The sequence below is a fragment of the Maylandia zebra genome, linkage group LG6 (assembly GCF_041146795.1).
Source record: "Maylandia zebra isolate NMK-2024a linkage group LG6, Mzebra_GT3a, whole genome shotgun sequence".
Classification (NCBI taxonomy): Eukaryota; Metazoa; Chordata; class Actinopteri; order Cichliformes; family Cichlidae; genus Maylandia; species Maylandia zebra.
This window is the reverse complement of record NC_135172.1, coordinates 8,930,556-9,072,572: the sequence shown is the minus strand read 5'-3', so window position 1 is coordinate 9,072,572 and position 142,017 is coordinate 8,930,556. Positions and strand designations below refer to the sequence as shown.

Genomic DNA, 142,017 nt, shown 5'->3' with positions numbered 1-142,017 from the left:
AAAAAAATTAATTCTGCATTAAAGCATAACAAATGTTATTAAAATGTTACATTAAAGCTTCTAAAACATTCCTGTGCCTTCTGTCTAAACTGCATTTTACACTTGGAGTGAAGCAACTACGCCAAAACTCCAACTATACCACTTCAAAAACTGGTGAATGGCAGATTTGCAGATCTTGCCTCCAACTAAAAGTGACTAACAGCAAAGTGAGAAACAACAGAGGAGTTGAAAAAAAGATTTGTTCAAATGAACCCTGTGTCTAGGCTGTTTCAGTGCAGGACTACTGGACAGGTTTGAGCCATAACTTATGCATCTGTATGGATTAGTGGTCTTCATCCCATATAATTACTAAATCACTGATTCTAATACAATTTGGGATCTTTGTTGAATGTCCTATTCACTCCCGCAGTGCTTTATCAAATAAAGGCAAAAGCCTTGGCAGTTTAATTAAACAGCTGATCTCCAAGACGTTTTTATATGTACTGTTAAATGTATTCTACGATTTTATGATTTGAATATGGAATTTAGGCAGGTGGTCTAAGTAACAACATACTCAAAACTAGGAAATCGTACTATGAGCAATTCAAGCATGCAAAGAGCCCCCCCCCAACCCCCCAATATTAGCTAACATTGTTTTTAAATAATTTATTGTTTTATTAAGAAAACAAGTGGTGGACTAATGAATAAGAAAAATAAGCCTCTCCAGGTCAGAAAGAAAATAGTACAGTGAGTCAGCCTGGATGCGTGTTTCTATTTTCTGTCTTTAAAATCTTTGCACCTGCTGAAAATGCTGTATCGTGACGTCACTGATGCTATATCAGTTTCGATTTAAAGGAGCTCCATTTTGCTAATTGTTATTCTTTGACATGAGTAGCTCTGCATGAGTCACAGTTTAAAAATAGTCGTTATTTATGTTATACTAGGCCTTCCTGCAGCCCCTCAGTTCAGCTCTGTCTGAAACAAGCGCTTTTAGCTCAGTTTCCCACTCCCCTCACAGCTGATTTATTTATTTATTTTGCTCTGGTCATTTGGCTCTTGCAACACTAAGATGTGAACAGCAGGTGGGCGGGGCTTATTTAACAGCCAGAGGTGCTAGATTAGAGATGCTCTGCTCTCTCTGACATCAAAAAGGGCCAAGAGTGCAAAGACCGTCCGAAACTTGAGGTTTCGGCTCATCGAGAATACTTGCACATGTGCCGATCACATTGCCTGAAACTATCCACCGTTATTACAGCATCCATCCATCCACTTTCTGAACCGCTTTTCCAACTAACATGCGCTACGCACTCTGGACATGCTGCTAGTGCTGATATCTTTACTCCTATAGGAAAAATATATGTAAAAAAATAAGAAAAAGCATAGCTGGTCCACTTCAAAAAGACTCAGTCCACTCATTTCCTGTCAGTTACCTAAAGTCTCAAACTTGTACTGTATGTTTCATCTTCTTTCTTTTTTTATACACAAGATATAATAGTGGGCTACATGAGAGTGTTCCATCAGTAGCAGACCGACCTGTCCTGACAATTACAGCTTTTTCCTTTGCTGTCCTGTTGGATGAGCCATAGGCCACCCATATATGGTCAATAGTAATTAGAGAGGGAGAGTAGGAGAGAGTCATTTCCTCTCCCTTCTGGTTGCATGGTGCTTAAGCCTTCAAAATGCTGACATCAGCACTCAGCTCTGACTACAACGACCGAAAACACACACACACACACACACACACACACACACACACACACACACACACACACACACACACACACACACACACACACACACACACACACACGAGTTCAGTAACAGGTTTGAGCTAAATGCTCTATTCAAGATGCACCTTAATCAGCAGCAGCATCAACATGATAAGCCTGCGGCCAGCAGGTTAGGAAACAGCAGCGAAAACGAAAAGAGAGAACGAGATGGAATCATGTGTTCCGTGAAGTACCGCAAAACACACACCGCACACACTGGAGATCAACACAGCATGTAACACTTCACAGTACTGCAAAGAGAAAACAGAAACCATCACATATTACACTCACACACACACTGTACATCGTACTGCAAATCACCACACCGGCTCTGGCATCCATCCTCCATTGGCTAGTTCAGCACCAATCCACTCCACACCACACTAGGCCACACCTAGCCAATCATTCCAACACACCACACAACATAGCAGCGGCGATACCTTGGCAGTCTGCTTGGCATTGCTATGAAAGGATATGGCCATTCGGTGATCTTTTTGGCGTACTTCCTCACCACGTTGTCTTCGCTGAAGAGGAAGAGGGAGCGGTTGACCGTTAGGCAGCTCTGCCGGACGGGTATGGGGTTGTACAGGGCCATGGTCCGGGCTCTCTGGGCCATCGACTGCTTGTACATCCGCTGCGCTCCGGGGGGCCCCCCTTGCCTGCTGCCGCCACGGCCGGGGCCCCCTTGTCCGCCGGCACCCCCGCCACCACCGCCACCACCACCTCCTCCTCCTCCTCCATACCTGTTGGGTAGCTCGTCTCCAAAACGCGCCATTCTGCAGACACCAAACGCCAGAGGTTAGGAAGGTGCTGGGGGGGAACCTCAGAGTGACACCTCCACATGCCACCACCCCATCAGCCTCGGCTCCAAACACACATGCAGAATGGAGATGGGCTTTCTCTGGCTTATCTCGAGTCTCTTTTCTCCTTCTATCTCTGTCTCCTTCCCAGATCTTCAGCGCCGAGAAGATACCTCCATTTGTGATTGGAGAGGGAGGGAGGAGGGGGAGGAGGAGGAGGAGAGGGGAGGGTGAAGAGGAGAGGGAGAGCGCACGGTGTCTGTGATCGTGTGTTTGGAATATGAATGGAAACGGAGGGATGTATTTCTGGAATTTCTGGAAAATCAGTTCTCTTGTAGAAAAAGAAAAAAAACCTGATTGGTTTTAAGTGGTGGCCAGAAATTTGTGAGAAAAAAGGGAAAATCTTGTCACACAATCGGCGTTTTCCCGTTTTTTGTTGATGTTGTTTTTTGTTTGTTTGTTTGTGTGTGTTTATTTTTATTTATTTTTTTGGTTAAAACCCTCACCAAGAGCGAATGGCTTCTTGCTTTTTTTCATCGGGCAAACAAAACACCGATCATCCTAGAATAATGCCATAAAGATGCATAGCTGTGCGTTTGAGTAAATATTGCGATCATCTCCACTAAGTAGGCTATCCTAGTTTGAGACTGCGTCTTTCCCCCCCCCCCTCTCTCACCAGCCTAGTGCATCTTGACAGGATCTGCAGTTGTCTTCCCCCCTTCCCAAGTCCTCCTCCACCTCCTTTTTTCCCGGCGGTGATAAAAATAGAAATAGATACGAATGAAATTTTTAATAATTCATTTAATTTTGTTCCATAGATCTGCAACGTTTGATATGTCGCGGCAGAAAGTCCCGCTGCAGCCTCTCACTGCCACCACACTGCTGCTCGGGTTACACGCAAACGCCAGCCGAGGGGGGCTTCCCCAAAATCCGAGCCTGGTGACATTTGTTGATATTTGGTGATGGACGGTGCGGCATCCCTCCTCCCCCTCCTCCTCCGTCTTCTTCTTCTCCCCCCCTCCTCCTCACCGCCAAGGCGTCGGTCGCCGATTTTGGGCGTGATTGCACGCACTTGGAGAGGCAAAAAATAAAAAACAAAAAACAATTATATATAAAAAACCGCTTTTAAAATACACCGGTCCTCAGCCCGCCAATTTATGTCTTTTCCCTGCGCCTCGCTTCGGAAAATAAAAAGAGTTGATGTAAATTAAAAGAAAAAAATAGTGTCCACAGCAATCATCTATAATCCAGTGTCGGGAGAACAAGAATCCCGGGCGAAAGGGATCCGGAGGAGCAGAAAAAGAGCGCTGGGGGAGGCAGCATCATCACCATCATCAATTCTTGGTCTGAAAACACGACGGTGGCGTTGCGGGTGTTCTGTAGCTGCAGTTCGCATCTTCTCCTCCGCCACCGGGCAGAAACTGTGTAAGATCCCCGCCCAGCAGCATCGCCCTCGAGCCTCCCCGAACCACAGAGAAGCGGCCAGCCCCGCAGAGCCAGAGCCCAGCGTCTGTTCTCTCTCTCTCTCTCTCTCTCTCTCTCTCTCTCTCTCTCTAGGAGTCTCTCCCTATCGTTCTTTTTTTTTTTTTTTTTTTTACTTCTTTCCTCCCTCGACCCCCAAGGGGGACGTGAGGCAACGCGCAGTGGGTCCGGAGGCTGTATTTCCGTGGAGAACAGTCGTGGAAACGAAGAAACACGACCAGCCGAGCGCTTCAGTGGCTCTCCTGAGTTTAGTCAGCCGTCGGTGTTTAGCCGCGCGCTGAGCATCTGATCAGTCAAACGGGAACCGAGCGCCGCGCACATATCGGAGGCCAAGCCTTGCAGCGCACGACGCACGGCGCCTCCCCGGAGCCTCCCCCTCTCCAGCCCACTCCCCATAGCGCACGACGGAGATGTACGGGCGACACTTTTAGGTACGGCATCTCTCGCCTTAACTTTCAGCACAGTGAGTGAAAAACTTTTAAGTGTGTGAAGATAAAATCAGGAAGGCCAAAAGACAGACTTCTGGAAGACTGATTTCCCACGAGCACATGATAATCATGAAACCACCGGTGTTAGGATCACTGGAATTTACACATGCGGAAGGCTTCCATTGTCAGTAGCCAAGTGTCAAAAGCACCAACGGCGCAGTCCAATTCGCCTCGTTCACTGTTTACTCAAACCCACCCGGCTGAGCACAAGGTTTTGCCATGGGCACAGACGAGCTTGGGGCACATACAAGGAATTTATCTCCAGACAATTTCAGTCTAGCCTTCCAGCAAATAAAAGCAGGAGTCTTTTAGTATGTACAAGGATGATTATTATTTATTTCATTATCAAAAAAATTCTTATGCAACTACTTTTTACCCCCCTCCCCACCCCACCCATCCAACTGTACAAACAATTATGTAATCCTGTACTAAGCCAAGTCTAACAATAAATTTAAACTCAAATGGACTTCCGCGGACAACAACAGCAAAAAAATCTACCGTGATTATGCTTTTTGTGGGCATAATACCTCTCATGTTGATTGCCAGGGGGAGAGCTGGGAATTTAGTGTTTGCTTTTTGTGAACGTACAGTTATTTTAAGGACAATTTGAAAGAGTTTTTATCTCCCTTCAATCCTCCCTTCCTCCAGGCCGTCTGTCAGTCTGGCTCTGGCATCTGAGTTGTCTTTGAAACGATTCAGCAATCTGTTTGCTTGGGCTAAACCAACCAAGCTGTCACCTCTCCAGAGCAGGAAAAAGAAGGAATTCCATTCAAAGTAATTTTTAAAGGTATTTTTTATTTATAGGTCTGTAAAGAAAATAAGGTGTTTGGTCACTTAAGCAATTTGATGCTATCCTTGGTCCTGAAATAGGCACTGACAAGCTTCCAAAGGCCTATTGGCGCTGTCCAAAGTGCTGAAACAACACTACAAAGCACCAGACTCCAGCCCAACTCCTTTGGAAGGAGATTACTGCTCAGGGTGGGTTAGTTACTGTACCTGCTGCCATCTGTTAAATACTGAGAACTATTTGCAAGTTCTGCTTGTTGTTTGTCTCCTCTAACAGCTTCTTTGGCTGGTAACCACCCATCATTAGGAGGTCTGAATCTCTTCTAAAAACAAACAAAACAACAAACAAAACAACAACAACAACAACAACAACAACAACAAAACAGTCCGCGCAGAACTGAAAGTGGGCCATATGGTGTATTTTGGGGAAGATTATGAAGGCAAACGGTGAAAGCCAAAAAAGTCTCACCAAACTTCAGGGAAGGGAATGCAACACAGTGGAGTTTAATTTTCTCCCGTGTGTGCAAATGCAGGACTGGTCATCATATGAAAAGTGCACGAAAAGAACTGAGTGTCAGCACTCTCGCTTGAGTTGGAGATTTTCACAGACTGGTGATATTAGGTAAGACAAACTAGCCAATTATGTTATCGAGAAAGGCAGAAATGATTGGTGCTACAGTTTAATGCAGCCATGTTCTAATCAAATGGAAACACTGCGAAACATAAAGCAAAAAGAGGAGCAGCGAGTCGGTGGACTTGTTCGGCCGTTCACATGAAAGTATGGATCAGACAAAAATAAATCTCGTGAATAAATAAAATGCTACACATAAAACTAATTTATGTGTTTTTATCATAGTCCCTAAAGATTATTAAGTTATTTATTTTACTTCTAGCTTGATTGCAGTCTTAACCTGAGGTCATATAATGTATGTACACGCCACCAGCTGTAGGCTCCGAGTTATGCTAGTATTTCCAAGATGCCTTTTCAACGTCATAATGTCTGCATGACTGGATTTGCTCGTCATCTGCTTCCCGCAGACTGGCGGCTACTAACAGCGCGCGAGAGAGTGTGTGTCGGGAAGAGGTGGGTGGCGGTGGAGAAATGCTCGGGTGGGGTTGGGGCTGGTGGACAAGCTTGACTGTGATTTTGCGAAATCACGGAAACAACGCCGTGGGTCAGAAGACACATGACACGCTGGCCTATCACTTATTCATGATGAGGACAGACGGAGCGGAAGGTTACGGCTGGACACTTTTTTTTTAATCTTTCTGCACTCTGGCATGTCTCGGTTACTGCTGCTGCTGCATGGCCATACAGCCTTTCCAGGCTGTACTCCTGCAAGTGTGTGTGTGAGTGTGTACGCGCTGCTGAGGGAGTGAGGCCCTGATGCGCAGCATTGTCATTCAGGGAGCGTTCACACAGGCAACCCCCGCAGGAAGCCCTGGCACCTCCCCCTTGAAATGACGACCCCCCCCCCCCCCCGCGCCCGTTCTTTGATCTCACTCAGCAGGCCAAGGCAACAGAGCTGTGTGAGAAGAAGTAGAGAGAAAACAACAGCGAGGGATCAGGGCCCGTTCACGTTCTGATCAGAAAAAATGAAAACAGGGTATAATTAACTGAGAGCGCGGGCAGTGAGAGTTTTACACTAAAATTAGATTTACTTTGGAGCAGACATCGTGACAACTTGTCCGAGCGAGGTACTTGAGAAAAAAACAAACAATTCTGCTTTATAAATGATTCATTCAACTGAATCTGAATATGAAGTGGTTCTCTTGAATGCAGACTGGAATTTTCATTCTAAATGATGGCAATCCAGACAGGCTGGACTGAAAAGATGTCCTCCATCATTGACTTAATGATCCTCTTCCCCTCTCCTATGGACTGTTTGTTACTTTGGATGGTCAGTTCCTGGTATATAAATTAATATCTTCACTATTTCTTCTTTTTGCACGATCACCTTTCCGTCTGTCTCCCTCTCAGTCACACACATGCTGTTTGTCATTCCTCTTCTCTTCAGAGCATACCTCCACCTCTACAGACTCTGTTCCACCTTCTGCAGATCACAATGCCTTCTGCAAAAATCATAGTCCACAGAGAATGCTGCCTGACCTCATCTGTAAGCCCATCCTATTCTCTAGATCCACAAAAACACAGTTTTTTTTTATCTTCTCCTCTGTACTACTCCATCAACACTCCCAAAGCAAAAATCATATCTACAGTTCTCTTTCACAGCATGAACGCATACTGCTGCTCACTGATCGTCACCTCTCTTCTTGGTGAACCTCTGCTTATCTTTACTTCTGAGAAACTCTGCCTCTCTGAGAGACTCTTTTTCAGTCCCAGCTTATAGTTTTATTATTATTATATTTAAATAAAATGTGTCTGTTTAAGCATCTGATAGGTTTTCTGTGTTCTATTGTGAATAAAACATGGATTTATGAGCGCTGTAATAGAGATTTCCAACTTTTTTTGGAATAGGAGTTTGATATCACTTCCAAAGAGCACCTCAAATGAAAACTATTTTGAATGCAGGAAGCACTCCTACTCACATGCTTTTTTCCCCCAGCATTGCTGCGTGTTAAAAGAGTCAAGTTGCTAAACTGGCCAGCCTGCAGTCCAAACTTGCCAGGCAATGAAAAAAAAAAAGGTTCCAAACTGAACAGGAAAATTTTTTATCACCCACCAAAATGTGAGAACGTTTACTTTTAAAAATTAAAGCAGAGCCTGTAAATGAATTCAGCTGCTTTGAGCTGCTTGGTGTCATATGCAGTAACATGCCTCATATATATCCATGGTGGTCCATTTAAATGATTGTTTTTTTTAAAGTATAGTAAATAATTAGATTATTTAGAATTTTTTTTCCATAGTATCATAACTTTGGTTTCCAAACATAGATTTAGTGACAAAAACCTCAAAGCAGCTCTTATCCTAGTACATCATTAATGATTGTGACTCGAAACTTCCAGGTGTGAGTGCACTGTTATGGGACCATCAGGCAGGCTGGTGATAAAAACAACCTGCACAATCAGCAAACCTCTGCCCTGGATACTGAAAGCTTTGAAAAATGAAGCAACATTTACAGAGAAAAGAGAAACCTGACAACGGGGTCTCTAACCAGCAAGAATGTAGGTTTAGTTTAATCATTTATTGTGTGTATTTGTGAACTCAGAGTACCATCCCAGCACACGATAAAGGGCTAAGAAACCTGCTCTGTCACACACAGACACCCATCTACATGTGAAAGCAGTTATTGGCATCATTTCCAATAATCCTTCTTTGACCTTTAACTGATAATCTGCACACGTTCACCCACTGGAGGAGATTCTGAAATGCAATAGTCCTGAAGTATACTTTGCCTTTTTACTCTGGCAGGAAACCTGAAACACAGTTAAAACTGGTGTGCTGTGAAAAGCTTCTGAAATGCTATCAAATATGGCTGGTATGTCTGGAAATAAAGATCTACTCAATTATTGGTATCATGTAGATGGGAAACAACAGGGTTGGGTTGTTGTGTTGTTTTTAAATCATCCCGTTTTAGATGATAAGCACACTTTTAAAAAGAAATAACTACAGCACAGAAAGCCTGTTTATTTTGCTTCCTACTGTATAGCAGTACTCAAATTATGAACAAAGATTGAGACCAGCAGAAGAACTTTGATATATATAATATAATAATATGTCTTATAGGATGTGGTGGAGACCAAACACAGAGATAAAACAGGATGATAGCTCAGAGCAGTTGTTTTGTTGCAAACTTGTATGTCTGCATGTCAGGAAGCAACAAAAGGGATTCTTCTGCACTGATTTTGTTCTGCAGACTTAACCATGGACACACACACACACACACACACACACACACACACACACACACACACACACAAAGCCAAACAGAACAAAAATGAAAGGGCTTCACACAACGTGTCAGGTGATAAAGAGAAGCGTTTTGTAACATTTGGTCACATGGTGCTACATAATTTAAGAGCCTGTCTAAGGACATGTCAGCTCTCAGTGCTCTGGATTACTGTGAATGTGAAAGTGTGTGTGCATGAAAGAAAGAATAGTGATTGCGCATGTGTGTGTGCATGTCTGTGTGTGCATGTGGCGTTGGTAGGGGCTTCTGCAGAGAGATAGGCAGAGAGAGATCTAGAGAGCTGATGTAGCGTCCAAGCTAATTAGATGATTGCTCTTGTTTTTTGGCTCGTTCTCATGGCGACTCAACCTGTATTAACTGATTGGCTGGTTAATGGAAGTGAGGAGGAAGATGAGTGTGCTAGTCTCAGCTAATGGACCCGACTCTGGCGTGTGGAGTAAGCATTCCAGTCTAGGAATCAGCACTATGAGACAAGTACAAAGAAATAAAGGGAGGGAGTGAAAGCAGCAGAAAAGAGATGCCTGAGATCAGAAGGACCTGACTGTGAGCAGCGTTTTTTTTACATTTTATAATTAAATGCAGTGTAAAACAGACCATCAGGACTCAACATGAGCATAATTCTACATTTTCTGCATCATTACCTGAATGCACATCAATTCCCATGTCGTTGTAAGGCATACAGTTTACACTAATGAGATTTTACATCATCGGTTCATTCAGTGCTATTATGCACAGCTCAGTATGTTTGCAAATATTCTCTGACTTAAGAGAGAATAGTTCAGAATAAAGAAAGAATTAGTGAGTGAACATGAACCAGGCTTAGTGGTAATCATGGTGATCTAGCCACCTTTGTGATGTTAGGCTCAACATACCCAGCTAAGATGTTTCTCACTTTGCATTGCTTCCAAATGCAGGACAGGAGGCAATATACCAAACAAATAATGATAATAAGACTCAGGTACAGCAAACACGTCTGAAGAGTAAAAAACCAAACAAAAAAAAAAAAAAGCCAAAATACTGGGAACACAGAAGTCTTAAAAGAAATCAGCAAGGAAAATATAAAATTATATTAATTTAACAAAACAAAGGGCATATTCTCCAAAACAACTACAGAAAGACTTTTACAAAACTCTTTATATGATCTAGTATAAACTTTGTTTTTAACCGTTATCTGGTTAAACAAAGAAAAAAACCTGCAATTTTTTCTTGTTTTACCTTGAATCAAAGGCAGGTTTTAAAAATCTAAAAGTCTTTGTTTTTGTTTGTAAAATCTAGTTATAAAAACTCTTCTTCATAACTAGATCAAAACAAAATGATGTTTTTGATGCTTAAACTTACATTTTTTTCCCTGTAAATAAATATTCTGTGTATTGCATTCTTCCTATTTACTTCATTTTCTTGCTGGCATATATTTATTCTTATTACTTTGGTTGTTGTCAGTTAAAAATAATGTCTGGCATAAAAAAATCAATACCATAATCATTAATCTCTGTCTCTCTGTCTTTTTAAATGTAACATTTAAAGCCTATTTTTGTTTAAGTCTTTGTATCTTTTGTTGGCAGGTGTTTGAATACTGCAGGTTTATGATGTAAAAGCCTTTTCAAATATAATAACATATTCCACGAGAACAATCAATCCTTACTCACGCAGTCATGTGAAAATGAAAGCAAACCCTCCTTGAGTTCAAAGGTTTTATCAGGATATAATTCAGTTCAGTTTATCTATATAGCACCGAATCACAACAACATTCGCCTCAAGGTGCTAATAAAATGAAATTAATTTTGTCCTTGTCTTAAAATTAGGTTAATTCAACCACAGATGAACAAAAACATGTAATGTACACCACTGTCATTGTTTATCCAAAAAAACAAAAGAAGCAAAAATGCATTTCCAGAAATACACCCTTACTGCTTACATAAGTACCAGGTGCTGCTAATCAAACACACCTGTATAAAAGCAGAAATGTTGGCAGTTTGCTGGTTTGGTGCATTCAGGCAACACAAAGCCAAGGAGCAAAAACATCTGCAATGATCGTAGAGAAGCAACTGTTGCTGTCCACCAATCAAGGAAGGGTTATAAGGGCATTTCTAAACAATCCAAAGTCCATCATTCTACAGCTAGACAGACTATTCACAAGATAGGAAGCATTCAACATGCTTGCTAATTCCTTTAGATATATTACATCACAGCACATATCCCCCAAAGTAAGACCGTGCAGTGCTCTGAGAAAGTGCAAAAGCTGCATCGAAGACTCAACAAGCCTCGGTTAGGATCGTAAATGTTGAAGTTCATGACTTGGATTGTTTGGAAATCCCACCAGGACAAAGCATCTTCTCTCTAAAAGAACATAGCATGCCTTAGGTTTGCAAAGTTGCATCTAAACAAACCACAAGATTTCTGGAAAAATGTCCGTTGGACAGCTGAGACCAAAGTGGAGATGCTTGTTTATAATGCACAACACAGCAGATAAACACAAAGACCCCATACCATCCACCAGCAAATCTACAACAGAATTGCTTTAAAAAGACTCAAGATGTTATAATGGACCTCAACGTGACTGCAACCCTGAGGTGAGACCAGAAGAGCCTGCAAACCTCAGTGACTCAGTGGACCAGAACTCCTCCACAGTGACCTGAGAGTCTGATAAAGTCACACAGAAAACAGTTGCTTTAAATCACTGCTGCTAAAAGTGGTTCTATAAGCTACAATCATAGGCTTACACTCACACACTACTTCTGCATTTTCACAAAGCTTTCGGGTAAAAACAAACAAACAGTCCTAATTTTAGTGCAGCACAATATGTTGAAACTGAGTGATGGCCAAAGGAAAAGCAAGTCAAGGATGTCAGGTCCATATGGCCACAATATCCAATATCCACCAAGGGGCTATAATATCAAGTTGGATAAATGTCAAATCACTCCAATAAATATGCTTCATTAGAGAAATGGCCACACATAGCTCACACAGATGAAGACAAGAAATAGTTTGGAGAAAGAGTAAATACAGAATTTACCCTGAACTCATGCCATTTGAAATGGAATTGCAGTCCATCGTCATGCGTAACATCCCGTCAGTGTTCTTTGAGTTTATTCTGTTACTTTAGATGATGTATAAGTGGAGGAAATGCGATTAATCATTTCAAAGAGGCTGTCATGTGAGATCCGCTGCTCCTCGCTGTGAGTGAGTGAGTAAATTATGACTCCCAATACACTGACTGATAAGAAGAAGAAGAACACATCCAGGACAGTGATAATATCCAGTGCTGCTCTCCCCTCATGCATCTTGCTCATGTCCAAAGGCAACTGTGCAATTTGGGTGACAGGGAGGGTTTTTGAGTTTGTTTCATTAGAAAGGAGAGTGGGGCAGTGAAGAGGAGAAGGGATGGGCGCATAGAAAGAAAAAAAATGCACAAAACGCATGTTGATAATCTGCCATGACATACAGTGGCTTGCAAAAGTATTCGGCCCCCTTGAACTTTCCCACATTTTGTCACATTACAGCCACAAACATGAATCAATTTTATTGGAATTCGACGTGAAAGACCAACAAAGTGGTGCACACGTGAGAAGCGGAACGAAAATCATACATGATTCCAAACATTTTTTACAAATAAATAACTGCAAAGTGGGGTGTGTGTAATTATTCAGCCCCCTGAGTCAATACTTTGTAGAACCACCTTTTGCTGCAATTACAGCTGCCAGTCTTTTAGGGTTTGTCTCTACCAGCTTTGCACATCTACAGACTGAAATCTTTGCCCATTCTTCTTTGCAAAACAGCTCCAGCTCAGTCAGATTAGATGGACAGCGTTTGTGAACAGCAGTTTTCGCCACAGATTCTCGATTGGATTTAGATCTGGACTTTGACTGGGCCATTCTAACACATGGATATGTTTTGTTTTAACCCACTCCATTGTTGCCCTGGCTTTATGTTTAGGGTCCTTGTCATGCTGGAAGGTGAACCTCCGCCTCAGTCTCAAGTCTTTTGCAGACTCCAAGAGGTTTTCTTCCAAGGTTGCCCTGTATTTGACTCCATCCATCTTCCCATCAACTCTGACCACCTTCCCTGTCCCTGCTGAAGAGAAGCACCCCCAGAGCATGATGCTGCCACCACCATATTTGACAGTGGGGATGGTGTGTTCAGAGTGATGTGCAGTGTTAGTTTTCTGCCACACATAGCGTTTTGCATTTTGGCCAAAAAGTTCCATTTTGGTCTCATCTGACCAGAGCACCTTCTTCCACATGTTTGCTGTGTCCCCCACACGGCTTGTGGCAAAGTACAAACGGGACTTCTTATGGTTATCTGTTAACAATGGCTTTCTTCTTGCCACTCTTCCATAAAGGCCAACTTTGTGCAGTGCACGACTAATAGTTGTCCTATGGACAGATTCCCCCACCTGAGCTGTAGCTCTCTGCAGCTCGTCCAGAGTCACCATGGGCCTCTTGGCTGCATTTCTGATCAGCGTTCTCCTTGTTCGGCCTGTGAGTTTAGGTGGACGGCCTTGTCTTGGCAGGTTTACAGTTGTGCCATACTCCTTCCATTTCTGAATGATTGCTTGAACAGTGCTCCGTGGGATGTTCAAGGCTTGGGAAATCTTTTTGTAGCCTAAGCCTGATTTAAATTTTTCAATAACTTTATCCCTTCATGGTGTTGTTGCTCCCAATATTCTCTTAGACAACCTCTGAGGCCGTCACAGAGCAGCTGTACTTGTACTGACATTAGATTACACACAGGTGCACTCTATTTAGTCATTAGCGCTCATCAGGCAATGTCTATGGGCAACTGACTGCACTCAGACCAAAGTGGGCTGAATAATTACGCACACCCCACTTTGCAGTTATTTCTTTGTAAAGAATGTTTGGAATCATGTATGATTTTCGTTCCACTTCTCACGTGTGCACCACTTTGTATTAAGATAAGATAAGATAACTCTTTATTGTCATTGCACAGTCATACATAGTACAATAGTACAATGAGATTGTAAAACTGTCCTACGTCGGCACTACATATAACACAACACGACACGATATGACACAACGCAACACAAACAACACAACACAACACAGTATATTAACTTAGTAATATAAAAAAAAAGAAGAAGAAGTGTATGTGTATTGCACACTGTTATTATTGCAAAGTATTGGTCTTTAATGTGGAATTCCAATAAAATTGATTCATGTTTGTGGCTGTAATGTGACAAAATGTGGGAAAGTTTAAGGGGGCTGAATACTTTTGCAAGCCACTGTATGTATTTTGTAACACAGAAGGTGATGAAGCAGGGGAAGACAGAGCAAGATGAAAAGGTAGATGGATGGAGTTAGATAACCAAAGTGGGTCAGCTCAGAGTTCAGTGTGAATTTAATATCTTACCACACGCTAATGGGACATGTTTATACAGTCCAGAATGAAAGACTGACGCTGAGAGACGGCAAGAATCCACTTAACTACAAAGTCTGCTGCAGACAGCTACTCCTAATTTCATGCATACATGTAATTGGCTATTTCCCGGCACCTCTGATATAAAGTCACTGAGAAACTCTGTGTAATAATCCTAACCCTCTGTGGCAGAAAACTGCAGTTTTGTATATGTTTAAATTGAAGTAACCATATTAAAATATATGTGCTCATGCATTACTATGCAAAGAAATATATTTGTCTGTTTAAAGACGGGTTTTGATTTCATTTATTTACTAAAACAACATCATTTTGGTTTGTTGCCTCAGGACAAAACTGCAGTGAAGCCACTTTTCCTGGGGGCAATAGCTAAAGCTGTGGTTCTCTGCTCTTGTTCTGGGGACTGTTTGGGGTTCTTCCTTGCTCCAAGACATTTGTTATCAGGCACTTGGAGGATTTTATACCTAGCTGATCATCCGACTCAGATGTGCGGGATCGGGATCCTCAGAAGAACCTCTTTATTAACATTTTTGACCATGCTTAGTGATATATAAGCCATATATAAGTAGTCAAACCATGCACTAAGATGAACTTGTACAAACCTACAGGAAATCGACACATTTTTATGGCAGGACACCCTCACAGTGAACTTGATGAGAGTGACAGTGAGTAAGAGTAGATCTCAGAATCAGGTCTGAGGAGCAGTCAGGAGGTCAAGGGTCAGTTTGGGCTCAGATATATTTGATATGTTTGGACAAGGAATAGTGATAATGGTGATAACGTGAGTACAGGTCTGTGTGGGTGTGTGTTGGGAGCATGGAGAAGACCTTATGAAGGGAGATTTAAGGCACCGGGATGCTTTAGTACTCCAAAAGTCAGGAAACTGTGATATTTTGGTGCCTTTATATGGAGCATGTTTGTTGCCATGAGAAGGTTGAGGACTGACATATCAACAGCAATCCCAAATCTCCCAACAAGTAGGACATATTTTATCCTCAAAAGTAAATAAATAGATAAATACAATTAATTCCACAGAGGGAGAATTTCTTTATCAAGCTACTTATTTTTTAAAAACTCATCAATTTCATCTGTGTTAAGGTTTTAAGTTATACTTGACAAAGTGTGCTGTTTTATCTTGCTCATTGTATGCATGGTCCATCCATCCGCTTATCCTTTTCAGGGTCGCGGGGGGAGCTTGAGCCTATCCCAGCTGTCATAGGGCGAGAGGCGGGGTACACCCTGGACAGGTCGCCAGTCTGTCGCAGGGCCAACACACAGAGACAGACAACCATTCACACCTAGTGGCAATTTGAATTATCCAATTAACCTATCCCCACAAGTTGCATGTCTCTGGGAGGAAGCCGGAGTACCCAGAGGGAACTCACGCAAACAAGGGGAGAACATGCAAACTCCACACAGAAAGACCCCGGCCTGATGGTGGAATTGAACTCAGGACCTTCTTGCTGTGCGGCAACAGTGCTAACCACCATGCCACCATGCTGCCTGTATGCATGGTGATGTGCTCAAATAAGTTTATTCTGCTTTAAGTTTGCTTTTTACTTAAACATTAAATTCCCCTTAATTATCATTGTGGTAAAAGTATGAATTTTTCTTGCTAACCAAGCCAGCTAACGCTACATTTGCTGACAACTTACAAGGTATCGTTGAAATATCGCCCATGCTAACTTCAAGGAAGCCAAGCTAGCAACAGGAGTGGCACTAAATTTGAGGCTTCAAAACTGTAGTCCACAAACCAGTGTTAGACGTCATGGTGGCTGCATTCATCCTTTTCACACAGTCTGCGGCTGTGATGTGATTTTTTTTTTGCAGTACAGTTTGTACTGGGCAGCTGCCAGAGACCCAGTGGTGGATGGATGAAACCCCATACCAGGGCCCAATTAGTTGTTCTTCAAACTTTATTCACAATCTGAATCATCCATGTCTCAGTGGGTAGTAGGTTCAAGAGCAGTACTGCAGCACTCTGCTGAGTTTTAGTCTATTTATGGCACCGTGTGGTGGAATAAACCTTCCACTTTCCGGATGGTTTCCAGTTGTTATAGGTGTCATCACCAAAGCCTGGCAGATAGGAAGACAAGTATAATTATAAAACACTAAAAAAAAGCATATCCATGTGAACAATTTTTCTTCACTCATCGAATGCCTCCAGAGTCAGAGCGAAAACAAAACGAGGAGAGAAACTGACAGAAAGTCAAGATTGGGGAATTAAAACCAGAGAAAACAGAAGAGAAGATGGTAAAAGAGAGAGAGGGTATGAGAAAAGACTATAGAAGAGGGGAAAAGTATATGATAGAAGAAAAAACAAAAGCAACATAAAGAAAGCAGGAAAGATGTGGAGGGCAAAACCAAAAGTAAGGCGCTAAAAATGAGATGAAAAGAAGGTGAGTGGAAGGTAAGGAGAGGCACGGAGGAAGCAGGAAATAGGACCAGATAGGACCTGAGAGAGGAGAGATAGTGAAATGACAAAATGGAGACGAGGGGAGGAGAGGAGAAAGCGAGCGATTGAGTGGGTACGATAAGGAGGTGGACGAAGGTGAAAAAGAGGAAAACAGGGACAAAGTGAGATAGTGCGAAGGTGGGAAGGAGGAGGAGAGGAGATATGAGGGCAGGGAGGGAGGGGGAAAGAACAGCCTGTTTTCACTGTACCATCACTATATGGTGTGTATTTGTGTGTGTGTGTATGATTATTATGTTGTGTGATGGTATGCTCTTTGCATCCTGCTGTTATATTCTCAATTGCAGACCATAATAACTATTGTTTACTAAAGGCAAGTTAATTGTTTTAACTGTTTACTAATTATCGTTACATCATTATATTTATTAATCCGAGAGTCAGGGTGGAACTGAGTGTTGGGCTGATTTGTTACAGAAGGGCAGCAGCAAGAGTGAAAAGGAAGGTTTACAAAATGTGGATATATTGGACCATGGATGTGGTATAGATGGAGCTACCGGGCAGGAAGAAAAGAGAAAGAGCACAGAGAAGATTCATGGAGGCGATCGTGGCTCAAGAGTTGGCAGTTTGTCTTGTAATCAGGTTGCCGGTTCGAGCCCCGGCTCAGACAATCCCGGTCGTTGTGTCCTTCGGCAAGACGCGTCACCCGTTGCCTACTGGTGGTGGTCAGAGGGCCCGGTGGCGCCAGTGTCCGGCAGCCTCACCTCTGTCAGTGCGTCCCAGGGTGGCTGTGGCTACAATGTAGCTTGCCATCATGTGTGTGTGAATGGGTGGATGACTGGATGTGTAAAGCGCTTTGGGATCCTTAGGGACTAGTAAAGCGCTATACAAATACAGGCCATTTACCATGGACAGTTTGCATCCTCCGTGTCTTTGTTAATGATAACTGGATACGCTTGTTGTTTTGAAATAAAGGTTTCATAACTGACCAGTGATTCTATTTCATTCACGTGAATTACTGCCTTTTGATAAATGAGTAGCTCTGAGTAAGGTGCACTTGATGTGATGCATATGACGTGGCAATAGTGAGACCAGAAATCAGCCTGAGAGCTTTGCACGAGAGCTTTTATTAAAAAAAATAAAATGCTGTTCCTGTGTCCTGCTTCAGGTGCTCTGTGAATCTGGAGGTGGCCTGAGTAGGAAAAAAAGGCCTGATACTTTTTCAGTATATTGCCATGAGTGTGTGTAGAGCTGGAATGCAACAGCTTGACTAAATGATGGAGAAAATGAAGCTTCGATGTGCGTCAAACAAGACAAAAACCACAGTTATACCTGCATGTCTGTTCCTGTGTTGATTTGATATTTTGCCTTCAAAACACAAACTGGTGGTGGGGAATCTCTCCGTTCTCTTCCAGCTGATTAAAAAATAAATAAAACAGGAGCAGAAGAAGAAGTATCCAGAAACGCATAACAGGACTGACCAATCACAGCGAGCGTGGCCTGTGCTGACATGATGTGTGGTGACATTTCTACATTTCCATGTCTCCAAAGCAGCATGCTGTTATCTGTGTGCGAAAGGGACATTTGACTCTGAAATCAAATTTAAGTGTTATTCATCCATCTAGATTATTTTCTAACAGTTTGCCTCCAGCGTCTTCAAGAGAAGGCAGACATCAACAGCTGATACATGTGTGTTTGCAGATGGCGCTCGGTTTGTGGCGCTCAAAGTATTGAAACGCACACTCTAATCTCTCCTTTCAGAAATTATGACAAATCTACAAACCTCATAGTGATCACTGTTATTTAGGAAACTGCCAATCAAGAGAACTGTACATCCAGACCAGCAAAGGGTGATGCCATTGATGCTTACATCCTCTCATTTGGTCATACGCACCAGCCTTAAGGGAGAATAGCGAGCGATACACTTTGTGATGCCATGCCATTTTTGCCTTATCAAAAGCACTGTGTAAAGGTTTCAGGGACTGATATTTTTCCGTTGTTATCCATCATACAGTACCATTGGTCCCACATTTTAAGACAGTTTCCCCAGAGTCATGAAACGACAAGAAGAACACAGAGTCCTGTAACAGATGGTGTGGCCCCAAAAGAGCCAACATCACTGAACCAGTCTGGTTTTCTCCAAGAACAAGCTAGCTCGCTTATTTTTAGCTCCTGAAACTCTTGCACAGTATGTGTGTCTTGTACTTCTGTCTCTCTGAGACCTTCACAGTGAAGGCTTCAAGGAACAAGAGGACATTTTATTTGGTTCTTAGTTATGCAGAGGTCTGTTAGAGGGTTAGGACTGTTAGTTTGGCTATTAGAAACTATTAGAGTTTCAGAGTTGCATCTGCTGCAAGAAAACAAATGTTGCAGTCACATTTATAACTTATCTGAATGTCTGATTGCTCAGGTTTCCAGTTACACCCTTCACAATCTTTGATTTTAAATGGGTGATTCCTAGGTTATGCTGAAGGGCAGAGTAGTTCCTATAGTTTGTGATAAAATGTGGTCCTCATAAGTAGAAAAGTACAAATGTGTGTGTTTGCAGTAAGTAGAGCAGGACACAGAGGTAAACCAGATCTTTCCGTTATCCTTTATTCCTTCTGTTGCACTGCCCTCCCTCCCCTTCTTGTATCCTCACATTTCTCCTTGTGTTTCTGTTTCCCTTCTCTCCATTCCTCCCCCCTCATCTTTCTATTTTCTTATCTTTTTAGCCTCCATTCTTTTGCTTCCTGCTTTCTAACACTTTTCTCCTTTTTTTCATTTCCTCCTTCATTCCTAACTACTGAATTAAGCTCTATGTCCCCTCTCCTCCCGTTTACTATCATACCTCGTTTCCATTCCTTCTTTTTGGAAGTCTTCCTCCTCTTCACTCTAACATACCTCCATAAACTGTCATCCATTTTTTTTCTCATTGGGCCTCATTGCTGTCTGCTTTTTGTCTTCTTTAATTGTCTTTAACTGGCTCTCCTCAGCTCTTGGTTTCTGTACATGCTGGTGTTCATTGGGATAGTGGGTAAGCACTATCATGTTCAGAAGCAGATAAAAGTCAAAAATGCACTTTTGACACAAGGGAAAAAAGACGAAAAGAAGTAGAAGTAAATAAAGTGTGCAAAAGTGCAAAGTATAATTACCAAATAAAACAGGAAATAATTCGATTGAGTTCAAACATGAAACACAGAAAGAAAAGGAGGTTTGCTTCAGAAACCAGAAGGAATCATGAACTATAGCAGTGAAAAAATGCTTATTGATCAATGAAAGCAGTGAATGCTGGAAACCTGCTGGCTTTGTTTGTTGTTTGGGAGTCAGTTTTGCCCATGACTCTTGGCTCGTCACTATAACGCGACCTGAGTAATGATGTTTATATAAGAACACAGGCAGACCTTTTTTATAATTTTAAAAAAATAATGAAAATCTTGCTTAAGTGCAGCTGCTTCAAGCTTGGCAGGCCACTGGAAGTATAAGTTATTTACCACATCAATCTATCAAGCCTAAAGTGAATGCAGCCATATGTATGTGTGTTATGAATGTCCTTAGTATAAAAGTTTCATTGAGAAAAAGCTGAGGCATGAAGGGTAGGGAGGTGGCCTCACTAAATGAGGGTAGCTGGCAGTCGTTCAACTGTAAAAAGCAGATCTGGCGGCCGAGGCGTTGGGTTTCTTTGAGGAGGCCGTACAAAGTCATTTTTCTGTTAACCTTTTCAATGCAACAACAGGTTCATATCTGAGGGCTTCATTGGTAATATGACAAAAGACGGCTGTGAAACTGACAGCGACGTTCATTCAGCATTCACCGTCAGCAACATTCAGTTTTGCAGGCGATGAAAGAGGCCATAAACTATAAACTTTAACGCAACACTCAAATTAATTAATTAAAAATAAGGCACAGGGCGGTTTGTCTCTTTTTGGTTCATCATTCTTGTGTAATAATGTTTGTTTAACCTCGGGCCTTTCATGTGCAATCAACATTCATTTTTCCAGGACAACCAGGCCGCCGAAGCATCTGTCAGTCCACAAAAGTAATATGATCAATCACAACAGCATAATGGGATGGTCAAGGTTCAGAGTACAATCAAACCAAACACCAAGATGTCTAACAGATGGATTTATACAGACCAGTACTCACAGAAACTTGTTTTGGGTCAATGATTGCAGTTTTAACTGGATTCAACTGTCACAGAATTCAGTAACATCTGATCGTTAAAATCAGTAAGGAGACACAGTAATGAAAGCTACAACTGCTACTATTTCTACTACAGACCAGTTTTCAAAATCCTTGTTACAGCATGCTTTTCAAGCGGAACAAAATCAAGTCAAAAAAGTGTGTTTCATGGTCAATTCTGAATAGTTTAAAGAAAACTGGACAAACTGGAATCACAAGGCAATCCATGCAATGTCACCAAAAAGATTAAATGTCTCTTACAAACTTGCATTCAAGGTTTTACATATTGAATATCCATTCTGTCGGAGGTTTCTTCCTGTTAAGTTTTTCCCAGCTGTGATTGGTGTGACTCTATCCATTGAGTCACATATGAACCTAATATGTATAGGGTGTATATTATATTGTATATTGTAACTGTGGGATGAAGGCAAAGAGCATAAAATCTCCACACAGCAAGGCCCCAGCTGGCTGATAGATTTGAGCCCAGAACCTTATTGAGTGAGGTGCTAACCATGCTAACCACTGCACCACTGTGCTGCCCAGTTAATTCAAATTATCTTGTGGTCAAAACACAACTTTTAAAAAATTCTGACATCTCAGATTTCACACTCAGCATCTAAGCCATTTTTTTTTTACATATGAGATGACTAAATGCAGGTCAGCAACAGAGCCATAATTAAGCCCTATATAGATTAGCACTTTGCTCTTTTAGATTGCAGATAAAAGCAAATTCATCAATTTCGCTAAGGAAACAAATGCCAAATGTCGGCATGCAGAGTAGCCCAAAACTAAACACACCCCCTCCAATTCCTTCTCTGCAGGCAGAGAAATGGCTGTGTCATTACAGGAAGATAGCTGTGACTAAGACTATTAGCTAATTGATAGGCTGACTGTGTTGGCTGTAGCTGTCCATCCAGGCTGACACAACAAAACCCACACATCCGGCATCTGCAATAATCATTTCAGACGTGGAGACTTCCAGCAACAACAACAAAAAAAAAAGTGGGCCTTTTTTTTCCTCTGCAGAAAAAAAAGAAAAAAAAATCACCTCAAAGAGGATATCATTTTATAATATTTATGTGTAGCACAATGATTCTGAGAGTACATCTAAACTTAAAGCTCAGTGGACAAAAAATATTGCTGAAAAGGCAAACCTGTTTTCACAAGCTAAAATGTGAGTGTGCTCTAATGGAAACAGTGCAGATGAAATAGCCAAATAAACCATCCTCCCACTGACCTCTGCTGGGATAGAGCCAAAATCCTCCACCTTTGAGTCCCCAGTTTGATTTACAGCACCACCACTGTAATAGTATAAAAAGTGGAAGTGGAAAGTTGTTTATACAGGTAACAACGTAGGAGGCAGGCCACTGTCTTAAAGGACCAGCCTGTAGGATTTAGCAGAAATAGAAACTACTACAGTGGGTCACTATAGGCAGATCTACATGGGCCACAGTGAGTTGTACAGTACTGGTAAGAAATGTAGCACTGTGAGCTGCCCACACAGAGAGAGGCCCACAGTGGGGTCTATTGCTGCAGTGTATTCACAGCATGCCCAACAGTGTGGTGCCCAGGTGTGCCCCAAGGTCCTTTACCGCCACAGCTTGTATGATGTTTGGGTCAGAATGTTGAACAAAAAACCAAAAACACCACCTGTGTGAGGGGGCAAATCCACACTTGTGTGATGTGGGCCCCAAATGGATGCGCTCACACAGAACCCACAGGAGTTTTGTCCTTTTGGGCCCCTATATGGGATTGCTATTGAGGAGCCAACTATGGGTTGCCCACAGAAAGGAGCTCTGAAGCCCACTGTGGGTTTTCCCTGGCCACACATCCCCACAGTTCACTTGAAGTGATCCACAGTGTGGCCACACAGACATGTTTCCTGGGGAGCAAACTCACTTAAATCACCTTCAGTTTGAATTTCATCAAGTCATCTTGACCATGACTATTTGCCTAAAGGCATTAAATTGCTGCCCCGTGATTGGCTGATCAGAGAAGTTGAACAAGCGTACCTAATAAAGTGACAGTTTCAGCTTTTTATGTTTTTTTTACAGCAGGCAGAGCTGAGACCTTCAAAAACAACGTGAGAAGTGAGCCAAAGCAACTGTGGAAAAACTATCAATTTTGGATCAAAAATGCGAGACAGATGGCGTCACATGACACGGTTTGTTGTTTCCATATTGTAGGACGGCGGGTATTAATGCGTGAAGTACATGTATTTTCCTCTGTGTGTTTTGAAAGAGGATATTTGTTTAAACTGCTGTCTTGTGCACTGTTTAATCCTCAGAGAGCGTGTACGCCCTCCCAGTGGACTTCTCCTCATTAAAATAAAGGACGAATCAATGATTTCCAAACCTTCTATTTATTCGGGGAAGGAAATTGCTGAGATTTCATGCTTTCTCTGCAGAAAAACTATAAAGCCTCTGCTGCAGATTACAAACCTTAGATCTTACACCTGAACTCTTCTTATTGTAGCAGCCAAATGTGATTGATGGAACTGATTTATCTTGGACTGATGGTGAAAATACGGAGCTTTTATTTTATTTTATGTTTTATTTTTGCAGCTGTACCATTTACAGCATGAATGATAAGCTGCTAATAATTAAGATTTTTAAAAGTGTTATCAGCTTTAGCATGTGCAGTACATGAAGTCTGAAGTTGCTGTGTTTGCATCTAATGACAGAGTGAATGACAGTGAGAGTTTGTGTTGATTCAGCACGGATGATACTGTGATGGTCCTCTGCTGACACTTTGTGGTTGCATAAGGTTTTGCAAATAGGTGCAAAAACCTAAAAACATGGTCCAGCTAGTGTAGAGAGCAATCAGCTCTGTTTCACATGTAATGAATTTCCTTTTCTCTGGTTTCTCTGCTGCTGTTGTTTGCATTTCTCCTTTTCCTTTTACTACATCACCATCTTTCTTCTTCTTTCTTTTCATCTTTTCATGTGTAACAGTGCTGCAACATGTTTTCTGTGCTGTGACAGCTTTCACACTTTTGACTGAGAATTTCATCTTCATGAAAACATTTGGATTTTTTTATGGCATAAAATATGTAAACATATAACTTTGCGCTACGGTGTGTTGTGAGAGATAAGAAGCTTTAAACTCACTAGAACATTATTTTGTGTTTAACTGGGTACTGTTTGCTTCTGTATTAAATGTGATATTAAAAAAACATTAATCACACACATTCAAGTCAGAATTATAATCTCACACGACTGTAACATGAGCCTGTGGAGGCATGGGGCACACGACACAGGAGCTCTAGAACCCCTCCTCCAAGATTGGGTGTGAGTAGAGCCCTCTAGTGGGTCGCCACAAGCCCTGACTTTGCTGCCTCCCTCAGCACATCCAGACACAGCCCACTGCAACAGCTCTGAACCCTGAGAAGGTTTTCTCTTCCCTAAATCGTGTCCATTGTGTGGGCATGGAGCCCATCTACGTCAGAGTATGTGTCAGCGCGCGCGCATGCGCGCGCACACACACACACACACACACACACACACACACACACACACACACACACACACACACACACACACACACACACACACGAGAGCTGTGATTTATTCTTCTGGATACATAAAATCAAACACACATCACTGATAACGACTTCACACTTCACCACCATGGGCACAAGAGGGCAGCAGCTTCCCACTTGAGTGCTCCATTACCTACTCCTCATGCCAGAGTACACTCCCTCTTGTGTTTCTGAGTGGCTGTCAGTCAAAGGAACATCAGCCCTTTGATCAAACTGACTTGCTAGTGCGGTTCAGGCTGCGTGTGTCTGTGAACATTGGCAGGTCGAGGTAGAGTGAAGGATAGACAGTGGGGTGAGTCACTGAGGGTTTGGATGTTGGTTATGTAAACAGAAACAGAAGGAGAGGGGCAGACTGAGACAGAGAGGTGAAGGCATGTATGAGTCCCATTCCACTATTGGACCTTTCCCTGGGGAAGGGGAAGCTTTTTGGGGAAACCTGATTCAATGCACACACACACACACACACACAAAAAAAAATACAATTACCTAAAAAATTTTTTTACCTACACTGCAGACATGCTGTTTTGCTTGTAGACTGCGAGAGCTCTAGAGATTATATGCCCAGCGTGAGCTGGAGGTCTTGTGAGGCCGAAGCTGTGAAATCTGGGAGTGCAATCATTTTTTCATTGTTTGCAACAACCAGACTGTCTTTTCAGATTTCTAAAGCAGTCTTTTATGTATGGTGTTTATGGTTAGTCCTTTATTTCTTCATGTTTTTTTTTTAAATTTTAATATTTTTTAAGATTCAAAAGAAAACCTTTTCAGTAAACAAGCGGATGGTTAAAGAAGGATACAAGCTATTTAAGTAATTGGTGAAATAGCTCGGTTTGCTGTTCCGGGACATGCTGACCCCTGAATATGCATTTGTTAGGAGGCATGAAGTGGAGAAAGAAGTAGCAAGAATCAGCACAGAATAGAACAGGCAGGGACAAAAGATATAACGCTGCTTCCAGTCACAGAGGTCCAGATACCTGTCAGTGACTGATAACCACCTGGGTGTGTTCTTTGCATCCATCTAGTCAATGTGTGAAACTAGTTAGCAACAGGTATATGGTGCTGCACCAAAATGTCCTTGGGATTGCTTTGGTCACAGATTGCAGTAGTTGCCAGTAATTTTTCCTGAAGATCCTGGCTTGTCTGCAAACACTTGCTAACTACTCAGTAAAGACATAATGACACTGTGATGCAAACTGGAAATGGAGAGAGTTTTTATTCTGAAGACAAATGTTTTTGGGTTTTGGGTTGTGTCACAGTCTGAGAGCACTTCACTCTCTGGTTTCTAGAGTATTTAAAAGTAGAATGGGAGGCAGAGCCTTCAGTTTTCAGGCTCCTCTTCTGTGGAACCAGCTGCTAATTTGGATTTGGGAGACAGACACTATCTCTACTTTCAACATTAGCCTTAAAACTTTCCTTTTTGCTAAAGCATATAGTTCTGGCTGGACCAGGTGACCCTGAATCCTCCCTTAGTTATGCTGCAATAGGTATATGTTGCTGGGGGATTCCCATGATGCATCTTCAGTCACTTTTCTCACTCAGTATTTCTTAATACACTCTCTCTGCACTGAATCACACTTGTTATTAATCTCTGGCTCTGTTCCCCAGCATGTCTTTTGTCTTGTCTTCCTTCTCTCACCCCAACCGCTTACGGCAGATGGCCGCCCCTTCCTGAGCCTGGTTCTGCTGGAGGTTTCTTCCTGTTAAAAAGGAGTTTTTCCTTTCCAACGTTGCCAAAGTGCCTGTCTCATAGGGGGTCATATAATTGTAGCAATCTGCTAACGGTCAAAGCAATCACCATTAGGTTTTTGGTGCAGCAAGCTCGTGACCGATTTTGTTCAGGGACAGCCTTTAACCTTCAGTAATCACTCACCACCCAAGCAACTCGGGTTGCCAGGGGCTTACCAGCTGATCTCTAGGCCTGTGTGACTGAAGCTTAAGTCTGTCACGGTCCTGGGTCGGTGACCCAGTGTTTTGAGTTTCTTGTGTCTCTGAGTTTTTGTATTATGCTCTTAGTTCTTTGTTGCCCCAGTTTATTCTATAGTCTAGTGTCTTAGTTTGGCCTTCTTGTATTCTGTTTAGTTCTCTGAGTATTTAGTAGCTGCCCTCTGTGTCTCTTTGTTGTTGTTCTCTGTGTTTCTTAGTTGCTCTGTCTCCCCTAGTCTAGTTTGCGCCTGTGCTACTTCCTGTTTTACTTTGAAGGTCTCATGTGAGTGTATCCTACTTTGCTTCCTTGTCTCGTCAGTCCTGATTTCTCCCAGCTGCGCCTTCCTTCTGTGTCTCATTCCCCTCGTTACTTCCCAGTGTATTTAAACCCTGTGTTTCTCTGAGTTAGTGTTGTGTTGTCCCTCATGCTGTGTGTTTCTCCCTGTTTTGTTAGATTCTTCTCAGATTAGGTTTTGTAGACGTTCTTTGTTCAGCAATTAAAGCTGCCATTTTAAGTTCAATCCTGTTTGTAGTCCGTTTGCGTTTGGGTCCGATTCCTGCCTGCACACAGCCGAAACATGACAAAGTCAGAAGCAGCTGCTTTACAGTTGCAAAAGTGAAGTTTTGCAACTGTGAGTGGACTAAGCCCTCTTTTGTTAAAATCTAACACAATTAAAATTCACACAATTTTTACATGTGTGAAAAATTGATGTTGGTCAGATAAGAGATTTTATGTAGTCTGTAGTCTTAAACGCTTCCTAAGAGACACAGAAAAACACTAAAGTAATTTACAAATAAACAGAATTTCCAACTTGGGAATTGTCCGGCCTTTTTACAGCTGAAAGGGATGCAGGCAGTCAGTGTACTGAATTGTGAAAACGCTTTAAAGTAATGATTAAAATACAGCTCACACAGCTTGTTTCATTAGAAGTAGCTGCGGAACTGTGGAAAGTACTAATAATAACCTTGGTTGAAGACAAATGTCATTAATGTATTTTATAGATTCAGTGACATCCATGAGCACCAAAAACCATCAGATCAAATCAGAACACAAATCCACAAACTGATAGTAAGGGGAGAGGAAAGAAATAGAGAAAAACTGTTAGAAAAATGAGCACTGAGAAGTGATAAATCAGATGAAATGTCAAAGGGGAGGGAAGGAAGGAAAAAGGAGCAAAAGACTGGATAGAGAAGGACGGATGGATGAATGGAAAAAGGTGACGTAGAAGAAAAAAATAGGGGTAAAAATTAAAATGAATGATGTGCACTCTCCAGTCAGAAGTGCAGCTGGCAGCAGAGTGGTGTCGTCAAGCCAGCGTAACAAACTGACTGATGTTGGCACTAATACAACTCAACAGAAAGCCAGCCGCTGAAGGAGAGACAGGGATGGGCAAGTACATTTGACTTTTTCCCTTCTTTATAAAATCCATCCACAATCTGCCCCTCAAATAACCCCGTCTCCAAAACATCCAACCGCTGCTCTTTGCTGTTTTATCAAATATGTTTTGGAGGAATCATCGTCCTGATCATACTCACTGGTGGCATTGGAAGGATTCAGGTTATAATGTGTTTGATTTTTATGGCATTAAAGAAGTCGCACGGAGGTCTTAGTTGCAACAAACAACTCAGTTTTGCTAATCCAAAAATCTGCGCTGGTGTAAATTAATATCTTATGTCCTTCTTTTATCTGCAACATGAATGCAGCGAGGATCAAGAAGAGCTTTGGCTGTGGTATGTCTGTAGCTTTCATACATGACGATCAACTATCATAGCATACTCCAACGAGCGATAAAACTCAAGATGTTGTGTAATCGATAAAAACTTGTTACATATTGCTCTTTTTCACTTAGCCCTAGTTTGAATTTTAAACAAACTGGATTTTTTTTACATGTGAATGTTGCACACATATTCTATCTTGAATTTTAAGCTTGTTTTCTCAGTGCTGAATTGCTTCTCTAAATTACATTTAAAAGTGAATGAACAAAAGGAAATTGAGCTAGAGACCAGTCAGCTACTCCTTGGCAACCACCAGTCATCATGGAATAGCATGTATTCCCTGACTGGTTGTGAGAAGATGCTGGCTGTCACTGTGAAACTGATTGCTCAAGCTTCATTCATTGTGTTCAATGTTCTGGGACTTCCTGGTGCTTCCAAGCACATATGAAGAACTCATAATGTAGAGAGAGCAACAGCAAGAGCCAACACAGAGCAGAACCGGCTGGGATGAAAGACACTTCTTAAAGCCTCAATGACACAGACGTAGAGATCTGTCAGTGACCTCCTGGCATCCTACAATCAACCAACCTCAGCTCAGCAGCCAGACCCTGAACTTCAGCAGGAGCAGTCAGGTTTGTAGTCAGGCTTTCATATTGTATGTGTTTCCTCATTAGGATAGAGATTCGTTATAGTATGTGGGACTGCAGCCTATAGGTTTATATTGTTTCAGGTAATTTGATAGAATACAGCAAGAATAATCTAATGAGTAGTGTAATGAATTTCTTTTTCTGGCAAATAATTAAGTAATGTACTGCATTACTTTTAAGAATAGCCAGTAATGTGATATTTAATACATTTCTTATGTAACAACTGCAAAACTGGCCAAGAGGTGCTCCAAAAAAGTTGTGTCATTGCCTTGGTTACTAGCAGGTTTCCACAGTCCTTCCTCATTTGTGTGCACATGGCAAATTATCTACAAACTAATCATTAAGCAGGTGGCGTATCTGTGAAAGGTGAGGATGCCAAACCGTTGATTTTCAAAGTACAAGTTACGCCTTAGCGCTGCAGCTATCACATTTCAAAAGGCTTTTACATTGAAAGTGAATGTTGTCCATTTCCAGGAGAAGCAACTTCCAAGTGATTGGACCAATGGCAAGAAGGTTTTTAGTGCAGCATCCTCTTTGTGACCAATTTTCATCCAGTTACAACCAGCAACCTCCAGCAACCATTTGCCAATGGTGAATACACGTTTTCCCTAGCGACTGCAGAGTGCCAGGAGTCTCTAGGCCTGTGTGACCGAGGCCTCAGCTACATCGAAATGCAGGCAGATTATTAGTATGCTCCTGAAAGAAGAGTGTTCCGCCTGAGCACACCATCTCACACACACACACACACATACACGAAATGATTTATGAGTATGTGTTTGTGGTGTTGGGGTGACAGATTTTGGCATGGTGTTGCAGCTTTGGCGTGAGGGCACTGCAAATAGCTGCCACTAAGGAAAAGGCAGAGAAGAGAGATAAGAAGAAATCTAGGAGGAGAGAGACGGGGCTGGAAACATCTCTGTGCTTAATTATACTTTAATTTTGGTGCTTTGAGCTTCACTGTTAAATCACTTGGATTAGCTCTCCCATTTGTTGTCATTTCCTTTTAAACACAAACTCACTAGAAAAATCACAGAATCTGGCAAAGCTAAGTATTGGCAAATGACAAATGGATACAAACACCGTAGCCATGGTTACATGGCTACAGAGAGACTTATCTGTTCTAAACTGATGCTTCACATAATCAAGATAATCTAAGTTAAAGTTGTCTATGGAGATAAAACTCATTGCATTATTAACGTACCCTATGTTGATTTATAGGTGATAGACGTTTCACTGTATCCGATTTTGGGACAAGTCTCTCGTGTTATCCTCGAACGGTCTGCTGTCTTTACACAGCAGCAGGCAGATGATTTTAATTAGCCATAATTAATGTCACCTACAGAAAATGCAGCACCACAGGTATCTGGTTACAGAATTGCTAAAAATATTATTTTCATGTTGAGATGTGCTGCTGCAATGAACTTTCCTGGGCTGAATGCCTGTTTGATTAATCGATTAAACAACTGCTTCTTAAGAGATAAACAAACATGATATTCCTACATGGAATTAAAACAAACAGAGTTGTGTGTGTAAAGGATGTTTTTCAAAGATATAATAATCTGTGTGAGTAAGTTTCTAGACTTTGTTTTCAAAGTTAACAAAACAGCAGAAATGGACTGAAAAGGTTATACAATGCTATAAGTCTAATGTTGAGGTCTTTTCTAATAATTAGTTTACATATTCATCTAAATGTTTTCTTTCCTATTTATTGATTAATGCATGTGAACCAAACAACAGTGCGGATACTTTTGCTTAGATGTCTGCTTTTTATGATGGTCAAAGCAAAAACTCACTCCTTATCAAACACTGATCATGATCATGATAGCCAGAAATCCTGTCTCCTATACTAATGAGGAACACTACAGACTACTCTTCGTCACGTCCCTCTCATCCTGTTGGAAGGACCAACAAGGAGTGCTTGAAGATGTAGAAATTCTGAATAACAACAGTTTTCTGATTAATAGACAGAGAGCTAATCAGAGCAAATTATGATTGTTCTGAGTAATGATTATTGGTGTAGTGGTTAAAACTCTGGATTCCTGTGACCTGAATTCCAATTCACTGTCGCATATCCATCAGCTATGAAAAGGAAACACTCGTGATATGTGGTCTGATCTTCACCTAGGTCACAGTTGTAGACTAAAAACTCACAAACTGCCTGCTGAGTAATCATTCATTGTGTACCGTTTCTCATGAAACAGTAATAAACTGTAATTCAAATTTCTTTCTACACATAATCTTAACTCTAAATGTCCCACATCTTTATAATCTCCATCTTGGTCGGTTCTGATTTTGGAAGTCCATGTCTCAGTGCCTTTGTGCCGAAAGCAGTCATTTTGGGGGTCATCATAGTGGATGTATCCTCCTCCATCTCACCCTATATCTAGCACCCTTTTCTGTCACACTGATCTTCTGCATGTCCTTGTCCGTGGTTCCTCTTTTTCTCCTGCTTGAAAGCTGTATATTCATCCAGGATATACACTATCAATATGGTGGCCCTGAGAGGCCAAATGGACTGCAACTTAAGAAAACACCAGCAATAAGAAAAACCCTGCAAAAGCACACAAAACACAACGGAAATAAGAAAAAATACATTTTTTTAAATTCCAAAAATAAAAGCTTATCTGATGTTTTAGTTTTTCTTGATAGGTCAGAATATACAACTGTCAACTCTTCCTTTGGGCCCTGCCCTTGTGTCTTTTTGCCTTGTGTTTTCAAACCACAGACATTCTCAACAAGCCGTGACCTTAAACAATGTCAGAGCCTAAAAAACATGTACAGTAACTGAGTGCTAGTGACAGCAAACAGTAAGAGGGGTCTGGCCAGGGCAGTGTCTCAGCTGACGTTCAAAGCTGGCTTTGGAGAAAAAACAATCCTTTATTATGCTGGAAAAATTTAATTAAACTAGCATATCATGAAATATAATGGATAATTAGCTAAACTTAGCCATATGAATAACTTTAAGGCCTCATGATTTGTCTTTACCCTCTGTTTTGTTGACCCACTAAGTTTTTCCTTAGTCACCATAATATAGGTCAGGATTTAGCTCATTTAGCTCATCAATGTCCACTAAACATTTGATAAAATTGCAAATTAAGACCAAAAAATACAAATATGTGGCATATATATAAACCTTACATGGGTAAAATAGCTTGGTTGGTAAAATTGGTTAGATGTATTACTTATCAATAATTATAATAACTATCCATAGAGATCAAAAGTGTATCAGGCTCTAAATGTGGTTTTTAACATTGTAAAGCTGGACATTTTAACATGGGAGTCTATTGGGACTGACCCCTACAGTTTTTGCCTGAATGTTGAATTCATCTTTCAGCCCCTTGGGATCAATAGGCTTTTGGGGCCAGGCCCAAGTGACTATTCCAGGAATTGCAGTTTCTGCTCTGTGTGTGTGACACAGCTGTAGACTGACACAGCTGTGTTAAAATTCAACCATGTCTGTTTCTATTCAGAGCTCACATCTATTTTTCTGTCTATTTCTCTGGTTCTCTTGCTGTTGCTGGTTTTTATTCAGTTGAGGAGTGTCATTTGAATGACTTTATCTTTTTTTGGCAACACATGGAACTCGGTATTGTGCCAATAATGAACTCACTTAACTGAACTGATGCCAAAGACAGCGAGCCAGCAGACAGGTGATGCACCAGAAGCAGTAAACATGCTCTCAGTCACAATTAGAGGGGAGTAATGGCAGAGGATAGACGAGATGATACAGCTGTTGCATTACTTGCCATTTGGGTGTGATCAGCTAGTAGACGTGCGCTACCTCTGAGACTGGCATTAAAAGAGATGGAGTGACAGACACACAGCACCAGAGGGTAACAAAATCTATCCTGCCCATCGGCAATCTTTCCATCCACAGATCTACTGCGTGACAGGGTAAGTGGGGCTTTAACCTGTCATGTCTAATAAAAATCAGCTTCGCCCCCTCAGGCTTCGCTGACACACCTGGTCTGATCTGCAACTGGGTCAGCAGCTGTCTGCCTGCCCATCGTTCTGCCTGTTTGTCTGTCAAAAAAACAAAAAAAAACAAAAAGGCAGAATAAGACCCTGTCTGTCAACGCTCTCTGCCTCTATTACAGATCTCAGTACTTGGTTGGCTCAAGGACATGTGATGGAAAAAGGAAACTTTTGCCTTATGGGTGGTAAGAAGGTCAGGTCAGGTAATGATTAGAGTAACTGCTTTGAATTATTATCTGCCATGTGGTACTGCGAGTAAAGATCTTTGTAATTTTGCTACTTGTATGATCTTTGGTTTGTGTTATATTTTTAGCTCTTCCTTTGTCCTGGCGATCATGGGTATTTGGTGTTTTCACTTCACTCCCTTGTTCCTTTTCCCATCCGTGTAATTATCTTGATTGAGCTCACTTGTGCCTTGTTACTCCTGTCGTTCCTCAGACGTTTTTAGGTGTCTTTCCCCATGTTTCCCTCGTATTGAGATTAATTTCATGTTACAGCTGGGCAGTACTTTTTGTTACCTCTAAATTCTCATTAAAGATCTTTTTTCTGATTTGAGTGTCATCCTTTCACCAATCCATAAACACGTTCTAACCATTGTGACGAAAGAGTCTGCACTCGCTTTCATTTCACTGATTGCTTCTTCTCTGAAGGTGTTACTCAGTCAAATCAGCTGCTGCAGGATTTGATTGCAAGTAAAACCTGCAGACTCTTTTTTTTTTTGCCAGTGACTGCAAGTGAGAGATACGGCACAAGTAGCAAAATTGTAGTGCCAAAGTGCCAGATTTAGCGTAACCCCGAAAATCATATAACTGGTTTCTATTTCTATTTTAAAAGGATGAATAAAATAAACATAAACCTCTTAATTTATTTCTAGAAAGAAATGCAAAAATTAATATGCACAACTTTGTAAAGAATATGAAATAAACATTTAGATGTTTTGGTACATGGTCAGGCTATACTGGGACAGACAAGATATTCTTCATATCTTGCTTAAGACTTTCCTTTCAAACTGTAGACATTTTTATATAAACAGTAAAAACAATCCCCTCAGCTTGTATGTTGGACTAAGAGCTATGTGTCCATCTGGTAACAGATGTTTACATTCTTTCTTGTTGGCCGAATGACCATTTAATGCATTCCCAGGTTTACTAGTCTTCTCTATCCTTAGTGTAAAATATCTCAATTCTAAGGTTTTACACGTCTTTTTTATTATAGTATTGTCAGTGCTAATCGCATTAATAGAATCATGTGTTTTAAAATGAAAAGTGTAAATACAACCTCATGATTATTTCAAGTTATTGCTGCTAAAGGTGGTTTCTACAATCTGCTGAGACGATAATATCCAGTCCTTATACCTGACCAGAAATCTTTGGTTGTTTCTTTGTTTGTTTAGTCATTTAACACTGACACATGAATCATTCAAGCATTAAATAGCCTCCTAGCCCAAAGGATGATTTGGTGTTGTGGCAGACATGACAGACAATTTAGGAAAGAACACATTTTAAACTGTATCGTTAGGAAGTTTGTTTTTAGCAGTCTGTTGCAAAAACAGATAGTTTGTTCACATTTCTTTAGTTGAGTCTACAACAACTACCAAAGATCAGACAGTCTGACAGGCATGAATAGTATTTTTTCACCAACAAGATGATTTCCAAAGTGCTGGCGTAGCTCACCATGGTGGCAGCATACATCATTAGAAATTTGAGGAATCTGGACAAGTGGACAACAAAAGAAGTGGGAGGTCTGAAAGAAACTACCTACATGTCCTTAAGAAATGGGAAGACAGATCCACTAAAGACCTGACACAGGACCTTTATTGATGTCTCTGACCATTCAGTTGATCACTGTTCATTGAAGCCTGATTTTTAATGGTATCAGTGGAAGGAAAACGTCAAGAAGCCTTTTTTTAAGGAAGAGAAAAAGGAAGAAAAGGCTAATGTATTCCAAATTACACAAGAGCTGGACTAAAAATCGGTGGCAACAAGTCTTATGGAGTGATGAATCCTAATGTGGAATTTCTGGTTCAAATCTTAGTCGACGTGTACAGTGGAGGTCAGGAGAGAGGTACAACAGTGAGTGTTTACAGATCAGCTTCATTTTCACTATGACAGTGATCTCAACTAAACCATATCTGGACTGAAAAACACACAGTGGAAAACTATCAGTCATGGACTGAACTCCCCATAGCCAAGACACGAATATCATTGAACTACTGTGGGATCATTTTGACAGAGAACAGCACAGAAGGTAGCCAACATCAAAAGAAGCACGAAGAACTGAAGATTACTTAAAGAAATTACAAGAAAACTTGTCTAATTGAGCTCAGACTGTGTTAAAGAATAAAGGTGGTCCTATTAAGGTCAAGGTCAAAGGTCAAATTTATTTATATAGCACATATCAAACAGCCGATGCTGCACGAAGTGCTTAACAATATAGAAATGGCATTAAAAGCAACAATGTAATACAATAATAACAATATAGAACAATAATAGGCCAATAAAAGAATTAAAACAATAACTAAAACTATTTAAAATAAGACCAAACCAGATGAATATTGACGTTCAAACTCATTAGAATTGTGCAAACTGTTGTTGCCTTGCATGTTGTTTCCATCTATGATTGCACATATTTCAATAAATCGCTGGAACTATTTCCAATTTTCCCAGCAAAATATAAAGAAATGAGGAAAGAATCAGGACTGATACACAATATCGTGTGTTGTTGTTCATCTGAGCTCATATTTACCCAATTTTATGACCTATTAATGACCTGATGATTTTTTATTATGTCCAGATATATGAAACCTTAGAACTGAAAGAGATTGAAGGATTGTATGAATGCTAATCTCATGGTGAAAAACTAATTAAAGTGCCTCACCACCCAGAAGTTATTAACCACACACATAATTATAAATAATTATAGAACTGGGACCTTCATAAGACAGATCCTCAATATGATTAATGCAGTCAGCACTGAGAATAGTAAATATGTATTCTGGATTTTCCATCTCTCTAGATAACATGTGCAGAGTTCTGTGTTAGGCAGGTAATAGATAAGCTGTGTTTTTCACGTGCAGGTGTGCAGAATATTAAAAAAATGTCTCTATGGAAAGCAGGATGAGGGTGGCAGGAAGGCATGGAAAGACATGAACAGAGGGAAACCGTACTAATGTTGACTGAAGCTGATTAACTGATTCCACACCTCAGTTACCATCAGTGTTATTAGCTACATTATGTTTTAAGCTTTACATTTGTTCCCGGAAACAGGACATAAAACACTGGGCTCTTAAATTAATGCTTTAGTCAGTCAACATAATAAATTATGGCATATTAACTTACGGTTTGACAGCGTGAACAGCAGGATACTCGGATAGAATACTCTAATTATGGCTGAAACATTAGTGCCAAATGCAAAAAACAAGGTGTATTTTCAATCAAAAGTCAAAGGTCTTAACCTTTGGACACTAAAAAAGTAAATAATATAAGTCCCAAAAAGCAATTTTAGTTACTATTCTTAAAATGTTCTTTTTAACAGAACCCGCAGCTCTGAGTTCAGTGTTGTCATATTTGAGTTTGTAATTCAGTGAAACACAGGCCAGCCAAGACTGATGGGTAAAGTGGTTTTTAAAGCTTGTCACACCAGAATGACAGAAAAAATGATTATTTTTAGACACATAAGAAAATTACTTATATATGGAAAAATATAGTGTAATTGTTTTCCCAGGAGGAACCCTGAGAAAAGTTCAAGATTAACTTAAACGAAGAAAAATGTCCTCCCAGTTCACAACCTATTTTGATCTCAGAACACAAGCTTTACTCACTCCCATTGTTTCCTCCTGGCCTGTGGTGTGTTGTGCAGCTTGTGCGCCTGGTGTGCCAAGATAACATCCCGGTGATCCACCAGTCCTCCCCTCCGCCGAATCAGTGGAACTGTGGGATCATTGTTGCTGGTAACGAGGGACATGGAGTCCCGGCTGGAGAGACGCCCGTAGCTGTCACCTCCACCACTGAAGGGCACTTCGCTGTAATGCTCCACCTGAACGTCATACACAGTATGATAGTATGTGGGGTTGGGGCCCACGCTGCTCCCGCTGATTGGTGGTGGGTGGCAGCGTAGTGGCCGGTGAAGGCCCTGAGAGGAAGAGGAACAGGATGAAGTCTGAGGCCACAACCCCGAACCGCCATGGTCCTGATAGAGGGGGGACAGCATGGAGCTGGAGGAAAAGGGTCGAAAGAAAAGGAAAAGAGAGACAGAAGAGAGACATTCAATAATCAAAAGAACCTTCACTATAAAGCTGCAACAGTCAACCCAGAAAATTGAATGCAATATATTTATTCCATCATTTTTCATTGTTCAAAGAAAAATTCAAATCTTTCCAAAAATTCCAAATTAGAGGAGAAACTCCATTGATCAGAAAATCTTGTATGGGCAAGCCTGACCCTGGTGCTGTCACAAACTACAGACAACAAATGCAGTGGAGGGGAGTGGAGGAGAAATGCACAGTGCATCTGAGGAGATCTCGTCCCACAGCAGCTGGAGTCCACAGCAGCATAACTAAGGCATGGCTCAGGGCCACTTGATCCAGCCTTACCTGTAACCTGCATCAAAAAGGGAAGCCAAATTTAAAACCAGAAATGTGTCTGTGTCCCAAACCCAACTGCTGGTTCCAATTGAGGACCCCAATACCTTGAAGGCTTTATCCTCCCATTCACTCTAGTAAATACAAGTAGACCTTCAGTCTGAACTCTACTGGGACAGGATGTTGCTATGAGATTAAAGAGATGAGGGAGAAGATATGAAAGGTCCTTAGAGTTCAAGATTTTACATATAAATAGAAGAATTTATGTGTGTTGTGGAGCCAACAAAGAGAAGCTAATGTGGGAGAAATATGGTCTTTATTACTCTGTTTTTAGGGTAACCTGATAATAAGGCAGTCCATCTTAAAAGTAACAAGCAATGAACTTTGTGGAGGTTAAAAAAATCTATTATATATATTATATATCTATAAGGTACATAAGCAATAGCAGAACAATAAACAATAAATGAAACAATATCAAAACAAATGATTTTTTGATTATTTAAGGAAACAAACATAATTACCACTAATTATCACGCACTACATTCCTGACCTGCACTGAGTTCAGTAAGAGTACGATATTAAGAGATTGCTCAAAACAAAGAGTCTCAAGAGAATTATGATGTCTGTGAATGTAGGCATCTGGCACTATGAGAATATACTGTGAACACTTAAAAAGGAGTAGTAAAAGCTGATTAACAGCATTGCTAAGTAACTGTTTCACTTTCAACAAATACGTGTGATTTGCAGCTATTACGTGATTTGAATATCACAGGAAACTGTTTGGGGTTTTTGTTTTGCTACTTTTCAAAACCAATAATTAGACAAGCAAAAGCACTTCATGCAGAGACTGGCCAGCTGTGTGGAGGCGTGAAAGTAGGCAGTATACTACTTGTCATTATCACTGTCACTTACCATGAACAAAACTGATTGCAAAATCATGAACCCTTCAAGGACAAAAAAACGTCCAAAATTGAGAGCTGTTTGTACCTGCTATGCAATTCACTGTGCAGAGAGAACAAAGACGCACACACAATCGACTACTGGGATATGATCACTTTCTTTTTTTAAATCTTGCTTTTCATGTAGCCATTCAAAATGGGTAGAAACTTGTATTTCTTGGTCAGACAACATGTCACATGCCCAGGCATTTTTCAAACAAAGGCTAAATTTGATAGAATTAATAGAAAACAGAAGAACTAGCAGTTGTGGCCTTTTTAAATATTGCTTGTGGTACAGCCTTCTTATCTTCAGAGCCATAAAAAGAATTAATTAAGAAAGCAACATCAAAATCAAACATTGAATATTTCTTGATATCTTTTTCTAAGTCAAGTTAGTTCTTCTTTAGCTGACTCTACGAGCTGTAACAAAGCTCTACAATCATTCTTTAAATCATGATAAACAATCTGCTGCTCTGCTGCAGGCTCCACCGAATACATTTGCAGCTGCTTTTTTTGTAACTGTGCTCATCAGCTTACATTAGTCCTGAACCCAGAGGTGTAAGGGAACAGTTAAGAGGGTACAGCTCTAACAGCAAAAATGAGCAAAACAATTTCAGAGGTTTGAGAAAAGAACACTTGGGTTGGAGAGTACTTTGCACAACAACTATGAAGCATGAGGGCAACAACAGAGTAGAACGCAGTCAGTAATTTAGAAACAGAACGTTTTTATTTAATGACAAATACAAAAGTTGTATTGTTTAGTCTGCGGACAGCAGTTACGACACCTACATTAAGGCCCAATAGCAATTAGCAGGTTGTAAAGATGAGCTGGGCACCTAATGATGACGTCTGTATCCCAAAGTATTCTAGAGTCAAATGTGAGGACATCTGCCTATCAGCTACGGCTTGACCCAAACTTGGTCATACGTTAAGACAATGATCCCGAACACATTAGCAAATCTACAACAGAATGGCTGAAAAAACATGCAGGTGTTGTTCAACTTGACTGAAAAACTGTGCAAGGATCTTGCACAGTTTTATAAATGAGTATAAATGAGCCAAAGCTCCTTTGCAATGAACTGAGAGTCTGACAAAGTGACACAGAAAAGGATTGTGTGAAGTTATTGCTGCTAGGTGGTTTTGCAAGATGCTGAATCATTACATGTACTTAATTTTTGACAGTACTGCAAAAAGTCCTGGGACTCCACATTTTCAGATGACTGTTTGTGATTGGACTTCATTTCTGTGTTCCAGTGTGCTTGGCAAAACTGCAACTGGCTTTGGTTTTGCAGCTCTGTTCTTCACACTCTAGTGCTTGTTTCTAATATTAAGGTTCAGCCAGGGGGAAGTAAAATAATGTTTGTTACCCTCAGCAAAGAAGAAAGGAAAAAGGAAAAAAAGTGAGGAAAAAATGAAGAATACAAATCTACAGAGTTAGAGGAGAGCATTAATAAAGCAGGTGATCAATAAAAGTGCAGAGGCCAAACCAAAAGTGAGAGGGATGAAGGGATGGGGAGCAATAAGGGTGGGTGAGCGGTTTAAGCAGAAACTCTCTTAATGCAACGCCTGCAATGGCGCTAATTTGGCATTTTCATTTTTTACTACACAGTTGCAAAAAAGAGAAAAAAATCCCCCTGTTTTTGTGTTTATGTGAGTCTATAACTGTGTGGATAATGGAAACAGCGTTTTCCCTTACCCATTACCTGCTGACAGTGCATTACGCATTATTTCTCCCTGACATGGTGTAAAGTGAAAACTAATTCACAGAGACAGCAACACACACACACAGATTTACGTTCACACGCTGCAGGTACAAAGATGAGACATACTGCAATGGTAAGGAGTTTGTTTGGTGATTGAGGACGGGTGTGTTTCTCTCTCTCTCTGTGTGTGTGTGTGTGTGTGTGTGTGTGTGTGTGTGTGTGTGTGTGTATGCTGCAGGGCTTGAATAACACAGGTCTAGTAATATTAGGGGCAGCAGCAGAGAACACACAAAACTGAGGACCATGCACATACCACAGAGCAAGGGCAACCTAGAACTAACAAGGACACTGAGGATTCACAAAGACATGAGGTACAAGAAGCCATTATAGAGGGAGACAGAGAGGGTGATGGACAGGTAAAGAAGGGGGAAGATGAGAAACAAAGTGTGTGTGTGTTGGGGGGAGGGGGCAAAAAAGGACAGAAAACAGTGTGACAGAAGCGAAAACAGGAAACCAGAAGTCACCCAAAGGCACTGTGGTGACTGTGGTGGAGAGTGCGCTTTAATGAAAGGTACAGAGGCAGCAAAACAGAGTGGGGAGTGGGAGAGATTAGTGGACATGACAGACGAGTGGAGGAATGACTAATTGCTGAGAGGGAAAGACAGAGCCATGCAGATGAAGCAAAACTCTTTCTCACTTTCACTCGCCGTGTCCCTCTCTTCCTCCCTCAGGGATTGACAAGCAAAGAGTCGGAAGGTTTTGCATTTCTGGTCTTAGCGGGGAACTACTCCAACTCTCCATACTGTACATATCTAGTACAGAGGGCCAGTCTACACTGCCTAACAGTTACAAGCCGTTTACCCACATGGGAAAAATAACATTGCTAAAGGACTTCTAGAAGGAGCTGGAAGCTACAACCGCACTCAACTGATGTGATCTTTTACAGATAGCCTTTAATGTGGTAAAGATGTGGTAAAAATCAAAGAAGTGCAGGTCTTATACTCTAAAGCTACAATCCTGGCACTTAACTCCGAATCAGACTGGGGACCAGTTATCTAAGATTAGGCATTTTTCTGCAAAACGGACCTCCTTTTTCTTTAGGCAAAAGGCATCTTTGGTTGATTGTGGTAATTTGGGCAACCTTTTCTACCATTTGAGTGAATTTCAGTGAAAGCTTAGGCTGGATTGCAAGAAATCAGCTCCCACTCTCACCTGAGTATAATAACCAGGTCTAACAATAGCCTCGAATCTCACAATCAGCACAATGACAAGCGAGGACCTCCAGATCAAATGTCATTTGAGAGTATTATAACTACCTTCTTTCACTGTGCAGATTAATTATCACTTATGCATAAAAAACAAAACAAAACATGGAGATTTGAAATATGTCTGATAAATGTGACTTCTATAAAGTAAACACCATCTTTTCTATTACATGGTTTGTTGCAGTCTGAGCAAAGCCTCCTCATGTGACAGTCCACTGTCGTGTGAACACGCACAGTGACTTTTCTGAATGCCTAATAAATTAAATAATGAAGCTGTTCAGTTTCTCAGAAATGAAACGGTTCGTTTGGATGAAGGTATTCAGCTAGCTGTTATCACACAGCTAACTGAATACGTTCATCCATCCTGCTCACTGCTGATATGCTGACGTTAGAACTTTAGTTTCCAACAAAAAGCAACAGTCAAATGAGCAGCAAGACTTATCTCACTCAATTAAACATGACTCACCCTGCAAACAACTTGTTTACGTGGTTTAATTCAAAGTCAGCTGTCATGTTTTTCAGTATTTTGTCTCCTCCTTTAGGGAGCGAAAGTATTACTGATTAGAACACAGTTTGCTTTGCCTTGCCACGTAAGCAGGCACAAAGCTCCTGCAGAAACTGAGTAAAACTTAAAGAGGCATAGATTTGGTGGATTTGAGAAGAATAGAGGAGAAAACAATGCCTCAGAGTCTTGGGAAAGCTGTTTACCTGAATCTCAGGACTGTCTCTGGCTCTGGAAAGGCAAAGTACAGCATTTGTGTGAATACTTTACATCTGGTTTAAATCTATAAACATGGTGCAGATTTTCAACCAGATTTATATCCACATTTTTAGAGACTTAGATGAAGAACAGTTTATCTAGTGTGTAAAGTGATATTTACAACATGGGGGTGTTTATTTCACAACAGGACCAATGTCTATTCATTCTATTCTTATTCACTTCAGGGTTGCAGTAGCCTATCCAGTCTTTTATAATGTAGGGGGGGAGGTGAGGTGCATCCAACCAATTCACACCTACAGCCAAACAGAAAGGCCACAGCCTGGATTTGAACCCTTCTTACTTTGAGCTAAAAGTGCAAACTATAGAACCACCATGCTTTTATATTATCATTGTACATAAAACAGATAATCTCTGCATGGGATGCATTCAGTCTACTGACATTAGTGAGTGTCAGTAACAGTGCATGTATATATTTATATTACACACCCTCCATAGAAACTTAAAAAAAAAACATGACGTCAGAGCAGCTAAATAAACGCCAAGTGATTAATTATTGCAAAATTAAATTGTCCCACCACAGGAAATTAAATAACAGCAAGAAGGTAGAGTCACATTGAATTGAAAGGCCATTCAGTTTAACAAAGGCTAGGGCAGGGCAATAATTTAATATCATCATTTATCATATGCCCATAAAAATGTATGACAAAATTCTTATTTGGTTAACAACATTTGTCAGTCATAAATAGACCAGAAAGCCCCATTGTTCAGTCCATCACTCATTCAGTGGGGATAAAAGTGATGCAACTTGCCATTTAGCAGCCTAACACAGCTTACAGAGCCTGACTGCTGCTGACCTGCTTCTGCTCCCCCATCAAAAAAACAAAAAACAAAACAAAAAACTGACCTCTGAGGTCACAGCTTCCTGACTGTTGCATCCATTAAGGCGCAGGTGAATGCTAACACGCCCGACTCTTCCTCCTCTCGCATCAGCTATATGAGGCTATTACAAATCGGAAACTGAGCATACACATTCAGTTCCTTTAACTAAGATTAATTACCCGAATGGTGACTCTGACTGTAGCCTTGCTGAGTCTGCGTTAAAACAAAACACCACAAAACAAAAAATTAGAATCATTAATACTGACATGTTGGTTATTTGGGAAAGAAACTTAAAAAACAAAAGGAACTGTGTTCTCAACTTAGCTAACTATGTGTTTCAGAGGAAGAACGGACACGTTACCCAACAACAAACACACACCGTCATCTCAGAGCATTACAAATATCATTTATCTCTCCCCAGTGTTTGCATTTCAAACCCATTAAGTTGTTTTGTTTATTCTATCAAAATTTCTCTTGCTAGAAAAGTCTGACAAAGATATCTCGAAGACAGTGAAGACGTACATCAAACCAGCATTGTAGTAACATTTGTGATGTTGGTTCAACTTTTATTTTGAAATTCTTTTTAACCATGATTCAATGTCAAGAAAAGGTACTACTACTGATATATGAATTGTGGCAATTGCATCTGTATGTGAGCCTCTGTAGAGGTAACGGTCGCCATGCATGCAATATGGTTATAATAGTGTACCAAGACAAAACAAAACAATTCACTGTGAAATAGCATTTTAGTCAACTGAAATAAAAAGAAAAAAAGTCATGAAAATGCAAACAAACAACTCTGGTGTGCAATAAAATTCTGTCTTCTCAGCTGCAGAAATCTCCCAGGTGGAAACGCAGAGAAGTAAAAGCGCCGAGCTGAATGAAGTTTGGCTATTTCTTTTTGGTCGCTGGACTGTTAAAGAGTCAGTGTACATTCACAGAGCATGCGTCTCTTATCCAGACACCTGGATAACAGAAGGGGGTGGGGGTTTGCCTAAGTGCCAAACACACCGGGCATACAAAAATGACATTAGCAATATTCTATGGTAGTTATACAAGGAAACAAATATCTTTCATCAACTGTGTTTTATTTAGAAACCAAATCCTATGATGCCCCCATTTTTTTGGATTGAATACATCACACTGACTTGCATGCCAATCAGCCCACCAGCATGGCGCTACAGAAAACAAAAGCTTAGATGGAATCATTTGGCTAGAGAAAGCTCAATTAAGTTGTAAACTGTCCCAGTGAGTCACCACACTAGTTCTGGACATGAATAAAACCCCCTGGCAACGTGCTGAGAGTCATTATTCTGGTGGTGGAGGTTTTAGTTCAGCTTATAAATTTGAATAGTTGAATTCATATAAAGACAAACAGAAAATACATTAAAGTAAATATTTTTTTTAATCAAAATACAGATATGGAATATGGTTGCTTTTCACAACTGCTCCTCTGAAACCTGCCCATATTTACTTTGGGTTTAATTTCAGCTGTCATACGAACTACTACATAAGATCCAGAGCATAGTATCTTGTTTGCTTTCCTGAAACCCAGCACACCCATGACAACAGCATTTTATTTACGTCATACTATTATTAAGAGGACCTACCTGGAAGGGAGAACATGCAGACAAATTAAATCCCAAACAATCACTGGGCATTTTGCATTGAATTGTGAGCATTATGGAGATAATTGTGAACCTGTACTTGTATGGTAATACAGCTTACAGATAAGCGTGACATTGACAAACAAATAACACATGCAATCAACCCTTTCTAGCTGTTAGTCAAATCTTATTCAGCCACTAACAGACCTCTAGGATCAGGTGTTTTCTTTGATAATTAAGTGTAGTGTCACAGTGAGATCTAAAGACCTCTTCAAGGCTTTCAAGAAAAAAAGGTTGTGGATGCATAAACATGCATTATTTGAAATTAATAATTTAAACCAGTGTCCACCAATTTCAGCAAAAGATGTCTCTAAGAATCCTTGAACACTTTAGTGCATAAGTGAGCAAAGTTGCCCTGCAACAGGGATACACTACCAGTCAAACACTTGGACACACCTTCTTATATTATGGTTTTCTTTATCATGACTATTTACATTGTAGATTCTTACAGAAGCATGAAAACTACGAATGAGCACATATGTTCCCATATGGAAAAGATATATATAAATCTTATAAAGTTTGTATCTGTCTTGTGTGAAACTTGTATGAAAAGCATACAAGAGTGAAAACAGATATAAGAAAAATTATATAATGAAACTTGTATGTTTTGGATACTTACTAAAACAATATATGAAAGTAATGAGAAAGTGGCCACTTTCATGAGTAAATCATATAAGTTTTTACTATTTCTTTTCCATATGGGTAATTATGTAGTAAACAAAAAAGTGGGAAATAAAACACGTTTTATATTTTAGATTCTTTTAAATAGCTTTGATTACTGCTTTGCACACTTTTGGCATTCTCTCAATATGTGCTGGTCGGCACCTGAAATGGTTTTCCAACGGTCCATCTCATCCCAAACCATCTCCACTGGGTTTAGGTCAGGTGACGGTGGAGGCCAGGCCATCTGGTGCAGCACTCCATCACTCTCCTTGTTATTCAAGTAGCCCTTACACAGCCTGGATGTGGCTGCAGGATGCTGTGGTAGCCATGCTGGTTCAGTGTGCCTTCAATTTTGAATAAATCCCCAACAGTGTCACCAGCAAAGCACCCCCACAGCATCACACCTCCTCTGCCATGCTTCACAGTGAGAACCATGCATGTAGAGACCATCCATTCACCTTTTCTGCATCGCACAAAGACACGGCAGGTGGACCAGAGATCTCAAATTTGGGCTCATCAGACCAAAGCACAGATTTCCACTGGTCTAATGTCCACTCTTTGTGTTTCATGGCCCAAACAAATCTCTTCTGTTTGTTGCGTTTCCTTAGTCATGGTTTCTTAGCAGCTGTTTGACCATAAAGGCCTGATTCACACAGTCTACTCTGAACAGTTGATGTAGAGATGAGTCTGCTACTGGAACTCTGTGTGGCATTTATCTGACCTTTAACCTCATTAAGAAGGCGAGAAATTCCACAAGTGAACAAGCGCACTTGTGACGTGAAAACAATTTCAGGTGACGACATCATGAAGCTCAGTGAGAGAAGGCCAAGGGTTTGCAGCGCTGTCAACAACGCAGAGGGTGGCTACTTTCAGGAATCTAAACTATAAGAGATATTTAGAGTTATTTATCAATATTTTGTTTGCTGCATAATTCCAAATATCTTTCTTCATATATTTGATGTCTTCAGAATGTATCTACAATGTAGAAAATTATAAAAATAAAGAAAAAACATGAATGAGAAGGTGTGTCCAAACTTTTGACTGGTGTGTATGTCAGAAAAAGTCTGCTGTCCACCCCAAAAAACCTGTTTGACAATTAACATACAAGCAAAGATCAAGCCTTTTGGAACAATGTTCTCCGGACAAACAAGGACAGTGGACATGTTTGAGCACAAAAAGAAAAAAAATGCATCCATCCATTTCTCATCCATTGAGAACATTTACTTGAAAGAGGGGTTGAAACCATTGTCAAACTAATATCAGGGTTGTTTCTACTCAAGTTGTTTCTCCTAAATACTTGTCCAATACTTCCCGCTAAAGCAAATATGAGGTCAATATGTGTGCACTTACACCATATAAATAAAAGTACTGGGCTACCTACATCACATCTACAGTAGCTGCTCAGACATAGAAACTGAAGCTCCAGTTCAACAACACTGTAACTTCACATGGTCTGCAACCTCATGGCAGAGTTGCAGTGGTCCTTAAACACATCCACTTTGCAATAATACCACTTTCTAAGAAATTTAATGAGCTGACTTGCCTCAACAGTGGCATCCTGCAGACTGCAAAGGTTTTACACACCTTTGGCAATGGGATGAAAACAACTGAATTCAAAGATTAAGCATTTCCCCAATTCTTGTATCCATATAATGTACTTTTACCACTGTAGACGACTACAGCCATGGAATCTTTTGTTCATCATCCATACGAACTGTTTTGAAGCGGATGAGACGTTTATTGGTTGAAATACGTATGACCTTTCTATCTGGTTTGGGAACAGCACCAAGCAGGACAGACAAGATCTGCAAAGGGTGGTGCGCTCAGCCGAACGCATCATTCAATCAGAGCTCCCTGACCTGCTGTCCATCTACACCAAGCGGTGCAAGTCCAAAGCCAGGAAGATTATGATGGATCTCTCCCATCCCAACAATGGACTCTTCTCACTGTTGAGGTCTGGGAAGCGCTTCTGCTCCCTTAAGGCCAAAACAGAGAGAATGAGGAGGAGCTTCTTCCCCCAGGCTATTCGGGGCCTGAACCAGGTGTAGGACTGGACTCTCCCAAACACGTCACTATAAGGCTGGACTCTCACACACGTCACCACACGCACCACCACACATTTCCTATAATCCTATAATCCTATAATTTATAATCCTTATCTTTATAATCTCTTCTGCTATTTGCACATTCTTTACTGTAAATTCCTAAGTTAATTTGTAAATTTTTGTAGTAAACTGTAAATTGTAAATATTGTAAAACTTTTCTTCTGTCATTTAATGGTCAGGCATTGTACAGCTACAAGCATTTCACCCCCGTGTCATACTGTGTATGGTTGTGTGTGTGTGACAAATAAAATTTGAATTTGAATTTGAATTTGAATACACCAGTTCATATTTTGTACATTCTTGTTTATCTTCGTTTACTGCATAAACTGCATATTCATTATGTGGTGTGTTACCAATGTTGCCTTTTCTGCCTGGCCAGCTTCTGTTTATTGTTACTTTAATTTGACAGCAACAGACTCTAACATCACCCCAGTTTTGTCTAATGGTAATAAAGCAATAAAGCTCCATTCAGTTAAATAAAACTGACAGACAGACAGATGGAAAACACTGAGATGGACTGATAGCTAAAGAGACAGAGGGTCAAGCAGACATGACCCAGAAGCAACAGGCAGGTGTGCAGGTGTGGCATTAGATCTGGTAAACAAGAATGCAAAAATCACACATTCACACATCTGTCAGAATCCATTTCATTACTACAAAAACAACTTCCATATCTGTGAGCGCTGAGAAGCCCTGCTCTGTGTGAATGTTCAATAACACTTAAATCTGATTATGTTACTCTGATGTAAAGTTTGAGCCAACACATGCCAAAATAGTAAGGAAAAGCAGAGAAGAGGGACTATGTTTGGCTACAGTAGTACTTTGGAGTGATCCGAAAGTAGAGATTTTACATAACTCACTCAAGCGGAAGCAGATTTGACTCAGTATGTTCAATAATAGCCTGGAAAGAAAAAGTCAATGTCTATCATGAGCTCGACTCCTTTAGATAGAGGACTGAGGAATCTGTAGGTTGTAATTTTTTTCTTCAGCATCAGTAAGTGAGCTGTTTGTTCTCCGTATATTGCTGCGAAAGGCTTCCAGCCCCTTCTGGTGCTTTGTTTGTGTGAAATCTTGAAATAATAATAATAATGGATTGCATTTATATAGCACTTTTTGGGGCCCTCAAAGCGCTGTACAATTCCACACACTGGTGGAGGCAGCTACAGTTGTAGCCACTGCTGCCCTGGGGCAGACTGACAGAAGCGAGGCTCCCATATTGCGCCATCGGCCCCTCTGGCTATCACCAGTAGGCGGTAGGTGAAGTGTCTTGCCCAAGGACACAACGACCGAGACTGTCCGAGCCGGAGTTTTTCCTTCCCACTGTCGCCAAAGTGCTTGCTCATAGGGGGTCATATGATTGTTGGGTTTTTCTCTGTATGTATTATTGTGGGGTCTACCTTACAATATAAAGCACCTTGAGGCGAATGTTGTTGTGATTTGGCGCTGTATAAATAAAACTGAATTAAATTGAATTGACTTGAATTAGTGTTTACTCTGTCATGAGCAGCTTACCCATAAAACAGGCTTTATTAAGTACGATCCATGGAACTCAGAAGCAATGAAAAATGCAAGGGTGTCAGCCACAGCGGACTGTAAATAAACTGCTTTCCCTCCTCTGTGTGTCTTTTATCAACAGTGAGTGAGCAAAAGGCAAACAGTTATTATTGCAGTGAGATGAAGATGCTCCCGGGCCGGTGCAGCTCTCCTCGCTGCCCTCCTTTGAGCCTTGTCTGCCAATCACTTGTCATATCTCATGTGGGACTCTGACAGACATCTGCAGGTTGGATTTTAGCCAAAAGTGGTGGAGTGATTGTGAGGAGAGAAAAAAAAACATGGAATCTTTCACACCTATATCTTTTTATGATTTGAAAATTATCTTAGTACATTTTGATATTATTACCCTTATGCTTAAAAATTTGCTCAGTAGTCTTTAAAAGCTGGTCCTGATTTCTTTTAACTCACACTGCAGTGTCTCACACAGAATCTAAACAAAGGGAAGCATTGTTCTGTGTGAAGGATATATTCAATCTTAGTTTTTTAATACTATATGAAGCTTTATTTGGAAAATATTACTGACATAATTTGAATCTAATTTTAGATGCTGTCATTTCACCAAATTACTTATGTGTAAGGAGATATGCTTGACATATAGAAGTCAATAAATCAAAAAATACACGCAGAAACCTTCCAAAGGCTGAACTGTCACTTAATAATTTACATGAAATTTTAACACTGTAGGCTATTAATCACTCAGCCCACATTTTCAGCAATTACTATTCATTGTTCAGTTAAATGAAACATTCTCCAATTAAAACATGGAACAGAAACAAACTCGTCCAAACAGGGCAGATTTTATACTATTCTAATTAATTTATGCTAATTAATATTCTAGATTTCGGTATAATTGAAATATGTCAACTTTCATTTAAGATGTTTTTTTGTTCTGGCAAGTGATGCGTGAAGTTAATCACACGCATCATTTACTCGATGTTTAAAGTGACCTGATTTTCCCCGAATCAAAATGTTTTGTTAATGTCCACCCTGAGTTAATGCAGCTGTTCAGCGCGAGTGTAAAGCGGCTGACCTACCTGTCAGGTGCTCTGCTCTCCAGGGAATACTAAACCTGCGGACTTCTGGGACTCCAGACCCTCCCACCGGGTGTCCGGTGGTCCCGACCTGTTCACCTCTCGGGCGGAGGCGCCTGGAAACCAGTCGGCGGTGCTGGGAGCGGTGGACCGGGGGAAAAGAAGCAGTAACGTATCCACCAACGGAGGGGAGGAAAACTCCATGTTCACATCCAGAACATCCCGACTAAAGTGACGTCCGCCGGGCAGTGAAAGTCAGTGCAACGCGCACTAAAGAGCCCAGATGCGATAATGTTGTTTGAGGACGAACAGTCACCAGGGAAACTGGAGAGCTATGGAGGATATGTTTTTCCAGTCAGTTGTGGTCTGCTCTTCTTAAAAGGACGTTTCGGTCAGTGGGCTGATGCTCCTCATCCACTACTCCCCCCCCCTTCTCTCTCTCTGTCCTCTCTCCTACTATTCAGATCGACTTCATTTATAGGTTGTAGTGTTTTGACGCACTGAGCATGGCTATAATAGCCTGTGATCTGTAAGTACAGACACTTTATTTGTCTTGCATGATCTTCAAATCTGATTGACTTTTACTTATTTTTTTATTTTAATTTGTCTATTTAAATTAAATTACTTTTTTATTGTATTTTTTTTCTAACCAGGACTGTCATTGTGTAATTTGATGTTATAAATTCTTTCATTTTCTTCATCCACACTCTTCAGACTATCCCCTTGATGCTCTGATCGAGGTGTTTATGTAATTCCCCCATCAGCTTTTTCTCATATTTGCTTTGCTGAGAGTCGAAGCAGATAGAGTATCTGTGCACAGGGCTGTACATGGTTAAAACCTATGAGGAACTGGCTTTATTTCATTTTATGATTGTTTATGATTATAGGCTATAAAGATACAAATTTCAGATATATGAAAACTATTATTTGCCATGTTAGATTATTTCACCTCTGTCTCTATTTTTATGTTTTATGGTCCATTCCCCAGTGTGTCTCCTTAAAATAGAGACAACGGAGATCACAAAGGAGATCATTTTCAGGCAGATTTATAGGTTAAAGCTACAGGACCTATGTTGACTTAGTTTCTCTTTTTTTAGAATTCGGTGTCAAACTGTGCTGCACATGGAAAACCCGTGCCATTGCACCGGTAACACTGTGCAGCCTACCATTTGAGTTTTCTGTGCATGCTTGCCCCCCGAGTCTTGGCATTATTCCATGCACAAAGAGTGAGTGCGTGACAGGCTGGTGACGCAGAATACCAACTCAGCATCTTCTCACCCACTGTGCTGGTGTTCCCATCTAACAGCCATAAATGCAGTTTAACCTCATTTGAGGACGCAGAAAGCTGCCAGAGTAACAGAGACTCGGTGGGGTTTCAATGAGCTTTACACGCGTTAACACACATGCACTTTAATGCCTGATCACAGCTCACATGGGCTGTGGTACAGAGACTGCTGCACTATAGAATCTGCAAAGGATGCGATCTAATACAGTAAATAAATATATACCGGGCAAATAGGGACACAGTCTGACAGCCAGGGGTAAAACTCCAGGTTGGAATGTTAGAATTACCCTCACAATAAAAATTTTAGTCTTTGATGGCTTCATAGTACTTAACTTTATCACCCCATGTTATCACTGTAATCATATCATTCAACATATGAAAATAATGACCAATTTTAAATGTAGCCCCTCATTACGTGTCATTAAGAGAGTGTGCACTGTTCAAACTTCATAATCTTTCTTATTTATTGGTTTATATACAGTCGTAAACTGTTGATAAATTTTAACCATTATCCTATTTGAAAATCAAGTCTTTAACCTTGTTAACATGTCAGTATTATCTTTTATGTGCTGGAAGACGTATCAGTGACGTATGGAGTCTATGTCTTGGCTCAGCATGGCACGTTGGAACTGCAGCATGCAAATGACGGGCTCAAAAACCACATTCAGTTGGGACTTGTCAACATGCAGCAGCAGCACATAATTAACTGGCTCATACTGTAGTCAAACATAAGACACTTTACCATCTCTTGCCTGCTGCATTTTGCTGTCACTCACAGCAAGTGCAGAAAAACTGCACTTGCTGTGCAGTTTCAAAAATGATCACATTTTTTGCTTAGCTGTAACAGCTGCATCCATGCGTTGTTCAGCATATTCCAGGTAGTGCTAATATTTCAACAAAATTCACAAAAATTTTCTCTTCACTCTATTTGTTTTACCAGCAACCTCTCTGTGTTCAGGACAAATTAAGCACTGGGTTTTCTTCAGCTGATTAAGGAAATACTTACTTTGGCAGAGCGGACTGGTTCCACATCTCCCTATAATCGTTAAAATTTGCCCTTCAGTAACAGAGAAAAGAAATGCAGGCAAAGTATATTCAAGTAATAACTTCTGAGCTGTTTATAATTTTGGAAGTCATCCAATCTTTTCCCTGCAATTTACTTCACATTCTTCATTCTTGAAAGCAAACAGTTATTGGAAATGACCTGCTTTATGACACAGGTTTCTAAGGTGGAATGCAGGATTAGCCCATGTCTTCCTGTGTTTGTCAGGGGAATAGCTGCTTAACTAAGCAGAAGAAAGGGTAATGTACTGACTCACTGATATAAAAGCAGTCCAGCAGGACATGCAGAAATTTTAATATCATCAACACGTCATTTTATGGACTATGTTTTATCCTTATGATAATAATAGTGAGACAATTTTTTTTGCAGTGGTAAAAAAAAAATCAGGGTAGGCCATCTTCCACTTTTTGTGCGTCATTAAAAAATATAGTGATTATTCTGTTATTTGATCTTTAAATCATTTTAGGGAAAATGCCAAATATTTAACTATTTCATGTATAAAGTTACTGTGAATTTAATAACACTCACCTAAACTTGTGTTATTATTTCATCAGAGATTTATTCATTTGTGATGCCACTGTGCCCTCTAGTGTTAGACACACACCTGTCCAGCAGTCTTTTTACAGTCCTCGGATCAGATGAGGCAGAGCAAAACAGTGAGATTAGATTTAATTACAGTTGCCTCCAGCCAGTCATCCAATGAACTTAAGATCTCCATTCAGTTAAGTGTGGCAGTTTTCAATATCCAAATTATGCAGCCCATTGATCGGGCGCTGACGATAACTGCTAACTCAGCCAAATTCAATATCCTCCCCATGGATCACAAACAACTGGAGCAGATGGAAAGGAAAAACTACAAAACTGGCTTCTTTAAGGGCTTCAAAAACAATTCAGTTAGCAGTTTGACTCAGGACAGAATCAGGGGAAAATCCAATGGATTCTGCTGTAAATGTGGCAGCAAGCCAAGCAGCTCAAGTGCCCACTTGGCATGGCTGTGGTGGAACCAGGCCTGGGGGGACATGAGTTATAAGCCACTAAATCAGTCTCACATCCAGCTGACTCTCCAGCTTCTTGTCTGTCATCAGCACACAAAGTGTAGGTGTCTGCATGAGTTGTGCTCAGTGCCCTTGCTGAATGAGACACTGGAGAAGCAAAGACTAAAGGGTGAGTGTGTGTTTGTGTGGCGGCGATTACTGCTCCTCAACAAAGAAGGAAAAGTGTACAATCAGAAACGGAAAACTTTGAAGTATACTCTGAGGTAATGTAAAAGATCTTTATAAGCTGTGGACTGTTTTAACTAGTGCATCTAAACTGTGGAGAGTAGAGTTAATGTAGGAGATTTGTGGATCACCAGAGGAAGAAAACTGAGTTGAACAAGAAGCACACAGATGGTGCAAACCTCGACCAAGGCAGCTCACTCTCAGGGCAGCATTTAAGTATAAGTATCTTTACTCTTTTAAAACCTTATTTAACAAGTTTATAGTGCAGTAAATGATGTTTACTTCAAATATACAATCATTATGTAGCAGTGGGTAATGGATAAAAGGTATTGATTTGTAAAGAAGTGGACATGAATAACTTGAGCTTATTATTTAATGGTACTTAAGTATATTTCTAACTAACTAGGAAATACTTTTTTAAAGATGTAACACATTTTGGGGTGAACTTGAAAGAAAGGCAGATGTGAAATGTAAAAGTGAGATCAGAAGTCAAATCTGACATGATATTTAGATGCAAACTGTAATGTGATATTTAGAATCTCCATATATCATTCCGTATATGCATAAATGTTGTCAGTACAAACAATGTCAGTAAGAAACATAGTGTTAAACAGCTCTATATAGCATTATTATCAGTTTGAGATTCAGATAAATCTACGGACATAGATGGAGAGGTCAAAGGTCAGTTGTGACATGATATTTTAAATCTTTATATGGTACTTTTATATGTTGACACACCACACAAGAATCTACATTCTGAATTATAAGGCTGTTTGTCCATTTTTGACCAATAAATCATCAAAATCTTAATGAATTGTTAACATGACCTGACTCCACAGCCCTACAAAGCTTGATCAGAATTCCTTCAAAAGATTTCAAGCTATGATATTTACAGATAGAATGACATGGAAGCAAATGCTGTCAAGAACATAACCAAGGTAACAAACGAACACATATATATTCTCCTGCATATATATGCAGGAGAATACCTTTGGGTTGTCTGCCTTATTAATAGTAATGTGATAGGTCTTGAGAGGCTCGGGGGAGTTTTTTTCCAGTTTATGAAGGACTGATTAGAATTTTATGGTCCAATAGTTCAAAAATCAAGATCACTTTCACCACCTTCAGAAAATGTATTTTTGGCAATAATTTAAAAAATGAATGCAGCCTTAATACCATTACCACATTTTTTGGTAATTGTTCAACACCATACCTCATAAAGAGAATTGTGAGCATACTTCTTTGGTCACACACGTCTGTACGTGTATATTACATAAGACTTGGGTGCAAATGCATTTGCTGGTGGGAGGAATATAACTGTTCCATGAATTCCAGTTTTTAATATAATTGTATGAGTGCTAAAATGTAGTAATCTACCTTACTATTTTCAGTTTCATTTTTATTTGTCCTATGTAAGTTAACATTGGGTCAACATTATAATGAAATGTGTATGACAAGACAAAACAAGTCACTCAGCATCTAAAAATGTCACCAGATAAATAGCAATGTAAGTTTAAAAACCATGAAAAAAGCATAGAAAAATAAAATTTTAAAAAGTCCTTATGTGTTGGGTGACTATGATACTTGATAATGCTGTGGGCCTCACGCTCACTCGGCTGGAGATAAATGCCCGTAATGGCTACATCACTTGCCAGTGATGTTGTCTGCCACCTGCACCACTCTGCAGTGATTTCTGACTGTTGGCAAATCAACTCCCATACCAACCTGTCACACAGGCCTTCAACAGGCTCTCGATAGTGCTCCTGTAGAAGGTTGAGGAAATATTGGGGGTTCATACCAAACTTCCTAAGCCTCCTTAGAAAGTTTAAACAACGACATGCTTTTCTGACCACAGTGTCTGTAAAGGTTCCAGGAGAGACCCCTGGTAGTGTTCATGTCAAGGAACTTGAAGTTGCTGACCCTTTCAACCTTAACACCTCTGATGTTTGGAAGCAATTTCAGAGCAATGATGGTGATGAATGCAGAGCTGTAATCAGTGAAGAGCATTCTTATATACGTATTCCCCTTGTTCAGATGGGTGAGCACAGTGTATATTGCCAACACGATGGCATGGTTGATGGGTCTGTTTTTTTGGTAAGGCAAATTGAAGAGGGTCCAACATGTCAGGGATGGAAGAGCAGACATGTTCTTCGTGTTGTCTGGTGCAGGATGGTAGTCCTTAAGACATGAATCCACCGGTTTCTTGGAGACAGGAGTGATGGTGGATTCCTTGAAGTATCTGGGGACCAACAACAGCTTAAGGATGGGTTTTAGAACTTATTGATGATGGTTAGACTTTTGGTTAAGAGGGCTGAGAGTTCAGAAAGGCATGCAAACAAACACTTGTGTACCTGACAAGTTTAAAGCAGATGCGGTTAGCAGTTGTGGAAAGGGTGAGAGACATGCAGATCCAAGAATGTTGACTCTGTTCAGACAGATTTAGTTTTGGGTGAAGCGTTTGTATCTCCCACTGGAAACTCTACATCCAAACGTACAGAATTAACTTTCTGGGATTTGCATACCTGGTTAATTAAGCACGCATCAAAACACTGACATACAGTAACATCCAAGTATTCGCAGGAGGATTCAGTAGGACTTAGTGTAATTCACTATGATGGTGAAGCTTTGTGGAATAAACCAAACTGTAAATAGGGGAGAGATTAACTTGATAGGAGGTGTCAAAGTCTGTTATTTATTTTGTGACCTGTCAAATGTACCCGAGCGTCACAAAAATGAGATGTTAAAATATTTATTTAAGGCCAAGTAAACAATTTAAATGTCATATAAGCAAATCCTTAACACTTTTCCTCCAGAGTAATAAAAGCCAGCAGATCCTTTTAAAACCGTACAACTTTATTGACAACATCAGTTCATGAACAAGCAAAAGACTTAGAAAAGGTTATAAACAGAAAAAACAGAGAAACCAAGATATTTACCAACCCAAGATATAACAGAAGTCCAAGATATTTTATCTTTCTATCTTGACGTAGAGCTGTCCTTGCTGTCTACCTCTCCTGCTCGTCTGTTTTCTCTCTATTACATTATGCTCTTCTTCGTCTCTGTTTATGCTCATAGATGGCCGGGGGATTCAGTCAGATGTGCCGTCACCCACTCCTGCATCCACAATTAACTTCTGCTCTCTCCTGAGATTGGCCCTTGGTTACCATGGCGGTGACATTGGCTGTGGGTTCTGGAGGTAGGACATCACAACTGCTGAGATGGACAGCCTGAAGACAGCACAGAAAATGGGCTCAAACCATCATGAAAACTGTGAAATTTGGGTTTTTAAAGGCATGTTAAAATTTTGCTTTGTAGCACCTTTTTCTGCAAAGGGGAGCTCTTTAAAATGACTCATTGTTACACTGCTTACAAAACAAAAACACACTCCTTGTTGCTTTTAATTGTATTATTTTGCTGAATACTTTGGGTATTATGAAATACTGCAGTTGAGCACAGCTAAGAGTAGAATTTGTGCCTGAACCTTTTGAAGCTTCTATGGCATAAATTCACCCACAAATGTGGGACCATTTTCATCTGATAACCTCAATGTCATATTTGCTCTCCACTGTCCATTTATCCTGCATAGCCACTTTCCGTTGTTTAATAACACAAGGATACCAGTGTCCTAAATTTGGCCTTGAACCAGCTTCTACACACACAAGGCTGGTGCCTTTAACTCGTCGTCCGACATTATTTGCCGAGCCAAACATTTTGCATTACTAATCTTTGAGTGCATTAGGTTCATTTTTAATACGACGTCATTCAGACAATGGACAAGGTTTTCCTCATTGCAAATCTGTCTGTGAAGCCTGGACAGGTGCCCTACTGTAGTGCTCTTTTATAGGCGAACATACCACCTAGAGGGGTCTGTGACGGCTGCACTTACAGCCACACAGTGGTAATACCCACCATGTTAGTGTAGAGGCTTATTAGTAACATTGCATTCACATTTCTTTCTTTAAATATAGGAATTAATTTACAGGACAATAAATAACTGGTTTTGGTTTAGAGTTAATTCACATATCCACATAATACTGCATTCTAAAATAAGTGCGCACATTTTAGTTTACACTGTTATGTATGATTAACTTTTTGTTTTCTGAGTTACCTTAGTTGCAGCTGTTCCAGTCCCTTGATTAAGGAGCCAAGAGGTGGAAAAGGGGCGGACCGAGCTTTAAAGGAAGACTACAAATTGGTTCACGCCATAACTCAGGACCAGGGGGGGGATTGGAGTTCATTATGTTTGGTTTTGTTAGGTTTTGTGTGTTTTTACCCCTTCTCCTGTTTTTGTGGGCTGATCAGCCACTATTTAAGTTTCCCCTTTGTCTCGTTAAGTTAGGTCAGTTTGTTTGAGTTATCAGTTGTGTTGTCAACTTTGAGTAGAGTTTTGTTATTTTGACCTCTTTTATGGGCCCAAGATTTTGATTCTTTTTGCATGAGTTAACCAATTACGTTTTTTGGGTTAAATAAAAAAAATCATTTTTTTGGACTTTAACCTGTGCCTAAGTTTCCTTCACTGCTCAGTCCATCACAGGTCACACATTTAAAAGCTTTTGGACATTAAAGCTGGCTTGTCTGGACTTGCAGTTGCAGCAAGACAATAGGTCTAAACTCCAATTTCAAAAATGCAAAATCCTCTCCTATAATCTAAACATTTGTTCATTTTACTTGCCATTATAACTAAGAACTAACAAAAATAGTTTAAGTTTGTTCCAGTTCGAGCCAAAAAATTTTACTTTTATATCAAATGCCTTCAAAATCGATAAATATTAAACAATCTACGAAGGACTGCCACACATGCATTGCGTAGTGTGTTTATAGTGCATCCACAGATGGGATGGTACACTCACATGAAGCTGCTCATCATCTGTTTGGTGTCTTCTGAGCTTCGGGAGTTTGCAAAGCTGATGAACGAGCAGTAGACTGCAATCCATGCGCACCACTTAAGCTGAAACACAAACACATGAGTCAGCTTTAGACTGTCTTTATGTTCTGACGAGCTTATTAGCTTTTTCACCTTTTAAAAAAAAAAAAAAGGTGAAAAAGTTGCAAGGCTGAAATATGCTAAAGAAATAGAGGGGCATCTAACAGCACAGCTCCTAAATTGCTCTTAACTGGTACATGAAGTACATGAGGAACAATTATGTGGTCTGGAAGTGCTCGTATCACAGAAAGCATACAGAGATGCTTAACACAGCATAACCCGTGTGGGGGTTATGCTGTGTTGAGCATCTGTTATCCCATTTGGACAGAGGTCCAAATAGGATAACAGCATTCCAGGAAAAATCTAGTCTGAAGCCAAGGGTGGTCCTGAAATCTGTTTTCAAACAAGCCTCTAAATCACTAAATCCTTAGTTACAGTATTGAGTAGAGAATGGAACAGAAAGAACATGAATCACATGGGCTCAAAATAAGACCACAGGTTTTATATACTGAGGAGCTGGAAGAGAGTAAAGTGTGTTTAAGGCCTGCTCCAACTGATTCAGAAAGCTGCATTCTCACACAGGGATCCTTTGAGTAATGTGTACAAAAGTTCAGAGCTTAAGTGCAAATGTGAAAACAGCAAGAGAGTACATTTTTAGGTGTTGCCACTGTTTGTACACCATCTTTAAAAACACCAAATGCAATAATTCCCAGCATTTGCCTAAAATTTAAGATGCTCTTTCTAAAATTTTTGACTTGAATCAAAAATGAGTAAAAATGACCCGTTGGTGATTGAAAGAAAGTCAGTTATAAAAATGTTCTCCTTGGACCTTGAATGAATGACTTCAGCTCTATCGTCTTTTTCCCCCCCCACTCATCGTGTCCTTTGTGGTCACGTCAATAGCTGCTGTTCATCCTTTCATCTAAAAAGGCAGGTTTACTTTTAATCTTCTAAATGGAATGAATGGGACTAAGGTCTATCCTTCCTGGGCAACACATGTTTATGTGGACACACAAACATGCAGAGAACAAAGGAGATGGAAGTCAGAGTTTTGGTGTGAGGAGGGCTGTGTGTGTGTGTAGGTCACCTTGAGCATAAGTCCACACATGCTGAAGATCATGCCGAGCAGGTTCATGTAGTCAGGCGTGGGGTCCTCCAGTGTCGGGTTGGTCTCTGTGCTGGGAGGTTTGTACCTGTCACAACACAAACGTATTTTAACCAAAGACAACTAAAAGGGAAACTTACTGTTTCTTGGTCACTGTTAAAATCTCTGGTCTTAAGTTTATATAAATAAACACACATTTTACAAGTTATTGCCTAATTTATTGGTACTGGTTGTTTTTGATTTGCAGCTGTTAACATTTTCCCTACAACAACCTCTTAGTTAACCATTGTACATCTTTATGAAAACTGCTACTGACTGACAGCTAACTCAAAAGAGACCCATTGACAATCACAATGGTAAATAACGGTTAAACCAAAATGGGAACAGGTTGGGTTAGTCACGACGATTTTGTGTCATGGAAAAAATTAAACAACCAAGAGCAGTATATATTAAGTCCCACAGCTAATTCGCCCAGTTAATCCTTTCAGGCTTCACTCATTATAAATGATATAGGTTAGCTAGCTGTTAGCTCTATTCTATAACGTAGAAACTTGTTTACTGATTTAAACGCCCACCTTAAGATTTTATTTTGCCTCCTCGGGTCTGCCATATTGTTGGATGACATAGTATGTTTCAAGGTGTTCCTACTGTAAGCAAATGAAAATAAGTTTAAACACCGAAAACCGACAGACAGCTGACCAGCCACTTCAGGAAAAGCGTCGACAGAGAGAGTCGTTTCCGGTGTATTTAACAATAAAAGCTTAACCCAATCCATAGGCCAATATCAAAGCGGTAAATGCTATTTGAGCTTTTATTTTGACGGGAGTAAGTGTTCCCATGATGCATTGCGTGTCTGTGCTACAAACATGGAAGAAATGATTTAAAGGAGCCGGTTGTAGCTACAAACTGAGCAGAAACGTTGCTTTTAATCAAGAATGCAAACATGACACGTCCCTGAAACTGTGTCTTAGTAAAAGTAAGTGAGCGAAATAAGTTACATAGAAGTAAATAAAATTGACTGCTTTTAGTCAAGAGGTCTTTTAAGTCATCCATGGAATAAGGAGAAATTGACAAAATGTATCCGTGATGTAACTTAAATAGTTTAAATACTTCTGTTGGTATGTAGTGCTTTTGTGAAAGCTAATAAAAAACCTGTCCTTTCTGTATGAATATCATATACTCCGTAATATCATACTCGTAACCAGCTTAAATTTTTGTAGCCGTGTAAACCTCTTGTCTTAAATCTACAGCACACTACTACTTTCAGAAGAATTTAACAGTTTGGGATCGCCACAGCATGTCCTTCATATCATCAGTTTGTCTTCTCTGTGGTCTTCGTCTTTTCCCTCACACGTGGCACCTCCACATCCTTTGTTCAATACTATGGTCTAAACCACCTCAGCTTTGGCTCTTTGACTTTGTCTCCAAACTGCTCGACCTGAGCTGTCTCTCTGATCTAATCTAATTCTAATCTCCCCCAGTGTTGCAGTGCCACTACTACTCTTTGCATCATCACCATAACACCCGCCTCTCTCCCATTCATACACATGTATTCTGTCTTGCTTCTGACTTTCATTTTAGAAGGAGATGTTAATGTGGGTAGCTAAAATGTTTGTGTGTATGTGTGTGTTTTAAACAGAGGTTAAGTGATGGCATTTCCTCAGCCCAGACCTCAGGCTCCTCAAATTCCTCAACATCTTCTCAGGACCATAGACTGTCAGCAAGGAGCTGTCAGGGCTGTTCGCTTCAACAGTAAGAAAAAGCCCCACCAAAATTATCTGTTCAGTCTGTTCAGCTGCTGGCTGAACAGACTGAACAGACTCAATTGCTAAATCTGGTTGTAATGTATATATGCATAATAAAATATTACAAGTTCAGGTCAACTCAATAAAATATGTTCTTTATTTCATTAGTTCAAAGTATGTAAGCTCTATTCCTCAGTTCTGAGTTATCCACTTATATCAGCTTGTCTCTGTGCCATGTCTTTTAAGTTGATGGGAACTACCTGCTGTCTTGTGGCAGTGACAAGTCTTTAAAACTGTGGAGTACGAGCCGAGGCACCTTGTTGAAGACGTACAGTGGTCATGGATATGAGGTTTTGGATGCAGATGGGTGAGAGAATTACCATTGGGTTGTCCACAGGGTTTTAGTCTCAGGAATATAGGATCAGAAGTAATATAAATGAATGACCTTTTCTCGTTGGCTCTTTGCACAGGTCCTATGACAACAGCCAGATTTGCTCATGTAGCTCAGATAAGACGGTGATTCTGTGGGACGTTGCCACTGGCCAGGTCACACGCAAACTCAGGGGTCATGCCGGGGTGGGTCCTTCTCTTTTTAGCTCTGTTTCACTTTGGGCATCGTGGTATTTCATTTGAAAAACATCTGCATGTTTTCATGGCGGCTGCACTGTTGTTTGTGCCTGTGTACTTGTTTTATGTAATATTTACTGTCTGTCTCCTTTTCAAATTTTCCTTTGCAGAAAGTTAACTGCGTGCAGTTTAATGAGGAGGCAACAGTCATATTGTCTGGTGAGTCATAATGACATTAAATTATTTATGGAATGTGGATGTTTTAACCGGTGTCTGCTTTATGTCAAAGTCAGTTATCTGTAAATTCTCAAAGTTTCCATGCTTTAATGGAACTCTTTTTAGTATTTCTCGTATTTGCCTAGCAAATGTGTAAACTATTACATTTGTATTTACTGCATTTCATTTTTATGTATTCTCGTCATTCAGGGTCCATAGACGGGACGGTTCGGTGCTGGGACACCAGATCCAGAAGATATGAGCCAATCCAGGTTCTAGACGAAGCTCGGGACGGCATCAGCAGCCTCAAGGTGGCACAACACGAGCTGCTCACCGGGTCAGCACTTCAGACATAGTTGAAAAAAAAAAAACAACCTGCATGTTAAAAGTTTCACAATTTAAAAACAGAGATTTGATTCGTTTATTCAACTGTTTTGTTCATTTTTGCTATGGCAGCTTATAATAATAATGATCTTGTGTTTTAGGTCGGTGGACGGCAGAGTGAGGCGCTACGACCTGAGAATGGGACAGCTACATGTTGACTTCATCAGCAGTTAGTAATCTAACTCTAAAGTTTAATCTCAGCAGATATTACTGTTTTAAACTGATTTTTGTAGCAAAACAGTTTCACTGAAAATATAAAACCACTGAAGTGTTTTTATCCTTGCGTTCCAGGTCCTATTACCTGTGTGTGTTTCAGTCAAGATGGTCAGTGCACCCTGAGCTCCAGCTTGGATTCAACACTCAGACTTCTAGACAAGAGCACCGGTGAAATGCTGGGAGAGTGAGTGCTGATTGTTTTCACTTACAGTGTGATGTGCTGCCACTATGGCTTCATAAAGTAAAAGCAATACAAGAAGTATTGTTTTTTTGTTACCTTTTTGTTACTAACTGAAATCTGAAAACTTGTTCCCTGACAAGCTGACTGGTTGCAATATTTTCTTTGCAACAAGTTTCGCGCAGCAGCCAGGAACCACCCATCAGCTTGTCAGAGAACATACATTTGTCCCTCGCGACCGTTGGTTGTGCTCTTGAATAATGTCCGAATGACATCACTCGAGATACCTCAACATTTAACATAACCTCAGGTCCAAATGACATAAAATGAAATTTAGAAATTTACCACAGAGCGCAGTTAAATTATAGTGAATCATTACAAGATTCTAAATGGTACGGTTTACTGATGTAAATACGTTTTTTAACTCGTGTTTTTATCATATACTTGTTTTTATAGGTATACCGGACACAAGATGAAGGGCTACAAATTGGATTGCTGCCTGTCCAGTAAAGACACGCACGTCCTGAGCTGCTCAGAGGACGGACACGTTTACTGTTGGGACCTGGTGGAGGTAACTATGAATTTGATTTTCAAAGGGTACTTAAAGGGCCTCTGCAGAAAACAACTGTTATTAAATGAAGTGAACAACATCTGCATTCTGTCAGTCACTTTTGCATCAATGTGGTTTTACATCTGTAATCATTTGTTAGTATCACAGTTAGGTGTAGTAACCAGGGAAGATAATCAAGTAGCATTTCCAGACACATGTATCATTTTATAAATGATATCTTAAGCAGGCAAGATCCAGAGTGTAAACTAGCTTTGCTACACAAATCTAGTGATGGTTAGCTTATAGCATTAGCTGATGAATTGAATTTCAAAATAGCCCGCTAAGTTACCAGATCAGCTCTGTGAGTTTAAAGGCTCAAAAACAATATTTTTTTAGCTGGTATACTAACTTTTTACTGGAAAAAGACTGCGTAGAGGTGGATTTAATATGCACAACTAGCCTTGCTAATCCTGACTGTGCATTTCCACTGATGGTTAAGTTCCCACTTGGTCATTCAAGTGTCTTATTTTAGCCTTACTGCTAATGCAGATATATTTTGGGATTATAAATTTAGCAGCAGGCTGGCTAATCTCAGCTAATTTGCTAATCTGATTGCCACCAAAATGTTGCCCACTTTTGGAAATGAGAGCACAGGGATGGATTGAAGCACTGAAGTACTGAATAAGAAACACATCTTTTGGATTTTCACAGAAAATGATGGCAACCAATGGTCTGAAAATGTCGTCTTCAGAAACGTCTAATACATGAAAAACATTGCATGTCTTGTTCAAATAATAGGTGAAATGCAAGAGTTAGTCAGAACCACAGTGGGTGGAAATAGAGCGTTCTCAGTGCAAACCCCCAGCAGATCATTATCATGTAGAACCTGTGTGATTTTTTGTGACAAAATAATGAATAGTGGAGGTTATTTGTCAAACCCACACAAAAATTCTTTACTAAAAGCATACAGTCTAGCATCCAAACTAACATTTTTGCTTGTTTTACTTTCAGGGGTCTTTGTCGTTGAAGCTGCCGGTGGGGAAAGCAGTTGTCCAGTCCCTGTCCTTCCACCCTACAGAGACCCGTCTCCTCACAGCTATGGAGGGGCGTGTCCAAGTGTGGGGCGCAGAGCAAGAGGAGATGGAGGAGGATGTGATAGCCACGTAGAGGGTGAAAACAAGAACCTGCTGTCTGTACATACAGTCTATCTTACGGACCTTAGAGAAGCGCACAAACCTGTTCCTCCCACAGCCAGATGTTGTGCCTGGAAACACTGGGTTTGGTGATGGAGTTATCACTATAGTGTTTGTTATGTGAGTCTTACCAGTGTTTGTTATGTGAGTCTTACCAGGAGAACCTGTTCTCTGGCATACTAATCAAATGGGATTAGGTGTGCACCCAGTGATAATGGACATGCCTGAGAAACCAAGCTTTTTATCAGAGCTAAATAGAAATGTTCCTCCATTTAATTTTATTCTGTGTTCCACTCAAAAATAAATAAAGTGAAAAAGGTTCAGCTTGAATAAAATCTTAAAAAGAAACTGTTTGATTCTTAAAAAGTTCCAAGTATTAGAGTTGTTTTTGTTTGAAGCTGAGTTACATCAGTAAACTAAATTCTTAATTTGTAATCAGTCTGACGAGAAGACAAGTGAATCCTTAACAAACCAGCCAACTCATATAGAGGCAAAAAGTAAAGAAAGAAAAATACTTGGCTTTGGTTCACAGACATAAACATTGTGATTGTGAATCCACTTCAAATCCACAAGTTAAACAGACAAGCTTGCAAAATGAGTGATTTTTGTATTTGTGCCATTCTTTTTTTTATATATAAAATCCTTCAATAATAAACATTGTGTAAATTACACAAACGCATTTACTGCATGTGTCTTTTTCAACTAAGAAAACTCCCATAAATACAGATGTGGTCAGCAAGAGTTTATTTTTATCAGAGATTGTGGACATCGTAGATTTGCAATGTAATTTGTAATTGTAAAATAAATATAATGAGAATGACAAAAAAGTATCAAATAAATAAATAACTTATCTTACATACATACATTTTATCTTACATACAAAAAACTGTCCACTGCAATCCGCAGTGATTGTCGAACCACTGGGCGTGTCTACGCAGCTTTGTACATGTCAGTTCTGTTATTCAACCCCAACATCGCACCAAAGAGTTTAAATAAATACATATGAGTGTATTTACAAAATGGTCACGTTGTTGTTGAAGAATTGCGTTGACACGTAAGCTTAGTTTACCCTTTTAGATCAGAAAATATTTACAACAAAAATCAGTTAGCAATAATAAAATAGTAAAGCTTTCATTAAAAGACAAAAAACGATCAATGCACTTTTGAACAGATAACTTCTAATGCCCCATAAACACATATTATTAGCGGACATGCCATTAAAACTGAGTCAATGAGAACAGCAACTGCAATCAAACATTTAAGTAGTTTTGATATTTTCACCCAGAAGTCATAAAGAAAACAGCTTATTTTCAGCTTATTGAGTTTCTCATTTCATAAGAACTGATTTCCGCTTCATTAACTGCACACCACGAAAGAACAAAAGTTCATTCATTTACAGAGATTACAAGAGAAGGTTCGCCAAGTTCATGTCCCCCTTTTACAGTACCCGTTTACTCTCAGCCATCTAGCCCACGCAGCTGCAGCCGGCAGCTGACAGCTTTTCCACCTTGTGCCATCGGTGCGAGTTATCAAGAAAGGCCACGTCCTCGTGGTGGGTGGGCCTGCAGCACGGTGCATTGTGCCACAGCTCCCCGAGCACTGGGCTGGGGAGAAGTCCAGTGAGCAGCAGGTTGGTGAGGGTGAGGTCGTGGTTGGAGCGCACACGGGGACACGTGCCGCTGCAATACTTGAATAAAATAGTCTCATCTGAGTCGTAGCCCAGCCCCAGGTCCCGAACCTGCAGCAGGATGGAGTGGAGGCCGCACTGGGAGTCCAGAGCTGAGCGGCGTGATCGAACTGGGATCGGTACGATGGGATTCAAAGATGGTCCGACTCCAGAAGCTTCCATGTGGCTGTTTTCCACAGCTGAATAACTGCTCCTTTTGTCCTCATCTGGAGAAATGTGTGCAGATGCTGTCTGTCGTTTCAGATCTGGAAAAGACAAAGTCATTTATACAACTGATAAACCCACTTACAACTATATTTACTTTCATTTTCATATTCTCAAAGCGAAAAGTCATCGGTTCCAACCGTCACTTGAGTCTTCACTTACCAATCAGCGATCTCAGCAAGTGGCCTTGTCCCCTCTCGACGCAGAAAAGAATCACCACAAACTTCAACAGGGACCTCATCTCTATGTTCTGGTCTTCGTTTTTCGCTGTCGATCAAAGTGGGGTGGGTTTGTATGTCTGCGAGTGATGCCTAAGATGCAGACGAGTCGCGACCTCCAATATATAGCCCCAGGAGATAAGGGGGGGTGAAGGGATGAGGCAAGGAGGTGTAGCGGGGAGACAGACACTAACCCGTTACTTGCCAACAGACTATCCTACTCACCTGAGCCTGACAGGGAGCGTAGGAGGGCAGGCGGGCGCTTGACCCAGAATTTGTCCTGTTGGGATTATCTAATTGATGTAAATCACTGGTTTATTGTTGAGATTCTCCCAGATGTTTTTCCAGAGGATGCTGGCCCCTAGCAATATGGATTCCCAAAGGCTCAGGGCTTCTTAAAAGCTCCTCAGTGGTGGACAGTGATGTCACTTTGGTAATGCTGAGAGGTATGTGCGACTGTGTGAATCAGTAGATATGCAGACAAGCAAATAGTCAAACATTCATAGATAGTAATTTATCCAAACATAAATACAGGGAATAACCAATGGAGGAAATGCATGAGAAGTGTTACGGGCTGAGAAATAAAAAAGACCTACTGAGTCATTGTGGAATGTCTCATATTTGGGCCCTCTTATGTTCTGCTTCTTGATTAAATGCAAGAGACGTGAAAATGTGAAACACATTAAGAATAACAAGAGGAGGCTATAATTAGAACATAACAGGGCTGCTTCAACAGACATTCCACATTGGGTGACTTCTCTTGAGCTGGTCTGTAAATTGAGGGATTTCACCAGCAATGTGTGGCTGACAAGTGGAATATGTAGAATGTGGATTATGTAACAGTTATAGGGCCTAAACAGGCAGTGCTATTGGAATTTCACGTTTTCATCAAAGTTCGTATTTGGGGGCAGTTTCTGCCAGCCGCATGCAGGGCGAACGCCCGATTGGTCCTTATTTAGCAAATGATCTTTATCATTCTGAAGATATGCAATCAGCTCAAATTCATTTGTAAGTTACCAAACTTTGTGCATTTATTTTGGCCTTTCTCTGTGCTTCCCACTAAAGATATTCTGCTTGGGACATCCATTATTAGAGATGGACTGAGGTGATGTGGAAAGCCTGTGCTCTAACGCTTCAAAATTCCTTTCGGAAAGTATATATATCATATTCTCTGGGCTAAAGCAAATTTAGCGAATTTAATGAACCCTAAAAAAATGTATCTAAATACAATGATTATTTACATACAGTACAGTATATAGGAGTATGTTTAGATGTGCCACTTTGAAGTTGCCTTGTTCAGTCCTGCATTTTTGAGTCCTCATTATCTCAAAAATCCAGCACTGAAAAACAAATAGTAAATAAACTGGTTCTTATACAGCACTTTTTACTCTACCTGAGGACTCAAAGCACTTTATACATCTTGCCTCATTTACACCCACTCATACAAGCACCTTCTGCTATGCTTTTAAGTGCTTTCTATCTATTATTCATAGACTTTGATACTCGAATGGATGCATTGGAGATAACTTGGGGATTGGATATGTTGTAGTTTCACTGCAAACCTAGTATCCGTGACATAGAGTAACAGAGACAGGCGTTGTTAATTTGGATGTTTTCTCCTAATTCTGCAAATTTTTTGACTAAACTTTGAAGGGTCATATCACCTTTTGGGATAAGTGGCTGGTCTAAACAGCAACATCTTATAAAAAGGTCTCCTTTTTATGACACAAGGCTCATATTGTATCCAAATTGTTTTCTAATATGAACATGGTCATATTTTATACACTTGGTAAATGTTTAATATGAGATTAAGAGAGTTAATGCCATGAAAATCCCAAATGAATGACAACATTATATTCAAAATATTCCGTCAACATGCACTACGGAAGTTGTGAACATTCAGAAATGCTCTGAAAAATATAAGGAGAAGAAAAAGGCCTGTAAGTTTTCATTGCACGGCAGTAAAAATGTGCACAGACCCAATGCACTAAAGTTATTGTGAGCAGGTCAGGAGGAAACATTTTAAGTGCTTTTACACAGAATTAGCAGACGAGGAGTTTACATAATGTCCTTGTGTTTCGATTTTATTACTTCCCGCAGGACAGTCTGTACTCTCTGTTTTTATGTGAGCGTTTAAATGTTTAAAAACGGAATTAAACCAAATCTAGTTTAAATGTGGCGACTTCTACCTATAGAGAAATTAAACGAGAAGAAGACAAAATGATTAGTGGTAAACTTGTAACAGTCAGTTCAGGAGGAGCAAAAAATATGATATTATTTTATATTATATATTATTACATTTGCCTGAGTCTTCGATGAATAGACAAGGCTTTTACCATTAAAGAGCTTATTTAAAAATATACTCATTTTTCATTCAATCGAGAAATTTACTCAGGCTTCAAAGCCTGATCCTTGAAAGAATTATTGAAATTCCTGGCAATAATTTTTGTGGGCCATTATTAGTTCAAGACTTACGGATGAGTCCTCAGTAATTCATATCAACAGTGGTATAATAGATGAGAACTGGTGCTGTTTAATGCAGTAATAAATACACTTAAAATCTCTTTGGACACACTCATTTTGTCCAAAGGATTGAAGCCAGACCTCTAATATTAAGAAGACTCAGTAAAACTAATGTTCTTTCTGGTGATTGCTGTGTTGTAATTCTTGCTATCAGCACAGCACGATTTGCACGTCTTATCTTTTGTAATTCTTTAGCTCTTATTCTTTATGTGTTTTGGTATGTGGAATTTAAATTTAAACATGAAAATGTCTGCAAAGTTCAGAAACTGGATTTGGGCATTAAAATGAATTCCTGATCTGGAGAAGAGAGTGTATGACCAACAATCACTGAACTGATGTGGATAAATCAACAGGCTCGCTCACATCTGACACCAGGAGTCTTATTTGTACGCAGACCCTCTCCCCCTCATTATGACCATATTTGTCACATGTGGTAAGTGATGTTTCACTTTTTAGTTACATAATAACACTTGCTGCTTCCATCTTCTGATGAAAACCATTGAATGCGATTGAAAAACAAACAATTTCTTTTAAAACCAAAGGTGAAAGGTTAAATCTTTCTCATATGACTAAATTGCCATATGGATTCAGGACTTGGAACAGGACCAGTCAAGTAGAGAAAAACACCACAATACCACAGCTAGACACCACTTAAATGTGTCCAGCCATTCTTGCTTATCTTTTTTGGTCTTATTGTAAATGTATATGTAGCCTGGACAAAACTTTCAGTTGGCTGTCCTCAGAATATTAAGACCTTTATTACAGAAAGCTTCCATTTCCCAGCTATTTGCATAGAAAACCAGAAAACAAAAGGGCAAAGGACCCAACACATTCCTTCCACTTCTTAAAGAGACAGGAAGAGACAGGGAAAGGGGAGAAGGTGGTGGGAGAAATACAGTGGAGCAAGAGCAATCCTTTTGGATTACAGGGTGACGAGCCCGTCTGGAATTCCACTGTTGTCAAAAGACAGGAATGGAAAGAACGTGGCATCAGTTTCTGTAAATGAACAAAAACAGAAAAGATAGAAATCTGATGCTATTTATCAGACATCATCAAGCACACTGACTGATATTGTTCTAAAGTTAGAAACCCAGCATTTAAAGCAGTATCAAAACCTGTATGTCAAAATAAAACAAAGTAGGTTGATATCACTGTAAGTACTGTGCTTTTTTATATATATATAATTTTGTGGATCCAATTGCTGATGTTTACACATGGTTTCTAATTTAGAAAAATTTCAAAAGAAACGAGTCAACGTCTCTAGCTGTTTTTAATGCACCACAGAGAACCAATGACCTGATGTAGAGCAGAGGTGCTTGAAACATCTCTTTCTTATTTGGTTGAATAAAACGGAGCCCTGCACTGTGCAAACTGTTACGCCCCACTTAAAAACGAAGGCAAACCTTGAATAGTTTTTTTCTTTTTTGTTTGCTTGTTTTCATCCCACTGCAAACACCTCTTGCCATTAAGGTCTTTTTCTACTTTGTAGGCAGGCTCTATGGAGTCCTGGAAAACTGAGTACACTTACTGCTTACATAGGAAATAAGATGGTAAGTCATGTGCTGATAATCACATTTACTCGATTAAATGATCTTCAGCAGTGTCAGCAGTTTTTGTCCGTTTGCTGTCCTGGAGCATTCAGGTGCGTTCTAACACAATGCCACAATATTCTCAGGAGTGGACGCCCCAGCAAATTCACCCCAAGATGTGCAATATCCGAAGAAACTGCAAAATAAACCCCAAGAGCTTCATCTCAGTTCATGAAGGTTCATGAGAGTACAATTAGAACAAGACTGAACAAGTATGCCTTATTCAGACAAATCCTTTTTAAAATGAATATGTCAGCATAGCTTTGTTTTGGAGAGTTTCATCTGAACTAACTAAAAGACTTCTTGAACAATGTCCTTTGGACAGACGAGGCCAAAATGAAGATGTCTGGAGATAATGCACATTCCCACGTTTGGTGAAAACCAAACACAACAGATCAGCACAAACACCTCATACAAACTGTCAGCACAGTGGCATGGTCAGTTGGGTTTATTTTGCAGACACAGGACCTGGGAACCTTGCACTCATCGAGTCAATCATAAACTCCTCTGTATGCCAGAGTATTGTAGAATCAAATGTAAGGCCATCTGTATGACAGGTAAAACTTGGTCAAGTTGTCATTGTCCTGCATGCAGCATGACAACAATCCTAAACACAGGAAATCTACAATCTACATCTTTCCAATAAGCCATGGCCACTGGTCATGTACTGGTGGCCTCTTCAAATCCAAAAACAATGCTTGCCTGTATTTTTCTATTTTCTTTAGACTGGCCTAATTTTGCAGAGGCCACATTACAGCTTCTTTGACTTCTAGGTTTTTAATAAACTGTCTGGTTCCTGGCCTACTTTTACATTTGCAAAGCATTGTAAATCCTTAAAGTGAAAATCACTGCCCTCCATAACACTTTGCCTCTGCATTCCTACATGCTGAGCACCTTGTTTTTTGTATCTTGTGAAGCACATGCATACAATCAAAGATATATTTCCTTTAGAGTGTACTGCTTCCTTAGTGTCTGTCCATTCAACAATGAGGAAAATTATCCTACCTGGGTAAGGAGAGGCATTAAACATTTGATTGTGATACTCCTACCTCCTTCACTAAGCAAGTGCAGTGGACCTAAAGTCTTCTTCCTGTCATATATTCTACATTTTCTCCTAATGACACTTGAAATTGCTGTTACCTGTTAATTTTATATGCAAGTCGGCTTTTAGAAAAACTAGAACAAGTCAAATTGTGAGAAATTGTCTCAGTATGTGGGAAAATGTTGTACAGTCCAACACGAAGAAAGACACCTCATTGCCCTACAATACACTCCATGCTGTAGCAAGTTAAAGGATGGACTCAGAGATGCTTTTATGTGGTTATTAGTTTTTTAGCCTAAACCAATTGTTAGTACCAAAGCGAGTTTAGTCACCAAGGTTTTTTAAAATTGTAACACTTCTTAAATTATACAAATTATACTTTTTTTGTGCTTTTTGTATCAACTGACTGAATATACTCACATAGTGTGCTTCTAATATATAATTATCCACAATCTAACTACATTTTCAAGTATCAGTGAAGTGTTGAGTTACAAATACAAGTTTGTATAGCAGTTACCTTTAAACCAGTGCCATCAGCCTATAATCATGTTCAGACAGAAACTGGGATAACTGTGGCCTTGCAAAAACTGATTTGATGAAGTGAAAAGTTCACCATCATACATGTAATGGGGAAAGTTTTTTAATACACAGTGTGCAGTGTAGGTTTCAAAACCTACAAACACAACAACCCCTGCCCCCAAAACAGAGAAACTAATGTTCATCAAAGAAAAAGAGTGTGATTCCATTTCAAAGTAAGAGCGTGTGTATTATATTGCATCTGTGTGTTGATGACTGCAGAGCTATCACAGGGTTTTGCAGTTGTGTCATCCAAGAAGAATTAGTTCTACATGATGAATTTGGCTTTTATCACTCTAATAGTCATGTAGGAAGCTCTTAAAATAGGAACTGATAACAGGACATGTTACACTCATATTCTATGAATACTAATTGGCTGCAGTCTCTGGTGCATTCCTGGAGGAGCTGGTCAGACAGTCAGTCCATATAGGGCTCGTCTGAGCTGAGCGGGTCAGGAATGAAGGGAGCAGCCTTCCTGTAACTGGAAATATTCAGAGAGGATTTAGCCTTGGAATGTCAAACTTGCACGGAGCTTCTCCTATTCATGCCGTAAATCTGTTGGTCCAAGCGGAGACGCTCTATCGTTTGTCATCAAGGCACAAGAATGCACAGGGCTTCATTCCAGCTAATCTGAGCAGCAGGTGATTTCACACACACACACACACACACACACACACACACACACACACACACACACCTCTCCTGTGATTGAGGCTGTGCAAGGTTGTTGGCATCAGCTGAAAACTCCTAGACCATGATGACACAGTGACATTTCACCTGTACGTGATAAGACAGGCAGGCAGTTCCATTATCATTGGCATTAATCTGCTCTTAGATTTTGGAACCTGGCTGCAGATATCTTGCTCCTGTCCAAACACTCATCCAGTTTTCCCAAACGTGATGAATGGGGTGAGATAAAGTTCATACTGAACACAGGGTGTAGGATACTGCTGTTTTTCAACATTTTCAGGGTGTCTATTAGTAGCCAAAAGTTCAACTGAAGACCCCTTTGAATACCAACATACCAAAGTTGTCCATATTATTATGCTGTTGTCTGAGTCTGACTCTAAAACACCTTAAAAATACAGAGACCGACTTCAGAGATTTTCTCAATTTATTGTTAATCTCGCTTCTTCTGTTTCTGCAGACTGACATTCAGGTCGGTGAGCAAGATCTTCATCATCCTCAAGGCCTTTTCTGTGGCACTTTACCATCTTTAAGCTGGTTTTTAGACTTTGAAGTTAGAGAATGTAATCGGTTTTCACATAGAAAAAAAAGCTGGAACTGTAGAGCACCAAAGTTGCATCACGATGCAAAGCCTTTTAAACAAATTAGTACTCAAGGCTTTTTATTATTAGATGTAATTAATATATTTTTAAGACTTCTGGGATACCTGCACACAACTGAAACTTAGAAACACTTCTAAAGCAAAACGGAATATAATTCATTTATTGTATTTTATAGACAGGCGTGTCCAGATGTTTTTATTGTTATGTTTAGCCATGTAGTGTCAGGGTGAAAGTTTCGTTTTCATTCCTAAACTCTTTAAAGACTGGGATGTGAACAAAAATGCTAAACAGCAAGACATTATTTCCAAATAAATACCACTGTTATCATCACTGTGAAAAATTTAGTGTTTTAGATTATGCTGCAGTTCACAGGGTGAAATTCAAGTACATATTTAAGCACTTTCAAGGTCCCTTTTCAAGCTTTTTTCCAGCACCCCCCCCCCCCCCCTTCAAAAAAGTGCATGTTTCAATTCGCATCACTTCTGTAAGACCATGTGAAAATTAAAACAAATCATCCCAGGTGAACTTAAATACCTTTGATCCCCTTTTGTTAAGACAGAAAAACACACCACACAAAAATACTGCAAAAGGACGGGCGCCTTATATACATAGTGTATAAACTCAAAATGCACATTTCACTTAAAAATTAAGATGTGAACAAATCAACTTGTTAGATATTCTTCTCCTGTTGAAAACCCCCCCAAAGAGAAATAAATAAGTCTTCTCATCAGATATTGATGAGAAATTCTTTCCTGTGTGACAGAAAATAGGAGACAGATGTTTGTTTGTTTTTTAAGTTAATTCCCAATAAAACTGTTTTATTGCTAACTACATTGCTGTCTGTATTATTGCTGAAGTCCTAAATGATCACCTTTAAAGTGTTTGTGCTAATAACATCATGTACAGTCAGACAGGCATGGAGAACAGCACTGACTGGGAGGCTTTGAACACATCACATAGTTCAATTCAACATATAAGACTTTAAGAATGCACAAGCATCTACTTAAAATCTATTGAATTTATCATCTGTCATATTATTATGTAGAATTCTAATGTATTTTGTTCATCTCCCTTAAATAAACAGGCAGCCTTAAAGTATGAAATATTCATATACAAACACACATAAATGTGTGAACTGTCTGAGCGGCTGATAGTGCCCCACAGGCCTCAGTGTGAGCTTGAAGACATTTATAATGTTTAAGTAGTTTAATGTGTCGGTGCTGACGATAAACAGTTTGAATGAAACTTTGGTAGCACAGAAACAAGTGGCTATTCTTTGTGACCATATGGATCGGTCCCTCATATTACCATTATTTCACCCAAAGGCACCAAGTTAATACTCAAAAAAGCTGCAATACACACAAATATAAAAAGTACTTGGTGACAACTTTGCTTTTAGCGTCTAACCCTCTGGGGTCCAGGGAATAATTGGCCGTTTCTGACTACTTTTGGCCTCTATGTTTCACCTTTAAAAACTGTTTATCTTGCCAATCTGTTATTTACTCATTTTGACATACTGTAAATATGTAAATATTGTGCATAAAACATGAGTAGAAAGTGATATTTTTGACTGTAAAAACCACAAGCATGTTTAACGAATCATTTTCATAACTTGAAATGCAAATAGAAACTGTACATTTTTTAAAAATGTGCACAAGTTTTGCAAACAACAAAGTTATATGGTACTATTTACCTAAAAATGCAGCCAAGGCTCAGACGTTTTTTATATAACCATTTAAAACTATTTACAGAACAATCAGGTGTTCTACATCAAAGAAGAAGGCACACAAATTATTTATGCAACTCCAAAAAATAGTCTGTGTCCACTATAACACAGATGAGAACAGCACAGGGATAAACCTGCAGGTCTGACAGCAGGTGTGTCACTCAGCGTTTACACTGCAATCTGCCTTTGGTGGCTTTAAGGCAGCAACTGTGACGTTCACTAGTAGAACTGACACACAAAACAAAACGACGACTACACTACACACTAACCACACAAGACAACACACTAAAAGAGACTCCAAACACGGTAAACGTCACAAATCTCTCAGGTTTCAAAACTCTTGCTCTCTCTCTCTCTCTCGCCGGTCACTCCTAAAACTTCCCCCTCTTCCCAAACAACCAGATGCCACATGTTGCCATATCATTTTTGATTGGTCAACACGGCACATTTTTCCACCACATCTGAAATTCAAGCACTTTTCAAACCTTGAAAAGACAACATTGAAATTCAAGCATTTTCAAGGATTTCAAGCACCCGTACGAACCCTGAGTTCAAAGGATTTGAAGACTGTTTTATTATTAGTCTTAAGACTTGAATTACCAACAGATAAATGTCAACACCGAGCTCTGCATTTTAGTTGTACTGAACTCCTGGACAGGTTATATTATGACCCACTTATTTAAATGAACATATAAGAGCACTCAAGAAAAACAAATACATTCCACAGGTTTTATTGAAATACTGTCATTATGTAGTAACAAAACACCCATCACATTTTTTCAAGTTTTATACAGTAAAAAAAATATATTTTCTTAAATACAAACACCAAACATAAATAACTGAATGGCTCTGGGGAAAAACAAAACAGTGTAATGTTTTTCTACAATGAAACACTGCAGCGGACATAACCCAGAGGACAGACAACCAGGATCACGTTCCACTTCTTCATTCTGAATTCCCTTTCAGAAAGACTGTAAATTATAATGAATCAACCAATGACCAGTGTTCAACACCAAGACTCCCAACAACCATGTCACAAATAATATATATTATAAATGCTCTGTTAAAAGTGCCTGCTGTCCACACAAAACTGGGGTGCTCCTCTTCATTTGACGCTACACTGATAATGGTGTAGCCAGGGTGTTTGTAAGTCCCTGCCTGTCCACAGCAGGGCTGCACAGCAAGGATGCGTCCTGTAGGAGAGACACCAGCTCAAAAGGGCCAGGCTGGTCAGCTTTCTCTTGTGAAGACTGTCTATGCGCTGCATGTTCGGGTTGCATTTTGTAGACCACTCTCTTTGTTTCACAGTAACCGCTTAACCTCGAAGCAAGAGATCTTTTGGCTCTTGGCTTCTTCAGCTTCTTCCTCTGTGGGTCGTGGACGACGCTGTGACGCTGGAGGCTCTGGTTCATGGCGAACGTCTTCCCACAGCCGGCATGGGTGCAGACGAAGGGTCGGTGCTCCTCGTGGAAGGAGCTGATGTGGCTCTGCAGGTTGAAGGCAGTGGTGAACGACCTGTCACAGGTATCCCTGGGACATTTGAGGACCACTCTCATTTCAGAGTGGATGTGCTGATGCTGCTGCAGAAACCAGGTGTCCCTGAACACTCGGCTACACTGCTCACACTTCAGGGTGACTCTATGCTGCTCCTTCCTGTGCTTCAGGTACTCGGTCCAGGTCTTCCCCGTGAAGACACAGCTCTCCTCTTTGCAGGGGTACCCTCTGTGGACCTTCTCGTGACGCTTCAGTTTGCTGGGGAAGCTGAATCGCATCTGGCAGCCTTCATAAGTGCACTGATAAGGGGGCAGCTGAGTGTGCTGCTCACACATGTGAGATTTGAGCTGTTTGTTCTTCTTGAACTCGAGGCCGCAGCCCTCAAACCTGCAGACGTATTTCCTCGGCTCCAGGCAGTGGATGCGGCCGATGTGTCGGGCCCGGTTTGCGTTGGTGGTGAAGGCCTCCGCGCAGCCGTCCACGGTGCACCGGAAAGGCTTCTCTCCGCTGTGACTGAGCTCGTGCCTCGCTAGGTGGTACTTACTACAGAACGCCTTACTGCAGCCGTCGCGCTCGCACGAGTACGGCTTCACCCCCGTGTGCTTACACAAGTGAGCGTCCAGTTTCCACTGTTTGTTGTAGGCAGCCGAGCAGCCGCTAAACGAACAGATATAACGTTTGTATGAGTCCACTTTCGCTTCCATTTCTGCGGCATTGACAGGCGAATTGTTTTTAGCTCGCTCAAAAACACGTTTTTTCTCCCGATACCGGCGCTTCCCAGAGGGCTTTTCGACGTGACGCCACTTCCGATGCCAGGAAATTACGTCTTCATTACCCATCAACCCTCTGATGTTGTTGTTGTGCAGCAGCAGTACAAACGGCAGTTCCAAGGTTGTTTGTGAGTATACCTTAGATTTTCGTCCACGAGTAATCACAGCTGTTGGATCTTTCAAATGTCACTGCAGTGATTTTTTATTTATGGATGTTTTTGTGTTCACGTTCTTCTCATTCACGCTAGTAGCAGGCGCTAACATTAAGTAGCAAGCTAGCTTTGCTAAGGCTACGTAGCCTTCGGCCAGCTTGCGATAGCTCATCCTCTCCAGCAATTTGTCAAAATACCTTTTGATATAGTGTTTAATGTACACGACACTAGTGTAACAGAAATGCTTTCAGTGTTCACGTGCTCTTTAACAAACTAATTTCGACGTTTTGCGCTTCGAAGACAGTTGGTTTCTTTTGTTATACATCCGAATCAGAGCTTCATTTTGTCTTTAGCTGTTTGTTAAAAGATTACTGGGCTATTTGTTTCAACGTGCTTTCAGATGAAATCAGTTTCACCAGCTTTTGAAATATTAGGTAGCGAGGTGCGGTGTTTTATGCTGTCTGTGGTTTAGAAGATACTCGGGGAGTGAAACTATGATAACATATGCAAAGCTATGTGTTCCTTGCGAAATCAGTATGTTTCCTAACTTACAGGATACTTTTCAAATATTCTTAAAAATAATTAAGGAGGGCGCTTAAATTGCTACAATGAAAGGTACATTAACCTTACTGTTACAGTGTGGTGTCAATGACTGACCTTCTTTTTTTGTCAGGTGAAAAGGAGTGAGTTCACTCCTGGGGCAGCGTTCCAGTTGTCACAATGGTAAGCTTTAATTCAGCTGTTTCCAGGGATGCACACAATTGGAAATACTAGCTAAAGAATAATAGTTTGTATTCTTTATTAATAAAGTCTTCTGCATTGTTTTCTTGACAGGGTGAAAGAAAGGGAACAAACAAGTATTATCCTCCAGATTTTGATCCGGCCAAGGTATGTTAGATCACACAAACTTTATGGGTGTCAGTTGTTTTAATTTTACTTTTTTGCACGGCTTACATTTTTACCATTCGTTATCTTTAGCATGGATCCCTCAACGGCTACCATAAGACCCACGCCCTGCGTGAGAGAGCCCGGAAACTGTCCCAGGGCATCCTCATTATCAGGTTAGTGCACACTTGTAGAGTAGTAATGAACTGAGGCCGGAGATGGGAAATTATTACATTTTCAGTCTTGTATGAGTTACCGTCCACAAAAATATTTGTACATTCAAATGACAGACGCCACAGTATAGCTGTGGCTTCATGAATGATATTCTACCACCACCATCACCATATGATTAAAAATAAGAAAAATGATACATGTACGTGTATATGTGTATTATATAGTTATTAGAGTTTTGTGTGTTTTTGATTAGTATTCATTTTTGTTTGGCTTTTTCTCCAGCTTTAGCTTTTTTCTGTCTAGAATTGTATGGATTTAGTTTTATTGTTTTATAATAACTTATTATCATTTTTGTGTTAAATTACAGAAAATAGCCAAATGGTGAATCTATTAAAATAAAGCGTTTCCTTTTAATGGCAGAAACATTGAACAGAACCTGGAGCTTTTGTATATAAGGGTTTTTCTTTAAAACTCACCCAAATTACATGTTTTAATGATCTATTTTGGTTCCATCAAGGTTTGAGATGCCTTACAACATCTGGTGTGATGGCTGCAAAAATCACATTGGCATGGGTAAGTTTGGAATGAATGAATGATAAGATTGTATCATTTTTTTTGAGGTACAATCAGTCCTGCTTTTCATTTCCACAACACTGATGTGTTGTTTGCACAGGGGTTCGGTACAACGCGGAGAAGAAGAAAGTGGGGAACTATTACACCACGCCAATTTACAGGTAAACGGGGGATCAGGTCAGCTGTTAAAAGAAAAAGCTTTTGCTGTTGTGCAAACTTTAAATCAGAACTATAAACGTGTGTGTTTGTATGCTGCACTTTACAGTATCACAGTAAAATTCATCTTGAAGCTGTCCTCGAATTAAAATCTTGTTTCCTTAACCAGATTTCGGATGAAGTGCCATCTCTGTGTGAACTACATTGAGATGCAGACAGATCCAGCCACTTGTGACTATGTCATAGTAAGCGGGGCTCGCAGGAAGGAGGAGCGCTGGGACATGGCTGAGAATGAACAGATTCTCACTACAGGTAACACAGTTGTGGCTTTTACAAACAAATAAATGGTTTGGTCAGTGCTCTTACCTGCACTGTGTGTAAATATTATGCACAAAATAATCATTTTTCTGTGTTGGACAGAATCATATAGACAGCACATATCACATCAAAAGACATCTCCACAAATGGTTGTTTGAATACTTGATGTAATCTGATGTCATTTTTACAAAAAAAGTGCTTGTTTGTTGCTACTCGATACAATGTAACTTTCCTTGTTCCTCTTTGGACAGAGCGGGCAGAGAAGGAGAAGCTGGAGACGGATGCCATGTACAAACTGGACCACGGTGGGAAAGACAAGGAGAAGCTAAAAAAGGCTCTGCCGTCTCTGTCAGAGATCCAGGATTATCAGGCCGGGAAGAAGGATGACTTCCAGCTCAACAGCACCCTCCGTAGGAAATTCAGAGTAAGATATTGACATCCTTTTGGCCATTGCAGTAATACTACTTTTCTCATTTGCTTAGACATTCAGAAGTAACATTTTCTAAATGTTTCACTCAGGCCTAAAATTAAGGTCGGTGGCTGGAATGACACCCTTTGCTTGCAGAAAACATTAAGACATTATAAAATAAAGTACACCATTGTAAATTATTATTATATTTTCACTCAGTCATTACACATTTCAAAAGAAAAATACAACACATGCCAGTAAAACTTTAATGTCTGCTGTGTTAATTTATAATGCATAGAATATAGCATGTTTCAAATGAAAAGCTAAATCTTGTTGCCCCCTACAGCGGCACTTTTCATATTTTCTTTTGTGTGTTTTCAAAAAAATCAAGCATTTTCTTCATTTATTTTAGTCACGTGTCTGTGAACTGATATTCACATTAAAGACCTAAACTACTGCTAGTGAAAATAAAATATGCATGTAACTGCATTTTCCTCAACACTCTCTGTAATAGTCTTTTACTCATCCTTTTACATACCTTTGTGTTATCACGGGCCTAGACGTCTGTCAGCGACCCCACCAGGCAGCCTCTGGACATCAGGACCAAAATGTTCGTTCTCTGGCTGGTTGCTGTGGGTTTCTGGCTGTCACTGTAAAGTTGTCCAGAAAGCGGGTGCTGTACAAACTTTAGTGCTCATAGTTTGTAGGATTGCCCACTGTCCCACAGAACTTTAAAATTGACAGTTTTCATTGTTAAAACAAAATTTGTGCCCCACTGCTGAAGCCAGCATGTTTCAAAGGACACAACTTTTACTGTAAAGGTAAACAAGCTTCATTTCCAGTTTGCATGACACTTTGGGGTGTTTTACTACTGCTAGTTGGCGAATGCTTATACATAAGTCTGCGCCTTTCCTATAAACCATGGCTGACTGTGGCAATCTGCTACTGACTGAAGTAATCACAGACAGGTTTTCAGTGCAACAGCTTACACTTGTTTGAAGTGTACGGTGTTGCACAGACCAACAGGAGTCAACCTATAGTACTCTCAGCTGGTCAGGGAATACACATTCCTGTATTTGGTGGTTGCCAGGCAGCTACTACCTAGTCTCTAGGCCTGTGTGACTGGATTTTGTTTTCAAATTTTCCTTCAAGCTCTGGATTTTAATGACAAAATTAAAAGTTTCATACAATGTCTTCCTTGTCGTGTTGCTTGGCTGTATAGGAAGAGAAGAAAGTTCTGGCTGATCAGGAGGAGAAGGATAATGCGGTGAGGATGAGAACCAACTTATCCATCCCACTGTTACCAGAGAAGGAGGAGGATAAGAAACTGGCAGCACTACTTACCTACCAGGCACCTGACTGTAAGCAACATATTTTGTCACAAGTATATAAATTTAAAGAGCGTATAGTGAATTATTTACCGTCTCACTTTGAAAATGTCTGAAATCCTTTACAATTTCTGCATCATTTTCTCCTCATTTCCGATTAGCATATGAGGACAAACAGCAGAGCAAAAGGAAGGAGATCGCCTCTCGTTCATGGTTTAACTCTGCGTCAACACCACCAGGTGGTGCTGCAGGCAGCCTGCTCCATAAGCTTGGACTCCAAGGGAAAGAAATAGCTGTGGCCAAAGCCCTGGGTTCCTCACACAGTCCTTTAATCCGCAAACGGACATCACAGTCTGGAAACAAGACTGAACAGTGTGCCACCATCACCCGCAGAAAGTCACACCATGATGTCAGCACAAGCGATGGGGACATTTCATTGGCCACACCCACAGTGGAAACCCCATGTATAGTATCGGAACAAATGGTTCAGAATGAGACAAATGGTGATGGTTTCAAGGAAGTACATATCAGACCTACAGAGGAAGCAGACAAAAAACTGACAAATGGAAAGGTGGAGGACCGGAGTAAATGCTCAGGAGGAGTCACATCTCTGGTGGCAGACTACAGTGACTCGGATTCAGAGTCTGGACAGTGAGACTGAATGATAAATGGGACACTTTGTGTTTTCAGTGAAGAGTCACAAGAAAAATGGAGATAAAAACAAACTGTAGATATTTGTCACAGCTGCAGACGTCTAACATATGCTTCTTTTATCTGCTGAAGTAATAGTGCTGCATTCATCTTTAAGATCTGTGTGGCCTGCAGATTACAGTGTCATGTGTGAATGTGTTGGAAAAAATGTTTAGAACTTGACCCAGCATATGGTATTTGGTTATCTAATCTACATCCCTCAGATTCCCAAACATGTGTCCCAGTAATAAAACAGCCAAAAAGCTTGTAAAATTAAATGTCAACTGCTTCATCTAGTATTGCTGCATTTTTGTTTAAATTTTAGTTCAGTATGTTGGCTCAAAGTGTTGAAATTATCCATCCACAGTAGAATAACTTGTACCAGATGCAAAGTTCATTTTTATCACAGGCCTGAGGGGTTTACTGCAAAGGAGCTTCAACACAGCCGGTCCTTTGACTTCGGCTGGCTTTACAAATCCCAGCTGAAGATAATCACAGTCACAAGTGTGGTTACCAGCCAGGTTTTCTGATTCAGACTTTGTGTGCACTCACACAAAAAGGGGCACAAAATGATCTCTATGAGCGCTGCCTACTCCAATCGTTGATGTTATCAGATGATGATGAAACAGGGATTACAAATGAATAAAGAATATAAGAAACAGAACACTGTTGCAATAACATAGGAAATGAATACTGCAGAAAATCATTGCTCTTAGGATTTAACCTGCAAAGTGGAAAGTAATTATTTGTAGATCATTATTTTATCGCTAATTCTCAGTATTGGGAGTTTATTTTTAAAGTGACAGCTGCACATTGGCGCTCTGAAGCTTTAAAGTGGATACATTTCAACATTAAAGGTTAATGTAGGCGCTGGGGATTTCCCTGTAGTTTATTGCCAGATTGAAAAGCAATTAATTTTATTGATTTATCTTTGGTGATAAACACCCAGATCAGTTTGCTGCTCTAGTAGCTGCAATTACAGCAGTGTAAAAAAAACCCTTAGCAGCAGATTCAAAGTATATGTCAATGAGGTGTGAGACCATATGTAGACTTGGGAGGTTGTTAAATACTTTCATGAAATAAAGAAACTTAAAAAAAAAGCTTGAGTAATTGTCAGCATATGCATGCCATGTCTGAAAGCGTTGGTGTATGAGTGAGCATGTGCCAACACCAAAAACCAAAATGCTTTGTTAACCAAGCAGCACCCATTAGGAAAAGAAAGGAGGCCCTGGCAGGGCTTCTTTATAGAGCGTCTTAGCCTGACCTGCTCATTTCCATAAAACAGTTCCTACAAACCTGGACAACTACAGGGAGTGCAGAATTATTAGGCAAGTTGTATTTTTGAGGAATAATTCTATTATTGAACAACAACCATGTTCTCAATGAACCCAAAAAACTCATTAATATCAAAGCTGAATGTTTTTGGAAGTAGTTTTTAGTTTTAGCTATTTTAGGGGGATATCTGTGTGTGCAGGTGACTATTACTGTGCATAATTATTAGGCAACTTAACAAAAAACAAATATATACCCATTTCAATTATTTATTTTTACCAGTGAAACCAATATAACATCTCCACATTCACAAATATACATTTCTGACATTCAAAAACAAAACAAAAACAAATCAGCCACCAATATAGCCACCTTTCTTTGCAAGGACACTCAAAAGCCTGCCATCCATGGATTCTGTCAGTGTTTTGATCTGTTCACCATCAACATTGCGTGCAGCAGCAACCACAGCCTCCCAGACACTGTTCAGAGAGGTGTACTGTTTTCCCTCCTTGTAAATCTCACATTTGATGATGGACCACAGGTTCTCAATGGGGTTCAGATCAGGTGAACAAGGAGGCCATGTCATTAGTTTTTCTTCTTTTATACCCTTTCTTGCCAGCCACGCTGTGGAGTACTTGGACGCGTGTGATGGAGCATTGTCCTGCATGAAAATCATGTTTTTCTTGAAGGATGCAGACTTCTTCCTGTACCACTGCTTGAAGAAGGTGTCTTCCAGAAACTGGCAGTAGGACTGGGAGTTGAGCTTGACTCCATCCTCAACCCGAAAAGGCCCCACAAGCTCATCTTTGATGATACCAGCCCAAACCAGTACTCCACCTCCACCTTGCTGGCGTCTGAGTCGGACTGGAGCTCTCTGCCCTTTACCAATCCAGCCACGGGCCCATCCATCTGGCCCATCAAGACTCACTCTCATTTCATCAGTCCATAAAACCTTAGAAAAACCAGTCTTGAGATATTTCTTGGCCCAGTCTTGACGTTTCAGCTTGTGTGTCTTGTTCAGTGGTGGTCGTCTTTCAGCCTTTCTTACCTTGGCCATGTCTCTGAGTATTGCACACCTTGTGCTTTTGGGCACTCCAGTGATGTTGCAGCTCTGAAATATGGCCAAACTGGTGGCAAGTGGCATCTTGGCAGCTGCACGCTTGACTTTTCTCAGTTCATGGGCAGTTATTTTGCTCCTTGGTTTTTTCCACACGCTTCTTGCGACCCTGTTGACTATTTTGAATGAAACGCTTGATTGTTCGATGATCATACTTCAGAAGCTTTGCAATTTTGAGACTGCTGCATCCCTCTGCAAGATATCTCACTATTTTTGACTTTTCTGAGCCTGTCAAGTCCTTCTTTTGACCCATTTTGCCAAAGGAAAGGACGTTGCCTAATAATTATGCACACCATAGGGTGTTGATGTCATTAGACCACACCCCTTCTCATTACAGAGATGCACATCACACTAATATGCTTAATTGGTAGTAGGCTTTCGAGCCTATACAGCTTGGAGTAAGACAACATGCATGGAGAGGATGATGTGGACAAAATACTCATTTGCCTAATAATTCTGCACTCCCTGTATTGACATTATAAATAAACCTAACACATGTAACCTATGCATTTTACAGATTTTTTATTCATAATCAATCTCACTGCCAAGCATGTTGATATATGCTCAAACCGCTTCCATCTCCAGACTCAGCTGTCTTGGATCCTAGCAGAGGAAGGAATACTGAAGAGGAACTAGTACAAAGCATATTAATGATACAGCTGTGACAAATGCCTGAGGGACACGGGACAAAGCATCTGCCATGACATTATCTTTGATATGCTGAATGTCCAAATTGCCAGACTGAAAGAAAGCCCACCAGATGAGCCTGTGATTTGGGTTCTTCATTGAGTTTAAACCTGATAGGAGTTGATATGTGACATCTGCATGCAGCTTAAATGGGTGATCCCAATGGGGCCAAAATCTGAAACTGGGTCAGGTCCACCCACCAGTTGCTTGAAAAAAACAGACACAGATAACAAGAAAGCCAAGCCAGTGCTGTGTCAGTCACAAATAATACAACAACTTTACACATTTTCTTCATTACCACATGACTGCTGCGTGCACATTCAGTTGACAATGAAATGCACGGTTTGTGCTACTGCAACTTCCAGCTGAGCTTCATTCGTCATGTTAGTAAGTAAAATAAGTGAACTAAAAACAAAATGACCCTTTGCCCTGGTTAAGACCTCCCCATCATTCTTTGCCAAACAAGTCTATAGTTTGTTTTATTGATCAGCAGCTACATCCCTCCCCTTTCTATTGACTACAGTAGTTTTTGGGTCTCTCAAATTAGGTGACTGACTGGTAGCCATAGTCCACAGAAACTCCAAGACAATCGTTATGGTTCGACTGAAGCTACACAACATTTTATTCCTTGTACTTTTCTGCAACTCAAATGGACAATTTGACCATTCTAGGAGGTAAGAGGCTTTACTTACTCAGTACCTGCTGTGTGTTGGACATTACATCTTTGAGGTTTTGTATAATAATCGTGCTGTGATCTTTACAGGCATCCATGGAGGGACAGGTATGTATGTGTGTGCACAAACATGCTTACACAGGAGGTCTGTGAGCAAGAATCATATAGTACAGACAAGGTTAAGCCTCTGGTAGCTTCAGTTATTGTTTTTGAATCTCATCCCCAGATTTGTACCAATTGACCGATACTGGCATCTTCATGAGTAAGTAACCTTTGATGGATTCGGCCTAACAGAAAGCAAAATATGCATAAACTAAAAAAAGGAATAAGTTAAGAAATTAAGATGTGTTGATTCACTGTTTTTCTTTAACATGTATTTTAAAATATCAATTCATATTTATTACCCTCAATCTTTGGATATTTGCTCTCATTTCCTTATCAAACATATTCTCATCATGGTTTTGTGTGGCCTTTTCTGCTATAATGATTGAGAATTTCTTATGTCCCTTTTAAAAATATCATTAAGGCATGCTGTTTCTTATTCATTTGTTTTTTACATTTGTTATTGCAACTTGCATGTCATTATCCCCTCTCCGTTTTAATTGTAACCCTGTTAAGCCAGTCTGAAATAATTGCCAAAAATTTGCATTGTTTGAAAAGAGTTTATTGAACCTGGTGACATTTAAAGAAGAAGAAGAAATGAAATACTGTATATCAGTTTAAATTTGTATCATATTTGCTGCATGTGGCATATGTTTTGTGCAGTTTATTTATAACATGGTTTCTGCAGATGAGCACATGTGCTGACACACACACACACACACATCCCATACACAATTGTAACTGATTTGCAATATTACCAAGTACAGTTTTTCCTACTATGACAAAGAATTTTATTCTATTTTGTAGAGCACTTTATTCTATTGTATAAAGTATTTTATTCTTGTTGTATAGTGTGTTATTCTATTTTTTCTTATCCTATTCTATTGTGCTTTTCTTAACTTTTACTGATCTTAAACTTGTACTTTCTGCCGTGACCAAACAATTTCCCACCTGTGGGACTAATAAAGGTTTATCTTATCTTATCTTATCTTATCTTATCTTATCTTATCTTATCTTATCTTATCTTATCTTATCTTATCTTATTTCTTAAAATGAATTTTGTACAATTCATTTTTAATTAGGTTTTTTATTTAAGAAAAAAATCCCGCTGCTGATGCAGACGTCTCAAAATCTCACAAAATCTCATGCAACAAATATGGTACTTGGTATTACATAAGTAAATGTTCCCACACTGAAGATGAATAGAAAAATGCAGTGTCATGAGCCGTACATTGTTATATGTGCAAAATATGTTTTATCCGAGTCTCAGTTAGCAGCACTATGTGATGACTGAAATTAATACGTTTCCTCTTCATTTGTAGGAAAGAAAAACCACAGAAAACAATTAATCCTTCACCAAGGTACAGATGCTCACCAAATGCCTTCTCTTAATACATCAGTCAAACCAAATTGTATATTATGTTTACCAAAGTGTGTTCTATCTTTATTTGTTTTTGTTTTTTTTTTAAATTTTATTACTCTGTTAGATATTCATATTTCATGCTTTGGCTTGTCGGTTCAAAATGAAATTGGTTTTTTGCTAGAATTGTTCACCAGAGTAACATAGGAGTGCTGAAATTGTATAACAGTGGTGCTGCAGTAGCCACAATAAAGACTGAACCACTGGTGACAGTAGTATTACTGAAATCCATGTTTTGTTGCTCTCCTCCAGGTTCGTTCTGCTGGCTCCAGATGTGCTGAGGACAGACAGCGATGAGAACATCTACTTACAGGCTGATAGTGTGTCTGACCCCATTGCTGTCTCCATCGTGATCCAGAACTTCAACGAGGCTGTCACGTTATTACAGGACTCAGTCACACTAAATCAGGCAAATGGATTCAGCACCCTCAAGCCTATACAGGTGACTCAGCAAGCTCATATTTAAGGTTACCCATTCAACTCAAACAGAGGATACGTGCACAAGTGTCATTTATCGGAAGCTACTAACCTACATCTGAAAAATGTGTGAACTATTTGTGATATGATGTTCACTAAATAGCCTCAAACAGTTACAAAAGGAGAAGTGCAAAATCTTAGATGTTGATTGTTTTTTCTTAAAATAAAAAGAAGTCATTCTCATTGTTGCATGCAGCCGCCTTCGCTCATATTTATTTATTGTTAGCTCATCCAGTCAAAGCACCAGTGAGCTAATGCGATGGTAAGACGTTGCCCCTCCTAAAATTCCCAAGAATTTGTCCCCCTGAGAGTCAGTTTGTTGTGGAACGAGATTAATTTGTACAGCTTGTCTTGGATATGAATGTTTGTGAACTTCCTTGACTTCTCAGTTAATTTAGGTTCTCACTACCTTGTGCCGTACAGGCAACCAGTGCCAACATAACTGTCTTTCTGTACTTCACACATTGTAGTAACCTGTCAACTGTAATGGATCCTGAGCAAAATCATCTTTGACATTCTGGTTGACAGAATGTAATCCAAACTGTTTCAAATTGAAATAAATGCTAAAGTCAAAGTGAATGAAAGAAATTAGAAATAAAATACTGATAAAATTCACTGACTGAGAGCAGCTTTTGAGAGTAACTGTCTTCTATATCACAATCACATCTCATCGCAGCTTTCCTCTGATTTACTGAATCGCGAAGAAAAGAAGAAGAAATTGGTGAATTTGAAAGTGACCTTTGGAGGTTTCCACGTTGAGAAGAGGCTATTGATGGTAACCTTTCACTCTGGGTACATCTTTATCCAGACAGACAAACCCATCTACAACCCAGGAGATACCGGTGAGAACAGAGGATATTCATTAAAACTTCAAAGAAAACTTCAAAATAAAGATGCGAACAATTAAAACAACTATAACATGACTAGACGAGATAGTTTTCAGGTTGAATCTTAAATAGCGTATTTGTTAAGGACTATTTTGAGATGATAGTGATAGTGGTTGCTAAAACGTTTCCAGTAGCAAAGATCATAAATAATAATTTTGTTTGACTGATTTAAAAGAAATGTCCACTTTCTTTTCCTTTCGTCTCCAGTTCGACTTCGAGCCTTTGTGTCTTCTCCAACCTTTAGGGCCTTCAACAACTCCATCGAAATAGATATTGAGGTGAACAAACCATTGATTGCAAATATAAAATTTTTTTTTGTGAATGCTGAAATATAAAATGGTTGTGCCAAAAGATGTTAAAACCATCCATGTGACAGTACAAGAGGGATTGTCCTGTAGCTACATAACTTGGTAGCTTTTGTAGAAACTGGATTCTGGCAGTATTTTGGTGATAACCCTGTCATGTACTGAATGTATCAGCTCAAATGCTGACGTAGTTTCTGTGTTATAGAATCCAGATGGTGTGGTGGTTAAACAGGTCTCCAGGACCAGGGCTGTTGATGGGATCTTTTCAGAAACATTTCCACTCTCTGAATACGTCAAGTAAGTATCGACTCATTTGGTAACTATTTCGTTATATTACAAGCTGTGTGAAAGTTTAACACAGATGTTTGATAGATTCTTGGCTTCTAAGTCGTCTTATCAAATTTTTAGGAAGTCATCATTCCAGTATGATTTTATCTCATGCACATGGTTACTTTAGGCCACCACCTGCACCAGTTTAGATTTTAGAGTATCTTACAAATGCTGACTGGGTGGCACACAGAGTACCTGTTTGCTGCTTAATATGTGCAGCGAGTCAGCAAGACGAACAACATGGCAGAATGTTAGAATCTCAGTTAGGAAAGAGAAGAACAAAAGCAAAGACATTTTATTTGACCTTTACATTGTTGGGATGAACAGTGCGTTGGGTGTTGAGCAACATTTATGTCTTATAGTGAAGGAACATGGATTATTAAAGCAAGGTTTGACCACTGGGAGGAGAACACTTTCACCTCTCAGTTTCAGGTGAAGAAATATGGTAGGTGGAGTTATTATGCTAATCAAATGAATAATATCTTTCCCTGTGTTTTCTGAATGTCACATTCATTGTAATGTTTCTTTTTTAGTGCTTCCTGCCTTCAATGTTACCTTAACACCCAAGAAGACCTTCCTTAGCTTGGATGACAGTGAACTGGTAGTAGAAATCTCAGCCAGGTTTGTTTATTACACTTAAACACACCAACAAACTCTCTTACTTGTGACATCCTTTGGTCATATTTAGTCTCTAACTAAATCCTAGCCTTTCAATGCTATTGAAACCTGTTTATTTGTCTGACTTGTTGAAGCCCCGTGTCCCCACTCGTTCCCTTCGGACAGCTGAGCAGTTGTTGCTTTCGGTCCCAAAGTCACGGCTGAAACTTAGAGGAGACCAAGCGTTGTCTGTCGCAGCGCCGATGCTTTGGAATAACCTTCCTCTCCATATTAGACAGGCTTCATCAGTTCCAGTTTTTAAGTCCTTATTAAAAACCTATTTTTATTCCCTGGCTTTTAACTCTGTGGATAACTGACATTTTTATTAATTTTATTGCTATGTCTGGTTTCTGCTTTCTATTATTATATTTATATTTGTATTGTACAGCATTTTGGTCTACCAGGTGTGTTTTAAAGTGCTATATAAATAAATGATGATGATAATGATGAAATGTTATTTCCATCACAATGAATTTTAGGTTATTTTATTTAATCTTGGGCTGAGTTGAGTATAAACTCTTCTAAACTCTTCCTTAGAAATGATGTCCTACCCTGTAAACAGACTCTAGAATTTAAAAATACAAATGTAATGACATTCTTAGCCATAAGAACATTCATGGTCATCATTTTCTGGACTTTGTATTTTCTCTGAAGCAGCACGTTGGGGCTTCAAAATACATATTTAAGGCTCATCTGCAATGCCTTAGTTTTTCTGACCCAGACGTTACGTCCATGTTTTTTACTGTCTGTCCAAGAGGTCATTAGAGCAACTGCATTTTCTGTGTTGGCTTCATTTGGCTTGGGAACTGTTAGATAGGTATTATAAACACACCATTGACTGGTGGATAACTGTTTTGAGGACTGTGTTTCAGGTACCTGTATGGAGAGCCAGTCCAGGGGACAGCTTATGTTGTGTTTGGAGTCAAGCTCAATAAAGAAATGATAAGATTACCTTCAGTGAAGCAGGTGTCAGATGTAAGTTTACTCTAAACGTTTACATTACTATGGCTGTAGATTTTGGCCTCTGTATTTCAGATCTATGTCAAAATTAATGTGCTTATTTGCTTCCTTTTACTTATCTATTATTTTTGTTTAGCTCTGGTGTTAAACAACCATACTGGGACAGTAAAAAAAAAAAAGGTGACAAAAAGAGACACTGTTAGCAGCTACTTCTGTTAATAACACTTAGGCCTTAGTCACACAGGCCTGCAGCATCATATCTGGCAACCACCTGTTGCAAGGATAACATATCTATGCTTTAATCAGGTGTGAGTGGTTGGTGGCATTCACTGTGAAATCAGTTGTTAAAGCCCCAGTAACATGGGCCTGGAGACCAGCCAGTGACCCCTGGGCCTGCTATTTGAAAAATCTCTGTGTGACTGCTTTGGTTGCTTGCAGGTCATGTGAAAGACAATAGCTCACCTGCAAAAACCTACTCACCTAGCAGTAGTGAAACTCTGAACAGAGTAATGCTAACTGGAAGACACAACTTCTGCTCTCAAGATAGCATTCTCTGTCTTTGGTTTGTGTTGCACTTTTACAAGTTTTACTACGACTCAGAAAGCAAATGGGAAGTATTTGCAGACAACTCAGTGGGGTCACATACTGGTCACTAGGGCTGGGTGACTCAGACCATACCGGCTTATTCCATAAACCGCAATGCTTAAGTCATTTTTATCTATATGCAAAATAGTTGCAAGTAGTTTTAAAAAGGAAGTTGATGAGAGCCATGGGACTCAAACATACGGTGTGAGTGCAGCTGGAGAACAAAAATAGTAATTTATAAGAACTTAAAAAAGTTCTTATAACCCCCCCCCAAACAAACAAAGAAACCACCAAAGTCTTTGCTTCAACTAAATTTCAAATATTTCTTTGATGTATGAAGTTTGCGTACTCTGTGTACAGACAATAGCTTGCTGATGAAGCATCCTTGCCAAATGTCTTCATAAAGCATAGTGGCTGTAAAGAGGTGCTTGAGCCAAGAGTTTATATTAATAATTTTACATACTGGGTAGGCTAAATGGCCTTTATAGCTGCTAAATGTGTTGTCATAACTGTTTCTCTTCATGCAGCTTGATGGTGGAACTGTTACACTGAGCATGGAGGAGATCAAAAGTGCTTACCCCAACATTCGATCTTTGATCGGGAACTCTGTGTATGTCAAGGCCTCTGTGCTCACCAAGACAGGTAAACATGAAGTGTGAGCCAGAATTTCAGACAAACTAAAGAAAGTCAACATTTTGAACCACAAATAAATAAAACAATAAATAAAAAAAATAAAATAAAATAAGCACATTTAAAATCCTGCAAATCTAACACAACGATAAAATGTGCTGTAAATGAGCAGATTAATTTCGTGTGCTTTCTAATGCAACTAACTCAGAATTTTGGACATGGTGTTAAGTTGGCTTTGTAACTGCTTTATCTACTCACATTAGTTGATGATCAGCTTGTCAACTTTGCCTTGCTCCTTTTCTGATAGCCTAGTAAGATCAAACTCTCCGGTGTGTTGTAATTAACCACTGCTCGCCAGGATCAATAATGTCTGCTGTGAAACTCCAAACTGACGCAACTTACGCTCTGAATTGTATCAACATGCCCTTTAGCATTCTGGATAAACCAAAGTAATCAAAACCTTTGACTCTCTTTAGTATCATATTATTTGGAAATGTAGGTCATGTTGCTGCTGCTGGGGGGAAACAGTTAAAATGCTGAAAAGCAAAATCCTGTTTATCTGCTGCAGTACTAACTAACAGCTCAAGCAACAATAACTGAAAATGGACATGAAATGGTTCACCTTTAGTGCACCTCCACACTGCACAGAACTCTTTTCTCCAAGAACCTTTTGATTCTGTGTTCCACCATGCATCTATCCTTTCTCTTTTACTAATTCTTATCAGGGGCGTAGGGGGGCTAGAACCAGCTATCATAGAGTGAGAGGTGGGGTACACCCTGGACATGTCACTAGTCTGATGCAGGCTAGATTCTCTGTTCACAACATTAATTACGTCAGTGGTTATTTATATATATATATTTTTTGGATTGTTTGATGATCATTACAGGAAGTGATCTGGTTGAGGCCGAGAAGTCTGGCATTAAAATTGTGGAATCTCCCTACGTCTTATTGTTCCAAAACATACCAAAGTACTTCAAGCCAGGCCTGCCTTTTGACTTCACAGTAAGGGTCATTCTCTGCATTTTCATTCTATTTGAATTAATTATTGAAGTTCAAATAAATATTGTAGTGAGCATCTAAAAAGATAGAGCAATCTTTTCCAGATTCAGGTGAGCCACCATGATGGTTCCATGGCTCGTAACGTCCTGGTTAAGCTGAACTTGCTGGACACCCCATTATTCGTGCCCTCCGGAACCACCAGAGCTGCCATCAACATGCCCAAGAATGATCAACCACAAACCATCATTGTTAGTATGACTGTTCTACCTCACTGATTCTACCTGTGTGTGTGATCTATTTTTTTTTTTTAAAGTCATGAAGGCTAATAAGTTAGTTACATTTCTAGCTACAGGTATTGGTCTTAGTTTAATACTTTTTTCTTTTCTACTTGTTTGTTCCTCTTTTGCAGGCTGAAACAGCACAGGATGGCTTGAGACCAGAGCAGCAGGCAAAGCAGCAGTTCACTGTTTATTCCTACAGCACCCATGACCATGAAAAGAACTACCTGCATGTCTCCACAGGAACTACCACAGTGTCTTTAGGAGAAAGACTGTCCGTGAAGCTCACAGTCAGTCCTGCAGATGAGTCGTTCAGAGGATTCATCAAATTTATCACCTACCTGGTGAGCTGACATGTTCTAATACACGTGAACATAAAAAAGAATGTGGGACAATCAGCTGTCCACAAAAATAAAAAATAAAACACACAGTCAAAGATAAAGCAAATACAAATATCTATCTATCTATCTATCTATCTATCTATCTATCTATCTATCTATCTATCTATCTATCTATCTATCTATCTATCTATCTATCTATCTATCTATCTATCTATCTATCTATCTATCTATCTATCTATCTATCTATCTATCTATCTATCAAGAAAAAATATATCACTACAGCCGTCTTCTTCCGCTTTCAAGCATGAATGGCAAGGTCGTACTTTGATGAAGCCATTCCAAAACCTCTTTTTTTTGAGTCTTTGGGGGTGGACTTCATCTGTTTCATATTATAGTCCTTTTGCAAAACCCAAGTGCTCGTGAGCTTCAGGAAATAAACTGATGGTCAGACATTTTCCTTCAGGAAAGTCTTGTATAATTCATGGCTCCATCAAGTCATCCAGGTCCTGAAGCAGCAAAGCAGGCCCAGACCATCACACTACCACCATGACTGTTTGATGCTGTGCTAGCTTTATACCAGATGCAACAGCACTCACATTTTGTCTTGTGAATCCAAATGTGAGATGAACCTTTGTGTTCTTTTTGGTCAGCAGTAGTTTTCTCATTTGAACTGTCCCATGGATGCCATTATCGTTCAGTGTGTTTCTTATTGATGAATCAACACTGAATATGACTGAAGTAAGTGAGACCTGCAGTTCTTTATATGTTGTTCTAGCTTTGTTTGTAACCTCACAGATGAGCCGTTGATGCTGAGTTGTTGAGGCCAACCACTCCTGGGAAGGTTCTTTACTGTTTCAAGTTTTATCCATTTACGGATAATGGCTCTCATTGTGGTTCACTGGAGTCGTAATGCCTTAGAAATGATTTTGTAACCCTATTCAAACTGATAGAGGCAATAAAAAAGTGTGATAAATATGCAAAAATCTAAGAAATTTACAACAGGACAATCTGTCGGATGATGAGTGTAATCAGGATGCACTTGAGCTCAATTCTAAATGGCATGGCGAAGGCTGGAATTACCTTTGTATACGTTTTATATATATATATTTTCATCTTTTAATAATAGAGTGTTGTGTTTAGAAGTTTAAGGTGAAAAATAAATGTAATCCATTTTAAAATAACACGACAAAATAAAAGTGAAAAGTGAAGCACTTTGAATACTTCCTCGATACACTAAATATATGTGTGTGTGTGTGTGTGTGTGTGTGTGTGTGTGATTCTCAGATTCTCAGTAAAGGAAAAATCATACAAGCCGGGCGCATGGATATAACTGGTCAGCTGGTCACCAGCATCGGGCTGATGGTAACACCAGACATGATGCCATCGTTTCGTATTGTGGCGTATTACACTATTCCCTGGATGGACACAGAGGAGGTGGTGTCCGACTCCCTCTGGATAGATGTGGTGGATTCCTGTCTTGGAGGAGGGGTGAGTCCTCAGCTCTCTCACTCACTCAGAAGGTACAGTGTTTACCAGCTGGAGGGTTGGTGGTTAAACCCTGCCACCTTCAGTCTGCGTGTCAGAGTATCCTTGGGCGTGACACTGAACCCCCAGTTACTCCGGGTGTGTTCATTAACCATTATTAAACTAGTCTTAAATTATGATTTTATTGCATTCTTAAATGTTTCTGATAACAAGAAAACCAACAAACAAAAGTTTTTTTTTTCTTTTCTTTAGTCTTTTATGGTTCTGTTTGTGTGTTTTTGGGTTTTTTTGCTTTCATTCTCTGCTATAGCTCACAGTGGGGCCAGTGGACGGCGCACCCAGAGACTACCTTCCTGGGAAGATGTTTCGCTTTAAGATAAGAGGTGACCCGGGGGCAAAGGTCAGCCTGGTGGCCGTGGACAACGCTGTGTATCTTCTCAGCAGGGACAGACTTACGCAAAAGAAGGTGTGCTTTTTTGGATTTGGAAAATTTCTGTTTTATAATATTGATAATAGACTGAAAAAGACAATTGCAATGCAGAAGTCCTTTCACCTTTTGTTAATGGAACCCTCTGCTCAGATTTGGGATGTGGTCGAGCACGGTGATATTGGTTGCACACGAGGGGGAGGCCGAGATGCCAATGGGGTATTTCAAGATGCAGGACTGCTTTTCTCCTCCAGCCGTGGCTTTCAAACCCCAAATAGGAAAGGTATCTATCAGCATGGAGCATCTGTGGAAAGTTTAAACTTTTTAGTCCCTCTTTACCTTTATAGCAGCTGAAGACCATGTTTCTGCCGCAAATCAGACCTTTCTACATCTACTAAGGCCATTTCTTCTACAATCTGCTCATCACTTGGGCCATCATGGTGTATATTACAGTGCTGTCTATTACAGTGCTGTCTATTACAGTGCTGTATATTACAGTGCTTTCTATTAGGCATGGGTTTAGCTAAAAGTTAGTATACTAAAACTGACTTAAAACTAAGATTTATACAAATCCGGTCCCATAAAAACTTGGACATTTAGCTAAATGTACATAAAAATTCAGTGCAATGATTTGGAAATCACATAAACCCATATTTTATTCACAATGAAAAATGCAAATCATTGCATTTTTATGTTTATTTTAAACAATGTCACAGTTGTTTTGAAATTAGGGTATAACTGGCAAGTAGTTTCAGTTTTTTACATTAAGTGTAGCAGGCATCCGTTTATATTTAAGCCAATCTGTCCCCTTATATGTCTTGATGAATTGAATTAAACCCATACAAAGCAGTAAACCTCAGTGCAGTTGCGCATCTTATTCTTCTCCCTGTGTTACACCACCATGCCAGATGTCTCAACACTTCACAAATCCCACCTTAAACCCTGATTATGTATATAAAGATTAATAGTGTTATTCTACTCTTCTTCCCCCAGCCATGCAGTGTCCAGGCAATGCCAGAAGGCGGCGCTCTGCTGAACTGCTGCGACGTAAAGCACAGCTGGGTGAGTGCTGTCTGTTTTTTTAGTCAGCTGAGATTAGCTCGTATAAATTGTGCCTGCAGTTTAACTCTGCTTTCTATGCTTTTCCACCTTGTAACATTAGTGTGAAATTTATGGCATCAAATAAATAATTAAGTTAAGAGAAGGTGAATTTCATTAAATGTTATGGTTAAACAGCAGATGCAGGGCAACATTATCAATAATTTTATTATACGCACTTTTAGACATTTAGAATTTGGCATTTCATTAACATAGAAATGGCAAAATACAGAGTATCATACAACTGGTGCTGACCCTGCTGCTTACCTCTCTTCCACCCCTCTGCCTCCAGAGAGTCACTACAAGGAGAAGCTGCAGTATCGTTGCTGTAAAGATGGCCTTCGGGAGATCCCGATGCCGTACTCTTGCACACGACGCTCCCTCTACATCACTGAGGGATGGGAGTGCATCCGGGCGTTCCGCTATTGCTGCGCCACATTGAGGGACCAGCCGTTTAATACAGAGATTCCTACGACACCATCACCCACTACAACACCTGTTCCCACCACCACTGCTGCTCACATTATTATGCCACATCGGAGAATACATCTCTCGCAAGAGAACTTCAGTAATTTCTATACTTCTTTCTCATCAATTTGGCATTCATATCTTTGATTTTAGCTTGATATGTCAAAGCTTTTTACATTTAATTTAAAATTTAGCAGTATAACAATAAAATAGTTAATCAAAAATAGTTCATATTATTATTTAAAGACATTTCTAGATTTGGCACAAATCTAAAACTTTGGGTCCTCTCAAATCAGTTTAAGGACATTGACCTCTGCTAGCTTACTGGGAGCTGCTTCTTAGGAAAACAGTCTGCTTGACATTTACTGTTTTCCTGTGGAGCGCCAGTTGCAGCATTTTGTCCTCTTTTACTCACAGCACTGAAACTCTCTGATCAGGGCAGAAGGCATCTCCTGCTCCATCTACTGAGATCGCCAATAGATTTTTGGAGTTTAAGAGCACCTCATGTTCTACAGAAACATTTTATTTATTATGTAAAAAAAAGAAACAAAAAAACATTTCACTAATTTCTCCAATAATAACTATGGATGTAGTCAACACCAGTAAAAGCTAAACGCTTATACTTTAATCACATCTTGATTGTTTGATTAACAATCTGCTGGGTGTTGTCTAAAACACTATGTGCATAACTGTGTGAATATATTCAAATATTACAGACTGGAGATATCCTTCACCTGGACAACCTGGACTACAAGGACGACCTGGACTACAAGGACAACCTGGACTACCAGGACGACCTGGACTACCTGGACTACCTGGACCACCTGAAACTGAAGTATTGCGTTCATTTCCCGGCCAGCCTGGACCAATTGAATATGATGTGCTTAGTTCAATTGCAAAAGAGATCATCGAGGAAGGCGAAGAGGAAGAAGAGTATACAGATGAGGCTGACGTATATCTGCGTTCCAAGTTCTATGAGTCTTGGATGTGGATGGATGTTAACCTGCCCAATCAGGCAGATAGAGACAGCAGAGACGGGTGAGTAAATGATTAGACCAGAGGTTACATCTAATGAAGACAAGTCTGATTGGTTAGTTAGTAACTTGGTTGTTTCAGCTGCAAAGCGGGACATGCAATTAAACCACTGTTGAGTACTTGAGTCATAAACAATGTTGGTCAAATTACTTGAAAATAGTGTGCAGCAGACGTTAATGTTTTTGCCACTTTTTACGGAATCAAACTAAAAGTAATGTCAGTACCTCCAAGCTTTAAACGCTGCATGTTGATCTACACACGTCTGTTGCTGCCACAGTTGTTGCACATACTCATGTCATTGTCATGAGACATACTCACAAACACAATGACGTTTTAGTAACCATAACGCAGCGTGCTTACCGGAAAGTAATAGGAATCTAATTACTTTTTTGCAATAGTAATCCCTTACTTTACTCGTTCTTTGAAAAAAGCAACGTGTTAGTTGTAATGTGTTACTGCCCATCTCTGTTCATTAATACTTTTAACTTTCCACTAGTCCGATATTTAAAGCATCGTCATATACTGCCTTTCTCTCCTACACTTACTTCTCACCCCTTCATCATGGACACTGGTAACAGCTTTTTCTTTAGTGATAAACCACCTGAATGAAATCTTAAAAATCAAGCACAGAGACAAACACAGATCAGTATCAGCTCTAGGCAAATCCACAGTTACCGCATCACAATAATGCAAATATCCGCCCTTAGTGTAGCCTTTGTGATTGTTCCCACTTGCATGTAATTCATATTAAACCAAATTTATCACAGTGTGAAAGCATGGTGGAGGAAACAGGTAAACTGAAAGTATTAGTTACAGATGCTTTAATATCATGTGGGCTCCAGTGGGAAAAAACTGAACTCAAGTTCAGTGGGTTGATTTGACTGCGGTGTACACTCTACTAGCAGTGTGTAACTCGGTTTGTAAAATATCATGATTCATCGTCACTGATAAAAATAGACAGTAAACCAGCGTTTCTGTGGGTTAGCAGGAACACAGTATTTCATATCCATTGACCTTTAAAGACTTTTATTGCACCTCACAATATAAAGGTCCTTGAGGCGAATACTGTTGTGTTTTGGTGTGATACAGTAAATCAAATCGAACTGAACTAATAGACTTTTAAACACGTGTTGCTGCAACACTTAAATGTCCGCAGTATTTGAAAAGTTTACAAGACTTGGCTTGAAATGCTGTCCTTCTGTCAACATCCACAGATTAATGGACTAATTAGGATCATCGCTCACTGATTTCTCTCAATCTGTCTGTCTGATAAAAGAAAAAAACATTTTTTTAAGCGAGCGGGATCGTGCTGTTCGGTCAGTGATAACAGCAGAACAAACAGTTCTAAGTGCAGAAAACATGAACACAACATCATTCTGTGTTTCACCATCGTGACCATCGGTGTGTGTGCGTACACTCACAATGTAGCAACACAAATTCCTGCACTGTATCTGTGTCGTGCTTGCTCTGTGAAAACCATCTGCTAGTGTCTAGAACCAAGTTAATGTTTTATAGATTGTTTGCTGAAACTTCTGAAACCTTCACTGCAGTTTAATAGAGATAAAAGAGAGTGAGAAGTGTCATTTTTTAAACTGCACATTATTATGCCATAATCATAACTCGTACTACAGTAAACTGGTAGTTAATGAATTGTTATTGGCTAGTTATGTTTCAGCTAACAATGATAACTAATATACACAGGTGATTAGTAATATCTAATTCATATTAATTTATTAGTCAGTGCTTTATTTTTTATATACAGCATGTTTGGTGTCATAGGTGGTAAGTTCATAAATAAATTTAAGTCTAATGACATTAGTGGAAAGTAAAATTCAGTGTACTCCATTATTCATTAGTTAATCATTACCAAATGTTATTCTTCTGAAATAAAGACTTCATGATAGATCAGACTCAAACTAATGGGATGGAGTTAGTGATTAAACACTGATTTGTTGTTTGTTAACAGCAAAAAACAAACAAACAAAAAAGAAAAACTTTACTTAAAATTAAATGTTCTGTGTATTAACTGTAAAAGGTTTATTTTTTTAAAATCTTACTTTAAATATATATTTAGACATCTATACTGTACACATTTTCTGTTGAGTATGCAAAATTTCTACATAGTATAATATAGTATAGCAATTGTCTACTTGTAGTTTTGAGCTTGGATCTATTGTAAGATAAAAAAAAAATAACATGGATCTTATCAACAGGCTGGCCTCGCTGACAATGGGGGACCCCTTACCTGATAGCATCACAGAATGGGGGCTTCTGGCTGTCAGTGCATCACCCCACACAGGTGAGATGACAGCGAACTGGGAATCAAAGTGCTTAACTGGTTAGGGACTCAGTTTTTGGAAATTGATGCAGTCTGGCTTTAATGGGAAACACGTTTAAACTTCCAGATAAAAAACGGTTATTTTGTGTAATCCCAAAAAAGGATGTTATCTAAAAATTATCATTATGTTTGATTATGGATATACTGTTACAACACTTTTTTTGTAATAGTGGTAATAATACACAATATTTATATAGTGTATTTCAAAACACATTGACATAATACTTTACAAAGTGAGATAGACATAGTGAGAGAGACAGGAGAGATCTGGAGAGGAGAGATGATAAAATATTATAAAAAAAAACAACATAAAACAAGAGTCAGTGAGAAATGTATACAAATGTTAACTTAAGAGTGTTTTGGAAGATACTGTGATCAGATTTCCTCTATGAGGTTGTTCCAGACAGTGTGTATTTTATTGGCTCAATCAAGTGTATAAGGAGTTACAGTAGTTTAATCAGGAGGAAATGACAGCAAGTTTTACACTACCATGTAAGATTAAAGCATGATTTGTAGGGATGTCTTATATTAATAAGAAATATCGTGTCCTGGCAACAATCAAAAATTAACCCAATTCTTAAATTAACCATTTTAAAAAAATAAGTTTTGCTTTTCTATGTTTAACTAAAAGTTAAGGACAACGTTTTTCACATTCTGTCAACCACCAATTTCTCAGAGCAAAAGAAAATAATATACTTTCACACTTGGCAACAGAGTGAATGTGCTCTACCTCCATCACCTCCAGGTGAAAACAAACAGTGGCAAACAATGCTCCACGATTAAAAGTTTCCAAACTATCCTGTTTTCTATCATCAACCCGAATGATAGAGAAATTGTCAGAATCCTAATCCCTCACAGACGTTTTTCACCATCTTGTGAATCTGCAGGTTTCTGTGTTGCGGAGCCCTACAACTTCAGAGCGTGGAAACGTTTCTTTGTGGAGCTGAAGCTGCCATATTCAGTGGCGAGACACGAACAGGTTGAAATAAAAGCTGTGGTCCATAACTACGGCTCTGAGGAACTACATGTAAGATTATTGACTTACTTTTACTCTTTCTCATAAATTACCAGCTTCTTCTTCTGTAACGGCTGATCACTTTCTGCTCAGGTCAGGGTGGTGCTCATGAAGACTGAAGGCATATGCAGCATTGCTTTCAAGGACAGACACACACAGGAAGTGACAGTGCCAGCTGGCTCTTCGATAGCTGTGCCTTACACCATTGTACCGCTGGTGGTGGGAAAACATCCCTTGGAGGTGATGGTGCTCGGGAGAGACATGACGGGAGGAGACCGTATCCAGAAGCTTTTACGGGTAGTGGTAAGTGACTGCGTGATGAAACTGGCATTTTCTGTGTGCTTAGAAGATAATTAATAAGTAACACATATCTTCTTGAATCAAAACCTTTTTTCCTGATACAAACAGCTCGATGGAGTGCAGAAGACTGAAGTTTGGAGTGTGGTGTTGAACCCATCCGCTGAGGGGGGTAAGTAGATGAGTAAGCAGTGAGGTATGATAATGTGTCATTCCCTATTTTATGACCACAGTTCCCAAAAGGTTGTGACAAATATGTAAAATGTAAATAATAACAGAATGTAATGACTTGAAAATCTCATAGATGCATATTCACAATAGAGTTATAATAAGAACATCGAATGTTTAAAATGACACACTTCAGTACTTCATGGAAAATTAGCTCATTTTGAATTTAATGGCAGAAGCACAGTTCAAAAAAAGTGGGAAAAGTATGTGGTACTAAACAAAACAGCTGGAGGAACAGCTGGAGACTAACTGGGTTTATTGGTAGCAGCTCAGTAACATGAATAGTTCTAAAACGAACAGATTAGGAGGGCGGAGGCTCACCGAGTTCACAAACTGAGTCTAAAAATTGCAGAAAAATTTTGCTCTAGTATCCCTCATTTATTTATCATCAGTTATCATACATAACATCATCTAAAAAAAGAATCTCTCTGCATGCAAGGGGGCAGGGTTGAAAAATTGGGTGCCCTTGATCTTTAGACTCTCAGACAGCACTGCAATAATAACTGGCATGTGATCAGTCCACGAACTCACTGTCTGTGAATACATTTAGCTATCCACACATACTAGTTCCTGCCTCATCTTCTCTGTGCCAAACCTCATTCAAAAGAGACTCGATTTCTATAACTGCTTTGATTCTGATTCACAAGGTCCCAATTTGATTTGACTCAGACAGTCAGAAATGTTATAATTCTGATCATTTATCAGGACATATCCATGTTTTTATAATTAGCCTATGTATAAAAACAAAGCTGACACTAGCTGTTTGGTGGTTGTTGAAATAGTTTTGGGAGCGATTTCTAAAACTAAAATCGATTTGAATCAGGAAAATCGATTCTTTAAACCCACAACTACTTTTAACCACACGTGAAACAAAAAATCCAACACCCAGGACACCCGTTGAACAGCTAGGGTCTGGGATAGACTGAAAAACTCTCCAAAGAGAGGTGCCATCGTTTGGCATTGGGGTTGTTGGTCAGGCCATGTGGATCCCAGCATTGCAGACTGTTATTTCGGATGTAGAACGGGAAAACATTCCTCTCCCAAAAGTTCAGCAACTGGTCTCCTCAGTTACCAGACTTTTACAGACTGTAGTTAAAAGAAGAGGGGATGCTACATAGCGATAAATACAGCCCTGTCCTGTATTGTGTTGCAGCCATCAAATTCAAAATGAAATAACAATTTTCTTAAAATGGTGCATTTTCACATTTGATATTTTCTATTATGAATAAAATGTGGTTTTGTGACATTTGCAAATCTTTGCATTCTGTTTTTATTTAGATTTTATGGAACTGGGTCTAAAGTTTACCAAAGTTATGAGGTTTCACATTTATATCTGCTCCCTTTGAGTTTCTTCATTTTAAATTCGGTGTCAATATGTTTGCATCCAAAACAGGAACGCAGACAGTCCGTGTTGGAAAGATTGAACTGGAGTCAGTAGTGCCAAACTCTCAACCTGAGTCATTGATCAATGTCAGAGGTCAGTAACTGTCAGAGTGGTGAGAAGGATCAAAAATGAAACCAAGAAGGAGGCTTGTTCATGAAACTTCTTTTTCCCTACTAGGCAGCGTGTTAGCAGACAGTATTGAGAACTCCATCAACGAGGACTCTCTGGGATCTCTGATCAGGATGCCTGGTGGCTGTGTGGAGCAGAACCTAGCCTCCATTACTCTGCCCCTCATTGCCACCCTCTACTTAGACCGAACTGACAACTGGGAGAGCGTAGGCGTGCAGCGCAGAGCAGAGGCTCTCCAGTACATCAAGAGAGGTGAGACGAAAGCAAAAAGCGAAGAACAAAAAAGAAGGAAAGGGGGATTTACTGTTTTTATTATTTTCTATGGCTTAATTCTACAATAAAAGCTGAGGTTTGCAAAAGAAATCTAAAACCAGTTTGCAAAAAACTTTCTGACTAAGCACAAAAGGCTGGAATATGAACACCTAGTTATTGTCTATGTCTTTGTGGTTAAAACAGGAAATTCTTTTGTGTTTTCAGGCTATGACAATCAGCTGGCATACAGAAGGCGTGACGGCTCTTACCCGCCCTACAGGAGGGAAGGAGCGAGTACCTGGTACTGACGAATCCTTACATTCTTAGAGCTTTCAAGTATTTCAGTTTTGACAACACTAAAATATTATTTTTATTAGTCTTTGCGGTAGTGATTTTCCAACTTACATGTGTCACATAACAAAAACAATACATGTTTATTTCAGTTTTACTGTGCTAAACTGTACAGAAGTGAGTCAGTGAGGAAAATCAGTTTGAGATTCATAAATAGATAAATTTATTCTGTTAGATAAATCATATATATGACATAGATTGTGATTGACAGGATCACAGCATATGTGGTAAAGGTGTTCTCCATGGCTCACTCCATCATGGGCATTGAGAAGCAACAAGTGTGCGACCCTCTGGTCTACCTGGTGATGAACAAACTCAGAGAAAATAAAGGAATGTATGTAGAGGACAACCCAGTTTACAGCACTACCATGACGGTGAGAAACACATGCACGTATACAGCCACACACTCACACTGTGAGGTTGGTAATCTATGTGGTTTCCACTCAAAGAGAGAAAAGTTTTCATTTCCTGGTCCTTGTATTGTTTCTCTTGTAAACTACACGTCTTCACGAGCATAACCTCTCAGCCTGAACACACGACTGAAAATCAGATGTGAAAAAGGACAAATTTATTCAGTGCAGCCACAGAAATGTAGAATTTATGGAGTGCGACAGAATAAATAAAAACTTTAATTGCAATAAATGTGTGTGGTGGGGCGTGGTTTGCGGTGCCGTGCGGACGCACCTGCACGGCATCCGCAATCACGCCGGCCGTGTTAAAACACGGGGACTCAGGGGTTGGTGTGTGTGTGATGTGGCGTGAATAAGGCATGGCGGGACCACGGAGCAACGTTCAGAGCCAACTTTATTTAATTCACGTCACACCACACACACACCAACCCCTGAGTCCCCGTGTTTTAACACGGCCGGCGTGATTGCGGATGCCGTGCAGGTGCGTCCGCACGGCACCGCAAACCACGCCCCACCACAATGTATAATAACAAAATAAGCTGTTTCATTATGATAGCTATTACAGCTAAGTTTATCAAATTTAAACCATTCAGACAAACTGTAACTTGGAAAATAAACATCAGTCTATTGATCCGTCCATCCGTCCGTCTGTCTTGTGGGCAGTCGTCTAAGCAGAGAAGCCCAGACGTTCTTTCTTTCAGTCATGACCCAGAGCTCATGACCAGATGGCACAACAGGTTAGATATCCATCCTCCCACAGTGCTCCCTACATGATCCCCTAAGAGACACGGTTGATGCCTTCTCCAGGCATCTCCAAGAAGATGTAGACTGGTTGGGCAGAATCCCTTATCCTTTACAGATTAAAGAGCTGTTCTTGTGATCCATAACCCAGGCAAAAACTATATTGTTCCCTCTGAATCTGAGATTCAACCACAGCGTGGACTCTCCTATGGAGAACTGGGAGTCAATCCACCAACCTTCTGATTGGTAGATGGCCTGTTGTACCATCGCTTACACCTGTAAATGTGAGTGTTAATTGTTGTCTGAATCTGTACTGTCGGTAGGATATATGGGCTCAGATTGTGGTCATAAATATTTTGTACTTGTAAATCAGGATTTGTATGTGTAAAAAGAATTTGTGTGTGCGTAAAAAAGATTTGTGTGTGGACTTAGCCAAAAAATACGTGTGAAACTCTGCACTCAAGTTTCAAGTTACAAGTACAAATTTTGACCCTATTTTTCTTCCTTTCATCTGATTGGCCAATGTCATGTCAATCACAAATTTAACAATCCAATCGGAGAACAGATGGGTTTGGCTATTGAAGGGGTGCTTTATAGAGCTGCTTTATGGTCCTTTCACATTGTACAAAATATTTATGACCACAATTTGAGCCCATAAGGATAGATCGATAAAATACATGCAGGCACATATATGAAGTAAAAACTACACCTTTCAAAATGATTGCTTTATTATTCAATCACAACTTCCAAGACTAACAAAATCAAATCAATAAACTGAAAAGAAAGAGATTATTATGAAAGTAGAATATAAATACAACAAAAAGGCCCAGTCTTTATAATCCTTTTGTCTGCTGATGAACAACAGAAAAAGCACGCTGTCATGTAGCATGCCACTATTTTCTGATGACATATTTTCTTTCTTTAACTTTAAGCATTTGTACATTTTTAAAATCTAACAAACAACTTTATTTAACTCATTTAAAATAGTTTCCATTATTTTAGACACTTTATTCAGTGATTAAAATTCTAAATAATCAAATACTTGAATTATTCCGATGGTTTTACAGTTTTTTACAGACGCTAGGACACATTTCTCAATACTTAGGTCACTTTTGCAAAACACTTCACACAATCCTCCTAACTGACCGTCAGCTTGGCAAAGCAGTTCATTTCACATTCAAAATGCACTACAACTACCAAAACACTTCATTCAGGTCTCAAATAAACTCATTCTTCCAGAACACTAGCAAAGGTTGACAGCCGACAAACACACTTTGTCACCCACAAAACAATGACCTAAAAAACACTAACAACATGTAGCATTACACAGTGTTTTCTTGTGTAAAACAAGGACACATCTCTGTTTATAATTTCAATATATGTTACTGGAATGAATCAGACATCATGCAGAATTTGTTAATATTTGTTTATGTATTTTTTATTTTTTTGCACTAAGTAATCCCAAAATACAAGAATTTGTATACACACCATCCACTGATACACATACAATAGTAATGCTAATCTACTCGGTCTTCTCCATTTGGCCACAGGTTCTCATCCACATCACATCTTATGTCATCTAGGGCAACACACCTAGGAAAGAATCTTCTGGCTGCCAGAATTGAAGGAGTTGAAAAATTGAAGGAGTAACACCTGTGTAGATGTTCATCTACAATGAGAACAAGCTGTGGCTGGTTAAACTGCATTTTTAGATTTAAAATATGTTTCAATAAAATATTGTTGTTGAATTTTGCTGTCTTTTCAAGTTTTGCATTGTGTTATTGTTTTGGCCATAAGTTTAACAGTTTTGAAAACAGTATGTAAGCACATGCAAAATGTCCTGTCCGTACAAAGCTTTTTGGCAGTTGTTGTGTCTGAGTGAGAAGATGATTCATTAAATTTGAGAGATGTAGTCATTGAATGCATTTTGTGCCAAAACAATGATAACTGGTCCTCAGTTTAGCCCACATAGACTTCTGTTGTGCTCACTGTGTGAGGAGTTTTGCAAACGTGACCTAAGTATTGAGAAATGTGTCCTAGCGTCTGTAAAAAACTGTAATACAAAATTACAAGGCATGGGAGAAAGAGATGATGAAGGTCTCAAATACTGAATAACCCCTTAAAAAGTTTCTAGTTCAGAAGGTAGAGCAGGTCCCGTACTAACTGAATGGTTGTTGGTGGACTGTTCCAGTCTGCATGCAATTTGCACAGTATCCTTCGGAAAGATACTGAGTTCCTCTGATGCGTTCATCGGATCATCACTGTTAGATTATATCATCGACAAATATTAGATAGAAGTTCTTTGGGTAATGTTGTCTAAGCTCCTTGAGTGCTCAGTAGGAAAGAAAAGTGCTATAAAGGAACCAGGAAATTTACTTTAGGTGCTTTCTGCCCAAAATCTTTGATAACTGCGATAAAGCCCTTCTCCCTCTCATCGCCTCTAGGGCGGTCTCCGTGGTGATGACCCAGAGATAACACTTACCGCCTTTGTCCACATCGCACTAGCTGAGGCCAAGCAGGCAGGGATCACCTGCGTCATTCCTGGTTTGGAGATGGAGGTAAGTTACAAGCAGCAATGTCTCTTTAACACTTGTTGTAATTGTAATTATACTAACCCATCATCTACCCACTCATGTGGTATAGAATGCCATGGGTAAGACGACACAGTACTTGACCAATGCACTGACTAGAAATGGGAGGAGACCGTACACCGTGGCCATCACCTCTTATGCTCTGGCTCTTGTGGGGGCACCTCACAATGTTCATCAACCGTTACTCGAAGCTGCAGCCCGAGGTATCCTCAATCAGAATGATTATAGTTCTGTTTTTTAATTTGATTTGTTTTGTTTTCTTGTTTTCATTTGAGTTACCAGAGTAAATGTACCTTAAGCAACTAAAACTTGCTTAAAGTCCTGGTTTATCATCATGCAAAGCATCAGTAAAACAAAAAGCCTGGTTCTGCTGGAGGTTTCTGCCTGTTAAAAGGGAGTTTTCCTTCCCACTGTCGCCAAATCACTCCTAGGGAGTCATCTGGCTGTTTTCTGTGTATTATTATAAGGTATTCACCTGAAAATAAAACACACCTTAAAGGAACTGTTGTGGTTTAGTGCTACATAAATAAAATACAATATAATTGAATTTAACTAATTTCTGTCTACTAGCAGGATTCTGTTTACTTGCTATATCGTTGATATTGTCATATAACACTATTTTTCAATCACGTAAAAGTTTGTACTGATGTTATGGCAGACAGTATGGTATGACATAGCCCTAATCACTGCACTTTTGCTGTACGGACTAAAGCTGTGTGCTCTTAAAGCCGGCATTCAAATAGTATCAAAAAGCCACTGAGGATAAGTGTAAAACATCCCTCTAATTCTGTCGCTGCTGCAGGTGGCAGCCACTGGCCTGACAGGGAAAACCACTTCTTCACCTTGGAGGCGACCGGCTATGCCCTGCTGGCTCTTATTAAGTTGGGTCACATGGAGGAAGCAGCAGCAGCCTTTAAATGGCTGAACAGCCAGCGAAGAAGAGGAGGCGGCTTTGGCTCTACTCAGGTCAGTTAAAGGATATTTAGATTTATTTCACTTGTTGATATTATATTTCATGCCAGATTTAATTGTCAGAAGGCTGCCAGTTAGGTTTTTTCGTTCTCTACTCTTCCAGTCCACCATGGTGGTGCTTCAGGCATTGTCAGAGTATATGATCAAGAGACCTCCTGATGACCTCAGTCTGAATGTAGACATCAGGATCACTGGACGCAGAGACATCCGCTACCATTTTGACCCAAGGACAGCCTATGGCGCTCGCTCATCCAAGGTGAGAGACATTAAAAGAAATATAAACAGAATCCAGGCTTGTAGCGGAGTTTCGTAACTTTGAACTGTGATGATTTGGGATTTAAGAACATCACTGAGTGTAATAGCATCATTATCCAATATTTTTCTTCTTCTGCGGTGCTTTTGTTGCACAGTTGCCTGCTAACCTTGATTTGGAAGTCAGAGCTCAAGGAAACGGACAGGGAATACTTGAGGTATAAATGCACTGAATGATTATTAATAAAACTCATTAGAGATAATTAAATTAAATAGTAGGACAGTACCTATATTTGGCTGTACAATCGTTTTTGACTGATCGATTTCTCTTCCTGAAATTTGACCCAAGGTTGTGACCCATTATAACCAGCTGCATGAGGTGGATGAGAAAATGCCCTGCCAGCACTTTGAGCTCAGTGTTGCTGTTGAAGAGTCCCAGGGTAACTCCATTTATATGTCTCAAATACAGCAGATAAAATAAGTGTTGAATGTGTCACCAATTTAACTAAATGTATCTCTAAAGGTGCAATTGACATCTACACATGCAAAGAAATCAAATGATGTTACGCGTTATAATGAGAAATGACACAGGGGAAAAATACTGAACAAAAAGTGGAGGTACTAAAAGGCACCAGCTGAAATCTGTTAGTAATTAGGAACTAATCATGCCACTTATTGCAAATTAATATCAGCTGGTTCAGTCCTGGCTGATGGTCTATAAAAAGGTGTCTCGTTACCAAGGTGTCACACAAGAAACATCTCATGATGGGTTAAAACAATATGAGGCTGTCACAACCTTATTGTTGGAAAACATACTGATGGCATTGGTCACAGAAGAGTTTCTAAACTACTGAAGAATGCAGTGAGCACTGCTGGGGCCATAATGTGGAAGTGGGAAGAACACCACTTCACAACAAACCGGCCAGGACCAGATCTTCCCTGCAAGATTTCAGACAGAGGAGTGAAAAGTATTCAGAAGAGTTGTCTAAAAGCCAAGGAGGACTTACAGAGACCTACAGAAAAAAGAAAATCGGTCAACCACCATGGCCTGCATGAACACTCACCATGCAACACTCAATTTCTGAAGAAAAAGCATGTTGAATTCAAAGTTGCTGAACAGCATTTAGACAAGCCTGTGATATACTGGGAGACTATAGTGTGGTCAAAACTGACCTTTGACACCATAATACACACAATGTTACGAGGTCAAAGGGCACTGCATATTTTCAGAGGAAAAAGAAAGCACCAAAAGCACCATACCAACAATGAAGCTTGGAATTGGGAACATCATGGTGTGGGCTGTTTTTCTGCATACGGCACTGGCACACTTCATGTAATTTCAGGAAGGATGAATGGAAATCGAACACAGACATATTCTAGGTCTGACCAGCTGTCTCAGCTGTGGGCAAAAGATGACAACTAATACAATTCTGACATAATTTATTAGTACAATGATCAAAAAAATGAAGAGATACACAGTCCAGCGCCCCGCTTGCTAAAGGTATAAAACACACCAGTTGAAGGCGCGAGCCTGCGATGGCACAAGTCAGTTGCACTTTACATGCCAACTACTTAACTGGGATTAGTAGTTGTCCTTCAAGACCCACCCTGTAAGTAGAAGGCTGGTAATTACTCCAACCTCAGCAACCCAACTCTGCCTTTAGGCTGTGGCATATAGTAGGTCCTGGCCTGCACAGAGACACACAATATCACCCCATCTTCATTATACAATTCACAGAGCAGCACACTATCCACCATCAACATATTTAAATCAAGTCATCTTAGTTCTGGCCATATAACATACCTCAGAGACAAAATATCACAGCAGTGTTTGTAGTGTGGGCCTTCAATTAATCCAACCCCATCACAGCCATTGGCTCACAGCAAATGTGACACATAAAATCACACGAAACCAGTGCCAACTTCACACAACAAACAATGAGATGAATTATACAGCTAACATTAGACCAATATGTTACAGAAACATGTACTATAACACTGTTGATAAAAATCTGCAGCCCTCCACCAGGATTATGATGATGAAACGAGGGTGGATGTTTCAGCAAGGCAATCGTCCCAAACACAGCCAAGGAAACTCTCAGCTGGTTTCTCAGCCAATCACCTGACCTGAATCCAGCTGAGAAATCTACTGAACGAGTTCAGAGAAGGAGCCCACAGAGACCTCAGGATTTGAAGACTGTTTGTGTGGAAAAATGAAACAAATCACACCTGACCACTGCATGTGACTAGCGTGTCCATTCGGGAGGCGTCTTGAAGCTCTCATCACCAACAAAGAATTTTGTTTGAGGCATTAAATACATGTCAGTTGGTGTGTTGGGATGTTACTGACATGTGGCGATAATTTCATGTCAATAGTGCCTTTAGAAATATATTTAGTTGGAAAAATGGTGACACATTGAATAATAATAATAATAATAATATTAATAATAATAATAATAATGGATTGCATTTCTATAGTGCTTTTCAAGGCACCCAAAGCGCTTTACAATTCCACTATTCATTCACACACTGGTGGAGGCAGCTACAGTTGTAGCCACAGCTGCCCTGGGACAGAATACTTATTTTACCAGCTGTATTTATGTTCTTGTAAGGTGTTAGGGTTTAAGTTATTATAAGGGTCAAACAATGATGAAACACATTTCAGCACGTTTCATTTCCTTGATATTTTGAAATAAGATAAAACAGGACTTAGTTCAAAAGATACAAATTTAACTTTTCTTAAATAACTGTAAACTACAAGCCTGCCGTAACACAAACATGTTATTTGTTTAATGTTTTAATGGAATCTGGAGTGTATGTTATATATGTCATTACTGGTACAGAAAGAATTCAAATTGTACAGTAGCTTTTAGGTGGGAAAAGAGAGCTGTTACTGGAGAATCAGCTTTAAACAGTCAGTCATCAACAGATCGAGGTTTCACATAAAAACAAAGAAGGAAACTCCTCTCAGGCTGGTGTGTGGTCAGAGTTTGATTTTAAGGTGTACGTGGGCTGGAGAAGATTTTTGAAAATCTCTCTATTCTTAATTTTGGGAATGGCTGAAATACCATTTAAAATACTGATGTATGTACATTAATACAAACATCATAGGCCCCAAGGAGGACCATTTATGTGGCTTTTTAAAAAATAATTTTAAAACTTTCTACTTTCTTCGGTCGTTGCTGTGCTTTTTTTGGAAGTCGAATTTCCCAGAGGAACCCACCCGAGGGATTAATAAAGTTCTATCTTATCTTATCTTATCTTATCTTATCTTATCTTATCTTATCTTATCTTATCTTATCTTATCTTATCTTATCTTATCTTATCTTATCTTATCTTATCTTATCTTATATGAAAGATCCCCAGTTCAAGACCTGGAGGGGACACAAACCCTACCTTGGGAGGTAAAAGCCAGTGTGCTAGTAAATGGGAGGTTTCAATCATGAACGGCATGTAGTGTGAAATCAAACATCTGATTTTTTTTTTTAAAAACAGTAGAAAAGACAGCAACTGCAATATGACAAACATATACATAAAAAAACTATCAATACATATACACACCAAGTATCTTCAGCAAGCTTTATGGATTACATATTTAATAACACTTTTCCTCCATCTCATAACAGAAAAGCCTCCAGCAGATGTAGAAAAGTCCTATCAGATCACCATCAAAGTGAGGTAAGATACAATTACTTGCTAAATTTTAGAGAATAAGAAAAAAAAGTGTATTTTTATATCTTTTACTTCATACAAAGTGTAGCAAACAGCAAAAACAGTCAACTTTTTAATATGGGACGACCACATTTTTAAACAAAAACTGCCAAATGTGAGTCTGTCTGACCGTAATAAATTTTCTTTGAACATTTGGTCCACTGAATGTGAGTTATTGATCCAGCGATTCAGAACAGCTGCTCACATTTCTCATGAGGTTAATCAGATCATTTGGGTCCTTTCAGATTTAGATTTCATATCCTTTGCCAGTGCTTTCTGCTTTTCTTTCGCAGGGCTTTAGGACCCAGAGACGTCAGGATGGTGGTTCTTGACATCAGTTTGCCCACTGGCTTCACCCCAGAAAACTCAGACCTGGAGATGGTAATCAGCCTCTAGGCCAGTGCTTCAAAAATCTGAAACAAAGCTTTCATGGCTAAGAAATGATCCAAGTTTAGTTTTAGCTTTCTTACACAGAGTAAACCTGAATTTATTTTACATCTATTTTATTTTGTTTTATTCAAACTTTTTTCTGTGCGTGTTGTGAAAAAGTTAAGCTGCAAGCTCAGTTTTCTTTACTGTAATTTATCAGTATCACACCAAAAAGCACACCTCAGCTCACTTGTTTGACCCCTGCATCACCTAAGGCTGTAATGGGTTTAACATATTTCGGTAATAAATACAGCATTGCATTGTGAATTTACACTTTAAATACAATTCTATAGAATGTTTTCTACACGGCAGCATTTTATTTCTGTTTAAATTGAACTAATAAATTCTGAACATGTTTGTCTCTAGTTGTCCAACTCAGTGGATCATTACATCAACAACTTCCAGATAGTAGATAACCTGAGTGACAGGGGATCCCTGATCATCCACCTGTTTAAGGTAACTGTGCTGTAGACCACTGTCTCATTTATTGGATTACAGGAAGAAAGAGTATGAGGAGTTAAAATCTGTCCAGTTTAAGTCAGTTTTATGTACCATTTTTAAGAAGTATGTCTTATAACATTCCCCCTGCTCTGCATTGTTTCTCTTTGTAGGTTTCTCACAAAGAGCCTGAGATCCTAATATTCAGACTCCAGCAGACCTTCAAAGTTGGCCTCCTGCAGCCATCCTCAGTGACTGTTTACGAGTATTACAACCCAGGTTGGGAAATACAGCTGTAGACATAAAAATCAGAGATTCTGCGATACAGTATTATAAGAAATACTTATAAAAGGAACGGCAGTTTAGCTCACTGGGATGAGCAGGTGACCATATGTTGCATGGCTGAGAGCAGCCAACCAAGTGGCCAAGTTGTACTGCATCCTTATATTTCGCATAAAACCAAGATAAATAAATAATAATAATAATAACATTAAAGCTTTTAGATTTCTCCCCTCTCACTTTGTCACAGACCGCCGCTGCAGTCGTACTTACACCCCCCGTGAGAACAAGGAGCAGCTCAGCCAGATCTGCAGAAACAACGTCTGCCGCTGCACACAGGGTAAAGTATGGGATTTGCAACAATGCATTAAAGGATGCGTGTATTTTTTTTCCACCTCTGCACATTTGACCTCCCGTGGTTTCAAAACCTCCAGGTGACTGCTGCATCTCCAAAGCGGACAGTGAAAACTTCCCCAGCAAAGAAAGAGAGACGTTTGCCTGCAAGAGCTTACACCATGGTACATGTGCTTTTACACTCCGGCGCCTTTAACATGCATGCCTGCACACTGGAGGCTTACACTTTTGCATGTTCATTGGCTGACTGCCATTCAAATGATTTAAAAATATTCAGATGTACGTTGTCAAAACTGCCGCTAGATGAAGAGATTAAGATTTTAATATTTATAGAAATAAAAGAAGCCACATTAAATGCCCTTATTCAAGCAGTAACAATGACATAAGCCCTGCAGCGAATCAGCTGTTAGAGTAGGAACAAATAATATGTTGTTTGAGTAATAAATGGAAGCATAATGTGAGCATTCACAGAAACTGTAATATTTAAAACATTGTAAAGAAAGTTTAGCTGATGGCACTATTGCTCTCCTGCTTTATTTTTCTCTCATTTACCATGTGGACCATGAATCGCTCATATAGCAACTCCCCAGGGCATCATACAGAATTTCAGTTTAGTATCTTACTGGAAAAGGGTGGGAAACTGTCACCTCCCCCTTTTGTTAGTAATGCTATTATTATTTTGTCGTGGAAACAGTTACTATTAATATATGGAAACAGTGCCTCACCCATTTAAGAGTCCGATTAATTTTACAGTAATTTGCTCATGATGCTCAGGTTTGGTTGCTACTGTGTTTTAGTTTTCCAGGTGAAGGTGCTGAATGTCATCCAGAGTTACTACGACAAATATGAGATGGAGATCACACAAGTTATCAAACTGGGTGAGTCCTAGTAGTGACTGGCTTTCACCTCTCAGTCTTTTCAGTGTGAGCAATGGAGGAATGATGTGGTCCAGTTAACTTTTTCATTATTTGGTGACCCCATTTATGAAGTGCTGCTTGTGCATTCTTGTAACTCAAAGACAAATGAAGGCTTATTATATTTGTTCTTCTCCCACTCAGGTCTGGAGGGTGGAGTTGGAGCGGGTCAGACGAGGATCTTCATGTCTCACGGAGGTTGCAGAGATGGACTAGACTTGAAGCAGGGCTCCCAATACCTCATCATTGGCCCCAAGGACGACCAGTGGAATGTTGATACTGAAACCAACAAGTGAGCAGAACAGGAAAAATAAATGCTTACAAATAATTTTGTGTTGATTCAAATACGGAACTATGACAGGACAAGTTTACTATGAGACACTTGGGTGCTCTTACTTGTTAACTTGCCATCTGTCTTTCTTTCTTTTTTCATTTTGTGTGTCAGGTTCATCTACGTGTTGGGGAAGGACACCTGGGTGGAGCGCTGGCCTTCACCCGCAGAGTGCTCCAGCCATCCCAGCCTGCAAGCTAAATGCAGGAGTCTAAGCGACACTGCCAACGAACTGTCGGTCAACGCCTGCAGGCTGTAGAGGTGTCAGGGCAGCTGTCGCACACAATTTTGTGGCAAAAAAAAAAAGGAAATCATTTTGTATGCTCAACTTACTGTGTACTCCTGATAAATTCTTTCAATCTATATTTAGTTTTCTCTGTGAAAAGGGAAGTGAGAGTCTTGCCAGTTACCATAACTTTGAACAAGAATGAAGAAGTATAAACCGCAGAGAGAGATGTGTAATTATTCTTTGTTTTGAATATTTGTCACACTTACATGTTTGAGATCAACTTAATTTTTGTGCTGGACAAAGAAAATACACGTAATTATAAAATGCATTTTTTTAAATTATCTTTTTATTAAGGGGTAAAAGGCTATTCAAACCTACCTGACCCTATTTGAAAACCCCATAAACTGTTTTTCACATTACTGTGGAGGAATTCTTTTGCTTACCCTTCTTTGCAGAATTGTTTAATTTAGCCACACTGGAAGTTTTTACGATCATGAATGGCCAATAAGTCCAATCCAAAGCATATTAATTGGCTTTAGGTCTGGACTTTCATTATGCCATCACTTTCTGGTCTGCTGTGGGTCATTGCTACATGACCAAACTTAGCTTGTGTTTTCAGGCACAAAATGATGGCTGGATTTTCTGGTAGAAAGCTGAAGCAGCAGAGCAGCCCAGACCGTCACACTAACACCACCATGTTTGACTGTTTTTATGATGTTGATTTATAACATGCTTTTAATTTGACACCAGATGTAACAGGATTCAAACCTTCCAAAAAGTTTAACTTTTGTCTCGTCAGTCCACACAATATTTTCCCTGGAGTCAGATGTTTTGTGGCAAATGTGAGACAAGTTATTGTGGCAGTGGTTTTCTTATTGGATCTCTGCCATGGATGCCATTTTTGTTCAGTCTCGTTCTTATTGTTGAACCACGAAATCTGACCATAACAGAGGAAAATTCAATTCAATTCAATTCAATTTTATTTATATAACGCCAAATCACAACAAAAGTCGCCTCAAGGTGCTTCATAGATACAGAGAAAAACCCAACAATCATATGACCCCCTATGAGCAAGCACTTTGGCGACAGTGGGAAGGAAAAACTCCCTTTTAACAGGAAGAAATCTCCGGCAGAACCAGGCTCAGGGAGGGGCGGGGCCATCTGCTGCGAAGAAAGACAGGATAAAGACATGTTGTGGAAGAGAGACAGAGGTTAATAACAGATATGATTGAATGCAGAGAGGTCTGTTAATACATAGTGAGTGAGAAAGGTGACTGGAAAGGGAAAAACTCAATGCATCATGGGAATCCCCGGCAGCCTACGTCTATTGCAGCATAACTAAGGGAGGATTCAGGGTCACCTGGTCCAGCCCTAACTATATGCTTTAGCAAAAAGGAAAGTTTTAAGCCTAATCTTGAAAGTAGAGATAGTGTCTGTCTCCTGAATCCAAACTGGAAGCTGGTTCCACAGAAGAGGGGCCTGAAAACTGAAGGCTCTCCCTCCCATTCTACTTTTAAATACTCTAGGAACAACAAGTAGGCCTGCAGAGCGAGAGTGAAGTGCTCTAATAGGGTGATATGGTACTACAAGGTCATTAAGATAAGATGGGGCCTGATTATTTAAGACCTTGTATGTGAGGAGCACGATTTTGAATTCAATTCTGGATTTAACAGGAAGCCAATGAAGGGAAGCCAAAACAGGAGAAATCTGCTCTCTCTTTCTAGTCCCTGTCAGGACTCTTGCTGCAGCATTTTGGATTAGCTGAAGGCTTTTCAGTGAGTTTTTAGGACATCCTGATAATAATGATTTGCAGTCGTCCAGCCTGGAAGTAATAAATGCATGAACTAGTTTTTCAGTGTCACTCTGAGACAGGATATTTCTAACTTTAGAGATGTTGCGCAAATGGAAGACCGCAGTCTTACATATTTGTTTAATATGTGCGTTGAAGGACATGTCCTGGTCAAAAATGATGTCTGGAGTTCTTCAGATGTTTCTCTGGGTTCTTTCATGATCTCCTGGATGAGTAGTCAGTGCACTCATGAAGTCATTTTAGCCTGCAACTCCTGGGAAGTTTCACCACTCTTCCCAGTTTCCTCTGTGTGTAGATAATGGTTTTCTCTGTGGTTCACTTGAGTCCCAAAGCCCTAGGCTTTGTAAAGCTTAACAAACCGATAGATATGAATGATTGTATTTTAAATCTGTCCTTGAATTTCTTTAGATGGTTTCTGACCTTCTTTGATCTTGTAGCCTACTTCACTTTGTCTGACAGATTCTATTTATATGATTTCTTGATTCAGTGCTCTTCTTGTTGGCTCTGACTTGGTAGATAACCGCATGAATGATGTTATTTTCACCTCTAAAGTTGTCTCGCTGTTTAACACAGATTAAGATCAATTTATCTTAAAGGACAAGCAAGTGCAGTGTAATGAAGATGTGTGTGTGTGTGTGTGTGTGTGTGTGTGTGTGAATAAGACTTAAAATGTAAAAAGTCCTTTGAGAGATCAAAGTTGAGTACTGGTCCAACTTTTCTTTTTCAATGGTGGAATGTTTGTACGGCAAACATCTTTAATGACATAGAAAATAAACACATGAGAAACGAGTGGACCAGCTTGAATTATTACTTTCTCTGCATTTGACCCAGTCACTCAGTGGAGCCGTGGGCAGCCAATAAGCAGTGTATAGGGATGGTACCTTGCTCAGGTGTACCTCAGGGTAGCCGCTCAGTGGATTCGAACCCCCAACTTTCCGATCACAGGGACGACCATTCTACCTACTGAGCTATCCCTGCCCTAATGCTGGTGGTTTGAGAAAAGGAATCAAAGTCAGTGGAGACAAGACAAAATACATGTATAAATGAGAGGGAGACGGGTGGAAAGGTGAACGTGCAAGAATCACAAAAGCAATAGTGAAGGTGGATGAATATGAACACCTGGGGTCAGCCATGAAATGAACACTGCCCAATAGAGATGAAGAAGTGAGTGCAGGCCGGGTGGAGTAATTTGTGACAGATGAATAACAACAAGAGTGAAAGGGAAGATTAACAAGATAGTAATGAGACATGCTTGATGTGTGACTTAGAAACATGTCATGTTCGTTGTGGTGAAAGAAGAAAAGTGATGCATGCAGAGCAACAGGAAGTGATTTGTAACTTGTTTGTGCAATTTTCAATAAGACCACAGACATGATAACATGCACAGGCCTGCAGTAAAACCAGCGACTGTAGAAAACTCTCTACCGACGCTTATTTTAATACTTTTATCTTCATAATACAAGAACTAAATCCACTGTGGGATGTACCTGATTGCATTTTTATTTGTATTTGTGATTGCTGTCAGGAGCCATCACATCATGTGAACACACACACACACACACACACACACACACACACACACACACACACACACACAGATATATATAAACAGTTTGAATGAAATATTTGATTAAACATAATCTGTAATGATACATGAACGAGGCAGTAATGCACAGACACACACCTGCTCAGCAGTCATCATAGAACGGGGCTGGTTCATTTTTGTAATCTACATTAAACCAGCTGTGAATAACAAGGCTAAGTGCTCTTCAGTGTAAATATGGATGGACTGACGGGACACTAAGAGGACAAGAACAATACATCCACTCTCTGCTGCTGTCAGACTTACAGCTGCTTTCTCGGTGATTTTAGTGACAATACAAGAAGTTAAAAGTAAACAGTGAACAAATGATTAATCACTTCAAACACTCAAAGAGATTAAGATGTTGCTAAATCCTTCCTCTTTACCTCTCTGCAGAATAAACAACGTGCCAGTAAAAGGCAACTTGGTAAGAGATGCAAGCTTCATAACATTTCTTTTCCTGCCCTTTTTGTACAGGAAACGTCTTGTTAGATTTGTATTTACATAGTTTCACAACTAGAAAAAATGAATCTGTGACTCTATACTTGGCCCTATGCCCTTTAACAATGTGCTGCATTACTAATAGGTGTACTGAAATCTATCTGTTATTCATTTGCATAACACATGGGTTTGACATTAGACTTCCCCCGACTTCTTATTTATCTACTGTTCCATCTACTTGAACAGGTGTGGTTCCAAACCTTTAGTCAAATCCAGGAAGTGGTCACGTACTGGTGATCATGCAGCAGAACAATGAACAAAAGAAAAAGAAAGAAAAAAAACCTAAGTCACAGACACAAAAACAACCTCTAGACATGGAAGATAAGAAATGAAAAATGACGACAAATTAAGAAACAGGGTGGCAAGGAAGTACTGGGGTAAGTGATGATCTGATGGAGCTGAGTATTCAGCAACAAACTATTCAGGACGGTCAACAACAATGACAGAAAACTAACATCCATCCATCCTCTTACCCTTATCAGGGTCACAAGGGGACTAAAACCTATACCAGCTACCATAGGCCGAGAGGCAGGGTACACCCTGAACAGGTCACCAGCAGGGCTAATACAGAGAGATAAACAACCATTCACACCTAGGAGCAATTTCAAATCACCATAACCCCGCTTACTGCATGTGTTTAGTAAGTAAAAAGTAAGTAAAACTTTATTTATATAGCACCTTTCAAGATAAAAATCACAAAGTGCTTCACAGAAGCTAAAACCTAAAAATAAAAATCAACTAAAAGCAAGTTTAAAAAGATGGGTTTTTTTTAGCTGTGTGGTTGTTTATCTCTCTGTATTAGCCCTGCTGGTGACCTGTTCAGGGTGTACCCTGCCTCTCGGCCTATGGTTTAGACTGTAGGAGGAAGCCAGAGTACACAGTGCTAACCACTGCACCACCATATACAAAATACAAAAGCTAACAGATGAAGTAAAAACTAACATGAGCACACAAAGGCACATGGTTACAATATAATACAAGAAATAACACAAGAAATGCTTTGAAACAGAAATATCTGACACAAAAACATGAACTCGGGAACTCAGATGTAAAGATTATTCTATTTGTAAAGCATGTTATAAACAATCAGTGTGAAAAGAATGCATTTAAAACAACATTCAAAACCACCATCAGAGTTAACAACAGGAAACAGAAGAGTTCTTTTAAATAATGATGGTTTTACTTTAAGCAAATTACAATTAAACAACTGAGAGCAGGAATGATGCAGACAAAATATAAAACAGACAGAACTAAAGTGAATCGTGGAAAATGTGTAAAATATTATTCTGTACTACTATGGAGTGGAAACAGGACGCATGTTCTTTTCCAATAACTCGGTGCTCTTTAACTCAGCATACTGATGTATTACAACAACAATAATATTAATAATATTAATAAATACAAGCTTACCATGTATTAGCTATTACATACAGTGCTGCAGTGCAAAAACATTTCCTATGTCTCATGAAACTAAAAGAAATATACATTTTAGTCAAGTATACATGACTTCCAACAAACGTATGAGATGAATTTTTTGCCTGATGGTGGATCAGAAGGTGGACATGAAGGTTTGCACTAAATCTTGGCAATAGACAGCAACAGATAACCTGCATATTTGTACCAAACTTTAAGAACCTGAAAAATCTTGAATGGACTTGTTGTTTTTTCCAGTGTTGAACAAGTAGTTTCAAAGAAAATGACAAAATAACCTCTACTCCCCAAACATCTGGACACTCTTTTGAAGAAATATCAGTTGAAGTTAAAACTAGAGGTGTAGTACAAAACTTCAGATGAAATCAGACAATCAAGTCCACAGCAGTTACCCTCAGGGGACAATGAACGCCTGACCAAAATTATATTGTAGAATCATATCTACTGTCCAGTAGCTCTATTAGGAACTGACAATTAAAGAATGGTCCACAGTTCGGCTTCCTTTTGCTTTTATCAGATTTTCTTGACTGTGCTGTACAATTCAGACGGATCCTCCTCACTGTCCTGGTGTACAGTTCTGGAGAAAAAAAAATAGGATGGATGAAGGAGGCGTGCTGTAATATGTGTGCCCAAGTTCATGTTTCTAGTGTATAAAGCAGCAGGCCAGGTCGGTCAGAGAATCACTAAAGTCCACAGCGGTTACCCTCAGGCTATGAAGTCAGTTGGATGAAATGTTTTTCCCACTGTAAATGTTACGTTCTTGGATTTCCTTACATGGATGCATGCATCTATACAACTGAAATTCTTAGTGCTGGTTACCTCAGGGCAGGACTGAAGTTGACTGCAGCGTACTCTACATGCTCATCCTCCTCTTTCACCTTTTGTCTGCGGGATCCAGCTGATCGGATGTTGTAATAAATGGGATCAGTCTGGTTCGTTGAGAATCGGACACTAGCATAGTTAAGCTCTTCATCTTCCTCTGAGTGACTGGGTGGAGACTGAAAAAACACAGAGTTCAGAAACCTGTTGAACTTTGGCTGATTTCCTTCATTTGCTCTACTTACAGTCATTTTACTTATTTATGTTTATAAATATTCATGTTATAGAGATTGACCAACTTAGGGATAAATAAGCATACTCATACTCATATTTAAAGTAAGATAAGTAACGTTGCCCAGAGCTCCCCCTCAACAACTCTGACTCTCAGTATAAAGTTCTTTTGCAGTTCAGATCTGGTTTTCAGTCTTACCTCTGTCTTCCCTGTGTGCTGACTTGGAGATGTGCAGGAAACCTGTTCAAGAAAATGTTCAAGGAAATGTTATGGAGCCAGCTAGATTAGACATCCAGAGATTCCAAGCTAGTTTTAAATCAGTGTGCATCTATGGCCACAGACAGCAGGGGGTCTGATACCACTGGGTGGTTTATCAGTTGTGATGTCACCTGAATGGACATTATTAATGTCTCAGTTGCTCATGACATTTTTAGCAGAAAACTCTGATTTACAGAGAATATTGTGAGAACTACAGCCACATTTGAGTTTATCAAAAACATTGTTAAGGATGAGTCTAATTGGGGTGGCTCAACTCTTTTCTTCTGCAGGTGTTTTGGAATTTTAAACTTCACTTTGACTGTTCAAATTGAATTTTAACCAGAATGCAGTTTCACAGGATTTCACACTCAGTTATTAAATGCTCACCTTGTTGTTGTTGTCCCGTCTGTTTCCAGGCACAGGAAATAACGCTGAGGGCTTCTTTTTTCTAGGTCAGGGGGAGGAATGAAAAACTTAATTAAAAGTAAGCAATCTGAGCACCAACAAAGGTGATTTTTAATGTGCAGCAGATACTCACGCAAGCAGGAAAAAGACCAAGAGGCATATAATAACTAGGAAAACCACAAGAGTTATTCCAGTGACAGCTAGTTTTGCCGCCTTCGGGAAATCTGTGATTTAAAAACAAATATAAAAAATAAAAACATGTATTTATATGCAGCCAGATTACGGATTACAGACAATAATCCTTGCTTTGTTTTCTCTTCTATATAAATGTTGCTGGTTTTTAAGTTGTAATTGATGGACTGCTTGATTTGTTTGTTTGTTTTGTGAGCATTATTGTTATCTCACCATATTAATAGATTTGTATAAGTTAAACTCCGAGTGATTGTGAATAGTTTGCTATTATTGTTTAGTGTGTCCATGCACTGATTATAAACAATGCCATGAGCTGCTCATTACTACCACACACATTATTATATATAGTGGGTTATGACATCTATGAGCAAATGAGTAAGTGAAATAAAAAATGTACCTTCCCTGACAGTCAGCTGTAAGGTGACATTATGACGTCCTCTGCTGTTGTGGGCCACACAGTAATAACTCCCACTGTGCTCAGGTCTGATGTTGCTGATGGTGAAGTTGTGTCCTGATGCTTTAGGTGAGTCTTCATCCTCCTTGTACCAGGTGTATTTAGCTGCTGGGTTAGCATCACTGCTACAGGTCAGAGTGACTGAACTGCCCTCCACTATCTCAGCAGAGGGACTCACTGACACAGAGGGAAGCTTTGGAGCATCTAGCAAACATTAAATAAAAAACATGTATATAATTACATTCTATTAACATTATCAAGTATTATTTTTAGAGATCTCCACTGAAAAAAACAACAACTAACATTGAACATCTATGGATAGAGACGTAGAGTTCTTCTGTCCATACTGATTCTCAGACTTGCAGGAATAATTCCCACTGTTCTCCAATTTGATGGAGATAAAGTGATAAACATCCTTTTGTCCCGTTGAAAGTACTTTGTTGTCTTTGTACCAGGTGTAACTAGCTGCTGGGTTAGCATCACTGCTACAGGTCAGAGTGACTGAACTGCCCTCCACTATCTCAGCAGAGGGACTCACTGACACAGAGGGAAGCTTTGGAGCATCTGGAGGAGGAAACATACAATATGTAATTACAATATATACAATATATAGTTAGAACCAAATTTTCAAATATTAATAGCTTATATTCTAAAAGGAAAACATTGTAAACTTCCCAAAACGAAACAAATCAGCTTTATTGAGGAGTAAAGGAGTAAGAGAAGTGAACTCACACACTGTTAGAATGGAAAAGCTCTTATCCTTTCACAGCACAGTTAAAACTGTCTGCAGGTTTTTCTTCAGCTAAAAACTTGTTTGATTTCAATATTAGAGGAATCTCAATGAAACCGCTTTGCTTTGAAGAATTGCTTTGTGTGTAATGAGAAGCTGCAGTTGATGTTCTCAGTTGGATAAAGCAGTCTGTTATTTAAAGAAATGTCTCAAATATTTGTATGAACACACTTTTGAAAGTGGAAATGATCGGATCAAACTATATATCACTATTTACTGAGATTTCGATGTAGACATTTGTAACGGTTCTTACATGTGTTCATATACAGTGGCTTGCAAAAGTATTCGGCCCCCTTGAACTTTCCCACATTTTGTCACATTATAGCCACAAACATGGATCAATTTTATTGGAATTCCACATGAAAGACCAACACAAAGTGGTGTACACGTGAGAAGTGGAACGAAAATCATACATGATTCCAAACGTTTTTTACAAAGAAATAACTGCAAAGTGGGGTGTGCGTAATTATTCAGCCCCCTTTGGTCTGAGTGCAGCAACAGAGGTTGTCTAAGAGAATACTGGGAGCAACAACACCATGAAGGGATAAAGTTACTGAGAAATTTAAAGCAGGCTTAGGCTACAAAAAGATTTCCCAAGCCTTGAACATCCCACGGAGCACTGTTCAAGCGATCATTCAGAAATGGAAGGAGTATGGCAAAACTGTAAACCTACCAAGACAAGGCCGTCCACCTAAACTCACAGGCCGAACAAGGAGAACGCTGATCAGAAATGCAGCCAAGAGGCCCATGGTGACTCTGGACGAGCTGCAGAGATCTACAGCTCAGGTGGGGGAATCTGTCCATAGGACAACTATTAGTCGTGCATTGCACAAAGTTGGCCTTTATGGAAGAGTGGCAAGAAGAAAGCCATTGTTAACAGAAAACCATAAGAAGTCCCGTTTGCAGTTTGGCACAAGCCATGCGGGGGACACAGCAAACATGTGGAAGAAGGTGCTCTGGTCAGATGACACCAAAATGGAACTTTTTGGCCAAAATGCAAAACGCTATGTGTGGCGGAAAACTAACACTGCACATCACTCTGAACACACCATCCCCACTGTCAAATATGGTGGTGGCAGCATCATGCTCTGGGGGTGCTTCTCTTCAGCAGGGACAGGGAAGCTGGTCAGAGTTGATGGGAAGATGGATGGAGCCAAACACAGGGCAACCTTGGAAGAAAACCTCTTGGAATCTGCAAAAGACTTGAGACTGAGGCGGAGGTTCACCTTCCAGCAGGACAACGACCCTAAACATAAAGCCAGGGCAACAATGGAGTGGGTTAAAACAAAACATATCCATGTGTTAGAATGGCCCAGTCAAAGTCCAGATCTAAATCCAATCGAGAATCTGTGGCAAGATCTGAAAACTGCTGTTCACAAACGCTGTCCATCTAATCTGACTGAGCTGGAGCTGTTTTGCAAAGAAGAATGGGCAAAGATTTCAGTCTGTAGATGTGCAAAGCTGGTAGAGACAAACCCTAAAAGACTGGCAGCTGTAATTGCAGCAAAAGGTGGTTCTACAAAGTATTGACTCAGGGGGCTGAATAATTACGCACACCCCACTTTGCAATTATTTATTTGTAAAAAATGTTTGGAATCATGTATGATTTTCATTCCACTTCTCACGTGTACACCACTTTGTTGGTCTTTCACGTGGAATTCCAATAAAATTGATTCATGTTTGTGGCTGTAATGTGACAAAATGTGGGAAAGTTCAAGGGGGCCGAATACTTTTGCAAGCCACTGTATCTTAGATTATAAAACATATCCTGCCATTTGTCCTCCAATTTTCAAAAGCATAAAGCTGACTAATTTCTGCATTAGGCTGGATGGAATACCCAGCATTCATACCCTACACACTTTTTTTTTATTAGTGATATGACCAACTAGAAATATTGCTGCCCTTGCTAGTCACCTTAAACTCTAGTCTGTGGTCTTCTTGTTGTATTAATATATAATGGCAGTTACTTGTTCAAAGATGAAGAGCCCACTGGCCAGTAACCTGGGCTGCACTCTTGACCGATGACTGAGCATCCAAAAAGAAGGAAGGATGTAAAGGAGAACCAGGAAAGGAAGCAAATGACAGCCCACTGGCAAAGGCAGTCTCATTCGGCATAAAGGAGTGGATGCTAGCTTGGAAGAAACCAACTTCTGTCTGTGCTGCTAAGGTTAGCCAAACTCTGCAAACTAATAAGCATATTTTGAATTCAGTGACAGCAGCACATTTTCAAAAGATCTGGATCTGGGACTCTCCTCAGCTCTTACTGGGACAGTGGCGCGGCTGCCCCTCTGTTGGTCTTCCATGGTCTCTTGTGTTCTGGGGGCCTCTGGATGTCTGGAGTTTTGATCTCCTCCATACCCGCTTCACACCCTGGAGGACGGGGCTGTGGCCCCCCCACACTCCCTAGCAGATCATTACATGGAGAAACCTTTGGAATGCAAGCATGCTGATCCACACAGGTATGCACACATGGGTATTCACAGACGCGGACTAAAGCTTTCTTGGCTGCTGCCTCAAAGCACACTGTGCGCTGTCTATCTTGCGTGCTGCACAATATCGTTTATTACTTAGTAAATACTGATATCTATGACTAGCTAGTTTATTGTGATGGTGCTTTGTTTTCTCTATTATTATGTTGCTCTTTGTTGTTTGCTGTCTCCTCTGTTTTTGTTTGTTTGTTTGTTTGTTTGTTTTTTTTCTCCATACAGGTGACCCAGGAGTTTTTTTTTTTTTTTTTGTCTCTCTTCCCCCCCCTTCTCACCGTCTCTTCTCCCCTTTGGTTTTCTTTCTTTCTCTCCCCCTCTCTCTCTCATTCATTCCCCCTGTCCTATTTATTAAAAAAAAAAAAAAAAAAAAAAAAAAAAAAATGACAAAGGATGAACTGAAGCTCTGCCATCACGTAATGTCGCATACTGCTGTTTCTGATGTCATTTAGAAAAAAAAAAAAAAAAAAAAAAAAAAAAAAAAAAAAAAAGATCTGGAGCAGAGACACTTTTACCTTTTTGAGGGTCTGAATATCACAGGCATCCAATATTCATCTCAGTCAATGCAACTTATGCACACAGATTTCTCTAGATTCGCTCAATATTTGATGGTATCATGTAATGTAGTTTGTCAGATATCCAGAGTCTTAAAACATAAAATCGTGGACGATAATTTTGTAAAATTCCCACAATTTGTAGTCACAGGTTTTTACAGATTGAAGAACCTTTGCCCGTCTTTATTTCTGAGAAACTGCGTCTCTCGGATTTTATTTTTATACCCAAACGTGTTGCGAGACTGTTGCCAGTTAACTTGATGCAACATGTTCCTCCAGATGTTTTTAGTAACTCTTAGTTTTCCAGCCTTTTGTTGGCCCCATCCAAATTTTTGGACTTGTGTTACTGTCATGAAACTCAGAATGAACAAATACTTTACTTGTACTCTTTAAATCGTACATTTTCTCAGCTGATATTTTTTTATGTTCTATTATGAATAGAAAACATGTAAAATTTGTTTATGACATTTTCTAATCATGGAATTCTGTTTTTTTTTTCTATTTGAATGCATAAAAATAGTTCAGCTCACACACTCAACCATTGAAAATAAAAAGAATAACAGTATTTCTAAAAACTGCAAACATGGTCTTCGTGATATGTAATTCAAGTTTTTCCATATTCCTGCAGCAGTCTCACAGCTCTTCAAAAAGTCTTTACAGCTTATAAATGTATTTTACTCACATTTCACATCAATAGTTCTGCTTTCAGATCTCTTTTGTCCCAGGTCATTATCAGCTGTACAGTAATACTTTCCAGAGTCAGAGGGCAGGATGGAGAAGAAAAAATGTTGGTTTTGGTAAATGAGAGGGTTGATGACATCCTCCTTGTACCAGGTGTAACTAGCTGCTGGGTTAGCATCACTGCTACAGGTCAGAGTCACTGAACTGCCCTCCACTATCTCAGCAGAGGGACTCACTGACACAGAGGGAAGCTTTGGAGCATCTGGAGGAGGAAACATAAGAATCACAACAAAACCAAATTTTAGAAATTTATATTCTAAAAAGAAAACATTGTAAACCTCCCAAAAGAAAGGCCTCTGACTAAAACTAACATACAGACACATTCACGTAAATAAAGAAAAATTAAATATAATTCTCTTAATGAAACAAAAAGTAGTGAACTCACACACTGTTGGAGAAGGGAATTGCTCATATCCTTTCACAGCACAGTGAAAACTGTCTGCAGAATCAAATGTGTTGAGGTGTAAATATTGTTCGTCTGATGAAAGTTTGTGTCCATTCCTGTACCAGATGTAGGAAGATTGATCGGGTAGCTGACAGTTGTTGTGACATGTCAGCTCTTTCCAGTTAGAATAAGAGTTTACTGTTGATCTCCTCACATGTACCTGGAGCTGTGGACCTGGGAGCAAACAACAGATATTATATTAAAACAAACTCTCAACATACTGCAAAGCTTATAAATGTTTAAAGTTACTTCCACTGAAAATTATTTTACCTGTGACTGTCAAAGTGACTCCAGGTACACCAGAATATTTCCCTCTTGGATCGTTTGTTATGAATCTGAACTTGTACTCGGCTGAGTCGCTCTCTCTCAGGTCTGTGATTCTCAGAGTGCAGTCGTTGTTTTTACACTGATACTGAACACGGTTTTTGTACTCTGACTCTGTTTTCAGGTCCACAGGTTCATTATTTTCGTCTCTGATGAACCAGAATTTTTGGACAACTTCTGTATTTATTCCATTTATAGTCGATGGGTATCTGAAGGTGCAGCGTATTTCTGCTGTTGCTCCTTTGAAGGCACAGACCTGAGTAGAAGTGTAAGTCACATCCCAGACATCCTTCACCACTGTGAGACAGAGAGAGTTGGATATTAGTCAGAGTCACAACATCTGAGGACAGAAATGAAAACGATGTGATAAGGCCTCAGTATAAGCCCATGAGAAAGTCTCCTCCCTTCAGTGACCTCAGTGTAGGATAACTATTTATGAGCTCCGACTACACAGGTTGTGTGATCAACAGAAAATACAAACTAGTAGTGTTACCCTTATGAAAACCTATAAAATCTACAGCTCATTTGCCACACGGCTCCACAACATGGCATTATGTTAAAGCATAAACTCACCCACTGAAGGAGAGTGGAAGTTCTCATATCCTCTGACAGCACAGGAAATCCTGTTTGTAGGATCCAGGTAGTTTAGAAGAAGATTAGATGTTTGTCCTGTGATGATCCGTTCATTCTTGTACCAGATGTAGGAGAGATTATCAGGCAGAGGACAACTGCTCTCACACTTCAGATCTGCTGACTTAAAATCACCTCTGACAGCTGATCTGCTCACCTGCACCTGCAGATCTGCCCATTAGTAAATAAAGAACATTAAGCTCAGCTGACAACATTCAGATAAAACACACAAACACACTCACAGCAAACACTTGGATTTAAAATAGTAAACGAGTGGATGAACATGTTACCTGTGACTGTCAAAATGACTCCAGGTGATCCAGTATATTTCCCTCTTGGATCGTTTGTTATGAATCTGAACTTGTACTCAGCTGAGTCGCTCTCTCTGAGGTCTGAGATTCTCAGAGTGCAGTCGTTGTTTTTACGCTGATACTGAACACGATCTCTGTACTCTGACTCTGTTTTCAGGTCCACAGGTTCATTATTTTCGTCTCTGATGAACCAGAATTTTTTGACAACTCTTGTATTTATTCCATTTATAGTCCATGGGTATCTGAAGGTGCAGCGTAGCTCCACTGTGGATCCTTTTACAGCACAGATCTGAGTAGAAGTGTAAGTCACTCCCCAGACATCCTGACCCAGAACGACTGTAACACAGAGCACATCATAACAAAAAATAAAGTTAGATTAACAAAAATTAAACAGACTCATTTGGATTAGTATTTTTCTGTAGGCTACATTTTTAGCTTCATGTCATGGAAAACAAAGTTTGCAGATTTTTATTTTCAGCTAAAGATTCATCTGATCTTCACATTAGAAGTCAGGAACTCAGTGAGAGCAGCTGCTTTGTAGACCGAGTGTAATGAGAACCTGCAGTTACTGTTGTCAGATAATTAGACTCTCACTTAATGTTAGAATAAAACAAACTATAATGAAAAATGATTTGCTGATGATAAAGGTAAATGTGTAGAAGTTACAGGCTGCTAGAGTTGACTGCATTGACCCACTGTTGCTCTGTGCACAAGGTAAGATGAGTTTGAAATTAATTTAAACATGTTTCAGCCATCGTATGAGAGTGAAGGCAGCATGGAGATGGTTAGCAGTGATGATGGAGACAGGAGAGGACGTGGGAGAGGAGAAGCACGTGTAACAGCAACAAACACATAAGAGTAGAAACCTTTGTTGGAATTATTGCTCATGTAGTTTAATGTATTTCAGTCTAAAATCTTCAAAATCAGAAAAAGAAACAAAAAAATAAACCACAACTAAATTTTGAATAATTGTATAAACTTGTATAAAAGTAAGTTATCGTTGGGTTGAAAGCCTCGTTACTTTTTGTTTTGTTATATATTCTGTTGTGTTTAATGATCATTATTTTCTGACCTTGATGGACGATTTCATTTTTAACCAATCGGATTTGTTGTCCCGCCTTTAGCTGTTTCCTGTCTGTTTACACTGGTAAAGCTGCTTAGCACTACACCAGCTAAAGGTGTACCTACAATGCTAAAGGAATGTTGTTGCTATTCAGGCTGGATAGCGGCTGAAGCCTGAGGTCTGGGAAGAACCACAACAAGACAGAAATAAAAATCGAGGAAACCATGGTCCCAAAGTACTCTTTTTTATTACATTTATGGCTCTTTTAATGGGACATTAACTGGAGGGACAACTGTGCCACTGTCCATGAAATAGCCGAGGAGAGCCCCAGGGTCACCCCGCAGCCGTGGAGCAAAAGCCAGAGGGGGTTGCAGTGACATGCCCGTCACTGCAATGATATAGATTCTTACACAGTCAGTATCAGAGTTTTTGTTATTAAAGGGTACATTTTAGATAATCAATAATTCATTTAGAAACCCCCCAAAACAGGAAGGCACCAATCACTACTGTAGTACTCTAAGCACTACTGAAGAGCAGTGGTTAGACCCAAAATAGGCCTAATGGAGTATTTTGGTAGTTTAGTCAAATTGAGTTCTAGCACACACTTAAAACATCCACTGCTGACCAAAATGAAGCACAATAAACAGAAATAAAATGGAAAACATAGGAGAACAGGACAGGATTTTAAAAAGAAAGTAAAATAATAAATATATTCATCCATCCATTCGCTTCCGCTTATCCTTTTCAGGGTCGCGGGGGGTGCTGGAGCCTATCCCAGCTGTCATAGGGCGAGAGGCGGGGTACACCCTGGACAGGTCATAATAAATAAATAAAACAGATAAAAGTAGTTGGACCTCATTCTGATTTAAAGGGTAAAGAATAAAAAATAAAAATGTAGTCTATGGAATTAACAATTTCTTACACAAGTAACTTCTAGGATAAAATACACCCAAACACACTTATATAACAAGAGACACACTGACACATAGAGACACTTCAGCAGAACCACAAAGAAGGACACAAACACAGACACAGAGACATGTTCTCATATGGGGACGTTACATGTTGGCTTTTCTGTGTAACGAGCCAAAAACTTCCATTTCACAGATAAAGTTTTGTTTCTAAACTTTTCAGGTTCGAGTGATTAAAAGTAGCTGAAAATGCATCCCAAACACAAGCTCAGGCCTCAGCAGCTTCAAAGTCAAATGTTAAATGACTCATTCATTTTACAGTGCAGCTTGAAGTGGCTGTAGTGTCACTATCACTTAGTGGCAGCCATGACTTTACAATTTGTTCTTTATGTAGACAAAGAAAAAAGGAAAGAGGTGAAGTGAGACTGATAGTCTGGGTTTTGTCAGCATGAAAACAAAAAGAGGAACAAACAGTTCACACTGATAAACGTCGGCCATGTTCATCCTGAGGAAATCCACTTAAACAACAACAAATAGATTCTGTGAATCTAAGACGACAGATGATTTATAATAATTAGACTAAATTATTGGGTCTTTCACCCAAACATCATTAGTGTCCAGATTTATGGCACTGGAATAAAACGCAGATAAAATGATTAGACTGCAAAACTCTGAACTGCTGAGTGTTAACAGTGCAAAGAAAAACATTCAAGAATGGAGACAGAAGGCTGGAGCTGCAGAGCTGTAAGGACAGACGATGTTTCACACAGCATCATTTTACAGATGGAAGAAAAATACATTCACCTGAAAAAAAATCAGTGTCTGAATTATATTTTCTGTCACATTTGGTTACTCAAAGTAGAATTACTCACAGCAGACCAACCTGTCACAGTGAGGAGAACAAATCCACTGACTGCTGTTATTACACTCATAGCTGCTCCTCTCATTGCTCTGTGAGCCATTAAAATGCAAGTAGATAACTGACAGTCCTTTCTGTAAAGCAGAAGTCAACTCATCCCAGTCTTTAAGATACAGAAGTGAAGTGTTAAAAAATGACACCCTCTCATCTTCCTCCTTATTTGCATACATGGTTAACCAGATGCAAGTGGATAAAACTTCAAGACAGCAAAGCTGCAGTTTTACCAGCAGTGACAGCGTGTCTGATATTCTTTACAACGTCTTAGTCATCCAGGAGATGCTCTCTGTGGCAGGAAGCCTTTTTCAATCTGTGAACAAATGTTTTTGATGTGATACAAGTGTGTGAGATGGACTCACAACACTTTACAGAATTAGAGCTGAGCTCAAAATGAGGTCAGAGTTAAAAATGAGCGTGGTCTGAACCACGAGTGCTGAGAAAAGCACACATGAACTGTGAAAGCTAATTCCTGGTTATCTTCTTTGCATATTCATTATAGTTTAAATGTGTGTGTAGGTGCCCGTATGATCTGCTGACTAAACACAGTGTACATAATAACCTTGATAGCATAGAGTAGAGAATAGAGCTCTGCCCGTCTCTTGATATTGGCAGAAGAAGCGTGACGAGACAGGTTCAACTTTTTATTGCAGACAAATTCAACAAATGCACGTTTGCAGATTATCAAGTTACACATGAATATTGAAAATACAAACTGGTTAATACACACGGCAGCTTCAGAAAAGACATCAGAGGGTTGCTCTGTGTGTGTTACATACTACACATATTACACTTGTGGTTGGCAGAGTTGGTTTATTGTGGTGCTTTTCAGTGTTTCTGCAGCATCTTGCACAACAACAGTTGTTACAGAAACTCTGTTTTCACTTTAAATAAAGATCAAGTTTGAATCAAAACATCAGCAAAATGAACAGCTGTGGTACAAGTGTTACACCTGTTACAAGTGGTAACAGGTGTAACACTGACAATCTGATCATTGCATTTATGGACTGAAAACATTCAATAATGATGCGAGTACTGTCACATCAGCTTTTTGTCTTTAAGAGAGAAAAGTCAGAGGAAAGAATCAAACCCATTTCATTTGACTTCACTTGTCTGTCATTTGTCTTTTAGAAGAGACAAGGAAATGGAAACCAAAAGATTCTGTACATTTCTCTTTGGAGGCATTTTTGAAACTGTTTGAAAGAACAAAAGTGTTTAACGAACCCATTTTCAGATCAGTGGAGCCGAGCAGATAAACACTTTTATGTTCTGTGTCAGAAAAACTGAAATATCCCCACATTGATCTGACATGTGACACAAAACAGAGAGATTAACACTGTCTGTCAACAGAGGCGACAAAATACTGACACTTTGTCCTTATGAAGAAGTGCAGATACTTGTACTTAAGAAGTATTTAAAAATGCTTGATATTTAACCCTTTAAGACCTGCCATAGAACCAAGTCCGCCAGAGCTTATATTATATTTTTACATGTTGTAGTGCCATTTTTGGGAGTTCTTAAAGTCAGCAAAGAGGCACAGAAAAGAAGACCAGACACCAGCGAGGGAGGATAAGAAGGACAGACGCAACAACATTGTCATCCCCTATGTAGCCGGTGTATCAGAGAAACTCAGGAGAGTTTTCTCCAAGCATGACATCCCGGTGCATTTCAGACCCAGCAACACGCTCAGACAGAAACTGGTTCACCCGAAAGACAAAACGCCAAAACACAGACTTAACAATGTGGTGTATGCTGTACAGTGCAGCGAGGAATGCTCAGACCTCTACATTAGAGAGACCAAACAGCCACTTCACAAGCGCATGGCACAACACAGAAGAGCCACCTCCACAGGACAAGACTCAGCAGTCCATCTGCATCTTAAGGATAAAGGACACTCTTTCGAGGATGCCAATGTTCACATTTTGGACAGAGAGGACAGATGGTTTGAAAGAGGAGTGAAAGAAGCCATCTATGTCCACTGTGAGCGACCATCTTTGAACAGAGGCGGGGGTTTACGACACCAACTCTCTGCCATCTATAATCCAGTTTTGAGATCCCTTCCCAGACGCCTTAACGCCCACTCACATCCTGGGCCATCTGACCTCAGGAATTCGCATGATAAGGTGGGGCCAGGTTTCACAATGAACACACCCGAAACTCTGGCTGATTGGGACCCACGCCCAGTTTCACACCTTGGCTCAGGCGATTAGAGGATCATCAGGGGGTCCTTTTGTCCCTCTGTGGGGGGTCACTCCCACTAGGTTTATATCTGGGACTCTCCACCATTTGACCTTAGAACTGAAGAAGCTTCTCGGATGAGAGGTGAAACGTCTTCAAGCAACTTAAAGAAGTCCAGACGCTTTTCTTTGCAAGCTCCTTTGACTACGATGACCTGGATGACTGAGAACCTTCACAGACATTTTTGGGAGCATTTCAAGTTGCTATACATCAATACAACCATTACGGCCTAAATTTTAATAATATACATGCATTAAGTGCATAGTAATTACATAAATTGCAAAAAAGTGCAATAAACTACAAAAAAATTGAAAATCGTTTTTGTTTTTTAACATATATTTCTAGTTAGAGAAATTTAAGAGGCTTATCCCTCAAAACTGTAAATACAAAAAAGTTGCACAAAATAGTTTCCCACCACAGGAAATTTATTTTGAGTGTCTTCATAGTTTTATTTTTGAAATACACCAATTTCTATACACTGAAGGAAAAAACGAAAATAAATATCATAGTGCAAATTTGCAAAAAAGCAGCATATGCATCAAAATAAACTATTTCCAGCAGTGCAATATGAGTCCTCAGCATCCCAGAAACGACACAGAAAGTCATAAAGTCAAAAATAACTTTTAAAAACACCAGTATAAGCTCATAAAGGTCTTGATGGTAAAAAACTACATTTCCGCGAAAATGACGTCACTTCCGGTTTTGGGCAGGTCATGGCGGACATGCGATAGTTCACGCTGATGGACGTAGGAAGTGTTATGAACAGCTGATCGGATCGGCAAAGCCTGTTTCTGGAATATTATGTTTTTGTTGCTGCAAGCGCTTTTTATGCAGTTTTTGCAAAACTATATGTGGAAGGAAACCGTGACCTAGGACAAGCTGATGGCATAAGATGTAAGTACAACTCATCTGGTTTCATTTGCAAAAAAAAAAATTATTGCGCTAGCTCACGTGGTTGCAGTGCTACCGGGATTTAAAAATAGTTATGCAAAACAGAGCGTGCCCGCTCTGACCGGTTTTAAAGGGTTAAAGTACTGTGAAGTACTGATTCAACATCTTTATTTAAGTCAAAGTACTGAGGGCTCTGAAATGTACTCACAGTTTCTACCAGATAGTTTTGTTACAAGTTTACACAACCTGGTGCTACATTAATATAATCATAATATAATATGAGTACATGGGAATACTAACTATTAACTGTTCACTGTCTTTATTATAGACAGTGAACAGCTGGTATTGTATATTTACTTTGAACATGTTAAAATAGTAAAACAAGAACAGAAAAAAAAACTGTCAAAAAATACAAAATACAAGGAAAACAAAATAATAATTATAAATAACTTAAATGTTCAAAAAGCAGTAGGAAGAAGCATAATCTTATTTAATCCTGCCCCCTTTTCAACATTTAATAACACACTTTTTCTTCCAGTTTAGGCCCTATCCATCATAAACTCTTCCTTACAATTTGTTACATGTTTGCTTTTATTACCCCAGTAACACATCAAACCATATGCAAATGTACAGCTATATATACATAAACATATTTGTGTTTATATAACAAATATGTTTATATAACAACAGGGGACTGTTGTTGTGATTTGGTGCTATATTATAGCTATATGATGATAATACAACTGATTTGAATTCAGCAGTTTATTGAAATTGGCCTTCACATTATCTTCTGTTAATAACTGTTGAAGATGTAATATCTTTTTTTTTTTTTTCCTTTCTTTGTGGGGGAAGCAGACAAGCCTGATTAAAGGGTCGTCGTGTAAGTCAGCAATAAACCACAACACCAATATGAAGATTTTTCTGTCTACAAACTTTAGATAATCTCTCACATGAATTTTCATTTCAGGGATCCAGGCTGCAGTGATCACACCCATCAGATTCACATTGATGTGATAGTTACATGTTTGCTCACTGGTTTTTCTCATGTCTGCAGATATCACCAGTATCGCGAGGGCTGGGAGAGGCAGCTCGCACCGGGGGAGCGGGATCACCACCAGCTGCGGTGGAGGATCCGGGTATGTGTGGGATGAGGCATGAAGTTATTACACCGTCAGTTTCATTGACCTGGGCAGCAATGTTTGTTGGAAGTACTTTTTTTTTTTTATGTATTTTTTCAGGAGCAGCTGGCACAGGGAGTAGTGCCAGTAAGTAACTCTCTGTAAGGAACACACACACTTCTTTGTGTGTGCATTATAAATACAATTAAACAGCGTCCGACAGTGCTGCAAACAACGTTGGACTGGTGGGTAATAAGCAAGAGAATAATGCAGAAAACTGATTTTTAGATGGGAAACTCTTCCTCAGAGAGAGAGCTCTGCATGAAGTGTGATTTTATCGTGGTGGAAGAAAAACAGCCACAGTAAGAGGGAATAAATGACGATGTTTATGTGAAGCGAAATATTGGGGTCTACTTTATATTCCAGCTCTAAAGTCAATGTCGTCTTCACTCATGAAGATTTTTACTGTCCTGGGGACAGGAGTGAGGAGTCTCGTCAGAGGAGCCATAATTTTATAGCTTGCAAAAGTAGAAACAAATAAGTGTTCATTTGAATTCTTGTCTTAGTGAAAATGGTCTCACTTTCTGCCCTTCACTGTTTGTGTCTAAGGCTAAAAAACTACTTTATCTAAATTAAACGTGACTCTAAATATCACATATGTAGTTGTGTGTGTGCGCACACACGTTTTTTATGTATATAGACTTCTTTTCAATTATTACTCATGATATAACAGTGTGCAGACAGGCCCTGCGAGGACATGAGGAGGAGGCAGTGATAAAAGGTGTGTGAGGCTGCTACAGGCTGTGGATCCCTCACCAGCTGGAATAAAAAGAGCACAGCTAACAATAACACGTGTACCAGTTGTTCCTGTTCTGTGCTTATTCCTTCACCCCGAGTACCAACAGGGCCATAAGGCGTGTCAGCCGCACAGGGCTTCAGATTCCCAGCAGTCAGTGAGGAGATAGGAGGAGGCTACAAAGCTCAGAGTAACTTGGGTTAGAGAACCTGGAGCTGGTGGAGTCATAGCTGCCTTTGTTCAACACCATCTTCTCATCTGGATTGCAGGACATAACAGCATCCACAGGCGAGGTTAATTCTACAGTCATCATTTCCACTGAGTTCAAGAAGAAGTGAAAGTATTCACTGGGGAACCCACTCTGGAAGAGAGAAGTCACAGAACAGAAGAGGGCTTAGAAAGATTGGAAATATACAAGATATTCAATCTCCACTTTAATGGAATCAGTTAAATAGGTAAGCATCAGGTGTTTGGGGTGCTTCACTCATACTTGACTGAATTTGAATTGCTTGGATCATGAAGGTCATAAGTCTGTGACTGGATCAGTGAGTCGCTTTGTCTGTCTGGTTACACCTCCCACAGAGTTCACATCTATCTGCAATACTCTGTCTTTTTATGGTACATGTTGTGTTGCTCGACTTTTTGCACTGAGCTTATTTTTGCTTTTAGACTCCTTAAACTCTCTGTAGCTCCCTGCTACTTTACAGGGTTTTTTTCAAGTGAATATTTTTAGACATGAACATTAAACCTTGATGCAGTCTACCTCTGTGGTTATACGGTGAGCCTTGTTCCCAGCAGACAACAGGTTAACAGAAAATACTGTGAAGTGACTGTTGTTGTTAAATGGTGCTGCATTAATAAAACTGTACTGAACTGAAATCAAATCATTGTATAATAAACTTCCCCATGAACTTCTCCAGCATCTGATTTTAACACTGTGATGAAGCACTCTACTCTTAACCCTGACCCAGCGCTCCAGCCCCTACCGGTCCGTGAGTCACTTGAATTTTACAGTGTTTATTTATCGGACAAAAGAAGTTAAATTAAACAGCTGTCCAGTACCTGTGCAACAGATGGTAGTGATGGTTCAACAGAAACATCCTATACAACAACTGATACAGTTATATACATAAGCAGAACTGGGGATACTCGTCCCTAACTATAACAATATCCATAACATCAACACTCCTCTACACATGGTTGTATTTGAAGCTGCAATGCTTCGCAGCCAGAAGCACACCCCTTGAAGCAGCACAGGTGTGGGCAGCACCTGTGAAATTTAATTTACTTGGAAGAAGTGAGTTATGGGTTGAATTGTCCATCCTTGTTCTATTCTGTGTCACCATCTTTCTAACCATGCTGAACACCCTCTCTGATGATGCCTTGCTGTGTGCCACACACAATAGTGCCTTCATCAAATGCACCAGAGTCTGGAATCTCCCATCTCTCCCTAGCATGGCCCAAACCCTGTCAATCCTTGCTTCCTGAAGAAGATCTTCCCTGCCAAGCACCTGGTACTCCACTAATTCTTCCCTAAGTCTATCCAGGCCCAACCGCAGCTGCAGCAGACTTTTCCCTAGCTCTATGACTGCACATGAAAATGAGCAAATTAAGCACAAGTGAGCTGGAGATATAATTGCTTGCTCTATTATTATACTCTGTAACTTCTGAAGTTGATTATTAAACAACTACCACCATCAATTAAAAAAGGGGATGTACCTGAGTTTGGAGAAAATTGATGCCGTGACGCTGGATCCAACACGGTCAGGCTTTGGAGGATGATGTTGTCGAGGGGGGATGCAGTCATCATCTTTGTGGTCACAGATACAAAGAAGTCTCTCACTGCTTTGTGACACATGATCGGATCAATGATTACAGGCATTGTATGATGGATTATCAGTCAGTTAGCTCTTAGGAGGTAAGCTTATTTGGACAACACAATAATCATAATGCTTACTGGATCATCATTGGGACAGAAGAGTAAAGTTCATCCATGTTGTCCTCCAAGAGGCTTTGTGCAGCTACTGCAAGAAAGAGTTCTTTGCCTGGCAACTGTAGGCTGGCATCCATGAACTTGATGTCCTTCAGTGGGACGTCAGCAATAAGGCTGGCAGTGAGAAATCTTCCCATCAATCTTCTCACCAGGCCGGTCATCTCCCTCCTTGGGTAGCCTATGGACCATCACTCCTTCAGCCTAGAAACACAAGACGGATTATCAGTTTTGAAAAATTATGAGAACAGCTTTATTTATTATCACAATTATTAAAGTTTATCTTTTGCTGGGCTGGCTGAGCTGAAACATAACCTTGAACTCTGCCAGTGGCTTCAGAACCTGGAAGAAGAACTTTGTCTTCTTGCTGGTTAAATGCTCTGCCAGCATCTTCACCTAACCAGGCTTCTCCACATCCTCATACTGGCCTGCAGTGCATCCCACTGGTTGAGCACCCGCTTTATGCAAGTCAGCAAGCTGAGCCACCTGGTTGCACAGTATTGGAGTATCTTCAGAGTCTCTGAGTCAGTGAACTGCACAAACTCTTTGAAGATTTCAGCATGTTTGGCACTAAAGTTGAGAAAGGTCAAATAAAAATACATAAATAAAATACAATCAGGAAAGAAATTGTTAAGTAATGAAAAGCCAGGAAGCTAAAAATGATATCCAATAACAGTCAAATTGTGGAACAGAGGCTCTCTTTTAACTTATGTTCAAGTGTAACATGTAGCATATCAATATGCTTACCTGATGTCAAAGAGCATAAATGCTGCTGCTGATGTGATCAACAGGCTGGCCTAGAGCCCTAATGCCACATCCTGTGGCCAGCTGGACTTCGTCACCTCCTTCTGAGTTTTCAAAGAGAAAACCCTGGCCAATATCACAAATTCCTTTAAATAAAATAATATTTATTTAGAGAGCAATTTTCACTGACGACAGCCACAAATTACTTTATAAGAGAAGCGTGAATACAAAATACATACTTTATCAGACCAAAGGGTTGGTTTTGGCACAGTTTAACCCTCACGTCATACTTTAAAAAACTTACGTTCGTCACCCTGGGGACCGTTTTCTGCCACGCCCGAAAAATGCTATAAAAAGATTATATATTCATATTTTTTTCCACTTTAAATTAGCCAGTCTTTTAAAACTACTTCTCCCTGAAATATTCATGTAAAGTTTTAATTATATTTCGGGGGTTTTAACCCTTTTAATCGCAGTTTAATTACATGAGCGCACCGTTTTTTTAGCCCCCCAAAACAAAACGAAATATTAAAAAAAAACAAACATTTGAAGTAATATTTGATTGTTATTATAATTAGGCCTTTAGATGTACTAAAGATTGGCACCAACCTTCATTTCGATCGCCTTTTATTTTTTTTTGCAGGAGCAGAAAATGGTCTCCAGGCGGCCAATGTTGCTCCTCTAAGCCGAAAGAAGTGTCTTTCCCCGGCATAAGTCGCGACGATCACCGGGGCATGTTGCGTCGGACCCCTTTTTCCAACACACACGTCCGGTACCACGTCACAACAAATACGTCATTTCCTGTTGATTAAAAAAAAATGCACCCTCAAACGGTCCTAGGCGCTGAAAATGGTCCCGCCCGATCAGCGGGCGAAGGCGCTGCTGCACGCCGGAAATGAGGCTTCGTTTCCCGCAGGTCTGTTTAAGCAGCCCGCTGTTTTCCAGCCCGGGGTCAAATGTGGAGCAAGGGCGCCACCCGGTGGACAAATAAAAAAATTACAACTCTAAGGCCACTACTGCA

The 142,017-nt window shown here is 39.8% G+C and overlaps 7 protein-coding genes, 1 long non-coding RNA gene and 1 pseudogene across 9 annotated transcripts; 3 read left to right on the top strand and 6 right to left on the bottom strand.

Moving 5' to 3' along the window:
* Positions 1-1,971: 1,971 nt before the first annotated feature.
* Positions 1,972-4,427, bottom strand: LOC143419087 (voltage-dependent P/Q-type calcium channel subunit alpha-1A pseudogene; annotated as a pseudogene).
* Positions 4,428-56,442: 52,015 nt separating this feature from the next.
* On the bottom strand, positions 56,443-60,388 carry wdr83os (WD repeat domain 83 opposite strand). Its single transcript, XM_004574432.3, has 4 exons — positions 60,215-60,388; positions 59,622-59,727; positions 58,461-58,558; positions 56,443-56,837 (listed from the first exon to the last, which is right to left on the bottom strand). Exons 1-4 carry the CDS (start codon positions 60,262-60,264, stop codon positions 56,771-56,773), a joined length of 321 nt encoding a protein of 106 aa, XP_004574489.1. The 5' UTR covers positions 60,265-60,388; the 3' UTR covers positions 56,443-56,770.
* A 79-nt stretch (positions 60,389-60,467) lies between these two features.
* On the top strand, positions 60,468-65,367 carry wdr83 (WD repeat domain containing 83). Its single transcript, XM_004574430.4, has 10 exons — positions 60,468-60,615; positions 61,279-61,391; positions 61,631-61,751; positions 61,855-61,960; positions 62,122-62,170; positions 62,378-62,504; positions 62,653-62,720; positions 62,843-62,951; positions 63,402-63,516; positions 64,507-65,367. Exons 2-10 carry the CDS (start codon positions 61,289-61,291, stop codon positions 64,660-64,662), a joined length of 954 nt encoding a protein of 317 aa, XP_004574487.1. The 5' UTR covers positions 60,468-60,615; positions 61,279-61,288; the 3' UTR covers positions 64,663-65,367.
* Positions 65,368-65,927: 560 nt separating this feature from the next.
* On the bottom strand, positions 65,928-66,968 carry LOC143419134 (persephin). Its single transcript, XM_076885450.1, has 2 exons — positions 66,742-66,968; positions 65,928-66,620 (listed from the first exon to the last, which is right to left on the bottom strand). Exons 1-2 carry the CDS (start codon positions 66,818-66,820, stop codon positions 66,154-66,156), a joined length of 546 nt encoding a protein of 181 aa, XP_076741565.1. The 5' UTR covers positions 66,821-66,968; the 3' UTR covers positions 65,928-66,153.
* A 9,289-nt stretch (positions 66,969-76,257) lies between these two features.
* Positions 76,258-77,890, bottom strand: LOC101483560 (transcription factor IIIA). The gene has a single exon (XM_004574428.5). It carries the CDS (start codon positions 77,873-77,875, stop codon positions 76,658-76,660), a length of 1,218 nt encoding a protein of 405 aa, XP_004574485.1. The 5' UTR covers positions 77,876-77,890; the 3' UTR covers positions 76,258-76,657.
* yju2b (YJU2 splicing factor homolog B) lies at positions 77,811-83,155 on the top strand. Of its 2 annotated transcripts, none has more exons than XM_076884621.1 (10): positions 77,811-77,927; positions 78,632-78,681; positions 78,793-78,846; positions 78,937-79,019; positions 79,535-79,590; positions 79,691-79,751; positions 79,916-80,058; positions 80,316-80,488; positions 81,696-81,834; positions 81,963-83,155. In XM_076884621.1, the coding sequence occupies exons 2-10, from the start codon at positions 78,679-78,681 to the stop codon at positions 82,454-82,456; spliced, it is 1,206 nt and encodes a 401-aa protein (XP_076740736.1). In that variant the 5' UTR covers positions 77,811-77,927; positions 78,632-78,678; the 3' UTR covers positions 82,457-83,155. The 2 variants fall into 2 exon arrangements, with proteins under 2 accessions (XP_076740736.1, XP_004574486.1); XM_004574429.2 differs by having other exon boundaries at positions 77,811-77,934.
* A 2,953-nt stretch (positions 83,156-86,108) lies between these two features.
* c3b.1 (complement component c3b, tandem duplicate 1) lies at positions 86,109-118,969 on the top strand. Its single transcript, XM_012915780.4, has 44 exons — positions 86,109-86,241; positions 86,331-86,348; positions 86,467-86,502; positions 87,665-87,703; positions 88,015-88,204; positions 88,916-89,081; positions 89,334-89,404; positions 89,637-89,728; positions 90,124-90,206; positions 90,295-90,382; positions 91,291-91,393; positions 92,491-92,605; positions 93,481-93,596; positions 93,698-93,841; positions 94,003-94,215; positions 95,497-95,700; positions 96,008-96,163; positions 96,278-96,407; positions 97,118-97,186; positions 97,515-97,790; positions 98,407-98,728; positions 100,939-101,024; positions 101,951-102,090; positions 102,172-102,381; positions 102,487-102,547; positions 103,997-104,080; positions 104,165-104,368; positions 104,594-104,669; positions 104,931-105,093; positions 108,315-108,428; positions 108,514-108,664; positions 109,264-109,427; positions 109,537-109,689; positions 109,844-109,903; positions 110,035-110,125; positions 113,312-113,363; positions 113,690-113,777; positions 114,192-114,281; positions 114,437-114,542; positions 114,793-114,882; positions 114,977-115,060; positions 115,694-115,774; positions 115,955-116,102; positions 116,256-118,969. Exons 1-44 carry the CDS (start codon positions 86,162-86,164, stop codon positions 116,398-116,400), a joined length of 5,352 nt encoding a protein of 1,783 aa, XP_012771234.3. The 5' UTR covers positions 86,109-86,161; the 3' UTR covers positions 116,401-118,969.
* A 2,145-nt stretch (positions 118,970-121,114) lies between these two features.
* On the bottom strand, positions 121,115-133,311 carry LOC101486696 (sialoadhesin). Its single transcript, XM_024802727.2, has 13 exons — positions 133,190-133,311; positions 130,312-130,668; positions 129,965-130,192; positions 129,338-129,688; positions 129,008-129,241; positions 128,564-128,824; positions 124,358-124,618; positions 123,998-124,258; positions 123,542-123,632; positions 123,391-123,451; positions 122,944-122,985; positions 122,514-122,692; positions 121,115-122,271 (listed from the first exon to the last, which is right to left on the bottom strand). Exons 1-13 carry the CDS (start codon positions 133,266-133,268, stop codon positions 122,208-122,210), a joined length of 2,469 nt encoding a protein of 822 aa, XP_024658495.2. The 5' UTR covers positions 133,269-133,311; the 3' UTR covers positions 121,115-122,207.
* A 2,408-nt stretch (positions 133,312-135,719) lies between these two features.
* On the bottom strand, positions 135,720-141,742 carry LOC143418907 (uncharacterized). The gene is made up of 6 exons (XR_013098853.1): positions 141,606-141,742; positions 141,000-141,142; positions 140,568-140,822; positions 140,220-140,456; positions 139,982-140,107; positions 135,720-138,623 (listed from the first exon to the last, which is right to left on the bottom strand). It is a non-coding gene; the product is annotated as an uncharacterized LOC143418907 (long non-coding RNA).
* Between the last annotated feature and the right edge of the window lie 275 nt (positions 141,743-142,017).

Coding starts and splice junctions, on each gene's coding strand:
- wdr83os (XM_004574432.3), bottom strand. CDS start 60,264: ATGTCATCCAACAATATGGCAGACCCGAGGAGGCAAAATAAAATCTTA. Junction 59,728..60,214: donor AGGCAAAATAAAATCTTAAG/GTGGGCGTTTAA, acceptor GTGTTGTGACAG/GTACAAACCTCCCAGCACAG. Junction 58,559..59,621: donor TGTGTGGACTTATGCTCAAG/GTGACCTACACA, acceptor TTTGTGTTTCAG/CTTAAGTGGTGCGCATGGAT.
- wdr83 (XM_004574430.4), top strand. CDS start 61,289: ATGGCATTTCCTCAGCCCAGACCTCAGGCTCCTCAAATTCCTCAACAT. Junction 62,171..62,377: donor GGCAACAGTCATATTGTCTG/GTGAGTCATAAT, acceptor CTCGTCATTCAG/GGTCCATAGACGGGACGGTT. Junction 62,505..62,652: donor CAACACGAGCTGCTCACCGG/GTCAGCACTTCA, acceptor CTTGTGTTTTAG/GTCGGTGGACGGCAGAGTGA.
- LOC143419134 (XM_076885450.1), bottom strand. CDS start 66,820: ATGAGGTCCCTGTTGAAGTTTGTGGTGATTCTTTTCTGCGTCGAGAGG. Junction 66,621..66,741: donor CTTGCTGAGATCGCTGATTG/GTAAGTGAAGAC, acceptor TGTCTTTTCCAG/ATCTGAAACGACAGACAGCA.
- LOC101483560 (XM_004574428.5), bottom strand. CDS start 77,875: ATGGGTAATGAAGACGTAATTTCCTGGCATCGGAAGTGGCGTCACGTC.
- yju2b (XM_076884621.1), top strand. Junction 79,591..79,690: donor CAAAAATCACATTGGCATGG/GTAAGTTTGGAA, acceptor TTGTTTGCACAG/GGGTTCGGTACAACGCGGAG. Junction 80,059..80,315: donor TGAACAGATTCTCACTACAG/GTAACACAGTTG, acceptor CTCTTTGGACAG/AGCGGGCAGAGAAGGAGAAG.
- c3b.1 (XM_012915780.4), top strand. CDS start 86,162: ATGGTTCGACTGAAGCTACACAACATTTTATTCCTTGTACTTTTCTGC. Junction 92,606..93,480: donor CTCTGTGCTCACCAAGACAG/GTAAACATGAAG, acceptor TGATCATTACAG/GAAGTGATCTGGTTGAGGCC. Junction 109,428..109,536: donor GCGGCTTTGGCTCTACTCAG/GTCAGTTAAAGG, acceptor CTACTCTTCCAG/TCCACCATGGTGGTGCTTCA.
- LOC101486696 (XM_024802727.2), bottom strand. CDS start 133,268: ATGGCTCACAGAGCAATGAGAGGAGCAGCTATGAGTGTAATAACAGCA. Junction 130,193..130,311: donor AGTCATTTTGACAGTCACAG/GTAACATGTTCA, acceptor ACTAATGGGCAG/ATCTGCAGGTGCAGGTGAGC. Junction 122,272..122,513: donor AACTTCAGTCCTGCCCTGAG/GTAACCAGCACT, acceptor TTTTTTCTCCAG/AACTGTACACCAGGACAGTG.